Here is a 144179-nt window from a genome sequence, read left to right as displayed (position 1 = left end):
AGAGGGTTGTAAAAACAATAGAATGAACGAAGGAATGGTGTCCTTTCACCAGTCGGTGATAAATGTACAGCAGCTTTGCACCCTTATATCTAAAATGGTGAAATGTGTTCAGCTGTGTGTAGTCCGCTGCAGAATACAAAAGGATAAGTAAAGATGTGCTGGGCTGCATTGAAGACTACCCTTGGCAAAAATCATGGAATTGAGACTCTCAGAGGATGTTCATGCAGTTATTTAAAATTTGGAGGAAAAGAAAAAATCACAGATCACTGATTACAGACAAGACACAAAATGAAAGTAATTTCAAGTGGCAACTTTCTGGATATGAGAAACACTAAAAAGAAAACCAGGATTGAACATCTGGTTTTCAAGAAGACAAGTTTAGTCCGAGCACAGGGGGGAAAAAAAATCACGTCTGCGATCAGTTTTTTTTTTCCTACAAATGTAAATAACTGAATAAACATTTTCTGAGACTGGTGATTCCATTATTGTGGCCAGGTGTTAAATGATCTTTAATTTAATATGAACAATTTGTGTTTTGGTCCTTTGAAATCAAATCCTGTTCTCTCCAACAATGTCGACAGTTTTTCACCTCTCGCTTATACGTGTCAACTTTTGCATGATGGTCAGTGGAAGAGCCCAAGAAGCAGGGAGGCAGGAGGAGTAGTGTTGATTGACCAAGATGAGCAAACAAGGAAAACCACAGGAAACCAAAGTAACAAACACCTATGACGGAAAACAAAACATGACAGGGGCACATAAACGCACACAATGATCCGAAGAAGACTGACAGAACCCAGGGAACTAAATACGTGATGAGATGAGAAATACCCAGACAAGACACAAAGAGGAGAGGGAGCTGATTGGTTTTACACGGGACACGGATGACGAGAACAGGTGGAGAAGAAAAAGGGCACTGGAAGGAAAAAAAAGCAAATGTAATGTAAATAAAAACATAATACATCAGCTACAACATCACATCACACATGATTCTCATTAGTCATAAGGCGATAGGTCTTCAGCTGCAACAGAGGGCTGAAACTTACAAAGGGGTGCCACGGCATATAAAAAGCATGTCGGGGAAAGAAGGCGGTGAAGAACAAGGGGAAATGAGGAGGAATGAGAAGAGATGTCGAGCGCAAGAGCCAGGTGACAGCCTCGCAGAAGCAGCTGGGTGAAAAGAGCCTAACACTTGGGACAATTAATTCCTTCCACATGTTTTTACACAAAGGCCGCTGTACTTGACCCGCCCGGCGAGCAGAGGGGAAAGAATGATGGGTGAAAGCATTGTCAAGGAGAGCAGGTGACACATGTAAAAGTAGTGCAAGGATTGAGAGGCTGTAGGAGAATGATGGTAGAATGAAACAAATAGACACGGGGAGTCGGGGTGGGGAGGGAGTTGCCAGAAATAGGTCGCGTCAGGATAAGGTGACGACAGTAGATTGCTTGGCAGCTAATCAATCTATGTGACATCTATTTTTATTGCTTGCTTGTGATTTATTTTCTTTTGCATGTAAGGTATTGTCAAACGTTTTGGGCCACTTAATTTTTTTTTTACCTTTTTCAGTTCTGTTATTGTGATTTAAATAAAAGGATAGACCCAGCTTTCATGATTGAGCAGAAAACACTTTACGCATATTTCCACAAAACGTTTCATGTGTGAAGGAATAAACCATTCAATTTTGGTAAAGATCTGGGTGCAACGGTTAAATACAGCAATTGATCAATTTTCAGTCAAACCATGCGACTGAATGGCGAACAGTCCTGTGCATGCCCTGTTTCTTGCCCAAAGTCAGCACTGAATTGAAAAGTATCAGAATTGTCATGAAAAGAAAAGTGCAGTAAACGCCATGTTATCAGGACCACAAACATATTTTATGTTTAACCTATTGAAAATCTGGCCTGAAACCAAATACATTTGTAGCATGAAACAGGAGATATTTGCATTTGGTTCAAACATCTGCAGATCGAGATATTTCCAGCGGTCACTCAAGAGAAGGACATGAACAACACACACTCTTACCGAGCCATCAGTGTAAGGTCAAGTCTGACAGCAAGCAGATGAAAAGCCACTTCGAGGACCTGCCTCTTGTCTACATTCCGGATCTCCCTTTGAGAGCTCTTTACTCAAAGAACATTTCTTTGGGGAATAAACAAGGTTACGTCTGTACTCAATGTTAGGTTGAAAATAAATATTGTATTGAACCGTAGAACATTACAATATATGAGTAGTAAGAACCATGATAAGAGCAGAGATGGGCAATTTAGAACATTTTCGCGAGCCGTCATCAGTCAGCAGCCTGGGCACCCGTCCGTCATCGTCAATCCATCAATTTTTCAAGCTGAACGAAACTGTCATCATCCGTTGATCACTCAATCATCTAATATTAACTGTGATTCCATCATCATTAATATTATCTTTATTTTTACAGCGTTAGTGAGCTAGTGGGAGACGGGGTGTTTGTGAACGGCTAATATGCCAGGTGATGGCTGCATTTTCAAAAGAACATCGGCTAATTGTGGGCCATTTTTAATTTCAAACCACACTGCTCTTTGGCTGTCCTCTGGAATTAATAGAAGGTGTTTTAAGAAAACCCCAGACTTTCGAGTGTTCAATGCACAACCTGACGGAGTGGCTCGCAAATTATAGAGCATGAGTCCAAGTCAGGATGGCATCACACATCAGATATCACTGACAGAGTGACTCAGTATGTAGTGACAGCAGACAATTTCACCAGAATTTAAATTATTTATTTTTGCTCTATGTTTCTACCAGAGATCATTTAACCCACGGGGTCATTTGATAGGGTAATGACAGCAACATGCCAGTGTGTTTGGGTCATTGGCTCTCATCGCCATCAGTCAGCTCTGAAGAATGGACAATTTCTATTTTTCACAGTGGTCAAAATTGAAGCTCAATCTGACTGTCTATGACCTGATTCTGTTTTGATTTATTTTTCAGCATGAAGTATGAACACGTCCTTTATGATACAATTGGTCTGATATACCTTTTAAAATACTCGTTGAAATGCCAGTGAATATTATCATTCATCCAGGTCATCCTTCAGGTATTGAATCAATTGCACTGGACTGTTTTGGGTTGTCTTCCAAGATACAACCTTAACTCATTGAAATGGTACACTCTATTTGCCCATGATCCTAATGTGTTTGTAGTTGACAGGTTTTAAACATATACGGTTAGCAATATGTATAGAATGGTATAGGATTGCATTGTGCATTATTAACTCACTTTTCCTTGGATTCATTTTTTTAAAGACTACATCTTGTACTCAGTTGTGTGTATGTGTGTGGGTGTGTGTTTTTAATGACAGTAGCTGTAATGTCGTTTTTCCCATTACGCAAGATAAATGTCTCCCCTGATGGTAGTGCTTTATTGTATTTTGTGTGACCCATTCTTTGTAAAGGCCATTAATTTATAGTAAACCCAAGACAATGGTCTTTATGATTCTAATATATGCATTGTGGCGTCCATCTCCAGATTTATTCAGTGGTTTTAGGGAGCACTTATTCTGTTGTCCACTGATTCCCGTTTCCTCCCTCCGTGGTGATATTCTTTATGTATTTCATCGAATTCCTCCTTGCATTTCTGCTTGTTATTCTCTCCAGTTTTCTCATTCCATCATATACCCTCCTACCATCTCTTTCAATGTATACATTGGACTTCCTCTGACCAACTTCTCCCTCTCTCCATTCCTTAATTGCCTCACATACATGCACACCATTTGGTTTTAATGTATACCTCATATAGACCAAACAGCAGTATCATTAATCTTAGCCCTTTGCAGCGCAAGCTGTTGTAACAGTAACTGGACAAGACATTGTTTCCTATGTGAGCCAATGTAGCCGTATATCTACCATCACCTCTTGATAAATTATACCTAGAGTAGAACTGCTCATGTGTGACTATGCCTCACTCTTCAAGTTGTTCCATGTGGAAGGACGAAGATAACGCAAACATATTTATTATTTACAGAACCTAATTTCACTGTATGCTCCCATTGTACATTAATTTCTCCTTCACTCTCAATTTCTATTAGAATTTCATATAATATCATACTGTATGTGTTTGGACTATGTTGATAGTTATGCTTCAAAGTGTAAAAGTGTGCTGTTCTTATGAGTCCGCATTTCAAATAATTTTCGGAAATCGTTATTTTCTGCCGGTTCTGTGTCTATACATTGGAGTTGACCCCAAGGGACGAGAGGGTAGCCTCCTCCGCCTTGCTGTTATGCACCAAACAACAGTTTAGAGTGACTCTCCTTTTTTGGAGTCCTTCGAAGGAGGTGCAAAAGATCTAACTGCTGGGGACTACATCGTTTTTCCGGGTGACGTCAATGCTCATGCGGGCAATGACAGTGAGACATCGAAGGGCTTGATTAGGAGGAACAGACACCCCGATCACACCCTGAGTGGTGTTCTGTTATTGGACTTCTGTGCTCGTCATGGATAGTACATAACAAACTAAGTTCAAACTGAAGAGTGGTCCACATGTGCACTTGGCAACAGGACACCCAAGGCCACAGTTCGATGATGGACTTTGTGGTCATATCATCGGACTTGCGGCCGTAACTGTCAAGTGTTCGCCACGTGGTGGCGTTTTGCCTCCGTTGGTGGGGGAAGATGCCAGTTCAACCTGGCAGAGCCAAATATATTGTGATGGTCGGCTGGTAAGACCTGGCAGAGTTCCCTGTCAGAAGAAGTTTCAACATCCATCGTCGGCAGAACTTGACCCACGTCCCTGGGTAGGCGGCGGGCCTATAATCCAAATGGACCAAGTTCTGTACCTCCATTGTTAAGGTGGCCGACTGGAGCTATGGATGTTGCTGTTGTTGTTGTTGTAGAGCAACTCCCAAGTGGGTTTGATAGCCGGCTACCCTAATGACAACCCAGGAGGCACCAAAAACCCAGTAGTTGGTCGTTGATTGCGAAATGTTCATAGCCCGAAGGCACACCCAACACCGATTGGAGGTCATTTCAGCGTTGGACTGTAGCTGTAAGGTTGTTGGTGTCTGTTGTCGCAGCAATTCCCAAACCCATTCGTGGGAACCTGCTGTAAGAGGTGCTGTCAAGATGGAGTGGGAGTCCGATCGGATCTTTTTGGCCTGTGGGATGTCAAAGGCAGCTGATATGTACTGCCTGACCAAACAAATACACCTTCAGCGGTCACTGAAGAAAAAACTTGGACGTGAGAGGAGTTCTGAGTCGCCATAGAAATGACACCCGGACGACTTTCTGGTGCAGTATCCATGTTAGGTGGGGAAAGCAGTGCACCATTAACACACACACAACCTGTATGTAGTGGGGATGGGGTGCTGACTTCAACCCAGGACGGTGTGAGTCGGTGGGGAGAATGGTTTGAAGACCTCATTAATTCCACTGACTCGCCTTACCATGAGGAAGACGAGTGTGTGGACTCTACTGTCTGTACAGTTGAAGGCACCGGAGTAGTTAAAAAGCTCCTAATTGTTAAGGCACCGAGTGTGGATAATTTCCGCCCATCGTTTCGAATGACCCTGTATGCTGTGGAGTTGTCCTTGTTAACACACTTCTGCAATATCATGTGGACATCGAGGACGGTCCTTTTGAATTGGCAGACCACATAGTGGTCCCCATTTTTAAGAAGGGGGACAGGAGGGTGTGCTCCAACTACAGGGGAATCACTGTAGTTTTCTCTGCCTCCCTGGTAAAGTCTATTCAGAAAGTCAAATCTCAGATTTCGGAGAACGCGTGTGGGTTTTTTCCTGGCTGTGTACTCGTGGACCAGCAAGTCACTAGCTGATCCTCGAGGGTGCATGGGAATTCGCCCAATCAGTCAACATGTGTGTTGTGGAGTTGGAGAAGGCGTTCGACCATGTCCCTCTGGATTTCTGTGGGCTGTGCTTTGGCAGTACAGGGTACAAACCCTGTGATATGGACTGTTTTGTCTCTGTATGACCAATGTCAAAGTTTGGTCCGATATTACTACAGTAAAAAAATTCCAATCGTAAATGCTGTCCTTTGGTGTCTGTCATGACCGGTGGCTATTACAGCCTCTTTTTTGTTATTGTAACCTACCTCTCTGTTGAAATGGAGACTCTTAACCCTCTTAAAGATGATGTATTGCAAATAGGAATTATTTTTAATTGTCCCGCTACTAGGTGCATGACAGATTGGTAAAGCTATTACTGGAAATCAATACTAAGCTTTTAGGTGATGAATTAATTAATGAAGTGTGTATTAACCTCAAATGGGTGTCCATTGATGAGCAGAGAATGACACACACGGAGAGGAAGAAATAAAGAAAACAAGGTTTAGCTGGAACCTAATAATTCCATATGAGTTGGTTTGGGTAATTTTTTTGCACAAAATTAACCGGGATTAATTCGTGTTTTGCACTACAGAGAAGGGCAGGGAATGTCGATGTTTTCTCTGCTGTGGTTGTCTTGGAAATTTACATTTTGTCTTTCAGAGCTAACTTTCCGAACCTGTTTTCATGCACTCCAGGCTGTTTGATTTATACAATACTGTACTGTATATAGAACATTGAAATGTGCGTGTCCTTTCTGATATGGAAAATTTTGGCACTAAATAACACAGACTGTAATTGATTACATCACTACTATGCAATGGGGGAAAAAAATCCATGTGGCTTCACATGTTGTACTCGTGAAAAGTGTATCAAAGGAACAATGTGACAGGACTTCCCAAAAGTGAAAGTCTGTCAAAATGCAAAGCCTGTTTGGAAAGGCCACTTCAACCTGAGTATAATTTTCTGCTTTGTGTATGTGTGTGTGTGTGTGTGTGTGTCTGTGTGCGTGCATGTGCGTGTCTTGAAAATCTTTTCAAAAAGATCTTTCCAATTTGAATAAAACGGTAAGTATAAAGTCTTAATTTCTCAATTCATCTCTACTAAGAATCACACATTAATAATAATCACACATTCTACTTGGTAATGTTGAATTTGAATTGCTCATTTCTTATGAAGATGCTCATTTAAGGAGCAGAAACATTCATGTTCAAGTTTAAAAAGAGAGAACAGCAATACGTTTGTCCTTTTAATGAGTTGCAAACTCCAGTGTGACATTTTACTCCATATACAGTACATTGGTAGGGATGGTGTTTCCATGTTAACACTGTCTTTTTGATTGACCATCACTCTGCATGGACACAAAATATGAAAATGACATCAATGCACATTTACCACTTATATTTGATAAATTGACTATCAAAAATATGTAAAAGTGTAAAAAGTGTGACATCAAGCCCTGGTCTCCCCTACTGTAGTCAGCAACCCTTATATTATGAATTTATCGGTTATGGAAGATTTTACGGGCGTTCGAAGTTCTCATTCCATGTTTTTTTTTTTTAAATTCTAACACGATGGCAGCCCCCTTGTCACGTTGCTCATCAGAGGGACAGCAGCTCATATAAAATGAATGTATGTGTTGTGCAACACATTCTACATGCAAAAGTAGATACATATTTTTCAACATAAGCAAAAGACATTTTCACAGGATGTCTCATTCAATCCTGTGTCTAAATTAAACATCCTGCGGCAGAAATGACACTTTTTTCCCCTGAAAGTGCCGTATCTTGCAACTAATAGTCTCCATTATTCATGGCCCTACAGCAGAGGTCACTGCCATGGGGTTTACTTTTTTTTACCTCTCTAAATTGGAAGTCAAGAGAAAATGAATCGAGGCACCCACACATGGAATGAGATATAGGTTTGACTTTGACTTGTCCTCAAACTGCAAAGTGAAAAGATAGTTTCATAAATGTCATTTGGACTGTAGGTCAACAGGGTTTATTTTTACTGTTTACTTTAGGATTACAATATTGACACTCTAAATCACAGGGTTTTAACACATCTTGATGTAATTGCTATTCAATCAAGTCTTACAAATCAACAGAAGGACATTGCTTCAAAATAACTGACATGCAGTACAGCACTACTAGACACTTTTATATTACTTAATAACACCCTGCATCATTTGCATTTTTTGTTGTTGATCGATATTAATGGAGCACTTGACATTTCGTATTGTGAAAGGACTTATCATGGATATTTTGCTGCAGTACAAATAGAGCCCGAGGTGCATCGCTTGAAAATAAATGCAAAACATTTTATATTTCACTCAATCAGGCACAAATACACAAGCACACACAAATGCAAAGACAAAACATTGCACATCTATAATTTCAATAGTCTAATAGACAACTTTAGATCGCAAATGAATTGCTCCACCATGCTGTCTAGGATCAATTTGAATCCTTTCCATATATCCTGCCCCTGATATTATGCGCAGTCAACCATTTCATTATCTTTCTAATTACAAGCAAATCGTAAGGTATGATAGGATTTTATGTCTTTCTGTAGCTACAAGGTCTGTCAGGCAAGATGAATTCCCCCTGAGAGAAAGGCATATACAGTAATCCCTCATTTATCGCGGGGGTTACATTCCAAAAAGAACCCGTGATAAGTGAAATCTGTGCAGTAGTATTTTTTTTTAAGCAAAAAAATGTGAGAGGGAAGACATTTCAAATGTGTTGAATGTATCACATAAAGTTGTACTTGATAGTCAGCTTTATTTTTTTACAGTTATTATACAATACTGAACTATGTATTCAATGCGGAGGCGACCGCTCTAAGACTGCAAGGGAAGCTGAGCTTCCCCTAAATTGTCAAAAAGTAAGTGAGTAAATTGTCAAAATGTAATTTTGTGTGTACGTACCATTGTGTGGACATGTCATTGACTAAATATGCGCTACAACGCGCTCAACTTTTGTTCCGAATCAGTTTCTTATTACTGGTTACGACGCGACTCTCTTCTCATTCATTCCCGCAGCTTCACTGTGCTTTAAATTGTGTGGACGCTTAGCGTTGACCGCTGGGCGTCTAGAGAGTTCAGTGTAGGTTGTTCCAATGCATTGAAACGAGATGAGTCATTGGATAAATGATGGTTTTGTCCCGCCCATTGGACGTTCAGCGTCTCTGGGAGTCTATGGACAGTGGGCATTTATGGGCTGGCTCGGAAGCTTTTCTGCATGATGATTGGATGATCTGTTTGAGGCTGAATCTCTTGACAGCGAAATGAGCCAATCACCGATCTTATGGTGATGGCATCCTTTTCATTTTTTTGAAAAGGAACGGAGAGTAGAATTCACGTATCAATAAACAGACACATTTTATGATGTAGGCCGAAATTGAGCTTTCCCTCCTTGACAGACCAGCATGTATATAACAGTATATGTATATATATGTATATATACATATACTGTATATACAGTATATATATATATATATATATATATATATATAGTATACACACACACACACACACACACTGAGGCGTGCGTGGCTCAGGGTGCTGAGACAGAAGATTTGACATTGCGAGTTTTCAAAGAAGCCGCTACGTCCCAAAATCCTGAATAAAAGGCATATAAGTAACAACCATAGAAAAGATTGGAACAAAACACAATATTTTGTGTGATGTCAACATTGGAATTCCGAGATGGGATAACAGCTTCTAGGATAACAAAATGGGAAACCGGTGAAAAAGAAGAGATTAAACTTGATCATCCTGACCGAGCAAGAACGTTCACCAAGATGTTCCCAAGTTTAATACCACCTCTGATTCTAATATATATTTATGAAGCACACAGTGATACAAAGATAAAATACAACATATTACACCGAAACCAAAACACATATCTCAAAAAGATTGGCAAGGCCCACTTCCTGGTACTGGGTTATAACGAAGTACAGGTATTTGAAGTTTCACATCTCTAGTGTGTGACCATGTGTATATCTGTCGTCATGCCTTGTGTGCTGCTGTGTACTAGAATGGAAATAAGACCTATGAGTATGGCTAATGGGCTCTCACTCTCTCTCATGAGATCGGGTCTTAACAAGCCTGAGTGCAGAAGGTTGAGCAGGTCTGCCACTTGGTGCACATGTGTGTTTGTCTTCTGGCAACAACAGGTTTCAGATTTTTATTATATTAAATCAGAAAGGCAATTCCTTTTGATTTTGTAACTTGTGGGTAAGGATTAATTTACCCTCCTTCATTAAATATACAGCAGTGTATTTTGGGAGTATTGCATAAACTGCTTCCATGTTCTCAACAAGGGTGGAATATTTGGAGGTGTTTGTTTGTTTGTTTTTGTTTTACTAAAACCAGTATATGGTCGGCACGGTGGGTGACTGGTTAGCACGTCCACATCTGACATTCATTTTGTAGTATTAAAATATGACACATAGCATTCCCGCTTAATATAGAATGTTTACAGCGGTGCCTTGAGATACAAATACTGTGATGACATTTTAAGTCGACAGCAAACATCAAAATGGCAGCCTCACAAGATCGATAAAAACAGGTAGATTTTGCTCTTGAAATCATATTCCATTTACACAATATAAATCAAAATGCCGTATTTAGACTCTTGGAGCGGCAAAGAGCCTATTTTATTCAAAGCAAACAAGGTGCATCATGGTATACTGCTCGCAAATGTAATACGCTGCCAATAGCAATGAAGTTAGCCACACATGTAATTGCATTTTCTTTTCCCCATACCAATATGATTAAGGTCTTTTTGAGCATTTCTGTCATTTTTCAATCGTATTCAGTCTCTATGTTCCCTGAGTAATTTCAGTAAACTATTTTTTTATTTCTTTATGATGCTTTTAAATGTCTTAATTTCTTTTGCCTTTAACTGTTGTTGTGTAACTATATGAAGCACAACCTTGTGTATGAAATACACTGTAGAAATAAAGCTGTCTTGCCTTGCCTTGCCTTGCAACTAAGCTACCTTCAGGACTAAATAGTCAAAGGAATTTACAAAAAGCATCAATAGAGCATGACTCAAGTGGATGGATGGAGGAAATTGTGATGGTGGGGTTGAAAACGGTCCGTGTAAAAATAGAAAGGAAAGCAATACGAAGAACGTCTTCAGTCTTCATTTGACAGGCAAACTCACGCAATTTCCGAGAAACATAAATGTGTGCTTGCAAAAATGATTTCAACATGCATCATACAAGACTGCATTTCGGCTTCTCTGTGCTTATTGGAATCAGGTTACATATTCCCCTTGTGTTTCAGCTCTGTTTCATATTTTGGACAAAAAAAAAAAAATTAAGTCAAATAAAATACTTGCTGTGGATGTGAGAAAACAATCCCCACTGGAGGTGGAGAGTTCCTTGATGGCCTAACCCTGCTTGCTTTGTTATACAATGCAATAGCAGGGTCAAATGACAGGATTGATTACAAATCCCAAATTCACAGGTACAGAAAAAACAATCGTATATTTCAGCAAAGTTCCCCTAATTTGTATACTTACAGTATTTATAAAATTCACCCCTATATACTTGATAACATCATTGATGTACAGTATTAAATGGTTGTCTCCTATTCTACATACACCAAGACAGCAATAACCGAATAGTGATTGAAGAATGAACAGCAGGTTGTGACGGATTGAAACAATCACTTTAGCTATCATGGCGTGGAGTGTTCTTTATATTGTGTTATGATTGTACCGTGTTGCATTTTGCATCTTTTGGAATTCAAATAAAACAATCCCAAGTTCCTTATTTAAAATGTTGATAGATTCACGATCCCTTTGCTTCATTTGTCATTGTTTTTCTTTGTGAAAGAGCACAGTCCCCATTGCCATTTTCAATTATTCTGGCTGAGGGCAGTATAATTTTAATGATGAGTCGATTCTATGAGTGGCGTCTCCTGCTTTGCCAGCCCGAGTAGCGATGCCTTTTACACATGTCAGGGTCGAGACCTAGATGTAATCTGAGGCTCATTACAGCTGGTGGGGCCAAGAGCAGAAACGGAACACAACTTCTCCCTCCAGCACTAAATTTACAATTATTTTTTATTACTTTGCTACCACTGGGTTTCCCTTTCCTTCATTCAGCGTATTTCTGTTTGTCTCAGCTGCTTCACTATTTGTCTTTGATCTCCCTCTCGCTTTCCTGGTTTATCCCTTGCCTCCATCTTCCTCCATTTCAATATCTTGCCCCCCCCATCTACTTCCTTATTTATTTCTTGGTCTATGTTGTTCGAGCTCTTTTTCCCCCTCTTCCTCGGGCCGCCCTCCCTTTGTTCTGTCTCAACACTTCTCTCGAGACTTAAATCATTGGCTTAGGAGTTTTATTGAGAATGGTTGTGGTACTACCAAGGACTATTTACCAATAAGGTCATGATGAGGTCTATGAAGACTGACAACAAATCCTCAAATCCCTACTAAACCGCTGCTTATATGGAAGAACAATATATTAGTTTTCTAGATAAGGGCGTAGCCAGGATGGCACAACACCTCAATGAGGGCTGGCTAGGGGTGGCGTACGTATGAGCAACATTATCATAATAGCCACAAGTCAGGGTTTCATGAAATAAGATTCACACAGATCCAGAGTAATGCCCATCACACTCATTATCACTATGAACCGTTGCACAAAAATGAGTCTCGACAATTGAGCACATACCTATTCCTTAATAGTTAAATACACTTTGCAAACAGGTTATTGGGCATGGTTTAAAGATGGTGAGTTTCAATGCTTGAAAGTCAAAATACGTAGTACACTGTGTATACAGTATACACCAGATGCATATAAAATGCATGCAATTTATTTACTCTCACCAACTCCACATTTGATTGCGAACAGCAGTTGACCGTGGGGGAATCTGAGGTGATTTCTGGCAAAAGCAACTACATTGGTTCCAGTGATCAAAAAGAACTCTTGTTTGGGGGAAAATCTTTAATTGTATTTTATTATTTACTATTCACATTATTTAATATTCATTGATCAGCTCATCAGCAAGCTCTGTAGAGGCCTGGAACAATCATGAAGAATTGAATCCGGTGTGTTGGAGTAGGGAGGGATTCTAAAACAGGTGGGATGTGGCTCTCAAGGAACCGGCCATTCCTACCCCTGTTCGAAAGGCTGAAAGGCAGTGCAATTGGCCCCAGCATAAAAATGTGCACAAGAGCAATGAACACAAGTTTTAATGAAGGCTTCTCAAAACAGAGTCCAATATGTCAGGCTATTTTCCCCCTCTTTCTCTGCTCTTTTGTTTTCCTGCACAACTATTCAGAGCAAAGTTTTATCTCTGTCTGAAAGACAAAAATGTTGGATTATGTAAAACGGTTAAAGTTTTCTTGACTCTTTAGGCTATGTCGAGACAATTCATTCTTTACGGGGATTTGTGTCTATCAAGCCCAAGTGACATGTTATGTAAGAACAGCTTTATGTGGAAGGAATTCATTCAAGTGAAACTGAGCTATTTCTTTTCTTTGCCTTTATCTCATGCTATTTGACATCATATAAAAGTTCAAGAATTGACTAGCGAGACAGTTTTTCAACATTTGAATGTGTAAGTTTCTGTCAAAATATAAGACAGTGGTATTTCTTTAACATTTATGGTGCGCGCACTTGATGTGCTATATAAAAGACCTTACAATAATGTCATAACTTTATTCAAGGAAAACTGTCACTGGAGTTAGAATAATGACGAAAAATAAATACTGTTATGTTATATATTTTGCTAATTATTAACATCAATTTGAATTTTAAATTGCCATTCTCACCTTTTGAAGTTTACAAATTCACATGTAATTGGCAATGACCCTGTGAACTTCATCATATTTTATCTGGAAAAACGCGATAAAAATTCAGCACGTGTTCATCGCATTGCAAGTCTAAAAATTTTGATGACAGCTGTTACAACAGAGTCCTTGCGGCTTGTGATATACAGGTGGCTTGGCCTTCGTAAAAGTTATGGTCAATTTGAAAGCTTCACAACTGAGACGGTGCTGGGATCATAAGGGAGGACCTTGGACAACAATAAACTAGTAGGTAGTGAGATGATACATGAAAGATGAAATGGAGAGGACAGGAAGCAAAACAAAAGGTAGACACAAAGAGACATCCATCCATTCATTATCTCACCTGCTCCTCTGCTCGAGCGCTCCCTGGCGGCCATTGGAAAAATCTTTAAACAGGCCACATCATTCAATAAGCCGCAGGGTTGAAAGCGTGTGACAAAAGTAGCGTCTTATCATCCGGAAATTATGGTAGCTATGGTGGAGAGTCCTCGGGCAAGTCGGTGACCAAAACAAAGGCGATGCCTGATAATGTTGCAGGCATCATCCAGGCGAACATAGGAAAGCCTTGTGCATAGAAAGACAGAGCCAATCTTTTGACTTGTTTCTCATATTATCAGATACGCAAATATTTTTCTCAAATACAGATTATGAAATACTCTAACAAGGGTGCAAAGTCTGAAACGGGAAAAAAACAAAACAGTTGTCTGATGCTTTGGGCTCCCACCCATATTTCACACAGCAGGGTACAAAATCATTTTTGGTTTTCTGTAAGTGGGCCGCTCCTCATGAAGGAAAAAAAAAATCCATAAATTCATGAGCATCCACACAAAAGAGAATCTGAATGTGATGGATAGCAAAAGTGCAAAAATGGGGTAGGGAAGGCAAAATAGGTAGCAAGAAGAGTGAGAGGAGACACACAATTGGTGAACAACAGCGCGAGCGCTTGGAGGCACCCAGCAGGACTCTGTTCTGAACCACCAACAGATTTAGTGCCGGAAGACACAGACAGAAGAGTAGTCATATCAAAATTCTTTGTTATTACCATACACTGCACAGACGGAATGCACCACAGGAGGTGATTTTGCCAACACACAAGTCACTGAATTTTTGGCTTTAATTTTGTGACTTTAATTCATGCGTCTCATGACATAAAAAAAAATTAACATGGTGATAAAGGGAATTAGGTAAATAATGTGGGCACTTTATTAATGTGTTTATTCAATATTTGTTTTTGAGTTGGTGCAATATACGCAATTTTCAATTGACTTTCAACTGACTCTGTGGAATAAAGGTTCAAGAATAAAATAAATGGTTGCCAGACTACATATTTAATTATCATCACGATTTTAAACACAATCGTGTTTAAAAAAACAACAACACAATTTTAAAATAAAATTAATTTATTTTATTGCTAATCTGGTGTACAACAGATGGACCAACAAGACTAGCAAACGACCTTTGGCATAACTATGAGTGGGAATTTAAATTTAAAATGACGTTGACAAATTAAGGGACGTACATTGAACGGTTCTGCAGTTAAAAGTGTAAAACGATGCCATGATCGTTTTACTTCATCTATTCTTACAAAGGCCTTGCCTGCCTCCCTTAGGCGGGTCAGACAATCACACCCTTCTAGATGTCCTCAAAAATGTGTAAAATAATGCAGATTTTTTTCATTGGGTGTCTCTTCTGATGTTGCTTTTATGCTTCCAGCTGTGATCATGAACTGTTGCCTGACATATACAGAAATGATGATGCAGCAAGAGAAAGCACAACATTCCAGAACAGTTGAAATGTGTGGTACATGTTTGATACAGCGATAAATATGGCTCTAGTTCATTTAAGAGCAGGCCACACATGATTTTTTTGTTGTTGTTGAACTGAGAAAATATGAATTACAAAAAGATTCAGATGACCGTTAGTTAATGATAGTGTACTGAGTCAATCAAATGAAGTAAAACATTCAAACCATTACAAAAAAAACATTTAGTTTGCCTTCACAAAAGTTTGAAAGTATCATTTGAACTTGGATAGCTGGGGGCTGTCATCACATCGTGAAAAATATTCATACATGCATACATACTGTATTCTGTATAACTGAGCCACACCTAAAGAAAGTGTGTGGTACAATCAATAAATCCTATGAAGACTCAAGACTATGCACATTTGTTCGCCAATGTTAAGGCCATTTGGCATTGGCCTTGAATCTCTTGTAGAGGAGCAGTGTCTTCAGGTCAATTGTACAAACGTAACGTGACAAAGTAATTAGCATAATGGTATATAAGTGGGCGAAGAAAGAGTGGGCAGGCTGTTAAAACGGCTTCGCTATAGTCACGTCGTGGGTTGTGCTATCCCGTTTTGGATTGTTTGCAGCTACCTTGTGACCGTGCTCCATAATTGCTTGTTCTCTTCTCTAAATCTTCGGATTATGGTGGACACAGTATATCTACTGATGTTTATTTGTATGCTTTGTCCTGGGCCATGCACATTCGATGGACATGAACATGGTCAATCACAACTCTGGAACTCTGATTTCATCAGATATTACTGTTCTTAGTCTTGGTTGACCACCTTGACTTCTCGTCCACATCAACCACCTCTCACACGAACACCTCTGCTCAGATTTCTCTCCATTTTAGTGGCTCACCAACCAGTTCTCTCTGAACTTGCATACAAACTGCGTGATCCCTCCAGTGTCGCCCCTGACTGAACATGTGCCCCGAGCAAAATGTCATTTTCGAATATCATTTCGTGCCCCAAAGATTTGTGGTGGATGTGATCGATCCGATGATGTGCCTAGGCCACTCGATGCCTGGGGCGAATGGTTATTTTTCATGCAACAAAAATATTTTGGCGACACGATGCGGATGGAGGTTTGGACGCCGTGAAGTGCTTGTCGGAGCGTTCAAAGCTCAACCAATTGTTGATGTCACAATGCATCCCTGCGCACAAAACGGGGCCTTCCGGATGGATGATTGGGCTGCACGCACAGTTCATGATCTACGTTGAGAGAAAGATGGCACCAGATCCCTCTTATCATTAGCCCCAAGTGTGATCAATTTTGAGTTGTTTGACTTGTGCTCACCATCATGCAGCACAGGCAATGATGGGGACGTTGTTGTAAGCTAAAACAGACATGCAAAATTAGCATTTTACCCGTTACATTTCTAGGACTAACTTGATGATTTTTAAACTAGAATTTAATTTAAACTGTCATTAAAAACTTGACAAGGTTCTAAGTAATGAATGCTAATGAATAATCTATTTCATCATTTGCAGTGGAAACTAATTCAAACAAATAGTCTCCATGGAGATTGCTTGTCATCTGTTAATTCAATTTTTTTCTTGAATCAAATTAGTCAAAAAACTAATTGATTGCACTGGAAATGAGTTGACCACTCTTGTCATTAAATGTTTTTGCGGCGTGGCCCCAATCTCGCCGTTTTTACACTGATGGCTAATTGTTGGTCTGATTTGCTTGGCCCACCTCTGCTGTTGCTCTCGATGCTAATGGACTCATTATTGAACCACAATGTAAGCCTGGATAATTCAATCACTGTAGACATTCATGAAGACACTATCCAATAACGAGCGTTTACTTTTTTAATTGTGTTGCTTCAGTATTTGATGGGCGAAGGCAAGTGCCAAATATGCACTAACTATGGAAACTAACAAACATAGTCAAGGAGGAGTGGATGTAGAGAAATGTCTGTTTTGGTGGTTTTCTTATGTATAAGACGATAAAACATTTACCTCAGGTAAATACCCCAAAAAAAAAGCTTTTTGCAACATGATCATATTCATTTTTGGAACACAAATTGAGGAGCATTGAGGGTACAAAACTTATGGACATTATTAAATTGCTTCCATTCTAGAAACTAAAGACACGTTTCACTACTTTGCATCAGGAAATTTTACATTGCCTGTGCCATCAAATAGTTACCAACCATATCTCAGTAACTTCTGGTATTTCTACACTTCAAATATGTGTTCATTGAGGACATTAATTTGTAATTACCTTTAACAGTCCACCATTAATTATTTGGTTACATTTCCGAGAAAATGGGTCATATTGGATTAGCATTTTATGAGATGTGAAATGACAATTTCATATGCCATCTATAAATTGACATATTAGTGGAGATATTATTTGGATCAGATGAGCTTGATGGTTTTGATGGCCACTTCTGTTGAGAGTGGGCAAAAACAAATAAAAAATGACTTGACCCATGTTTGACAACAGCCCTTAAAATCCATCCATCCATCCATTTTCTGATCCACTTGATCCTCACAAGGGTCGCGGAAATTCTGGAGCCTATCCCAGCTGTCTTCAGATAATAGGAGGGGTACACCCTGAACTGGTTGTCAACCGATCACTGGGGCAGACATAGACGAACAACCATCCGCGCTCACACATCTAGGGACAATTTAGTGTGCTCCATTAACCTGCCATGTCTGTTTTTGGAAGCCGGATTACCCAGGGAAAACCTACACAGGCACGCGAAGAACATGCAAACTCCACACAGGAAGGCCAGAGTCAGAATTGAACCGTGCACCGATGGTCGGTGAGGCCGACGTGCTAATCAGTCAACCATTGTACCGCCACATGTAAAATGTAAATAAAAAATGTTATTAGACTGGACTAAAACAATAACATACATTATTGAAATGATTACAATGTGACTCATAAGCACTGTTATTCAAAACACTTAAATAAAGACAACTTAAAATGAGTGCCAAAAACAAAGCTGTTCAAACCATGAGGACATTGGCACTGGGAAATCGGGGGTCAAGACCCTATCCCAACACGTAGCAAAGAGTCATTAATGTGGAGGCTGGAGGCTTTTACTCAATGTATTGCACCTGCTATATGCATAATTCAGTAAACATAAAGTGCTGTTTTTAGATTATGATGATATTTATTCAGGGGGAAAAAAAAGTAAAGCTACCTGGCCCTGATTGCGAAAAAGTACTTGCCGAGTCAACCTAATAGCTAGCTGGGACCACCTCAACAGCAATAACTGAAATCAATCACCGCCAATGAGCTTATGTAATGGCAAGCACTTGTGCGCTTCCACGACTGCCCTGACTTTAATGGGAATGCGGAGAAAGCGCTTTGATTGGCCGGGAATGGGCTCCTGCCATCCTACAATGGTGCAAAACGATGCAAATACCTTATTACGCACAATTCTACCTGTGCAAAGTTGAGGAAAATACCAAAAGAAAGAAAATTCCATCCATGCGCACAGTTAGACTGCACTTTGCACTTGAATACGCTGGGCACGAAAATCAGGCCCCTAGAATGAAAAGCCTTGTCACCTCTACCACCATCATCCTCCCATTCTCCCCGAGAGAAAAAACAACAACCCATAATGGGGTACTGGAGGCTGTCTATCCATTTTTCTGCCAAAAGAGAGAGAGTAAGTGAGAGACGGAGCAAGAGAGAGACCAACAGTGAGCTCATCATCCTTGATTAGGCCTGTCACCACCAGGTAGGAGGTAGCAATTAGCCCTGGCGAGGCCTGTTCCAGTGAGACATGCACATGCACACATGCCCGCATGTGCTCCGTCACACACACACACACACATGCATAATGACACCAACACAGTTGACACTCACACAGCCACACACCCATCCGCTTGGGAGGCCGACTGAATGAGGCCGGCATCTGTTAGAGAGCCATTTGGCTAGTGAATTTAAGAAAAAAAATGACTGGATGGATGCGTGGTGAGCAATACTGTGGCACAATGGCAGGGAGAGATGAGGAAGATGAGGGAAAGTCATGGTGAAGGACAGAGGGCGAGGAAGGCCGGCAAAGTTTATCTTAAATGGTGGGACAATGAGAAGAGAGAATGAGGGTGGGGATAACATTTTGAATACAGTGAAACTCCTCTACAACGAAATCATGTTTGCAGCAAGAAATTTTTCACAATAGGGGGATTTTCACTGTAGCAATTTGATCTGAGATGTAAACACACACAAACAAACACACACACACACACACACGCACACACAAACGTAGGTGTACTCTTTATTTTTATTCCAATAGTGCATAAGACCCACCTATTTAAAATTGCATACTCAGTTTAAATTAATCTCCCCTTTCATTATTTATATATTTATCTGTGGTTTTATTGTTCTTGTTTTGATTGTAAGGTGTCCTTGAGTGTTTTGAAAGGTGCTTAGAAATAAAATGTATTATTATTATTATAAGTATGAGCATACACTTATTTGACACTTCATATTGTCAGTGTAGAAAGAAAAAAACGAAAAGAAATTGTGAAATTTACGATCAGTATTCACTTTCACTTACCGCATTTTCACGACTATAAGGCGCCATTAAAAGTCTTAAATTTTCTTGTGTATGCACTGAGTTCCAAAACCTGACTGGCAGCCGACACGCTGTTTATATAGAGAAAAGGCGGAAGTGAGTGTGGACAGCCATGCGGCAAAGAAGTCGGCCAATCAGTGAAGGGTGGGCGTGTATATATATATACATATATGGAGAGAGAGAGAGAAAAGGCGGACGTGAGTGAGGACAGGCATGCAGCGAAGAAGTCCGCCAATGAGTGAAGGGCAGGCGTTTAAGTGGACGCTAAAGGGACGCCCCAAGCAGGTACCAACACCTGTATAAAGTGTGGCTATGTGCATTATTGCAAAACAACTTCGGTTTTGGTTTCTAAGAACCCCCGAAAATAAATTCGACAAAGAAACACGCCTACGAAGCTCAGTTCAAACTTCAAGCCATCGGTTATGCTTTTGGCATGCTTACCCATCTCACAGCAGCGGTGTGAGACGTGTAAACCAGTGTGGTGGTTGCTGTTGCCGTTTCAGAACGAAGCAGTAGAAGTCGCTGTTGGATTAGACTTCATTGTAGTGAATCTCATTGCGAGGCAAGAGCAGAGAAAAAGATTTCGTATAACGCAACAGGGTTTGTTTTCGTTGTATGGGGGGGAGGGGGGCAGGAGAGTGGGAATTGTGTTAACGCATTTAGATTTTATCAAACTAGGGGGTATTTTCGCCCGTGTAGGTTTCGTTGTAGAGGAGTTTCACTGTAATGTAATAGTTTGTGACAAAATTAACAGGCAGAAGAATGGGCTTTAATGAGCTAAAGTGGCCACGACATTCGTCAAAGGAGAATAATCTGTGCTTGGTGGTTGCGCCTTGTCAGCAGCACACGGGTACCAGCACTGATTTTGATTGGGAGGAATGTCCGCGTCATTTGACTGTCAGTGCTGGACAGCACCGGGGCGCTTGTGTTTTTTGCGGCCGTAATGGGCATCACTTTTCACAGCCCCGTTTTGTTCGGTGGCTATATCGGGGCGTTTGGATAGTCTGCGTTGGTGTGGCTGGATGGATGGCTTGTTGAGCCGAGGATGAGAAGAGAGGAGTATCAGCATGGAGCACTGATGCGTATTTGGAACTGAGAGTCGGTGCTTGGAATTGAACTTGAAATTACTGTACATGGGACAAGAGAAGTGAACCAATTTCTTTTCTTCGTCAACGCTCCACCTTCTTGTATGCTTTGAAACTTAGCTGATAGCCGGCATGTGCACATTTTGAGCGTCTGATCCACTGATGAAAGGACACTTTGATTCTCTCCTCTTTCGTCTAGAACTGCTTCAAAAAAAAAAAGCGTGTGAGGGAAAAGATTGCACCACTGTCTGTGTTTTTTTTGTTCTGTGTTGTGTTTATGATTTACTTTATGTTAACTGTTTTGTACTGCTCTTTGTTACAGCTGCAGCTGCTGTGAAAGCGCTATATAAATCAGCATGGATGGTACTGGATAAAGTAGATGGGAATAGGGAAACAAAAATATGGGAAATAAATGAAGAATGCTGCCAGAGTGAAATTGGTTGAATTGGGACCAAAGAGGCAATGATGAAGACATGTGTGGTAATAAGTGATGAGGTGGTGGTTGGGAGAAAGAAAAAAAAAGCAGTGGAGTGACAGTTGGAATTGAATTTGAGAGGACACATGGAGGGGAGAAAGGGCTTTGGATTTAAAAAAAAAAAAAAAGCCAGGAGGCAAAGGGTGCGCTGAGAGAGGGGAGAAAGAGTGAGGTGTTGAGACGGAAGGACAAGAGGAGATGGGTCGTTAGGTTTTGATAGCATGTAGCCGACTAATCCAGTTAGTTACGGCAGAGGCATTCAGAAGAAGCACTTCCGGAGGTGTTAGGTTGGAATGTGTGATGGTCTGCCTACTTGTGATTGTGTTGTATCTCTTAACTAGATGTGTTTGAAGACTGACATGGAGCAAATCTGCTGCTCTCTCTTTTTTTAAATCAAACTATTCTTACACGAATGAAAAATTAAATAAAAATGTTGCGAGTGATTGTGAGATGATTCTTTTTAATGTCTGAAATAATTTGGTTCACTTGTTTGAATGCTTCAGACTTTGAGGATGACATGGAGATAGTAACAAAACTTTAAAGACCTTAAAGTCGTACAATTAGTAAAGTAACCACATATTTCAGGGGAAAAAAATTGCTTGTAAAAATGAACAAAACCCGAATCATTGAAGCAGATGGGCAACATCATGTGTCAGCAAATCTTGTCACTGTTCAGATCCAATTGTTTGTTTTTTTTCTTGGTTTTGTGATGCCACAGAAGGAGGTGTGATGATAGAGTTACCAATGGTGCACATGCCTCTGTCCTTGCAGTGCAATACAATGAGAATAAATCAACAGTAAGCGGTCATTAATAATAAAAAGAGGCTGTGATCCGTCGTCATGTGAAAAGACTCACCTAAGAGGACCTTTCAGGCGCAACTATTGTAGAAATTATCTATTCTCCACAGAAACTGTCGGTTTCTGAACCGAATGTTTTGAATTCCGGGAAAAGCAGGCTGAGACAAAGTGCAATCAAAATATTTATTCCAGAAAGCGCACCGACAAAGTACAAATGGAAATTGCTATTCACAAGGAGCCAGGAGCAAAACAGTGCATAAAACAAAAAGCGCTTGCAAAGGTAAGGTACAAGGGAACACCAACAATACACAAATGAAATATCAAAAGTCCCTTAATGGGACAAAAGGACAAAATCCGACTTCAACGGACAGTTAGGATGGAGGAAAAAATCATTGGCACCGCCCTACCCACTCTTGAGGACTTGCACACTGCAAGAATCAAGACAAGGGCACGGAAAATCCTCCTGGATCCCCGCACCCTGCCCACCACCTTTTCCAGCTACTCCCCTCAGGCAGGCGCTACAGATCCATGCGCACCAAATCCAGTAGACACTTAAACAGCTTCTTCCCTCTAGCCATTAACTCCCTAAACAGTCACTGACGTAGTCACTCTTCTTGTACTACAAATACTGCTACTGGTCACTCTAAAATGGTTCAATGATTTTCTGCACCAACTGTACAAACTGTCATAGTATTGTATTCTACCACTGTTCACTTTTGCTCTGCTTGATACTTTGCACATTGCCTCACAGTTGTCACTGGGTGGTACCACCGCACTACGCTTCACTTACATTACGAAATGTCCTTGCATACCTATTTGTCATGTCCTTGTTTACGATAATACTAATGCAGCGTGTTATACCGGAGACAAATTCCTTGTGTGTTCTACATACTTGGCCAATAAAGATGATTCTGATTCAGATTCTGATTAACGCGAAACCAAAGATCAAGATTGATAAAAGGAATAATGACAATACCAAGTCTATGACAAAACGAGAGCGACTATGAAAGATAGGGAGGTCTGGAATACAAAAAAATGTCATCATATGACTACCACCTGCACTTCTCAAACAGCCACGCTTGCTGCACTGTGAAATCGCTTCATATATAAGTGTCTGCATTTACGTCTCCTTGGAGGGCAAAACATGAGAAATTCTCCCAGGCTCAATAAATGCTACCACTGAAGGTATTTTGATTCGAGTCTGGGGGCTCAGGAAGGGATTTGATCCTCATTTTTCACAAACAATTTTAACATATTTTTTTTTCCTCAAAGACATTTGGCATTAGATTAGGGCCATTTTAAGAGAGGCATGGCTGCTAACCAATTGTGCAACTTGAAGGGCAAATGCCCCTCTGAATTTATCAACTTATAGCTCCAGTGAGCTGCGAAGGATGGTGATAACCTTAAGATACCCTGCTGAGAATGTTTTTTACCGTTATTACGTGTTGCAGGCTTGTTTCAGGGCAAACTGCATCCTGTCAGACTGAGCATCATCTTTCCCCCCCTCACAACATATGTACAATTTGCTACTGGCAGTTCATATATGCACTGATGGTACTGTATATGCAACATTGTGGTTATGTTCTTGTGTGTGTGTGTGTGTGTGTGTGTGTGTGTGTGTGTGTGTTTCCTGCTAATAGGGACAGAACAGTGAGCCTATGATTCAATGATATGGTTCATTTTTTTAAAAATAGTTTTTACATACAGTATTTGGTGTGCAATTGCTCTTCATCCTACTGTGTTTAACCCATGTCATCAGGGTGCCCCATGGAAACTATTTAAATAATCAGTAAAAAATATAATAATGATAATAATAGTAAGAACAACAACATAGCATTGCAGTCACAACTTTCAAGACACACTGCCCGCAGAAGAAGTATCTCAACAAAAGCAAAATATGACAAAGAAAACAATAATTAATCTAATTCATTTTCCTCACTGCTGCTGTGAGCCTGTAGACAAAAATTTCCATATCTGTTTTACCATGATTTGTGCATCTTGACTCACCTTTAGCGAGACAGTCCTGGATAACATCTTGGCAAGCATATCCTTGACCAGTTCAATCTATCCTTCCACCCTAGGCACGAGCTTGGTCGACATGACATGACAAAGTGTGACATTTGAGACGCCATACATGGAGTAATGGTAGTTCAACAGTGATATAATTTGGGCAGATTTGAGCAAAATTATATTTTAAAAGATGAGGAAAGGAAGGATCCCGTGCAGTTACTTATATGATAAACAAACAAAAGAATCAAGAGAAGATTGTTTTTCATGACACATATATCATTTTGGAAATGTAAAAAAAAAAAAGTACATTGAAATATTCATAAATTCATATTCTACAGTTATTTGCATTTAATATGATATATGGACGTACCTCAAAAACTGACAAAATTCAGCAATCTTGTTGTTAATATCACCACAGACAAAAATCTAACATCGTTACGGTGGTGTTACTCTTTTATCATCATTTAATGTGACCATGATAATCCTCCAATATAGCTGAAACACCAACACACCAATGAACAGTTTGGATTGAAAAGGTCACGCATTAAATGAAGAAAAAAGCAGTTGTACGCTAAGGTCATAAACAGCAGGGCTGTAAAGAGACCACGTCGTATCAAATCAAGTTTCCAAGCATTTCGACATGTATTTTTCAAGATATAATTCTCTAGTTGAAAAAAATTCTCTTGAACACACTTTTATTTTAATTGAATAACCAAAGTTCAATCGCATGGTCTTCTTCAGGTTATTTTTTTTCCCCAGAGAGTGAGTGGACCTGTGCAGTTGTGAAACGAAGCAACACAGGGGTCAGAAAGTTACAACAATCAATGATCCATCCATCCACCCATCCATTATCTGACGCTACTCCGAGGTCAGGTCGCGGAGGCAACAGCTTCAACAGGGAATAATCTGTGTGATGTAGACAAACTCACAACAGTGATGACAAATACGGAGTGAAGAAGGATGGAGACATTTTTGTGGACTTGATTTGTGTGGAGATTTTGTTGGAAAAGCCAAATAATTCTCAGGAGTTCCCAAAGCAAAAATCAAACACTGTAATCCATCAATGTTGTCAATGTTGAAGGTGTTCGCGTATGTTTGGATAAGAGGTAGAAAAAAAAAGCAGGATAATTTCAGAAAGATGTGAATGTCGTGTATACACACAAGATTTGCTGGAATCTCTCAATGCAGTTTACACATGGGTCTTGTGTGATATGTGTGGTTTTGTGCAATTTTATAAGAATATGTCTCATATACTGTATTTTCCGCACCAAAGGCACTTCGGAGTGTTCGGCGCATCTTCAGTGAATGGCCTATTTGAAAATTGTTTTCATTGATAGGGTGCACCGCATTAGGCGTAGAAAAAAAAATAGTGTGTTTCCGGTAACCCAACCGACCGAGAAATTCTACGTCGAAAAAAAACTTTACGGATGGCATTTTTTTTCAAACAACCCTCTTTGTGTAGAGGGTTTACATCGGCGCAAACTCTCGCGATACTCACGTTGAGCGCGTGCGTCGTTTGCCCTGTTGTCTGTCAACAACATTGAATCATGGCGGCGGCCGCAATATCCGACGACAGTTTAAACCGCGTTTTCTGTGTTCCAGTCGCATGCTCGCATCGTAATGTTAAGAAAATAGCATCCATTGATGTATCGAAAAAATTCAGCGAACTATTTGATGAACACCACGGCCCGATTAAAAACCGAAGGCGGAGGAGGACGGCGGAGGCGGCGGCGCGCCCCGGCCCCCCGAGTCCGGAGCGGGGAGAAAACTAAATAGGTGACGCAGCGCCGGCCGCGGAGCGGCGGGGGCGTTGCGGGGGTCGGTCGGTGCGCGTTGCGCAGCCGGCCGCTCCCACCCCCGCCCGTCTCCCCCACCCTCGGTCAGGCGCCCATCGGCTTTCCCCGACCGCCCACCCCGTGGACCTGCGCGTCCGCATGCTCGTTGACGCCTAGTCTACGCAACTCTAGTCCAGGCCGGGCCGCGGCCGGCGTCAGGGACCTCTCCCCGCCGGTGCCATCGCGACTCGGCCGACCTCGGAACCTAACACCCAGCCGTGTTACTACAATATAAAGCAAGTTCAATCAGTACAGCGATTCAATTCACGATATACAGTCATAAACCTTGGAGAGTTCTGGAACCAATGGATAATTTCCACCTTTCCATGGCCTGTGGACTGTAGTGTCAAATGCAATCAAGTGTCAAAACTTGAGTGTGTATGTGTGTGTGTGTGTGTGTGTGTGTGTGTGTGTGTGTGTGGGTGTGTGCGCGTGCACGCGCGCATGCACACATGTATTCTATCCTGGCACGCAATAGCCACACTCCTCGCTCACTACACTGCACCGAACAACAAACGGAACCGACCACTGAGGTGAGAACCAATTTTTGACACCCAGTAGGTGACATTGTGTGCCTTACGGCAACGTCCACTAAGCCCATTCCATTTGCATCATTATTCCTTCCAGAATTTGGAGTGATCGGCAGACAGACAGACAGAGATTTGTACTCCCAGAGCTTTATTGTTGCGGCTCATTACAGTCAGAATGCTTTGCATAATAATGAGTGCCAGTCAGCTCATAAATAAGAAGAGCCCGTGCCTTATAAACAGATTGTTGCAACGACACCACAATACTAAAAAAGTGAACACAATATATGTTTAAAATGTTCCTTCGGATTAGTTTTGTTTTTCCATGTGCTTGTTAATGGCATGACATCTCTTTGCAGTGCCTCGCCGTGGCAGACAGCAGTCCCTCAGTAATTAAGTGCAAATGCTAAGAGAGAAAGCGAGTGAGCAAGAGAAGAAGAAAATGAGAACAGAGGAGGCTCAGCTGGTTCCTTGAACACGAAAATAGGTCTAATTAACAGCATTGACTTCACACATGAGATTGACTCAAAGGGGAGTGCATTTCAGGCAATTACTCATCCAGCAGAATAACATTTAATTCATTTGGAGACTTCTCCCAATTTAATACCCTTTATTCCTGGGCTGATTTAAAAAGAAAATAGATGTCCTACATTAAAAAAAAAAAAAAGAAAAAAAACAACTTTTCACGTGTTTCACATCGTTTCACTAAGTATGACATCATCTCCTGATGTGAAATTTTTGAGATTGCGGTTTCTAGTTCAAAATGGATCATTTGAACGTAGAAATAATATTAAGAATTACAGTGGCTGTTAAGGGATTGTATTTTCTCTAAACATGCCGTAATGACATTTTGTTTCAGGTTTCTACCAAGTTCATTCAAAAATTTCACCACGAAGTGTTGTTACCAATGTGTATGGATATCCGCTTTGTCAGCAAGTTTGTCTGAGAAGATATCAACACTGTCCAAATCCCCCTTTTATAGTTGTGATAAATAGCTACTCAGCGTCCCACCAGAGAATAATATTAATTCAGCCTTTGCTGTCTGTCCATGACATCCTTTCTGTGTTTACAAGTATATTCCAATTTTCTTTTTTATTCTCCTGAATTTCTCCACACGGCTGTATTTCCTCGCATTTTAACCCTATCTTCCCTGAGTGCAGAACATCCATAAGTCACCTTTCCCCTCTCTTTCCATCACCTCTCCACCCCTACAGCTCCCCACCGTCCCACTTCACCCCCCAACCCAACATTATTCTAGCAGAAGAAGCGGTGAGGGTTAAAAGGCAACTGCGGCCTAGTCTTCGAGGAATTAAAAGGAAAGAGCTCGGAGAAGCGGGGGGATAAAGACGGGGCCTGTTTAAAATTCTGACACCTCTCTGCTATAAAGTAGGATTTCTGAGCCACTTGGGGCACAGGGAGGGGGAAAGAGACTTAAGCAGATGCAGAGGGTAAATGCAAGGCTTTGTTATTTCTGACAAGCACACAGAATGGAAATGTCATTAACTGACTGCAAATATTCAAACTCCATCGTTCACCCTCTGATGGAGGTTTTTACCATGTTGTTTTGTCTTTAGGCACAAGCGTAGATGATCCACATTGTGCACAGGGAAGAAAATTCTTTGAGTCTTATATCAATAATTCAGGCATATACTGTAGGTAGAAAAAAATGAAAAGCCTTCCCACTTCGAATTATTCATCTCCACGCTTGTCGTAAGTTTGAGCCTTTTACACTTACAGAACTTTTAAATGGAAACAGTGTCTTACATGGGGGTTGGCGTTAAAAGTTGAATCATAAGTGAAAGCTCGAGTCAAGTGGCTCAGCCATTCTGGTAACCCTGAGGGAGCTCATCTTCAACATGCAGAATTTTCACTGGCTTCATAAGCAGTCATTACGCCATTTCAGCAGGAGTGACACGTTTGACACGGCTCACCTGTTTCCCGGGTTTCGTCACGTGACTTCCGCAATGCAAGTTGATGGCTCTTTAATGTCAATTTATGTCGACAGCAAGTGACAGGTCAAAATGGCTGCTCTCTTTCATCGATGAAAAGAAATTAATCAGATTCGTTTTTATTCCATCAACATTGATCAGAATACACCATTTAGGCTAGTGGGGGAACAAAGCATATAAGGCTATGTTTACACTGCAGCTCAATTCCATTTTTTTTTAATGATTTTTTTTTTTTTTTTTGCTTCGTGTGACACCGATCTGATTATTTCATGCAGTGTGAATGGTACAATTGAGATTTTTTTCGGATCCAACATGGGCCTCTTCCGTATGTGAGGTGGATATTTATGCGGTTGTCTGCACTATGAACACTCATCCGTTAACATCAAACTTACTATATGTCATCAGAATCCCAATTTGCCCTGCAGGCGGGCAGGGCAAAGTGCTTAGGAGGGAGATTACTGAAAATGTTCTGCAGATCTGAAGAGTTGTTTCCAGTAACAATGTTGACTTTAGTGTTGAATTTAATCACACTTGAAACATAAAAAAAAGTATGGTTTTTTTTTTGTAATGACTTCCTCTTCTACTGAAGAATGATCTTTGCATGTTTTTTTTTCTTTCCAATTTATTTGAACAGTTCTGGAGGCCTTGCACTCCACTGTGGGTTCACGATACAAATTCCTGTTTTGTTTTTATCCCGAAACTGACTGTCTCTTTAGTCATTGTCATTGAAATATATAATCCAAGAAATACAAGCGAAATACTAATAGAAGCACACAAAATAAAGGTGGGGGGGGGGGAAAAAAAACAAAAAAAACATACTGTACTGTACGTACAAACCTCCATGTAGTTGTAAATTGAACAGACTTTTGCAAAATCCCCTGCACAGAGAGCAAAGCAATTGGAAGTAGATACTGTACACACAATAAACCAAGAACAAAAGAGGCAACCTGAGCACATGACAACATTTTCAGCCAACATCTTCAAGGACAAATAGAATAGTGCTGGCAGCCACAGAGCACCTGAGGGCAGCCAGCAGAATCACTCTCCACCACCAACAACATATATTTGTCATTTAGCCTGTGGCAATTCGGTTCCCCTGAGACATTTGGAATGCCTCATCAAATGATGCCGATGTTCCCTTTCGCAGGCTTTGTGCTGTGCCCAAAAGCTGCAAGGCACATTCATCTTTGGAATAACACAATCCCGCTTTCACTTCCTCCCCCTGTGGCTATGTTGGGTGGCGTGCCGATGTAGGTTATTTGTCTCATCATGCTGAACGCACAGGGTAAATGTATATGGGCTGCTGTTGATTCAAGAAATGTTTTTTGCGGGTTAAAATATTTAATTTTATAAGTAAAAATGAAGAGGTTGGAGACATTGTATGAAACAAAAGAAAAAAAAAACATTCCAAAAAAATAACTGCCTTCAGATTGTCATCAACAAACACAATCCGAGACAAATCGAGTGATTGCTGGTCCATTCAAAGTCATATATATGAACTGTACACTCAGCAGCTACGTAAGTGTGCTGTGCATGCAGCTCATTACAAAAAATGGAAATGCAATGAACATCAGTGGCATGCATGGCTTCTTTTATGGAGCCTTGCACAGTTAAATTGGCGACATTTGGCCTTTAATGGGCTTCATGAAAGCTCAAATTCATTCTAACTACTGAATGAGGACTTCTAATGAATGCCCAACCAGAAGAGAGCCGACGAGAGTGTCAGGTAGTCACTGAACTGAGACATCTGAGAAGACTATTAAGGTTGCCAAACAAGGACTTCCATATTTTCACCCTGCTTTTTTGTTTTAGAAGCATAGCTTCATACATTAATTGTGCAAATGTATACTGTATGCTCATAATTGGGCCATAAGTAAAGTCACATTTCAGGAGATGTGTGTAATCACAACAGATTTAAAATCTTGGTGGGACCCCAGTAGGCATGGATATCACAATCCAATCCTATCATAACACTTGCCAGTTACAGAATAAAAATACAGCAATTGTAGTTTTCCTCATATTGTAGTTTGCTGATGTTTTTCCACATTCTGGCCGGTTCTGAATGCAGAGCCGCCTGAGGGATCGACGGTCATGAGCGTTCACTGTTGGTTTTCGGACTTGCCACTTATGTGCAGAAATTTCTCCACGTCCTCTGAATCTTTTGATATTCATAAGTATATGATGAAATCTCGAAATTCCTTGCATTTGTACTTCCGAGAAAAGTTGTTCTCAAACTGTTGGACATTTTGTTGACGTTCTCGTTCACCCCATTCTCGCTTGGAAACAACTGAGCTATTTGGGATGCGCCTTTTATATGCAATCAAGGACACTATCACCTGTGGAATGTCCTCAACAGGTGATTTTTTTTTTAGCATTCCTCAGTATTTCAAGGCTTTTCTTGCCTGTCTTTCAGCTTTTTTGGAATGCATTGCTGGCATCAAATTCCAAATGAAAAATAAATAAAATAAAAATCTAGTCTTGTTGAACAATATATATCCTGGCTTTGCAGTGTATTCTGTTTAATAAAGGTTGGACAGTATTTTCAAATCATTGGATTCAGTTTTACACAACATTGCAACTTCATTGGAATTGGGGTTTGTATATTTGCATCTGCTCCGTTTTGGCTGCATATAAACTTATCACAAGAAAAAGAAATGTCTCCCCCACACTGCAGCTATTTTTGCAACTTTCAACTTGGTCACATCAGGGATTGAGCAAAGTCGTTCGCACGTAGCATGGAAATATCGATGTCTATGTAAATTTATATTCATTTAATAAAAAAAAAAAATTAAAGAACCAAAATAAAGGGCTCTATTTTGAGATGAAGGAGACTTGCACTACTGTGAGACTGAACATAGACAACTTCAATCATGTCCAATCAAAGCGGCTCCTCTCACTCCCTTGAAATGTGGCTCACTAGTCGCTTATTGACCGTTGACATGGTGCAGCGCGGACAACCACATTTTTCCACAGGAAGCAACTGATTCGGATGCACAGGAGGTCAAAGTATGCAAAGAATTTACTGTATATATGAAACTGCAAGCAGACCTCCGTGGATGGATGATGTAAACTTGGCATGGGAGAAGATAACAAATATCTGCGCCATCAAGGGGCACTACGGTTTGTGATGGCCCCAAAACTGTTCGCGCCAGTGGAATAATAAAAAAAAATATATAGAATAACTATTAAGGTGGCACAGTGGTCACTTCTCATGCCTTAATTTTCCAGCGCGGGTCTGTGGTATTGATCGACAAGCGACCTGATTGGACGGAGCGATTAATGACCTCAGATGAAAGAAGTAGTTATCTGAGGTCCAGCCCTGGAAATGCCACAAGATTACATCTTCTTCCTCCACCAGAGCTTCATCATCAGAACACATAATATAGGGGACAGGAGGATTGAACAAACAATGACCCCCCCACCCCCCGTGTCACAAGAAAGTCGTGCAAGGGTAGATCTAAGGTAATTTTTGTAAAGAGCACGGTCTATCTCGCTCTGTCTGTTATCCATTCATTCTCTCACTCAGTCGACATCCTGATCTCCGTGTCCTGTATATTCATTCCCTTGCTTTACTCACCCCTCCTTTTTCTCCTGCTCAAGTCCTCAATTATTTTCAGAGTGCCAGGCAAGGCACTGCGGGGGCACGGGGACCATTTGGACTTAGTACATGAAAGAATTCATGATTTGAAACCACCATCGCCCACCCTGACGACTTTATGATATGACTTTTCAGTGCCTGAAGCCCCTTCCTGTGCCCCCACCCTTTTCCACCAGACTGGCTTTCATTCCCCCCTGACGACTGACATTGATCTATCCTTGAGTCTTTCAGCTCGGGGACTTCCACCCCGTAAACTTCTGACTCCTGACCATTAAAAGAAACAGAGCAGCTGATATTTATGAATCTGTCCGTAATGATTCCCTTGTCTGTTTCTTGTGTCACCATCTGTAAATTGGCCTGTTGGTATCGGGCACAAAGAGTCACATACAAGACAGCAAACGTCTGAAAAATAAATGGAATGCTTCAGCGTAGAAGAAAAAAACACACCAAAAAGTACAATTATTAAAGGAGAGGGGAAATCATATTGTGTGCAGAGGACATCAAATGTCTGCTGTCCTTTTTGTCTTTTATTCGTAATCAAAAATAATAGGCAGCAGACCTCCACCAAGGGCTATCAATTTATTTCAATTACTTGCCATGTTAAAAAGAAATGTTCTGGAATATTTGCAGACATTAATACAATTCATACCAAAATTAATCATTCGTTCCTTATATCGTGTAAGGGTGTGTGTGGGTGTGTGGAGGGGTAGACAACGTCTTTTTTAAAATGTAGTTAATAGACAGAATCGCTACATCAGTTCAGCCCGAAAATGGCAAAAGATGACACATTAACAACAACAGTTGTATGTCAAAAATTAGTCAGTCTTTCTCAATAAAGGCATATGCAGTGTTTTCCATTTACAGTATCCGTATTGTACATATGAATGTTCAAGAAATCTGGTCACTACATTGACCGTGTTTTCATGTCAGATGCAGAATAATGACATAAAAAAAGCATACAACAAATCCAGTGGACAAAATTGTACCATTTCATGGTTAGCAAACAAACAAACAAAAATTGGCCACAAGTAGGAATGGTGATATGTAAATAACAAAACGGAAAATATAAAGGTTTTATAGAAGTATTAATGTGTTTGAATATTAACTGAACCATTGGTTCAGCATGACAACGGTTTCCACAAGTTCAGTGCACTGTAGTTCATGCCATTAATAGAGATAATCACACAGTTTGTCTTACATAAATGTCAGATAGGGTTAGTTGACTTTGATTTTAATATTTTCAAAACATTATGTGACCTTTACAGCACAGTAAACAAGATGGCCAAATGTCTCCTACCCACAAGAGCCAAAAAGTAGAACAGTATTTCCTGACCTAGCCCTTTGTTGCTACATCTTCATTTCTAAGACCTTGATTAACCCAATTTTGTAGATAAAGAAGATTTTTAACATCTGAACAGAGTTTCAAAATGTAAGGGACCCGGAACAGGATGGAAAAAAACAGCACATGTACGTTTACCGCTCTGGACGTCCATCCATCCATTCATCTTTCGATCCACTTTATCCTCACAAGGGTCGCGGAGGGTGCTGGAGCCTATCCCAGCTGTCTTTGGGCAATAGGCGGGGGACACCCTGAATAGGTTGCCGGTCAATTGCAGGGCACACAGAGACGAACAACCAGTCGCGCTCACACCTAGGGACAATGTAGAGTGTTCAATCAGCCTGCAATGCATGTCTTTGGAATGTGGGAGGAAACCGGAGTGCCCGATGAAAACCCACACAGGCACGGGGAGAACATGCAAACTCCACACAGGGAGGCTGCAGCCAGAATTGAACCCTGAACCTCTGCACTGTGAGGTTAACGCACTAACCACTGGACCATCGGGCTGCCCCGCTCTGGGTGTGTATATTTGAAATGATGAACACAGCGCACCACACACATTGCAATGTCTCCACTGACAATCATGAGTCCTCCCAGATCAGATATATATTGTAGTACTAACACACTGGCCTGTGAAAGGGATCATGGTGCCACGGGGCATCCAAATTGATGCAAAACACAAACGACAAGAGTGGCAATAGCTCAAGAAATAAGAGGCTGGACTAACTTTGATCTTATGTCATAATTACACTGCGGTTGCAAACTCTTCTGGTTATTTTGACTGTGGTGAAAAACAATACCTGGCCCCACACAGCAGGGCTGGTTGGAGAGGGGGAAAAAAAACACTCAACACACCTCACATCACAGAATAACCGCTGAATATAATCTTTTGGGGGACAGCTGTTAATCAGGCTTTTTCTGCCTTGATTTAAAGTGGGAGCGGTGCTCAAATTTGACGGGATTATCCGTATGCGTGTATATTCTGCTTGAGTCACAGCGCACGGCGTCTGCATCAGAATCTGATGATAATGCACTTGTGAAGTTGTTTTTATTATTATAGTGAATGTTTGTGTATAAAATAGTTCTCGGTCATAAAAAAACAAATCAATCACATAACAAAAAATAATAATACGAGAACAATTTGTTACTTTTACTTTTGTGGTTGGCCTTCCTCCTGGAAGTGGCACAAAGTCTTTGTTTTGTTTTTTTGCGCGATCCATGACCATGAAACGATCAGTCGCAAATCGAAGTTCCCGAACGATCGGTGCTCCTTGTTACGTCAGCTAATTTCTGAGACTTCAGAAATTCATTTGTGTTTTATTTAAAGGTTACGCAGATGAAATTGAATCTTGCTTTCCGTCTTATTCTTAATTTAGTCCACTGGCTTGGTTAAAAAAATAAATAAATAAAAAATAACCAAATGAACTTTCATTGGTGGCTTCATTCATCTTGCAGGTACACGACCATCATTTGACTGCGTAGTTCGGGCAAAACCTGATGATTTTGGTTGAGTGGCACTCAAATGTACTTGTCAGTGGTAGTGTGAACAAAATTGCAATGACTGATGGCATCTTGACTGCTTGTGGATGCAGCTTGTTCTTGTAAATGTAACCCCATGTAGGCTACATCGCACACAGATTCGATTGCGGGAGGATTGAACCAAATAACAAATTGTAAAGTTTAAACACATTTGCAAATGAGGTCGAATTGGTGGAAAGAAGTAAATGTTAAGGTTTTACGATACACTTGAGATCAGCAGTTTGCAATCGCGATAATGACCTCTGCTGTAACTTTTATGAGAAGTTAGCAGTATCCTTAATAATGGTGTAAAAAATATATATATATGTTCTGTCATTCATTTTCAGGAACATGAATAATTTTCAAAATGTACAAAAGAATGGAAGCCGCAAATTTTGCCGTCAAATAATATAGCCTAACAATGTTTAATTTTCATCACTTTTCCGATTATATCATTTCCAGCTAATAGACAGCTCACCTTCGTAGTTGGCCAGGAATAATTTTGGTACAACAGTAACTGTTATCATATTGCAACTTGTTTGCGGGGAGTTAGTGAATATTTTTTGGAGGGGAGCAATGTGTGCTAAGAAAAAAAAGGTCTCTCATAGGGCAGTTATTGGAAATCACAACGCAATATTTGGATGACTTGTTATAAGCCCGGTAATGAAAAAAATAAATACTTCAAACAGCTATGTTTTGGGGTTAAAGAGCAGATAATTGAAAATTGTTCAGTTCTGTATATTTTCAGTCAGTAGTTTCTGAAGTGCCGTCATTAGGAGTGTTCATACGGCGACTTTTACTCCGGTGTAGCACTGGGGCTGCCCCCCGTAGAGCGTTCACACGTACAAAGTTATACCGGTGTAGCCCCTGAAAACAGCTTAAACCGGAGCAAATTTAACCCTGCTCAAGAGGTGGTTTAAAAATTTACTCCGGAGTAAATGCTAGTTTGTGGGGCAGCACCGGTATAAAATGGGACGTGTGAATGCTACAGGGGTAGACTCGCTACACGTGAGAAGAGTTGATTACATACGGGTATCGAATGCATTGCTTTCGTGCTCTGTTGTACTTCCGCCATCTCTCTCTCATCCTTTTACGGTGTCTGATAGACCATAGCGTTGATTTGTCTGGAGAAGTATAATCCATGGTTTTTCGATATGTCACAAACAAGGCGGGGAAAAGGAAGCACCCTTTACGCATGCGCATGTTTTATTTCCGTACGCAAGTGGGGCTGCACCGGGGTTAACACGCTTCTCTTTTGTAAGCAACTTTATACATGAGAACGCTCCACAAAATTGACACCGGTGTAAGATATATCGCAACAAAATACATCGGTGCATCACCGATGCAAATGTGTACCGTGTGAACACCCCTAATATGTGCTAACGTTACATCTAGGCCAAATGCATCAGTCTGTGCTTCTCAAGTAAATATGACATCATCAGTTTTCTATTCAAAATACAGAGCTTGTTTTCTTGTGCAAGGTCATTCCATAGACATCAAATCAATGTATACCTTTCCCCCTGCCATGGGAACAATAGGAGGAGACTTTAATTGAGACAAATATTTTGTACATTGAAATTTGAAATAATTTTGTAAACCTGACCCTGACTGAATCACTGCGTGTATCATTCGTGGCACTGTAGAGCAGAGAGGCCGGCTAGCTGCCTGGCTCAAGGGCAACTGCTTCCCTATGTCAAACTCTTTGTTCGCACACCGTATTGTTCGAAAGTAAACATTTTAATTTGAAATTTAACTTGTAAAGAGAACAATTGAAATCACGAGTGTGTTTCAAACAACATTTACAAACCTAAATTTAGTGCCGGTTTGGAAAATAAATACAACATACTAATCCAATTACATTTATTGTTGCCGAAGATTTTATAGTTAAGATGTTTGCAGTGCAAAATGCATGTACATGCCAGAGGGTAAGACGTTCACACATTAAGGCAGTCAGACATTCAGCATTTACCTTTCCATTCAGCCCTTTGGGGCATCAAATTTAAATGCCTCCTTTCAGCAATGCCGCATATCCATGATTTGGTTAGGATGCAATGGTAATATAGTGACATCTTCTGGACAATTTCGGTACTTCCATTTCCATTATAATCCCCATCCATGAAGATTGGTTGCTGGTTTGAGACATCTGGTTGCAAATAACATTGCTCCTGGGAGTCTTTGTCAACTGTCCAGCATGCTGTTTCTACTTCACTGTGACATTGTAAGGAAAAAGACATTGATTCAACTGGAAAAAAAAAATACGACCTGCAGTTCAACACTGCTGTCAAAGACCACATGCCCTAGCCTAGCATGTCTCAAATGAAGGAGACATTCTTTCAAGGCTTTGCTGTAACGCCTCATTCAAAACAAGCTGTCCTCAATGTGGGCGGTGTGCGACTCTCAGTGTGAGTTCCCTAATGGCCATAATGGAGGACAAGACCATTTATTCTTCCAGGGGGTGAGGTACGTATCCAGCTACAATTAAGGAGAAAAAACATCCTGGTGCTTGTAGAGGGCAGTAATGTGACTCTAGGAATGATGGATGCTTAGAGAATGAGCTTCACAGACCAATGGGAGTATCTTATTATCTGAAGAAAGTGGGGGATCAGTCATTGAGGTAAATTAGAAGAAGGAAAGGAGGAATAAGGAAAGAAGGAAATGGAAGGACAAGCAGAAAAGAGAAGGTTACTTGGGGGCCGGGGGTGGGAGGCAGAGAGAACCAGCAGACCAACAGAAATGGCTGCAGCATATAAGTCAAACACTCCAAATTTACTGAGATCATCATTTTTATCATATCTTCGAATTCCCATAAGTATTGTTTCATGTCCTTTGTGCGCCTCTTCAAACTAAACATTTATCTTGCAAAAAAAAAAGAAAGAAAAAGGTTGAGTCGTTTTTATACATGACGCATCCACTTATTTCGGGTCACCCCTTATCTCGCTTCATGCCTTCTTGGCATGAAGCGTGTAACACACATGAATTTATTCGGCTGGACAGTAAATGCCAACGCATTCCTTAATAGCGCCGATGGGCTCTGACAAATGAAAACATCACCTTACTTAAATGGCGTTTCATAGGAGTCAGCATAGTATCTTTCATGAACTTTTAAACTTGAATTGTTCCTATGATTATGTGTGGCGATGACATTCTGAACTGCAATTGATTTGAATAGAACATGCGGATGGGTTATTGTGAGGCACATTAAAAAAAGGACTGTGTAATCAAAATGCACTCTGATTTCTCATCATGAAAAAATGATCGTGTCTTCACAAAGTCCGCTACGGACTAGCTATCGGAGGGGGGACACGAACGTTGAGAATGTTGTTCGACTTAGACATACCTGTCAACTTTTCGGAGCGCCAACCTGTATAAACTACCAAAAAAATCCTTATAAAGAGCAAAAAATCCTTATAACATACCAAAGCATTTTATGTCAAAATAACAGCACAGAAAAAAACCCACGAAATTTTCAATGATATTTATTGTAGATCTCCATAATACAATGTCTGGTTAATGTCTAATCATCATTCTACTTAGTGGCATTACTGTGTTCAGAGTTGTATTCCGGAAATGAAAGCATTCGAGTAGACGAGCACCATTCTGGGCAAAAGCAAACAGAACTACCTGTCAGCGGGAAAAAAAAACAAAAAAACTGAAATTTTCAGAATCCGTATGATTTGTGCGATACGGCCATATACGTAAGATTCACCACAAAATCCGTATGAACTATGGCTAAACCGTATGAGTTGACAGGTATGCTTAGAATATTTGACTGAACCTGGGTATCTGAAAGTCGTTGATGGTGTCATGGTAGACTCGCCTGACTTGTGTGCGGGCAGCGTGGGATCGGGTCCCACTCAATGGCGGTGTCAATGTGGGTGTAAATGGTTGTTTGTCACTACAGTGTATGTGCCCTGCGACTGACTGCCGACGAGTTTAGGGTGTAGTACGCCTTTTGGCCGAAGTCAGCTGGTATGGGCTCCAACAGCCTCCAATCCTGTTTTGGAAAAGCGGTATTGAAAATGGATGAATAGTTGATGTTATTACTCAAACAATTAAATGCTTGTAGTCGATTAATCGCCAATCATGTGTTTTGGGCCATTTTGCCTTCCAATCAGCCTATTTACATAGGACTCACTTGCCTACTGCCGTTTCCGGACTGTAACACTTTGAGAAGCAGCGAAACATCCAGCCCAAAAGGCGACACAGTCTTCATAAATCCGCATTGGTTGAAGAGTATGAAAATAAATTGCTTGCGTGTGTGTGAGAATACCAGTTAGCCTCACTCGCTCTGGTTATTCCCTTTGCACTTCGCTTTAAAAGATTTGTCACAGTGGCAGTGGGACCACGGGACCGGCGCCAAAGAGCAAACATTTTGGAGGGAATTGAAACTCCATCTTTGTAACCATGTTAGGTTCTTAGCTATGGAACATCGGTCGTTGCTTTCTTATTTGTGAGATAAATATGCTAATCCAGTGATTCAAGTCTTGCCAAGTTTACATGACTGATGGAGTAAAACTGCTTGCAGGTGTACCAGCTCTCCTTACCCAGAAGCAAATAACATTTGTTATCATCTAAATCAGGGGTGTCAAACTCATTTCACATTGTGGGCCACATACGGCCTCGGTAGATGTCAAGTGGGCCGGACCATTAAAATTATACCATACTCTGCTATAAATAACCAAAATAATGTCTTTCCTTTGTTTTGGTCTCAAAAAGCAAAAGAACATTCGGTAAATGTTGAAATTTAAATAAAAGATCTTTTACAAAATATTTCATGTAGCTCCTGAGATAACCTTAGACAAATGTGCAATTTACTTTTATCATTCACATATTGCAACTGCTTCCACTGATTGTACAAAGGCACGCAACTTTAACAAGTAATTGGTGTTGAAAAATATAGTAATGTACTTTTAAGATTAAACGAGATTTATAAAGAATTTTTAAACCATTTACACGTGCATATAAAATCTAAATGTAATCCCTGCCTACACTTTACAAACTAAGGAGAGTGCTATTAAATGTATAAAGAATAAAGTATTCACATGTCCTTGACAGCGTCTGCTGTGTTGGGTCTGTCTCAGTGACAGACTGAGGCTGCTGTTGTCTTCTTCTCTCATCAAAACAATGTGTTCTTTCACTCTGATCAAAACAATGTGTCCCCCTAGCGGATACTCCATGAATTGCACCTTATTAAAAATATCAATTCCGTGTCTTTTATACATTTTTTCACTTTTAAATTATCCTGCGGGCCTGCTCAAACCTCCTTGTGGGCCGGTTCCGGCTCGCGGGTCCTATGTTTGACACCGCTGATCTAAATGCAACGGGATGAGTGGCCTATCAGGGACACGTGATTACTCATTTAGTGTGTTGGGGCAACCAGGAACCTACTCTATATTGCCTCCGTGAATTCTTTTGCTTGGGATTCTTGATTTTTAGCGACAGTTTAATGAGGGGTGGGCGGATAGGTTGGACGTGACAGGCAATTGGTGATAATAATTATAATTTGACATATGATGAGAAATAAACTATAACTTCAATGCTAAACATTGTTTAAACACACTATCAAAGTCCACATCGCTTCCTGAAATTGTATTTATCCATCCATCTTTGTCAGAAGCTGAAGCGAAAAAGCCCAAATTCTCTCCAGCCACTTCATGTAACTCTTCCAGGGGGATCCTGAGGCATGAGAGACATCGGGCTCTATATTTTTATAGACAGTGCATCTGCACTGGAGCACAAATACTGGTGGATTCTGATTTTTGTATCGGAGCATGGCTTATTGGTCTTCACCAAGATCGATATGCCAGCGTGCAGGAGGAGTGTTTTGAAGATGCGCCCAGTGGAGGAGTAATGTGGTGGCAGAAAGTCAAACCGAACCTTGCGCCTGCTCAGAGCACGTCTAAGTGGCATGGTAGACAGCGGTTCTCATGTGATGTATTTCATTTATAAATATGTGACAGGCAGGCATCAATCCTTGTGAATCACTGTATTACCGTATATATTTTTGGAAGAAAATATAAGCAAGCATTGTTGTTAAAATGACTACTTCAGTCCTGAATGGCTGAATTGAAAATCGATGCTTTCCTTTAGCACTTTCCTGAAAAATATCATATTTTTCCACTCTGTGTTTTTGTTCTTTTTCTTTGTCCTTATTCAGTTTTCTCTCCGTCTTAGGGTGTTGCTGAATTCTATTGATATCGCTCTTGTGTATTGTAACCCCCCCCCCCCCCCGCTCCACTCCACCACAGCTCCCCGCAGCCATGTTAGGGACACTACAGGGAAGGAAGCAATCTTGGATTTATTTTACCTCCAATTTCCAATTTGAGAGGCCCCTGCTGCTGGAAGGAAGTGACTCTTTGGAAGGTCTGATCGAGTGGATCAGCAGTTAAATTAAAGTATGTCTCAAAAAATGGCAAAAGATCCGAGGCCTGCTATGCTTGTAAATACAGTAACAAGAGTGCTTGTGTTTTGTACACTTGGGGACAACAATCACTTTTGGCACTAAAATGGACTCAATCTGAGAATAAGACTATGAGAGTTGTATCCTGACATCACTTTAAATATTAGGAATTAATTCTTGCTTTGCAGCATGAAAACTATTTTGGTCTAGTGTATCTGACCTATTGCTAAATGTACCCCTCCCAATATGTTCAACATTATACCACTTCAAATGATCCCTGACTGTTATCCCATGTTTGCTCTATATGATTTATTTGGTTGTGATTAACATAACTAAAAGACCAACTTTTCCGTTTAATGCATTTTGCAGAAACTTTATTTGCATGTATGCCACCATTGTCGCAATGCTTTCTGGGTAGTGACGTAGAATGATTGCTGCCCTTTGCGGAGCAAAGCAAAACAAACGTGAACTACTACCTGCATCAGCAAAAATTAGTTATAATGCCACGATGTGCGTTTTTTTTAAACATCTATTTTCTCCGATTGACCTAACATTTGAGATACAGTGCTGTGCCATCACTATCAACAAATACAGAAAGTTTTATTAAAATCAAAATCTACATATTTTAACCAATTGGGCGATTTAGCCTGGAATGACCCTATTCCCCATTTGATTGAAAATTACATCCAAAAGCCACGCAAGTGTGGCATTTAGATTCCTTTTCGCCAATGAAATTTGCATTTGTTATGCTTTGCTCGGCATAGAGCAGCAATACGGGCAACAACTTTTCGATGCACAACCCAGAATGATTGCGACTATGGTGGCATACATGCAAATAAAGTTTCTGCAAAATGCATTAAACGGAAAAGTTGGTCTTTTAGTTATGTTAATCACAACCAAATAAATCATATAGAGCAAACATGGGATAACAGTCCAGCTTCCCTTGTAGTCCCCACATGATCATTCTTAAACCTTCAGACAAAACTGGCATACTCTTTCTGTGACACCCCTCCGCCCATACTGCATCCACCTCTACTCGGTCCTATATATGCATGCTTGTGGCAATTGATCTCTATTTGCCGGAGACAGGTGTTGAATAAACTTGCTGCAAAAAAAATAATAAAAATCAACTTTTGATTGGACTACTATAGCTAGCCGAAAAAAGGAATCGCAGGTGCACCATGAAAGGAAGAAAAGGAGGGATGTGAAGCATTTGTTTTTGTGTCATGCCATCTATTGAAAGGAAAGGAGGGGACTCCTGGCATAGTAATTCTTGTGTAATTGGTAGGGCTCTGGTACACATAATCTAGCATGGGTGGCTGTTGCCACGTGGTGACGGGTGCTTGCCAGTATGCTGATCAACTGAAACATCCAAATATAATATCGATACACACTGATGTGTCACAAAAAAATATAAGTCAGGGTGAGCAATAATTCAATTTCAATACGTATATAACGATAGACAATTGCTCAATATCAATAGAAATTGCACTTAATTTAATGTTGATTAAAAAATGTTGCAGCACAGATCATATTTTACTGCCAGATATTTCGAATGCTATTTTTCCTCTTCATAGTTGTGTTTTATTCTATTTATTTTTATATTCAATCAATGTAATTGTTTTATTTTAAATAGATTTTTTAATCAATAATTATCAATAGACATATGAAAATACGTACATTGTGATTCTGCCAGACCTAGTACCTAAATTCAGCCTTTTTCTTCTAGGCACCTATTTTGAAGATGAAACTGACCCAAAGATTATATTCAATATACATGAATATCGACTGATATGAAACACATGTATCTTGATAAACTTTTCAAACATATGACCCAGCTCTAGGAAAACTACACAAATATTTCCAAAACATCAACTAGTCATCGACATAGCAACATTTCGATAACAGACACTCCCGTATCCACGGTAACAGAAAGCAAAGGAGGGCCCCCTTACAGATGCTTTTGTTCTTAAGTGCATCCCTTGGAGACTCGCACACATGCAACTCTAATCCCCTGCTTGGAGCTTTTTCATTTAAATTACCAATTACGGAGAAAGGAGGACAGAGAGAAATGGAAACCACAGAATAGAGAGGGGTGGGAGGTTCGGTGTAAAATCAATGACAAATACAACTGCAAAACATAAAACGGGAATCCAGAGGTACTGTGTGGGATGCTTCATTCAGACCAAAGCAATTGAAAATGATGTTGCATTATTCTCAGGTCAGGCTCACTCAAGTAACAGAAACTGTATTCATGTTTTTGGCTGCCATAATGGTGAACAGTCTAAATTTGGAGTTTAAGATATCGACTCAGTCTGGACGTAATGTTAATACAGTACATCTTTATTGATATACTGTAGCTCTGTTCTAAATGTGTATGGAAATGGTACGTATTACTCAATCACACTGCTCCAAAAACAGAGTTATGGTAGATAAATACAATGACATATCAAAGTTCAAACATGGTCACCTATTATGTGGGCTTTATCACAGTTTACTTTGCCTGACCTGAGCAACCAATCAGAGGGTTTCACCCAAAAAGCATTGGCCCAATCATTCCACTTTCAAATATACGGAGATACGTATTAAATCATATTTTACTGAAGAGATCTTACAAAACACGCCGCATTAAAGTAACCTATTGACATTCATATTGTAAAATGACAAGAAACTAACTGCAATATACTCTCTCAAACTCATGATTGAGTCGAATCGCAATACCACGGAATCAAACATTTACTCTGGCTCAGACACAGAATAGTTTGAGACAAGATTGCACTCTCAATGTTTTTGAATGCTTTTTATCAATCCTTCTTAGGAAATTAGCTTGTTGTATGATAGAAGTTTACTTTCAAATTCTCAAAGTTGTCTCCACAAAGACTGTAGATGTCACAACATCTTAATTTCTGTGCAGCTCTAACTTCTGACAGATTTTCTCTGATAAAATGATCACTTCCATTGGAGCATCACAATTTTGTCCCCTCCGGTCAGTCGAATATGAAATACTGTGGAAGTCAGTTTCCTGCTCTGGCAAGATGACAAAGGAATCAATAAAATGAAGAATGGACACCATAGCCAAGGATAAGGTTCTTCAGATGGATAGATAGCTTGGGCCAACGTCTCATTTATCATGAGTTGTGGCAAGTGCAACTGCAGCCAAAAGAATGTGGACGTGATTGAAAACACTGGAATGCACTTTGGTTAACTTCTGACTTTTTTTTTAATCTATAAAGAGAAAAGCGAAGACATTTCAAAGCAAATGAGCAAAACACTAATGAAGTGAGGCAATACAAACATAAACATCAGGATTAAGAGTTGCAATGGGCAGTTTAACAATTAGCTCGCAGTGTGTGCGTGTTTCCCCATGCATGCACACACACACACACACACACACACACACACACACACACACACACACACATATACACGCGCAGAATCATATGTATTTCAAATAATAATCTATCTGTCTATATCAGGGATGCCCAACTTTTTTTGACCGAAGGTCGACTTTTCAGGCAACCGACCCTCCTGCGATCGACCCGCTACCGCACATGCACACCGCATGCCAGGATGAGCAACAGCCATAACGCCCGGAACATGAAGGAAACATTAAAATAGAGTTGATACAAAAGCTCGTGAGTTTGCAAAAAGGAATCAGTGCCTACCTTTGTCGAGACCTGATGCGGCGGCATGGGACACGCTTCAGCAGCTTCTGCAGTGCAACAATGACACTATCGTAGTTCACGTATATCGTTTTTAAAATTTTCTCCTGGCACTGCTGCTTCCCATTCTTTGTCAGTGCCATCGGTGAATTCTACACGAAACAAACTTTTGATGAGAGTAAAAAAAATAAAAAAGATAGATGGCAACAGGTCTCATCGCAAACTGCAATTGCAGACTGCTGATCGTTAACAACTTCCGGTGATACAGGTCACGCGGCGCCGTCGGTTAAAGATGACCTGCTTTGTTATATTATTTAGTTTTTTAATGTGTACGTATATATATATATATATATTGTAAGAGGTACACTGAGAGTTTGCGGAGGGTGCAGTGTGCACTAACACAAAATACATAATATTGATAACACGCACAAATACACAGATATTTTTTTTGTAATGCATTTACCCCTAGACCCCTTGCGATCCACTTGAGAACAGTTCGTGGGCTACTGGTCGATGTACAGTATATATATTTAAAGCTGCAAAAATATATATTTATATAAATAAAGGGAACACTTGGAGTTGCATTGCGCTGTTTAAGTGGTCACTTTATATTTGAGCTACCTGTATACAATATATATATACACACACACACACACACACACACACACACACACAAACTTACATTTTCCGAACCGCTTTATCCTCACTAGGGTCGCAGGGTCGCTGGAGCCTAACCCAGCTGTCTCCAGGCAGTAGGCGGGGGACACCCCGAATTGGTTGCCAGCCAATCGCAGGGCACACACAGACGAACAACCATGCACGCCCACACTCACACCTGGGGACAGTCTAGACTCTAGATTGTGGAGGTGGGCAAACTACGGCCCGCGGGCCGGGTCCGGCCCGTTGGTCTTTTTAATCCGGCCCACCGAAGATTGGTGCACAATTAAGGTTTGATTGCATTCATTTCGTTTGGACTTGTAATGACAGGTATTTCAACACCAGGTGGCGCAGTTACTTCAAGTTGCAGAGCACAGGGAGGGAGGGGAAGACGAAGAAAGAGGGAGAGAGTAATGACCATGGAAGGGAAAGTGATATGTATCTGATTAAACGAAGCGGGTAACAAAGTACGAAACATTCAGGAGACGCCTGGAGTCGGAAAGACTCAAATCTACGAGACTTTGAAAAACAAGGAAGCGATTCTTACTCAGTCCGATTCTGGCAATTTCCATGCTCAGAGTGAATTGCTTGTGGCTCGAGCAAATGAACATTTCCTAGAATGGTTTGATTGTTATCATTTTAAAAACTTTCCGCAAACTGGACCGCTAATAAGAGTCGGAGAGCAGTCAAATGTACAGAGCGTGAACAACAGGGGGCTCAGTACACATCCTTGAGGAGAACCGGTGCTGAGTGTGATGGTGGAGGAGAATGTTACATTATTACTGGCATACAAAGACATTGTGCTATCTTCTTTATTTTCTATTTCTATTTCTAACTTTTTGCTCGGCCCTCCACAATATTTTCTGCTTCTCATTTGCCCCCCCCCCCCCGGGAAAATAATTGCCCACCCCTGATCTAGAGTGATCAATCACCTTGCCATGCATGTTTTTGGAATGTGGGAGGAAACCGGAGTACCCGGAGAAAACCCACGCAGGCCCGGGGAGAACATGCAAATCTCTCTCTCTCTCTCTCTATATATATATATATATATATACACACACACACACACACACACACACATACACACACACACACACACACACACACACACACATATATACACAGTAGTAGACCAGTGGTTAGCACGTCGGCTTCACAGTGCAGAGGTACCGGGTTCAATTCCAGCTCCGGCCTCCCTGTGTGGAGTTTGCATGTTCTCCCCGGGCCTGCGTGGGTTTTCTCCGGGTACTCCGGTTTCCTCCCACATTCCAAAAACATGCATGGCAGGCTGATTGGACGCTCTAAATTGTCCCTAGGTGTGAGTGTGGGCGTGAATGGTTATTCGTCTCTGTGTGCCCTGCGATTGGCTGGCAACTGATTCAGGGTGTCCCCGCCTACTGCCCGAAGACGGCTGGGATAGGCTCCAGCACCCCCCGCAACCCTAGTGAGGATCAAGCGGTTTGGAAAATGGATGGATGGATATATACAGTATATATATATATATATATACACAGTACATAAAAACACTGATCCAGACAGTGTCTCATTACCAGAGTAGGACATGTTGTCCAGTAGATGTCAGCATTGTTATCAATGAAGCTTCTGCTCTGTAATGCTCGCCGTGTACTCTCTTCCAATTTGTTTCAACAATAACTCACAAAACTATGAACTTCAAATTATATATTAAAGGCAAGGCTAATGTTTTCCTGTCAGCCATAAGTCAAACAATGATTTTTTTGTTTTTTTTAATCGAAACGTATTTGCAATGATGAATCAGAATGGCAACATTTGTTAGGAATACAATTATTGTCTGATACCGAGTGATTCTTTTTACTAGTTAATGAGAAATAGGCTAATTTGCATAGATTAAAAACGTGCACTGTTGTAAACACTAAACAGCGTTCCTTTAATTTGATGTTTTTGTTTTGTCAATTTTGGGAATACTGTAACACCATAGTTAAACATTGATCAGCATTTTACATCCTATAATATTCTGTTCTTTTATCATGATCTGTACAGATTGTGAACCACAAACATAAGCCAACAACATACAAAAGATACACCCGCAGGGATACCTTCGGTGGAAATTGTCTCTTTGCTCAGACACAAATAATCCCTTTGAAAGCTATGAGCCATATCTTTTTTGTCTCGCTCCCCGTAATGAGCTGTGATCTGTTATCAGTCATTACAGGAAGCCTGATTATTCGACTGGTATTCTGCACACGCTCACTCAGACCTCTCTGAAGGTGACCTTTTCATATCACCATAGAAACTGCCTCGCTCTACACTGAGACGCTCAGCATGTACTGTAAACAGAGTAAGGAAGAGAGAGATAGGCAGCCAGACAGAACGAGAGACAGACAGACAGACCGATGGGGGGCAGACAGGCAACCAGGTGGGCAGACAGAGAGGAGGGAAGAGTGTTCTTACTGTCTTGTAAATACAATAGAAACTCAGGCACGTTTCTAACCCACAATGTCTATAAACCGAAATAATTTCTCTCATTGAGATGAACTAAAATGCAATTAATCCGTTCCAGCCCCAAACCTACAATTGAATTATCTATTTATTTAGTTTAACACTGTGTGTTAAGAAAATGATTTTAAATTGTGGTTTCAGAATCATTAATATTATTCAAATCAACTTATGAAACATGTACACAAAATGCTGGTACTCCGAGAAATCATTGAAAATAATTTAACCTTAGGGACGTGTTCAACCAAGGTATGTCCTCAAATTAGCATTGCCGGTGTCTTCAGAATTGTCAGCAGTCAGTCGGCTTTTTTAATCTGTGATAAGTAGTCACTGGACTGTTGAATGACAATGCCCCCTGCCCCTGGTCCAAACAGATTCAACATAAAAAGTCTAGATTTTTGGTATGACAAAGATAAAGAATAAACATATAGAAAGCATGATTTCAAACTCACCACTGTCTTTTTTAAGGCAGACACTCAAAGTTCGCATTGGCAAAACTGATAAATGAATACATCTACAATTTATTACACCTCAAATTTTCTTCCGCTTTCTGAAGTAATCCTCATTGGAGTTGGATATAAAGGCCAAGCTGTGAAAACCACCCATTGATTACAACGTAAATCTTATTCTGAGACTACAGTATTACCGAATGAACATCATTTAAGTAGTTGCCGGTCGTCAAAGCACGGAAAGAAAACAACAGGTTCGGGGACCTTGCTTCACAGATACACAGATCCCCACATGAGTCATCCCTTGGCAACCTGACTTAAACGGAAGAATCATCTAACAAGCCATCTGTCTGAGCAGATCTGTTCTGTTATTGCGGTAGCAGTGGCATTGACTGTAGTTCTGCCAAGTTATAAAACTACAGAAACAGGATATTAATTGTTAACTGGCCTGGCCTCTGCGAACAAAGTGTTCCATAGGGTGAAAAATACACTATGATCCACATGTGATAACTTCAGCAACAATCTACCAATTGGATAAATAAAAATATAGTGGCTGCACTGTAAATCTGAAAGGAGGATTTTGCAGTTCACTTGTGACCAAAGAGTCTAATTATTCAAAACTGCGGAATTAAATGGATTAGGCAGATATTGTCAACGACTAAGGGCTCTATTTTCCTCGATTTAGTGCTGGGGTGTAAAAACTGGTGCACCTCGAGTTTTGTGCAGGTGCAAGCTTCCTTTTGCATTTTGGGGAATTTGGCAGACCACGTAGCGCCATGCTAGTCACGTTGTTGTGTGTTTGTTGTTGAGTTTTGTATTTATTAACCCGTTATTTTATTTTCTTACTAAATTCACGAAGGAGTGGCACCCAAATTTCGTTGTCTGTAATACAATGACAATAAAGGTGATTCTGATTCATTACAGACGAGCGAGGGAGTTTTTTGTTTTTTTAAACAAGCCCTCAGCGGACTTGACAATTATGTGGCAGACAGTAGAATAATCTTGAGACCAGCTAAAAGCAGGTCTAAATTGTGGTGCAAGTCATGTAGGACAATTTCAGTAGATTTGATCAAGGTGTAGAAAGAAAAATTCTGAGTATATGTCATCTGGATTTCATTCATTAGTGTCATCTGTATTATTTTAATAACACAAAGATGCATACTCGGCGGGGTGGAAGGCCTTCTCTACATGCCCACTTCACAGCAGCCAACTGTACATCATCTGCAAGTGGATATTTTCTTCCAGTCCGTTATAAACATAACGTTGTGCACGTCAATATTCAGTGAGTCCGTTTGTGCTTCTGCCATGTCAGTGTGCCTCTCCTGCACTAAACTTCAGGGGAGTGAGAGGAGCTACTTGAACAAATATGCTTAAGAAATGTTGTAAAACACAATCCGTGTTGTGTACTGTAGCTGTACACTGTATTTTGCAGCTGTGTCCCAGCGCTCGCTAATAACCCCAAAATTGACATTAACTGAGGCAATGGAGGGCTACAGTTCTTTGGCTGTTCTCCTGGGTTCCTTTGTGACCTCCTGCATGAGTCATCGCTGTGCCCTTGGGTTAATTTTTGGAGGCCGGCCTTACATTATGTGTTCATATAATGTAAGGTAGCTTCAAATATATATTTTCTTCTTCCTGAATAATATCTCCATTTAAAAACTGTATTTTATGTTTACTTGGATTACCTTGATGTGACCTTCAAAGTTGTTTAATATCTTAAAAATGAAAGTGGAGAAACAATGCAATAATGTATCGTTTAATTCTTAACTTAATGTTAAGTGTTTTCAATGTGGCTGTGAAAACTATCTATGCCAGCAAAAATATAATTGATGTTTTTTGTAATGACAGTTATATGTCACACAATACATGGCGATGAACACAAGAGGGGAAATTATTTGAAAAAGAAATTACAATACATTCAGCTAATTGCAGCAGACGTCTTCTATATTACTGTATATATGTTTTATGTTCAATAAACAAACAAACAAACAAACAAACAAAGTAAACTGCTTTCTTTTTGTCAAAGAAGTGCTTGTAGTCTATGGGGACCTTCTTTCCAGTTGTGGGGGGTGGAAAGGCAATAATCAATGATGTTGAATTAATGAACAAACAAATGAATGGATGTGCTGGGGGAGGAAAACACTTCCTTGAGTTGACACACACGCACACACATTTCGAATGGAAGTGAGCTCACACACATAGAAGGGAAGTATCTATCTATCTATTCACCTTATTTATGCATCCCGTGTTGTTGAATTTTGAACGAGTATCAGTCCCATCCAGTCATTGCCTGGTTACTATATACGGCTCTGAATCACGATGTTGTCATGGGGCTGGCACATGCGCAGTAAAGATAGACTGGCTGATTCATCAACGGAGGGAGGGGGGAGAGAGCGAGGGAGACAGTGAGAGAGAGAGAGAGAGAGAGAGAGAGAGAGAGAGAGAGAGAGAGAGAGAGAGAGAGAGAGAGAGAGAGAGAGAGAGAGAGACTTTAGAGTGATGGGAGCGGGCTGAGCAAGCAGCAGCGAGTCATCGCTCTCCAAGCTGCTAATGACAGGTAATTTGCGTTTTCACTGTTTGAACTATTATTTTCGAAGCGACTTCCGTGTTTATTTGACCATTTCACTGTACTCTTGTTAACGACGTAGTCAACGCACGTGTGTTCATATAAAAACGAGTGCATGCCTGCGAAATCCTTGCCCAACAGGCATGCCGTTCACATCTGTTTAGTACGTATCTGTCGATGGAAAAGGTCCGTTTTACACTTGTGCGCTGTCACTACGTCGATTGATTTAAAAACCGCAGTAACACGAGCATGGTGATATAAAATGAAATAGAAGTTAATGTACACATATTTGGATATATCCAGCTCGGTAGAACGTCGAGCAGTTTACTCATGTTGCTAAATCAGTCAACCGAATGTCGTCAATACGATCGTTCTGAATTAAATTGAAGTGTAAAGTGTGCTCGATATATGTCTCATGGGAGTGGGGAGGACGCATGCTCGAGGTCTGTTCTCGGCTGGACGTCACATGTGACGCATGTGTGTTTTCATGCTGGGGTGATGGCGCTCAGCACCAAGGACAGCTCACAGTCAACGCTGGACGGCAGTGGAGGGAACTAAGTCATAATCGGAAGAAATAGTTCATTATTTTGCTCAATTCGATTTTTCCGGTGTCTGTACTTTACCTTAGTCTTTATTTTTCCAAGACTTTTTTCACGACGTTTTACTTTGAAAAGATCTACTTACAAAGAAAGATAAATCATCAATAGATAAAGTAAAACGAGTTTAAATCAACCAAAGTTGTAGACTTGATAGCGATCTTGGGATCTTATAAGACAGAAACAGGAGCAACATAGAGGAACGTGAACCTTGGTTTGATGTCTACAGCATATTTATGGTCCATTTCACTGGTGGGTCTCCTACGACTCGGGTGGCCAGCGTTTACAGTGAATGTATCGTCATTATCACTGAAGTTAGCCTTGTCAAGCCAGTTGTAACAACAGCAGTTGTTTGCACGCTAAGCAATGTGCCTCGAGGGTCAAAATCTAAATAAAATCACAAGTACGACTATACATGGATGTCAATGCCTTATTTCGCTTTTATTTTGAAGTTGGCCCTCACAAGCAATCGTTGTGGCAGCTGTGACTCCGAATTGAGCCTGTATAGCCTAAGCGCAGTTAAATTGACAGACTGAGCTCCAGTTTTCTTGTGCACAAAAGCACGGTGACAGACTCAAAGTGGAGCGCATTATTCAACTTGCAGTGCTCATGCGCACCAGCGCATCACTCATGTGCACCCCTAAACATGGAGCACATGACAGCACACTCCTGTTTAGGTTTAGAGAGTACTGCAAAGGTTTGTAGTAATGCAAGACTCTTTCGTCTATAAACGAGACTGCCCCATTGATATTCACTCATTCATACACATTTGCATACATAGCTTCAGCATTTTATATAACTTGATGTGTGTGTGTGTGTTGTGTTTATGAATGCATAAATGTATTCATATGCGAATGTGGATTATGCAGGTGCTGCAAAATTGCGTAGGTGGATTCATTCATGCATTACTCTCTGTTTGTTGAAGCAGGCAGACAGATGTGAAGGATGGCGTCTTGCTCTGAGATCTGTGGGTCGGAATATGGCGAGCAAGCCCAAGTCAGCGGGAATTGCCAGCGGTATGGCGTCCGCTCCTATTTACACCAGGTAGAAGAACGACAAACATCTATCCTCAAGAGAAAGTGTGAGAGATGAACAAAGGGCACTTAGGGTTAGAGATTAAAATAAATGTCTCTGCCATCCAGTTTTATGAGGAGTGCACAGCCTCCATCTGGGAACGTGATGAAGATTTTCAGATTCAGAGATCGCCTAGCAGGTGGAGCTCTTTACTCTGGAAGGTGAGATTTAACCATCACTTTGCTCAAGCTTAAACCTAACTGCTGTTACATTTCAACCAAACATGACATGTCAATATTTTATCTTTTTTTTTTTTTTTCCAATCTCAGGTCTGTCTCGCGTTTGGCACCTTGATCTTGTTTACGGGCCTGATTGTCATTGTCGTGGGGTATGCTACTCCAGCTAGGATTGAGGCATTTGGTGAAGAGGATCTTCTGTTTGTGGACAGGTATACCAAGCCTTGGGGAACAAATGCTCAAACGTTTTATGGCATTTGCGTTGTACTGGATCCTACATAAAACGGAATAGAGAGTTAATATGCAGCAATAGGTGTGCGCGGTATTGTATCTTGAAAGCAGCATGAATCTTATCGCTGAACTATGTGGACCTTCTGCAGCAAAATATGTAGAAAATAGTGATGTACTGAATCAATGAGATATGCTAAGCTTTTGCATGCCGGGAGGCATGTTGGCAGCTTGGACTCAGGATTTTCGGATGATATCTCAACATGTCTTGTTCTTCAACAGCCAGGCAGTCAGTTTCAACCGTGCGTTGGATATTTGCAAGCTGACTGGGGCTGTTCTGTTCTGTGTGGGCGGCACCTCAATGGCTGTGGGTCTCCTGCTGTCCGCCTTTGCCAAAAGCTACTCCAAAGAGGAATTATTTCTGCAGCAAAAGTTTAAGGAGCGGTTGGCTGATTTGCATTCAACAGTCGGTAAGGGTTAATCCTCCACCAAGAGACACACTACTGTTTAAAATGTGGTTGTGCCTAACAGTCAGCCTAACTATGCTTTTGTGACAGGTACCCCCATAATGAGAGCACCAACCCCAGGGGAGGGAAAGGTGCCAGTTACACTTTCTAAAGTTCAGAACATCCAGCCGGCAACCCCAAAGTCAGAAACCTGACAGCAGTCTTATGAAGGGGGATGATATGGTTTGTTTGCTGAGTGATGGGTATGCAGACTTTGAGTGACTTCACTGCGTGTATGTCCATTAATGCAGAGATGCCTAAAAGGTCATCTTACTTGACTGATATGGCCATCTCTTCTCACTGTTTGACACAAGATTACAAAGTTGACATTTCATGTGTATCAGCTTTTTACATGACAAAACACAAAAAGGTTGTGAGTGCTAACCATACACAGCCAGAGAGAAAGTAACCCAAGAACAAATCAATAGAACACAGCCACTGAACAAGTCAACATTTTTCTTTGAAATGGGTTTGCATCGTGTCTCCTGCCGGAGAGGGGCAGAGTAGCAGCAGGCATTTTTGATACTTAAGCGGCCATTTCACAACGGCCGAAGCACCAGAAACAAGAACCACTCATAAATGCATGACTTATTGTCTCATAAAATTACCAGCACTTTACTGTCTATGTTTGAGAAATAGCAACCGTGAGGCTATGTTAGATAATTGTGACCCACTGGGGCAAATTGGATGAGCTAAACAGAATAGACTTAAGAGTGTGACATTCTCCTCTGATATGTTTGACCTTCTTTTCTGGAGCAAAATCTTTGACAGGAACTAAAAGCAGAAGTCCTTGATGAAAGCTACACTGGATGGGTTCAAACTTCCACAAAGCAGTCTGTCAATTACAAAGAAAAGCACAGATTTTGACATTTCTCAGCTAGCATCATAACCATAGGTTATTTCTCCTTTAAAAACCATTTCTCACATATTCTATTGTTTTATTACAGCAAGGATTCTTAAACAGAGGATGGTCAATAACATTGCACCTGGATTGAATTATTTCTACACTTTAGTCTAAAGCACCCCTGAGGTCATACAATTCATAGTTCATCAATTTAGCCAAAACATAATTTGCCCCCCCCCCCCACAAAAAAAAATTAATATCATGCTTGGTTTATCAAGAATTGCAGTACACAGTTCAAGCTATTTTTACAGATCTCTTGAAAGCGGCTAGTTTTGGGCATGCTGTCTCATGAAAACGAGCCACTGCTCAACCTGCCCGACTGTATTGTGGTAGTTTGGCTTTTCGTTCCCTTGACGACCAGGGCCGAAGCCGTTTTGAGTTCCTAATTTGAATTTTTCTTTAAAGCAAAGCAACACAAGCGCTCTTTAATGTTTAAATCAAACACCGGTTATATTTCCACTCTAATTTACATTTATCAATCTGTGGTGCAAGCGCATTGCCCTGTGACGTCACAGACGAGCCAAACTGACTGTCTGAAGGGTTTGCCTGCAGACACGTTGGAAATAGTCAACTTACAATGTATTGAATTGGTTGTGCAATTTTACTTTTGATGGGTGGGTCGGCACCTTCATAGTTAATTGAATAGAGTTATACTGTATTATTATCACTTTGAATAATTTATTAAAACATATTTTTACACATAAATAAGAATCTTAGAATGTTACTTTAAAAATTGCCTGACCGGATTAAACCAGGAAAAGAATATTTATATTTCCATGATTTGTTTTTGGGGCGGGAAGGTTCCAAATCTGAAGAATGTAGAGATTGGCCAGCGTCCCGAAATATATTGTTTGTTCTCAGAGGTTCAACTGTGTTACTTGATGCAAGAACATAAATAAACATTATCTTGATGGGAGGGGCACCCACCCGGTTTAATGGTTATCCTGATTAATAGGAATAAAACAGTGGTGGTCACGAGACAATTCAAGTTTTGTGTTTTTAATTTCTGCATCACTGGTATAGGACCCTCCAACAAATTTACATCAGCATTGAAAATGTTCATGTAAGTCACCAATATCCTCTTCGTTTTCTTTTTCATCAGTTTGGTGATGGTGTTATGACATGTTTTTGTATTTTTTTTACCTCACAAACCACAAAACTACAGTATATGATCGATATTGTTAATTTTACCCAATGCCATGTAATCTGTAATCCTGTTCAGACCATAAAACAAGATGTGGAAAGGTTGCGTATGTATGTGGGTGATAATAAATATGGTCACGAGTAATCTCATGCTATAAACTCTATGTTTGGTATCATTTTTTTGTTTTTGCTGTCAAAAAGCTGAATTCCACATTTAAGATTATTTTTTTCTCTCAACAAAAACACAAGGTTTAATCTTTGTAACTTAATTTTACATTCAGTGTGTCTCCTGATGTAAATGCACAGGGATTATATTGCATAAAGAACAACTGAAGTCAATAACCAAAATGTAGTACAGTAGATCTATTTTCAAACATAATAAAGGTTAAATATGCTGGCCAGTGTTGTGCAAGACTGTATTCACATTTACATATGCATGGCTCATATATATATATATATATATCGTGATCATAGATAAAGGGCAGAGGAAAGCCGTTGTAGTGGATGTAGCGGTCCCAAGTGATGGAAACATCAGAAAGAAGGAACACGAGAAACTCGAGAAATACCAAGGGCTCAGAGAGGAGCTGGGGAGAGCCTGGAAGGTAAAGGTGACAGTCGTGCCTGTGGTGGTCGGAGCACTCGGGGCAGTGACCCCCAAACTAGATGAGTGGTTGCAACAGATCCCGGGAACAACATCGGACATCTCAGTCCAGAAATGTGCAGTGCTGGGAACAGCAAGGATACTGCGCAGAACCCTCAAGCTTCCTGGCCTCTGGTAGAGGACCCGAGCTGAATGAGGGACGGACACCACCCGAGGGGGGGTGAGACGAGGATTTTTTTTCTTTATATACATACAGTATAGACACACACACACACACGTATACATTGCTAACAATTAACAATTCTTTGCCTTTCTTCCGTACATGACATTCATCACTTGCCATTGATTTAATTTTCATCTGCAGTGCTCACAACATTCCAACTCTTGCAGCGAAATGGACCTGGATGTCCCTCTTTCATAATATGTGGCAGTTAAATATGACACTCATTCAACTATTGGTAACACACACGCTTTTCATTATATGGATACCTGGTCATCGTGAGTACAGAGCAATGAGGAGGCTCATAAACTTGTAAAACAGGGATCTAAGCTCCTCATCAAGGGCCCAGATTCGTTCATTATACTAGCTGTGTCTACGTTTTGCAAGACCGGTGTTATGGTTCGGTTTTTGTTTGGATTGTGTTTGGTTTTGTTTCTCCATGTGCATTTTTTCGTCTTCCTCTTTTGGGCTTTGTTTGTGTTTTGGATTTCATTTTTCCAATGTACCCCTGCAAGTGTTATATTTTTGTTTGTTTTTTGTGTTCATACATTTTGTTCAGTGCTCTCTGCTTCTCCTGCCTCGCCGCTTTTTGGTTCCACTACCATCACGCACACATGACAACTGGAGCATGAAACGCTGTCTATCAGCATGTAAAACACATACTGACTGCATAAGAAAGACGGAAAACATTGGCTGGCCTTCGATTCAGCCGTGCAACTGCATCCTGAGTTTCAGTAGAAATCAAGTGAATCTGGTAGTCCTTCCAGAACATTGTAATCTACAGAAACCAAACCAAAATTTGAAAATGAGACCCGTGGAATTAATTTCTTTCAAGCAAGTCATTAGGAGGGGGCCTGTGCTCCAGTAGACCTTTAAAATAACATGATGGACTGTTAGACTGAAGATTACAGTTTGGTTCATATTGGAAAAAAATAAAAAAATGACGAATTGGCGATGACAGACAGGTACCCAGGCCACTGGCAGATGATCAACAAAGAACATTTTGCAAAATGCCCTCCTCTCTGCCTTTTGTTTAAAAAAAAAAGTTTTATATATACACACACACACACACACATTTTATAAATACTGCTATAAACTCTATAACAAACAATATAAGTTCCCTTCATTAGTGCACAGTTTTTCACTGTAATCCATCAGCAGGGTAATTTATAAAGGCGATGTATCGGATGATAAGTGTGCTTTTTGAGGCCTCATTAACACAGCCACATGTGCACACACTGAAAGGAACCAGTGGACTAGATAGGACAGAATTAATGACAGATCTGGAAATAGCACCCTGAGGACCATCACCTTCAGCAGCCTTGACTGCCCCATCCTCTCCCCCTCCCCGCACCCAACACATCCACACACATCTGCTCACTGATGACTCACACATACCTGGAATCCGAGGCAGGATGGATGCCAAATAATAAGAAAACTTGCTGATGAAAGAAAATGAAGCCGTCACCCACATACATTCTAATATCTCAGTGGAGGTGAAGCTTGACATCTGAATGGGAGTCTCAAGCTTAATTATAAAATGAAGGGCATTAATTATCACTCCAATTCATGAATTTGGGGTTGGTTGCAAATTATTAGGAAATCCAGGAGTTGCAATGATATGATTTCCTTCAGAAAATGAATGCAAATTTACATATGCAAATGACCTTTTTTTAACATAACATTTTTGAATTATTGGCAGCAGCACCCTAAAATTATGACGTGAGTCAGATGATGATATGGCAACATTTTTTTAATCATTAATCGATGGCATATACATAAACAGTGAAAAGTTACAAGTAAAATGAAAGTTTGGTCCAAATTTGACTGCTTTTATATCTCATGATGCTGATCAGTTATGAAAACTGTTCGAATATGGTGCCATAAATCCAAATAATGGGTTTTTACTCATTTCATACATGATTTATGTGGGACCTTGAACCCTAAAAAATTCAGTTCCCCTTTGTATTTCTAGCTCAGAGCTGTCGTTATGTGCAGGAACTGATGCTCGGATCAGTGGAAATGTCTTCTGAGACGAACATTATGTTTGTGTTAGAAGACATTTCTATTATGACTTTTATGTTTGGAACAAAACAGTCCCATTGATTTAATGCAGTGAGTATACAATGACTTTATTAATGCTTTAAAAAATGTTTTTATCGTGGATCGCAACAGCAGATATTTTCACTTTAATAAAAGGTGAAATATTTCATAATAGTAAGACACTTAGCTTGCTGACCTAAGAATGGGAACATTATGTCCCTGGGATACACAGTTAATGAATGAATGGAGAACGCCATTTTAATCCCAGGTGGGCTTTTCCAATCAAGTCATAATAACAATGGTCACTGAGCAACTGCAGTCCATTGTGGTGAACAGGTTAAACATCCGACCAACCAGTAACTGCCAACCATCACCGTTTACCAAGGTTGTTCATAAATTCACTTTTGTCTGAAAACAGACACTGTGGTGTCAGGATTTTTCAAAAGAATACATTCAAATTAAATGATCAGTCGATACAATGAAGGCATATTTCATGATTCCATGTATCCTACTCTTACGGAGTTGTTAGATATCAGAGCTAAATGAATTTGAACCGCTTTCAGAATATACCAAGATTGTCATCAAGTACTGCATTCCTACCGTTATAATGTTGTTTTTTTTGGGGGGGGGGGTGTTTTGTCAAAAATCCCCTAAAATATTTAATATATTCATAAACTAACATTTGTGATTATTCCCCCATTGCCTTACTGGTTTTATCTTGATCGAGTGCAATACAGTATTTATTTTCAACCTCACTTAGTTTCACTTCATCTCTATTTGATATGGAATCTTGAGGTTCATATTTGGTCTTCCATCTTCAGCTCTGCTTCTTGGATATTGGAAATTCTATTGCTGTTTCTTTGGTCTATCAGACTACATCCTTCCTTGATCACTGCTTTTCATTCTCTTTCTGATCACTACCACTGTCTTTATTAACAGCACAGTCCTTGGTATCATTTCCCTCATTTTCACCTTCTTTGTTATCTCCATTTATGCTGTTTAAGTGCCCAGACGACATTACAGACTTTATCTCATCCGGAGTCTCATTGAGCATCTTATTCTCATTCTCTTGTACAGTTGCATCTTCACTTTCATATGGAATCTCACTCATACTCTCATTTGGAGCCTGATCTGCAATCCCTTCCCTACATTCTTTGGCAAGGACATCCTTATTCTCATTGGTATCTTCATCCTGATGCTCATTGGCAATCTCATCCTTACTCTCATCGACGTCTGCATCCTCATTCTCCTTTGGCAGCTTATCTGCAACATCCTGCTTCCTCTCTTTGCCAACCTTATCCTTAATCTCATTGGCATCCTCACCGTTACTCTCAACCGGATCGACAGCTTCATCCTTTCTTTCCTGAGTGCAGCCCTCGTTCTTTCTGTCATCTGAAACATTATCGGTTATCTCATCCCTACAGTTACTGGCAACGCCATCCTTCCCCTCATTAGACACATCGGCGTTCTTCTCCTTTGGTTTGTCTGAAATCTCATCCTTGTTCTCATCTAAAGCATCCTTTCTGACATTTGCTGCCACATCGCTCACGCCTGCACTCGTTTTCATACTCTCATCTGCAACATCCTCCTGACTATGACCTGAGGCCTGCCCACTCTCAGCTGCCGTCGCCCTCTTCTCATCCGAGGCCCTCTTAGTGTCATATATTACCCCATCCTTCACTTCTTTTACCTCTTCTGACTGCTCTCCAGACACCGCAGTTGTTTCTCCCTCATTTTCATTCTTTCCTGCTTCATTTGCCTCTCTGGCACCTCCGTTTGTGAGACTATTTTTCTCCTTATCTACCTTTTCGTCTGGGATAACTGGAGTATCCTCTTCAGAGGTATTTTTAGCAGAGGCCTCTTGCTTCTCTTCGGCCTTTTCTCCGGTCCCCTCTGGTGATTTGACGTCATCTGATGCAAGGTCCTTCAACACAACAGAAATGGTTTAGCGCTCTCCATAACTAACAATCTTATAATGTATGGTTAACTATCAAATATCTACAGGCCAAGACACAAGCACGCAAGTCAACACTGACAAAATAGTGTTCCAAATTCTATAGTGTCATATGGGGCAATCGTGTCACGTAAGGAGCGGAATTAGGAACCAGGAGCGAACATGACACGAAAGTTGAGGAGTAATCTCAAGTAGTCTTAATCTAGGATAATACAAAGTAACTACGGAGAGCAGTGATGGGTGCAGAAGACATGGAAGAGAGCTGACACTCTGGTAGAAAGCTCGACGTACTGACAACCTGTCACTGAGTAATCCAAATTCATATACCGTGAGACATCAAGCCTCGACGACAGAATAAAGATACAAAGCACAAAAGAGCCACAGCAAATGCAATGAAACGAAAACAATAAGGAGGAACAAACAGACAAAACAATATAAATCGCTGAGGTGAGACTCAATGCACTGATAAGAAAACACCTTCAGTCATTCTTAAACCCAAACACGCTGACGGCTGTCTGGTACCATGGTAAGAGACAAGACTACAAAACGGTACCTCTTCAGTTGACTGGTCTGAGGATTTAACAGCAGCATTTCCATCGTCAGTTTTTGAATCCAAGTCATCTGGGGAGAAAGATGTAAGAGGACAAAAAAAAAAGATTAAAGGTGGACCCAACTTGGACACAAAATGTCCTCATTTCATACAGTAGTTTTCTTTGCCATACAAAAAGTAAACAAGAAATCAACATTCAATGATTGATATAAAAATGATCTATTTATATATAAATACATAACATGGGGTAGGACTCGATAAGTTTTTTACTTCTTTGAACATAATAATTGTGTTGTATGATGACTGATTTCTCTTTCCTTTTTATTATTTTACTTGCCTTACTTTCTGTCAATTTATTACTGTATATGTTTTTATGTTCAATAAACAAACAAACAAACAATTAAACATTTGACCAATCCAATCAGTGATTTTTAGTAGTTTAATATTTACCTGAATGTACTTTTTTTTCCGGTTAAAGTGTTCCTTAAAACCTAATACCCTGAGTTGTTAATGGAATTACTGTTGTCTATTAATGGTCTGTATTTCAAAATATATAGTCCATAGGCTTCAGTCCATTTCAAGTGTCCACCAGTTCTGAACATGATCTCCCTTCCATTTAAACTCAACATTTTCAGTATTTCTCAGGTCCTGTAATCGACTCATTAAAAACGGGCGCTTTTAGGTTTGCACAAACACGGCACAAGAGGGACACCTGCTGGTCTTAAATAACAAACCTCTCCCTCCCCCCAGCTGGGCTTCATGCACGTAAACAACTTGTCCAGACAATGGAACTGTTCAAGAGCGAGCCGGAAACATCTTTAAAAGCTCACAGGGGAAAGATCACGATGGGTAAATTGAAGGTCGAAGGAAAATGAAAGAAAGAAAGGTCACGTCATCTTCACCATTGTCATCATTGGCTTCACTAATCCTTCAATCAAGCATAGTATGTTATTCCCGTCATGTTAAAGCAACAATCGTTGATAATTTCATCTTAATACATCACATTCAAATCATACTGATGGTGAAATGACTTTGGAAATAAGGACAAGTGTCAATTATTTTTGCCACTTTGCTGGCCAGCCACGGCAACATTTAGGCTGTCGAGCCTCGAATAACAAGTGGAAAAAGAAATTGCCATATGAATGATCAGACAAAATCCTTTCCGTTACTTTTTTGTATTTTTGATGAATATCATTTCATTCCCACTGCCTTTTGTCTCTTGCTATTATTGAAATTGTGCTTGTGGATTTCCTTGAGCTCTTTCGGTCACCAGAAGAAGAAAAGTCTGATTGCGAACAATGTGCAGCATTCAAAAAATGACTCCTACTGCACACAGCTGCCAAATTTGTCCTGCCAGATTGAATAAAGACGTCATATTGTAACATAGCAGCAGCAAGACAATGCATTTTCATTTGAAGCAGCCTTTGCAAGGCTGCTTTGTTGGAGTGCAAAATGTAAACAGAATTTACAGCTTAAGAGGGAACGTGTGCAGAAATTCAACTTATTTATGTGCTCAACACCGTAATGATACACTCTTGTGCTCATGTATCTTTTTTTCTCCCGCGTAAAAGCATGTTGTCTCGTACACACGATGTCAACACAGACAGAGGACCAATTTTGTTTTTCATCAGTATGAGATTTCGTTGGTTGATGCTTGAGTGTAAAGCCATTCACTTCTTACAGATTCAATCATTTGCTTAAAACACCGACGCTGTTTTTATCCCCCCAAAAAAGCCCTTCCTAAAAGAAAAAAGATTCAATATTCTTGTGCGAAAAAAAAGGCTTGAAACGACGTAGTGTAACCTCAAATGTCAAACACCTCTCCAATGTTGTCGAATTTGGAATTGCAAAGTCCGTTCCATGTTTTATTGTCTCAGCATTTTCCTTCTTAAAAAGATTTATTTCGATTTCTTTTTTTTTTGTTCGGTGTATGCCAGTTCAAGGAGAAATAAATGAAGTTACTTCCCCATACAGATTATGTGTGACCTTATGCCCCACTGTCCATTTTGCTTTTACGAGCAGTGATGCAACTATATTGTAAAAAATAAAAGCCAATTCTACATTTATCGCTAAAGCTCCGTAGTTAACACACCGTCTTGATGTAGCACTTGATGGACCTAAATCAGTTTCAATATATTTCTTATTTACGCCCAGTTGAATTCCTCCGGCAAGCAAGTAGCTGTGTTACGGTTTTGTGTAAAACAACATGAGCACCAACTCTGAATGGCAATTAAGAAATGTTGCCACTCAGCAAATGAGGCTCCATTCACTGACCGTAGTCCTGTTAAAACATTTCATGACAGCCTGGCCAGAATCCACGAGAAACTCTCTGCTTGTTTATGGCAATTTGACACGCTGAGGGAAAAAAAAAAAAACCCCCAAAACAAAAGAAGTCCATCTGCTGGATACTTATTCTGATGGATTTGCTGCACCATCTGTGATAGTCTCTCTCAAACACACCTAATGGCTGTTGAATTTTATTCCATGAGGAGTACTTCATAGTATTGTATTAGGAAGTACATAACAAAATGAGTACATTCAGTACATCTCTCAATTTAGGGTTCGGCTGTCTTAAAGTGTATGCTGTATCATTCTTCCGACAATTGGTTGCATTATCTTACATTACTAATATTGGGTCATTACGTGCTAGAATAATCCCATAAACAGAAAAGCAAGATCATGAAATGATGAAGAAATGACATAGGACAAATGTCATATTCTTAACTCCAAGTTAAATTAAACATGATGTTTTATGCATGATCGTGTGAGGTTAAAACGTATGGCTTCAGTGTGTTTCTTCGGCGGCAGGATTACAAAACAACGAGCCTAGTGACTTCCACCACATATGGAAGAGGCAAACTGCACACAGGAAGGCCGGACCCGGAATCGAACGCTGCACCTCTACACTGTGAGGCCAACGCACTAACCACTCGCCCACCTGGCCGCCATCCCTATTATTATTATTATAATTATTATTATTGCGACCCTTATGAGGATAAGAGGTTTGGATAATGGATGGGTGATAATTAGAATGAAACCTGATGTGCTAGAGAAAATAAGGGCAGATTTGGAATCAGCACAATAAATTAGTCTAGAAAAGTTTACTTGGATCGCAACGGGAAAAAATAATTTGTTGACCAGTGTTATTCAACGTGACTCCCTGGTACAGAAGATCTTCAATAGTAATGCATTCCGTACAAGCCTACAAGGTGTGTCAAAAAAGTATCAGGACTAATTTCACAAAACAAATGTTTCAGATTCAAGTTATACCCTTCGAAGCAATCCTCCAGGGCTCTAACACACCTTCCTCGCCTTCTGTGCCACACCTTCATACCCTCCGAGAAGTATTCTTGTAAGATCCTTCACAGTGCCATTCTAATGGCCATTGGCCATCTTGATGTCATTCCGACCTTCAAATTGGGTCCCTTTATTCACCCCCGTGATCTTGGGAAAGAGATTAAGTGAGTAGAGAGGCTGCTCAAGCGCCATATTGATGGTGTGATGTTCTTCTCAGCCAGGAATTGTCAGATGCTCAGAGTTATTGTGAGCAGGTGTGGTGTCATGGTGAAAAAGCCATGGGTTGTCCTGCCACAACTCTCGTTTCTTCTCACCCACTGAACAAAGCAAATCCGAGCCAGTATTGAAAGGGAAAACCCATCGTCAAGTTTGAAATGTATCTTTTGTGACACCAGTCGTGAAACTTTTCTGACACACCTCGTGTGAGACCGAACCATTCTGCTCCAGTATTGAGCTCATATGTGTGATGTAAACGTTTGATTTCTGTAAATGCAACATTATGCCTTTAAGATTAGACATAAAAGCTATGTGAGCATTCGGCGCATCTCCCTTGCAAATTTCGATACGTCTCTGTGAGCTGTGCAAAGCAGCTTGGATTTAAAATACAATGACAGACATGAGGAAAATGTGTGTCTGTAAAAGTGTCAGACCTTACACACTGCATGTCACAGTTATTTATATGTCGCCGCCGAAACACTTGTTAACAGATTAATGTGGCAGATTAGTGCTGACACCCTGCACTTTAATCCCCTAATCCTGCATCAAAGGGTCATAAAGAACCTTTTCCTGCTGCAGTAAAAAAAGGGGAGATGAGAGGCCCCAAATAAAGGAGGCGATATGGAAAGACCGCCATGTAAAAAAGCGTGCGCACGTGCACACACACACACACATACACACACACGTATATAATACACACAAATAACACATTGCTCACACAATCCCCCAAAATGATCTGTGCAACAGGAAAAAAAAATCATTTAAATATTGCCATTCCTCATCCTTTAGCTTCCGAGCCTATTTTTGACACAGCCACATTATATTTGTCTGTGTGCACATGCCTCCTGTCTACCAGCGCTGTTTTGGTCTGACAGGCATTATAGATGCATATGCTAACATGGGTAATTCCCCTTGGCAGCATTGCCTTCTATGCCACTAAAGGCTCTGGGTTGATCTGGTTGGATGACTTGCGCGCGCGCGCGCGCGCGCACGCACACGCACACACAAATGCATTCTCTCGATGAACAGCCTTTCCTTGCATGCACTTTCTAATAATATTTAATAATGACGTACATGAAAACGTAAATTTGGATTTGGGGGCGGGGGGGCACGTGTCTATGAAGTCTGAATTATGCATGCCTTCAGAATGCCCTCAAGAGCTCAGTTGGGTAATCACAGGACTAACTCTGCATGGTGGGGGCGGGGGGCATTTGTGAGTGATTGGGGCTGCAAAGGTGATCTCCAATTGCCCATGCCACATGTGCAGCTGACTACACCAGCTGCAAGGGAAGATCTTGCAATTTACCAACAGAATTCGCGTGAACCCCAGCGAGTCAATTTCTACTTCTGCTATGTCAAGCAATGTTTGCGCTTTGACCGCCTTGATTTTAAAGGGAATGAGGGGAGCTGCTTCAATTTCCCTGGAGTCGTGTGCATTCAAAACCGCAAAGGCACATAACAGCGTAAACGCCTTCTTTCACATGAGCGAGTCTAGGAAATATCAAAAGAAAACCCTGCCCATGCTCAAAAGCCAAACACATACATTTGTAGAAAAACTGAACAATAAAATTGCTAATTGAGAAAAAATTGGATCACAAAAAGTGGGATATTGTAATTTGTGAATATCACACTACAATGCAAAGCTTCCACAAAGAACAAACTGAACGAAAATCTTGCTATTTTCAAGTTTGCATGTGGACAACAGCCCAGTTTCTAAATTGGTGAAATTGCTGTAATGTTTTCATCTGGAAATGGCCTTTGACTTGCCTTCATACTTTGATATCCGTCCTTGACTGGGAAAGTAAATAACATAAGTGGATGTAATGGTGCTCCATCATGTGACATTCGGCAAATTGAATTTGCTCCTGCTGCATTAAAAAGATGGAGCCCCGTACATGCATGAAAAGGAGGCAGTGGGCTTTTCAACATGAGGTTTTGTGTGAATGAATACCCTTAAGGCTTCAATGCTGGCCCTGACTTACCTAGCTGTATTTGAAAATCACTCTACACTTTCACCACTACCTCCAAAAGGTCTGACACAAAGGGGCTGTAGTATTCCCAAAGAAAGAATAAAAGAAAAAAAAAGATTCTGCTGAAAAGAAGACCTTGGATGATGAGTTACTGGGTCTCAAGCCGCTCACCTCCTTCCATTACAAAGTAGACATATCTTCACTATTAATGTGCAGTATGTTACCTGTTATTTATTTATTAGTTAGTATTGCAGTTATTTATGAACCACAACATTTGAACACAGGGGCAAAACTAAAGAAGTACCTGTTTGTACAACCAATGCATAAACAGTAACTCGATGGTAACAATGGTGCCTGTGTGAGGTAAACAAGTTGGGAAGTGTCTTTGCTTGCCAGATGTCCAGATGATTATGGGACAGTGCCCCACAAGACTACCAACTGCTATCAGGCTGCTGAATAAAAAATAGCAACAATAATATTTAATAATTGAATGATGTGGAAAACAACTGTAAATAGCACTGCGATTTATCCATTTTGTATTTATATTGCACTTAATTGGACGGTGTTTGTTTGTTTTTTCTTCTTCTTTCTGCCTACATTCTTGCTGCTGGAGGCTGTAAATTTCCCCAGTGTGGGAAAAGTAAAGGATATCTTATCTTATCTTATCTTAAGACCAGATCCATCTGATGGCACAGTCGTGGAAAAGTATTGAATTGGTTGCTCAATACAGAGTAGCGATTAAATCACAAAATGATACTGTTAATAAATCCACGTTTTCCAATACTTCAAATGGACAAATTTTCCAAATGTGTATTTTGGGGAGTTCTCACCATGCTCCTACCGACTCCTGCTGTCTATTACGCGAAGCTTTCTGCCGCTAACTGCCAATGATTACAGCATGGGATAAGTGATTGATTTCAGGAAAAAACAATCAGACAGCGAGCTCTATTTTGAGAGACACTGCATTTGCGACGGCGCGCACATGCTGGAGCACAATGTTAGTTCGCATTTGACAATTTGGTAGGCCGACCTCTGCCGTGGTGGGCATGCTGACACATTATCGGGAGTGTTGCTAGAGATGCAGCTGGCAGAGTGACAATTAGGTGGCTGAAAATGGCATCACAGTATTTAAGGGCTCAGGTAATGACGGTCACAGCTCATCTGTTTTCTGGGTTTGGTCATGTGACACTGAACCCTTAGGCCAGTGGTGTCAAACTGATTTTTAGTCGCGGGCCACTTCGGAGTTACGACTTCCCTCGGAGGGCCAGTGAAAAATCTCAACACTATTTATTACCCATGACAATTTGACATTTCGTTACAGATTTCAGCAAGAATCATGATAATTGACACACAGGATTTGCTCCCGCGGGCCACATAAAATGATGTGGGGGGGCAGATCTGGCCCCCAGGCCTTGACTTTGACACCTGCCTTAGGCCCTGTGATGTAATTTTCACAGCAAGTGGCAAAATGGCCGCCCCCTGAGTCGGATAAAAACGGGTGGATTCGCTGCTTTATTTATATTCCACACAGACATTATTAATCGGAATACTGTGTTTACGCTGGTGGGGCCATATACGGCATATTATTGTCAGCATTTTGACTTGACTTCCTCTTTCAGTTTGTCAAATCCAGCACTGCTGTCTTCTGTTTGAAACTAGCATTTGTATTTGGATGAGACAGGAGCCCAGCCCTGTACCTCTGTTCCTAAAATCACCCATTTTTCCATGTGTGGTCATGAGTCATAAATCTACAGTTTGTGTTCTGTTCAGTTTGCAATATTGGCTCAAACTGTCGCCATATGGGGTCGTTGTAGGACATTAACAATATATAAATCATCAAAATTGTTTTTAATCCATCATTTTCAGGTCAAATTAAAATATATTGCTCTCTTGCTGGCGGGTGACCTGAATTTTGAGCCATATGTGTCAGGTTCAGAGCAGACTTAAAAAAAATCCATCAAGTTTACAGTCCAATGAACAGTGGGCAGAGTGCTTGAAACCATCTCATCTTTCGTCTACCACATCATGTCCATATCTGAGGATCTCTTCTTCGAGTAACAGGCTTTTTTGTTGATTTCCAGAGCTGCAATTTGGTCCCAGCAAGGGGCACAGGCAAGTTTATTTCTGCTTTGATGACTCTAAATTGAGAGATTAACCAAATGATAGGCAATTTTCCAAAGCTCTTACCATCTCCCGGCCTTTAATATGTCCATGCATTTTTATCCCCTCCCTCCCCAAAGCTCACATCTCCAACTATTCACCATATTTCATTGCACATGGCGTATTTTTTCGCCTCACTCTATTTTACTTATCTTCTATACCTTCTTTTAACGGACGCCTTTATGCTCACCTTTCATAACAGCTCACATAGCCTCACTTGTTATGCAATCGTTCTCTTTTTTTTTGCTCTGCTGTCATCTTTAATTAAGTTTGATTCAACCATACTGGTCACATTTTGGTGGTGGGGGGTGGGAGAGTAGGGGAACACATCAAGACTTCGTTTCTATTCATGGAATAACAGCATCAGCAGTTTGGTTGTCTCCAGATCAAAAATGAAAGTTGTTATTGAGACAGAGAGAGAGAAAGAAAGAGACTCCATGACCTTTGCTGCATGAGTTGTTGCACTACCACTACCCTTTTCCTTGGGTTGGCTGTCACTTGCATCTGTGTTCACTCTAATGAAGCAGAAAAGTCTGAAGCTTTCCACATTTTTCCTTATTCCCTTGGTTCCCACCAGATGACAGACAGTGAAAAATGGCCACACGCACAAAAAGTGACCTCTCTGTCAGTATAGTCATAAGTTTCCTGGCTGCTTATTTCTTATTTATCATCTTTCAGATTTCTATATTTGAATCACTCCTTGACGGTATAATGGCCTTTTGGTTTGTTTTGTTGCATCAGTCACTCGTGTACATTTGCTGGGGGGGGGGGGGGGGGGGTTCTGCTTAATTTTTTACATCTGGAGCTTAGGTCCCATTTTTTAAAGCAAATATAGCATAATCTGAAAAGCTTTTAATTGCTATAGATGTTTATATTTTTATTATTATTATTATTTATATATGCTGTTTGGTGTACATTGACAGCATTGCTTGTGACGTTCAATGACAGTAAAAGGACAGGCGGGGGAATATGTTATGCATGTATGCTTGAGGTCAAAGAATGACCGTTGAAAAAAATGGAAAAAGGAACATCTGTAAATGACACAAAAGAATGTGTCCATTGTCCAGTCTTGTTTCCTGAGATGTCTGTCTCTTAATGTAATCTGTGGCCAATGTCAGCCAAAAGGAAATGAACACGGTGATCTGCACTTACGTTAATTTACAGGAGGTCAAACAATAGCATGTGCAAAAACGTTTTGGGGCACATTTAAATGTTTGACACAAGCGTGGATCATGACAAATGCAGAAATTCTGAACAAAGGAGCACACTCTGATCATCAAAAGCCTGGTGAAAAATGAAAACACGCCTGAATCTATGATAAACCACTGGGTGATGTTTGGTGACTCCTACTGCAATGGAGGTCACTTAAGGTCAGCCAAAGCCTGTCAAGTCCCCTTATCTGTAAAGCGATGAGCTTGCTTTAACCGGAAATTGTGGGCCTATTTACGAGACCATAGCAAAGTGAAGGTGACGTAATGTGTTTCTTGTAAGTGTTTAATCTCATCATTGTCCACTTTCACCATCTGCCGCGGCGCAACTGCGCCTCTTAGTGGCCGTGTAAGGAGGCAGCAGGTTACATAAGATTGCATGTGGCTGGCATTACGTCATTCTACTGAAAGTCGAGTGAACAATGGTTGTATGGAGAGACGTTTGAGCATTGATTCCAAATCCTTGATATCCAGCTTGAGGTCCAATGTGCAATCGTTGTCCATACTAAACCAAGACATTTCATTTCTTACTTGTCTTTCCACTTTTGGCCGACTGACACTTAACTTTAAAGGGAAAAAGGAAATTGAATAAATGCACAAACGGTTTTCCATATGCTCCTTGGATGCAATTACACACTAACTGAGTGCGACGACATGCAACTGGTCGGACATTTGTCATTTATGACGTTTCTGCACACTAGTAGGACAACTTTGGCATGGGACAGTCGTACAGTATTTACATTTTACTTTAAGGCAAAACATTTGCTCTAGTTGACCACTGCGTGCAACTATACTGACATACAATTCTACAAGCTAAAATGTCACACGAGTAGTACTTGTGGCATGTGGATGTCAAGCAGTGCACATTTTTACCTCACAAGTAACACGTACCTGTTTACCGGTACTGCTACTTCGCCAAAGTTATCTTGTGTGTAGCAATGTCACTGGTTAATATATTGTAAAATAGTGGCTCTACTACTGTGCCGTACTTGCTCTACTCGTGTGCTGAATTTTCCTACTAGTGAGGATAAAGAGCGTACAAATGTAAGGACCTTAAGATGTATATCAAGGATATTGAAGAAAAGTTCAAACTGCTTTGCATCGTGGTTGTGCCAAATGTTGATATCAAGAGTATAATCAGTCTTTTTTTTTTATCATGCATGTGGAAGACAGTAAGTAGCCTTGTGACTTTAGATGACTTGATATACAGAAAACCTCAGGTTACAAGCACATTCAGCAAGAATCACTCGCGTCCTATATTAGTAAATGGATGAATGAATGATAATTTTAATTTAATTAAACATAGTGCAATATGTTGATGTATTGGCAAGCTCTAGCTGACAGTTCTGTGTATGTGTGTGTGTGTGATTTAGTATTAGGTGTTTGATTGTATTACCATTGTCACAGAGGGTTATGCTCTGTCCGCTCCTCTTCAACCTAAGAGAGAGAAGTCTGGCCTGAGAGATTTCTCTGACAATGGAGGACAGGTGATCTCTGTGACTGCCATTTATGCTTAGAGGTGAGGCCTTTGACTCGCCATCTCCGCTGTCAGTGCTCCGGACCACTGATTTTCTCTGGAGGGATATTAAATCAGGATTACATGAACTGTGAGGGGTGAAACACTGAATAATAGGACAATGAAAAATGCCAAATATAATGAGATTGCATATGTTGTGCCGGACTAACATTAAAGTTAAAAAAGTAAATGCACATTTCATTTTAGCTGTGAGAGGAAGAATCTAATCTCAAATTGTATTCTAGTTATGTTGCAAGTTTTGTGTTTGTTTTGCAAATTATTTGTTCTGTGTCAAGTTCAAATCACTTAGAATTAGTGACATAAAAAGCATGTGTTTCTTACGTTTCGATTTTGCTTTGGGGATCTGTAGATTGGCGGCAGAGTTCCTGTTTTCATGCTGGAAACAAAAATAATAATAATTTGAGCGCTTGTATTATTATTATTACCGGTATTATTCGTAGTAGTCGCAGCAATAGTAGCAGTAGTCATAGTACTCGTAGTAGTAGTAAAGTTCAAAAGGAGCTGCCAAACTACAGTAAAGAGTACACACAGAAGAAAAAACAATATACAAATACAGTGGTACCTCTACTTCGGTTCTGGAAGAAATTTCTTAATTAGAAAATTTTGTAAGTAGATATGCGTTTTCCATGTAAATGCCCTCTTCCATTCCAAGCCCCCCCCCCCCCCAAATTCAGACATAGATGTTTTTTAAAGCATAAAAATGCATCAAAATATGTAACAAATGCATGTTACAATTAGATGATTGCATGAGAGTTGTGCATAATGTAGAAAAACAACGAACAGGGTAAAGAATAAAAATTATGGCCATTTAACTTTAACTGTATCCTCATCGTTTTTCGCCCTCCATAGTTCATGTTCTCTCTCAGAAGTTTTTTATTTATTTATTTATTTTGCCTTGCGTTTAGTAAAAAAACTGATCCTAGGACGTTTACTTTTGCCAGCTTTTAACAATCCTTCGAAAATGTACAAGGCAAACATCAGCAGCGTGAGCAATCGCCCGACTGGTGAATACTTTTTCTGGGTGATTCACATTTACGTAATACTATCGGAACCCCTCAAGGAGTGAATGACTCGGACACTGCATAGATAAACATCTATCTGTCTATCGACACTCACAGACACATATGGTAGAGGTCCCTCTTAGCCAATAGAATGCCAGGAAGATGCTCGGTAATAGCCAATGGCAGAGCAGCTATAAGTATGTTGCGTTCAGGAAACTCTGCGCTACGAGTAGCAGCCCATACTGTATTTTCACCTTTCGCATCTTGAAATTTCTTTCGTAACAAGAGGCAATCCTGCTGTGGCATTTCGGAACTTGGAAATTTCGTATGAAGAGACGTTCGCAAGTAGTGGTAGCACTGTACCTGTATTTCCAAAGTACACAGTAGGTCTGGTGGCCCACGTATTCAAAATATTACAGCAGCATGAATTAAGTACAACTAAGGAAAACAACTAGTATCATTTCAGAAGCTCTGGTTTTACATGCAGAAAAGGCTATGACCTATTGGACAACCAACAATTGTGGAAACGTAACAACATGATCCTAAAAGTAAAAAGTAAAATAAAAGTAAAGAAAAAAAAAAGAAAGATAAAATTGTCACTTTCAGTTTGGCTGTAGGCTTGAAATACAGTGTGTGCATTATAGTGTCATATAGTGCTTACCCATTGACCCTCCGCCCCCCTCGAGGTTTGCTGAACAGCAGGTCAGTGTAGGAGAGCTTCTTAAATCTCTCTCTGCCCACGGCCACATAGAGCTGACCGCTCTCCAACTGAGTGCCATCAGTCACCTGCTGGCCTTCATGAGTGTAAAGACTAGCACAATAAGAGAGAATGAGTCAAATCGAGTCCTCTTTTACTACAATTACTGTTGGACGAGTTCAATACATGATACAAACTAGTGCAGTCATCCATAAGGATAATGTTATGTCGGTTAGTAAACTGAAAAAAAAAAGCACCACAAGACTTTTGTCCATGTGTCTATAAATGATTCCTCAACACAAGGCAGGTGCCATCAGTCAGGAATCTGCTCATCTTGAATAATAAGGTAGCTGGACTGTTAATTGTTTGTCAAAACATAATCCGTACCCAATTCCTGTAATACCTTCTCACACCGCCAAGGACTCTCAAACCCATCTTCTCTGTGATCATCTCAAGTATTCTCTCAAACTGGCTCAGCATCCTCTGGTGAATGAGGAGCCTTATTGCAGGATCCATCGTGTCACCATTTGCCACCACACTAAGTACAAAAGTATGAGCATGGCACAGAAATTACGCATTGAAATGTGGGTTACTCAAGAGTTCACATGTCCTATATTCGCAGATTTTGAAATGAGAGCAAGTTTGTTCCAGTTACATTCCATGCAGTAGCAATTGCTACGATAATGAAATGGCACATTCATAAAGTAGAAGTAATGTACAAACAATGCATTGAGTGGCACAGCAATGGTGTGACATATTGCATGAGGGGTACCTGCACTCACAATATTGGACATGGCTCCTTAATTGGTTTCAAGAACCTAGCAGACACAGAAAGTCGATTTGGTGGAAGTGGTTTGGTCTGGAGAGAAAAGAGAAAATAAAACACAATATTATCTATATATCTATATATATATATAGATATATACAGTAGATATATACATACACACAGTATATTACAAAAACTAAACTTTTGGTTGCTTTGTGGAGACAACAGTTACATATGTGGTGACCACATCATCTGCAAGGAGAGATCTTGCAATTTACCTGTATGCTTCCACATTATTTTAACTATTTTTTTTATAGATAAATATATATTTTATAGCTTCATAATATTGAATGTTGGCCACTCTGCATCCATTGCAGCCTGGTCTTCCTGCAAGGGGGATTTCCCCCATCTGCAGCCCCTTCTCAAGGCTTCAATTTTTTCTCCAGATGTTTGTTTTTTTCCTTGCCCTGCCGGGTGTTGATATTAGAGGATATCATTAATATTTGTCAGGGCTTTATAAATACATTAGACTGAAAGATCGAACAGAAAGCGTAGATTGGCCTGATTGCCATAGTCATGAACCTCAAAAAATATCACAGCTGGTGCACTGGAGACATGTATTTTTTATTTAGGTTTGTTTTTCAGACAAAGAGAAAAAAAAAAGTTTTATTTCAACACCAAGAAGACTTGCTTCATCCCAATAACAGAGTCCCCCAAAAGGGGGAAGGGAAACCTGTAAGACTCTTCTCAGTTCACTAAATTCATTGCATGTGTAAATGTTTCAGCAAAAACATTCCGAAAGTAAAATTACGAGTAAAAAAATGTAAATTATGCATTTAAGACAATGATGTGGGTATGTATATTCATATTGACTATGATTTCATGTATATTATGAGAGGAGAAAGCTCCTTTGTTCAACTTATGGATGCCATTACTTATTATAACATATTGCAAATAATCGTTTCCCCCCCCCCCCCCCAAAAACATTGTACATGATCTGAGGTTTAAAGGCCTATAAGATGCTCTCTGAACAAAATGGTGTTTCTTTATAACAAGTAATAATAAGAAACACAGCAGTCAGTTATTCGGTCAGTTAAGAGTTCTTACCACTGATTGACACAATCAGCCATGTAAAATGGGGGTGGGGGGATTTGTGGTACTTGGATAGAAGATTGCCACATTCATTTTAGCAGGTAATCAATTCACCAAAAGTACCGGTACTCAAGGTCCTGTGCCAAAAGACATCTTGCATACAGGAGAAAAGACTAAAGCAGTCCAAAACAAGAGCCTGTTTTGACCCAGCACTGTATTGCACATTCAAGTTGGACAGCTGTTGAATTTATTATCTAAATATTAATTTGAAGTGGAACACTCTGGACGTTATGCATGTAACCAGCAATATCAAGCAAGACCTTAATGACCGCCAAACGATCTCAACTGCATTTGGTCATGATGAAGAGAAGAAGAATGTGCGATGTACAAACATATATGTCACGTTTTGCATGATGGTAGTTGGAGGACCCCAAAAAGGAGGGAGGAGCAGGGTGGATTGAACAAAATGTATTGACAAAAAATACAAACAGGAGTACACTGGAAAAAAAACTAACTGAAGTACTCGAACAAAGTCCTGAAAACCACAAGGAACCAAAGTAACAAGAACCTATGCCAAAAACAAAACATGACAGGAGAACAAAGACACTCACAATGACCCGAAGAAGACTATCAGAACCCAGGGAACTAAATACAAGCAAAGTGACGAGACGGGAAACACCTAGACAAGACACATAGGGTTGAGGGAGCTGATTGGTTAAACACAAGGGACCCGCATGACGAGAACCGGTAAGGAGAAAAAGGCCACACGAGGGAACACAACCAAATGCAACCTAAACGTAACAATATACCGCTACACTGAAGTTGTGTGATGTAACATTTCAACAACAACGGATGTCATCATTTACAATTTATCATGACAGGGCAGTGTGTTTTCAATGTTTCCGATATCAAATCCTTCATATGCTTGGTGTCACTGGTTTAAACCAAGCATGGCTGATCCGCACATTGCATAAAAGGAACAGTAGTCATTTATAAAGTGATTTGAAGCTTGTGCTCTTGCCAGACTTCCCATATGGAGGAGGAAAGTGGTTGTGTTGACCAATTAAGAATCAATCTTTGATTAAACAATCCCAACAAATATGATACCAGTCTTTTTTTTTTTGCTTACCTGCAGTGGAAGCGACTGTAACATCCTTCTCTTTCTCAAGCCAATCTGCAAATAACTGCAGACAAGAGATAGACAGTATACAGTGAATAAATGTAATCTGTGATTTTCTTGACTCATTACTGTCAAATACAGTGCGTTTTGTTTTACTATATACCAAAGACTGATCAATAAAGGGAGGGGGTATTCTGTAAATTATGTCACGGAATATCGAAAAAAGTGGAGCGATTATCACAAAATGCAATATTTTCTTAGTTTTCCTTTCAGAATCAATAGGGCAAATGGTAAATAATAAATGGAGTGTATTTACATAGCACTTAATTGACAACACGAAGTGCCCAATACGCTTTACAGAGACTTACATTCACACACATTTATACACCAATGGCTGACTGCTGCCATGCAAGACACTGCCAGGACCACTGGGAGCACTTTAGGATTCAGTGTCTTGCCCAAGGACATCCTTAATGAAACTGATAGTATCAGTAAAATAAAACATTATCACTGTAAGGTCAGATGTTTTTGATACGCAGTTGCAAAAAAAAAAAAAGAAGTATGTGAATCCTTTGAATTCTACATAAATTGGTCACGAAATGTCACACCAGCAGTGGGTGGGATCGTGCCACTGTGCTTGAACTGATGACTCAAAAAGGGGGAAAAAAAGAAGCTCATACCAATGATGGAACGTTTTAGCAGTTCTGAAACTACAGTATGACTTTTCAAAACCACGGTATACCTTGAAACCGGCAACAGGCCTGTGACTACAAGTTGGACCTCACAGCATTTCATGTAGCTGTTGAGAATATAAGTGTGTGGGCACTAACACACATTCTTCATGGACTGTTATGAAAGAAAAGTGTACATCAGGGGTGTCAAACTCATTTATGACACGCACCACATTGTAGTCAGGAGTTTCCCTCGGAGGACCATTATGACTGTGAAACTGCATAAATGTTTAATCACCTCCTCGTATTATTACATATAAAGTACACAATTAATAGATTTTGAAATCAAAAGTCAAGGAGAGTAGTTTGTTCCCCTGTTGTTCAAGTTTCTGTAATAATGTACAGGAAGAAAATGCTTGCAATAGCTCAACATGCCTATTTATTACATGACAACTTGAAATTTTGGTACAGATTTTAGCAAGTGTCATGGAAGTTGACCTGGTTGATTTGCTTTCGCGGGCCACAAAATGATCCGGTGGGCCAGATCTGGCCCCCGGGCCTTGGGTTTGACACATTTGGTGTACATGGTATTTACAACAAAATGCTTCCATAGTGAGCCGATGCAACGCGCCCTCCACAACCACAAATCTCATTACCTATAGCAAGAGCTTTCTCATTTTTAAACCATAGTGATGCACACAATTATCCTGATCCAACTTGTCCAAAGCTGTGATTTAGCATGGCTGGAAAAGTCGCAGCAAAACATCCCTTTTACAAGAATTTCTAACAAATGTCAGTATGCGAAATGGATGGCAAGTTCCATCATTTGTTAGGCTAAATATGATGAAGGCTGTTCGGGATTTCGCCATTCAGTGACATACTGTACATTGTATAGCATTTCAACAACAAAAAAATGATAATATAGGGGCTAAAATGAATGCATGTTACTTACTCTAACTTTTTAAATCTTTCTCTTCCAGCGGCGACGTACTGCTCCCCACTCCGCAGGTTGTCCAGACAGTCCACTTTGTGTCCTCCACGCGGAGTGTAGACGTTCCTCACGGCTCCAAAAGGCGCCTGGATGCCACCCGTAAGCTCCCTCAAAAAAGTCTCGAAGTTGCAGACTTTCCTCTGGTTAATCACGATTCTACGGGCTTCGAAATATGGGTCACCATTGCGGAACATGAAGATATTCTTCACCACCGGTTGGGACAGAAAGCTCGGTTTTTCCGAGCCCATTCTTGTGCGTAAAAGTATTTTCCCCCCGCAATTTTTTTTTCAAAATACGAGGTTTCTTAAGAAGAGGAAACGATACGGTTAAACCATGTGTTTAGAAAGATTTTAAAATGGCGCATTTTATAATCTCCAGCTGCCACAACAATATAAAGTTCAACCACGAAGCGCGGAGTGTCTTTTCATATAGAAGAATAGAATGTGGTGTTGTCGTGCGCAAAGCCGCGTTTTGCAGGGTGCTGCGCCAAGGAGCCACACCGACCTCTACTTGAGGGCTGCCTCTCATGAGAGCTCATCTATTGGGATGTATCTATGGGAACACATTACATTTCCAGACCGCAATCAACAGTTACTTTGAGCTGAACGCTAATTTCAAAATGCGCAGGAAACAAGAATAAGTGGATGCAAAAAAAGAAAAACAAAACAAACAAAAAAAAGCATGTGATATGTAGCTTGCGACCAACGCTGCAGCATCGAAAGTTAATTAGGCATCAAGAGACCCAGCGTGTGGAAGCCCTGTGGTTGCCATTGACATCCGGAAAGTGGGACAAAAACATGTTTGTTCTATTTGCTATTTTCGTTAAGTGCAGCAGCATGTAGGGAAATGAATGTACACCGTGTCCTTTACACTTTATCGTCAAGTGGCACGTTTCATGTTGCATCCATTACTAACCATGAGTGATTTGTAACAGGCGTCTTTTTACATTTAGAAATATATATACAGTATAATTAACATGCTCGTGTGATCGTATGAAAATAAGGCTCCTGTAATAGTTTCAGGAAATTTATTTAAAAAAGAAATGTATATGTGCGTGTGTGTGTGTTGTCAATCTAGTACAAGTATGACGACTTTACTGCTATGCGTAGTGTCAACCTCAAAACTGATATGACGTGTAGGTGTTGAGTGGCAGATTGAGCGTTTGTCAAATGTAACATGCAATTCTATTTTAACACCACTTGACGGTGCTAGAGTACAGTACATTATAGGAAACATCATCCGTCCATCCATTTTCTGAGCCTCTTTTCCTCACTAGAAATACTTGCAACAATGAGATGAAACGAACGATAATACGCCAACAGTTTTACAAAAAATAAATAAATGAAAAGTAAAATAATAGTAAAGCGGATTACAAAATGAATGGAATACTACTATTCCTACTACAGTACTGATGCTGCTACTACTACCACCCATTATTATAAAAATGAAATGACTACCAACCAATTCAGGGGGCACCCCGCATCACTGGATGGATGGAGAATGAAATGATGATATTATCAGATGGACTTAAAAATGGTCAGCAGGAAGGGTTGTGGCGTGCACAAACGTCTGACAGCTTTTGTACTGGATGTAAGAATGTGTGTTATGCACCTAAACTGTGATCCGGTGTGTGGTCAGAAAAAGACAATCTTAAAAAAAAAAGACAAAAGTGATATCCTTCAGTGAACATATATAAATATATATATATGTTATATATACTTTGTATGAAGACGCGGTGAAAGTCAGAAACACCGCAAGGCAAAATACAGCAACACGTGGACAGTTCAGGACTTTTGAACCCTTTAATGTGTCGACTGAATGCAGCACAATGTTAAACCACAAGTCATTGTTGAAATACTTTAAGCATGAATTCATGCTTTAGGTCAGACAAAAGCATATTTGGATTATCCATGTAATTGTCATTGAGATCCTTAAAGCTAATATGTATCAACTTCACGGTAACAAAGTCAATACTTTATACTTACATACATACATACTCAACATCGCTTGTACTGTAGGCCATATACCATAAATTGACTTGACATCTATCATAAAACACAATACAATAAAATCTCTCAACAACACATGAACATGATAGGCTACCTACCTACTATCTTTAATGAATAATGAACCTCATAATTTACACATTACACCATCCATTTGCAGATTAACAAAGAGCAGCCTTGAAACAGTCTTGAGATTGCTATTCGATGAGTAAAATTAAAGCTTCATGCTTGTTTTGATTGAAACATACTGTATATATTCCATCTGTAATTTGACAGTATAAGCGTTAATTAACCAAGAGAATATTGTAGCTCAGTTGGGGTTAAATCTGGAGTTTTTCAGAGTCTTTGGTTGTTTAAATCAACAGTCTGGTGGATGCGAGGGTTATATTGACTCAGTGAAAATCTGTATACAAGATTCCATGTTAGAATAATGGATTTTTTTTTTTTTATGTTGACATAACAGTCGGGTTATGAATCTTTATGCGACTAACCCACAAATGAGCCAATCTTCGTTCATTCTTACTCAGGTTAAAAATCCGATTAAACAGTCTACTTATTGAGGGCATTGATGCTCCAAACATACAAAACTGGAACTTGACAAGCTCTGAAGCAGTGCTCAACTTATTTGTCTCGTAACAACAGATTTTATTTTATTTTTTGTAAAACAATAGGGCCCCCCCCGCCCTCACATGATTGTAATTTTCTCCTGATTATATTGCAATTTATATTTCATCTTGTCATTAATCTATAATCTTAGAGTAAAAACAGTACTTTGTTATTCATTGTTACCCGATTAATTTTTCATATCATACAGCTAGTTTTTTTAATACCAAAGACGTGTTCTTGAGTTTAGCTGAGTGTTGCTTTTTTGAAAGTATTGTTAGCGTTGTTTTACGTGAATAATTTTAGTTTATATCCCGTGAGGCCGTTTAACGTAAACATTTCTTTGAAATATTTGAAAGTAACAGGAGTTGCATGTGCTTTAACAGTCATTAAAAGAAGACAATACTTTAATTTGATAAATATGATGTAGGCTTGATGGAGACATTTTAATCCACATTTGATATGTTACGACCCTAAATTGTGAATATATGATATTTACTGTTTCATCATGCTTACTTTGATCATTTAAGAAATCAAATAAAATCAACCTCATCAACAATTCAAATGCCAACAGTTATTTTTGTGCACTGTATCCCATCCTTGTTCAGAAAATGGGATACTTTATGGTGCATGCGACTGTAAATATTTAAAATAGTGTTTTGTATCCCACTGTGAGTTTGGCACTGTTTATCTCTACCTCACATTGTAGTCATTATGTAAGATGGACGAAGTTAACCTATTGTATGAAAAGTTAAGATGACCAACATGCTGAAGTTAAAAAGCATAGTTTTGAGGACTACCATATTTCAAGAAGATGCAGGTTCTACACCACAGTACCAGTTTCCAGTTCACCGATGTCAAACCAAAATGGGTTTACACACAGCTTCACACATGCGCAGTTGAAATGAAAATCACACTTAAAATTCCTTACATGATTTTTTTTTTCTGGCACTCCTAAATTTCTCCTGCTTTCGAGGCTTACCTCCTCTCACTTCATCACATTTCAGAACTTTGCTGTGCATGCATTCATCCACCATTCCTTCATATACATTTTCACTTTGACATTCAGACAACCAGCCAGTGCTGAAGCTATGACAGAGAGAGAGGGGGGGGGGGGGGGGGGTCAGTGAATTAAACTAACCCGCAATAGTCAACAGACCAATTACTCAATTGTAATACACACGTTTGAGAAGAAGAATGTTATATGAACAAATCAGTACTTACTGTGAACTGACGAACTTCTCCATTATCTATCAAATGATGTTCTGTCTCTGGGGTGATGGCATAAGCCAGTCTCTGTTCCGGTACAAAGGCGGACAATATTATGGAGAAAATAAAGCAAAGAGTACTGTATTGCACAAAAACTACAAACACTTTACAAGGATGCAAATCGGCTCGGACTTACATCACAAAACTTTCCAGGTAGGCTACAAAGTTTGTAGATGGCGTAAAGGGGCACCATGGTCATCGATGAAATGGCCAGGCACCATCCCAGCCCGTTAGCCCAGGGAGGAAACATATAGGTGCCATAGTTGGGGGGGTTGAAGGTTGCAAAGCTCACGACCACCATAAACTAGGAGAATTTGCCAGAGGGAGAGATAGCAGTTACCGGTAATCAATTAATCAGATAAAATCACATCCCTAAAACATGCATGCAATGTTAATTGAATATGTTAAATCAGGGGTCACCTTCACATTCATGATTACTAAAGAAGTAGTGCTCAGTTTCCAAAAGATCGGTGACCTCTGCTTGAAATTGTGCAAACGTGTGAATGGGAGTGTGAATGTTTGTCTATATGTGCACTGAACTTGGCAGGCAATCAATCTTGGGTGTACCACGCCTGTTACCCAGAGTAAGCATGGGATAGGCTCCAGGTCACCCACGATCCAGATGAAGACACGCGCTCTCGACAATGGATGCATATTTATTTTGATAGTATATAGTCTTAAGTTTTTAAGTTTTAATGTTTTTCTTTTTGGCGGGGGGTAATTATTTATTTTTATTAACAGGGAAAAAAAACATGTTCAGATGTACAGTATTTTGAAAAATAAATTCACAAGCAGTAAGATAAACAGTACTGCATTGTGGAAAATTTTTGCACCATCATTGTTGCTTATGCCCAATGCTATTTCTGTAAAATGGCACTCAGTAGAACCAAGTTTGGTCTTTCTGCAAATGTTAACAAAACTATTTGTTTGTAGTTGCCCTTTAGCTGTTTGTCTGTTAGTCTGCAAATTACTTTGTGGTTTACAGAGGATGACAACTACTGCCAGAACTATGACTTAAGTCTCATAGTAACAAAAACTATGCACCAAATTTTGTTCTGCAACCTATGCACCTCTTAGCCTGGGAATTCCTTCTGTGTGTGTGTGTCTGTATATGTATGTATAGGTAGATAGATAGAAGGCGGCCAGTGGTTAGTGGGTCGACCTCACAGTGCAGAGGTTGTGGATTCGATCCAGGCTCTGGCCTTCCTGTGTGGAGTTTGCGCGTTCTCCCCGGGCCTGCGTGGGTTTTCTCTGGGTACTCCGGTTTCCTCCCACATTCCAAAAAAAAGAAACATGGGTGGATGTGTGTGCGTGTGTGTGTGTACACACACACACACACCCATCCATTTCCTGAACTGCTTTATCCTTACTAGGGTCGCAGGGGTGCTGGAGCCTATGCCAGCCGTCTTCAGGCAGTAGGTGGGGACACCCTGAACCAGTTGCCAGCCCATCGCAGGGCACACAGAGATGCACAACCATCCACAGACACACTCACAATTTTGAGTGATCAATCAGCCTGCCATGCATGTTTTTGGAATGTGGGAGGAAACCGGAGTACCCAGAGAAAACCCACGCAGGCCCAGGGAGAACATGCAAACTCCACACAGGGAGGCCAGAGCTGGAATTGAACCCGGTACCTCTTCACTGTGAGGTCTTGGGGGGGTAATCCTGCAAATTGTATGTCTCACATTTACTGTTTTTACCATGGTAAAATGATTCCTGTGAAAATAATAATGACTGGAACAATCAGTTTAATGGTGGCCTGAAATGGTATGAGAGATACGCACCAGGAGAAAGCAGGGGCTGACAAATTTCCAGCACAACCTCCAGTATCTGCCTGGCCTCTGACCAATCATCTCCTCAATATCGTCACTGAAACGGTCCACTCCTGGAACACAAGCAAACATTCCAATATCAGAGACTCTGACAAATGTTTAGAAAACACATTGATCTTGCATTGACTAAAGGCCTTCTCCAACTACATGACTTTTTTGTCATTCATTTTGTGAGACTACCAGATAAATATCCTTATGTGTCTTGGACGGGGCAAAACGGCACACTACAAGTCCATCACTGACCAGGCACTGACCACGCGTTGCTTCCGTCAAGATTCAGTCCATCAAAGCAGGTACGTCGGGGAGACATGATAAGCAGCTGTCAAAGTCAAGTCAACGGAGGCATTATGTGCATGTGTTTGTTTTTTGCTCACAAAACGGGCTTCATTCATGTCATCTGACGATAACAGGGCTGACACATTTTTACCTTTTATTCCATTACTACCGACATGCCTGGATGTGTATCATTGTGGATTGAACATCTTCTCATGGCAATTTAATGGGGGGAAAAAAAATATAAGCACTATCTTACTTGGAGTTTGTCAGCACTCTGTACATGCTTAACCAAACTATCCCTCTTCACTTCATCCTTAATACATGGTATGCCATACAGTGTCATCAGTTGTCTACTGAATGGAGCGCATTGCTTTGAAAGAAATCCTTCCGAGTTCCAGTTTTTAAAACATGGGAAATTTCTGAAACGTGAACCAAAATACAATTGCAATTTAGACTACAATAAAATGACAGTTGTTCACTTTTCAGAGCTTTCCTTCCCAGAAGGCATTTCTTCCAGCGGATGTTTTTATTGAGATGGACACCAGAACGAAAGACCACAGTGGCCAGGGTTGAAAGGTTCTTGTTAAAGCTATGAGGAAAGGAAAAAAGGGCTCAGCGAGGCCTCGGGCTTGATTTATCGGGCCTGCCAAGGTCGAACCCCACCAAAGTGTCTCAATATACAGACCCCGTTGCCTGAGGCTGAGCTAGCATTGAGTCCCCCAATGAGTTGAATGGACATGTGAAAAGTAACCCAAGACGGAAGATCAAGTCGCTCTTTTTCCCCAACCTTTCAAATTTTTGTCATGATGATTTTTCTGCGTGCTACTCTTTAAAAATTGGATCAATCGGACATAAGCATCTAGAGTAGCATACATTACACCCTACTAATTCACAATTTGATAATCAGGCTTCTTTAGTGAGGTAAACCTGAATGGCAGCAACTACCAATACTGAGTAACACTGGCAGAAGTCAAGCACCTGGTCCTAAGCTTATGATAAAAAAATAATTGTAAATGCAATGGTGTAGCATAGAACCAGATCAAGGCTATTCATGTATATAACTCTAACCTTAAAAATTGCATCGATAGCAGCAAACAAACTACGAAGTGATCGTGTCTGTATTTCCAATCATGTACGTATAGTAGATGCACATGAACATTTTTTTTCTTCAGTAACCAAGTACAACAGTATTTATTGAATTGAAATTTTCGAACAATAAATATACTTCCAATTTATCATTATTGATCTGGATTTCAAAGACAAATAAATTATGCAGTCAGGCTTATTATGAATCTTCAGTGAAATTATTATTATTTATTTTGAAATTGAGAATTTCTTTTTTTAGTTTGTATAATACCTTTGCTCTTTACCTTTTTTCCTTTTTGTTTTTTAGTGAATAACACTGGCATATTCAAAGTAAGTGAGTCAGTATTGATTGCAATTTCCTGGAGCCTTACAATGGCAGTCACATCAAGACAACATGATGATCATCATTTAATAGACAGATTATGCCCCAAGCAGGAGGCACATTGAGGTGACCAGAGACTGAAGGGGCAAAAACCATTATTGTGTGTTGACATTTTCGTTTCTTTACACTTAGGCCTAATAGAACTAGATCACGCCGAGTCACAGCACGTCCATACAGACAGATTTCTCATCAGAGCACTAATATAACATCAGCATTGCTCGCCATGACAACAGGAAAAATCTTTTTTTTTCTCCTATCATTCTATCTCTCAGTTTCTCTTACCGTAAAACCACGCAATACCGATAGCTTCAATAAGCACTCCAAACAGAATGGACGTCCCTGCGGCAAAGTGGTCCAACAGAGTAAACACGTATATTCCACCCTACAGTGACAGAGAGAGACAGGGACAATGTCACATACTGAAATGATTACAGACACCAATGATTAATCATCTTGAAGATTTCAGTTCCATAATTACTAGTCTTCGCATTACATTGGATTATAAGTGTTTCCGAAAACATTTACGGAGATATCGCCACACCCCTTGAGTAACACAGCCGTCTCGGTATGATACTTGCATTTGTAACACAGAAGAGGGAGATGAGGAAGGTGGCGGCCACAATGAAGAGGGTGAACAGCTCTCTGTGTTTGTGGAGGCATTTGAATTCATCAATCAGACCGGTAATGACAGACTCCATCCCACCCATCTAAAAGGTGCAGAAGAAGAGAACATACACTAGAACTGTGTTTTACAACGCCGCTGCTCGAACACACTACTAAAATACTGGCTATTAAAAACATTTCGATGTCAAGCAGATATATTTTAACCTGCCCTGGTCAATTGCTTGATCATGCAGAATGGTGGATATGGATGCATTATCTGGAATAGTTTTTTTCTGTGCATCAGGGGAGTTTATAATACAATACTAACCTTTTGTATTGTGATATTTGTTTGAAATGCAGTCGAACAGAACAATGTTAGGACAAAACTGGACAGGACTGAGCGATGTGTGACAAGGGGAAATATTTAGCCAGCACTTCTCGCGCGCTGCATTTAAAGGAAATTAAAAAGAGCCACTGATATTGGCAGTAAATCAAGTCTGCAGTCCTCATGCCCATAACGGTGCTAAATGCGCCACACTGCACCCAACATCACCCCAAGCCAGTTCTGAGCACCTGTCTCGGAGCATGAGAGGCCCCCAATGACCCAAAGGCCAGCGGGGAACCGCACATGCACCAGGCAGGGTACAAAGGGCAAAGGGATGAAGAGGAGGCCTGCCCGAGGAGTGACAGAGGGCTGCCCTATCCTCCAAGCCAGTGGCTGGAACAGGGCATCCCAAGAGGGGGTACTTGGCACCCCTCAGCACGAAGGAGCCAGGAGTCGATCTGACACTGGAGCGCAAATGGGAAATACGGGCACCACACCACCTGGGAGGAGGTGGAGGAGGAATGAACCCCACACCCCAGAGGCTCATACCATAAGTTCAGCGTCAAGATGATAGAAGCTGGAATATGTTACATCGTGGAACCTTGATTGAACAGACCCGGAACCAATGGATTCCGGGCCCAACTAACAGAAAATAGTGTCAAATCCACTCAAAAAGCCCATTTGTATTGTCCCTTTCCAAGTTAGTTCCAGAATTGGTTGCAATTATCCACTGTACCAGTAAAGGGCGCTGTGGCACCATCAAGAGGCAGAGTTTGGTCACCTTTTCCGGCTTGTGCTTCTCACGCATCATAGGTAAACAGACTTTAGAGTAGAATTGAGCAGGCTAAAAATCACATTCAAGTGGTGACTATGTTGGCCGAGGCAACGTTCTCAGCAAACCAATGTATGGACAGACGGTCATGTTAGCAGGGGAGAGGGTTCCTTCAATTATAATGGAGCAGAGCCATTAGTTTAGCATCTGCTGCAGGCACGATTAAAATGACAACTTAAATATAGATATTGTATGCATCTATTTATATAGTTGGCTGTTGATTTTTACAGTGCAGGGGCGAGTAGTGTAGGCATCTTTCTACCCCACTGTGTTTGGTCGAGTACATAGTTGTTTTTATTTTTTTGTAAATCTATGGCAATTAATCCTATTGGAGGTGAAAAAAGAAAGTGCTAACATGGTGGTGCATGGAAGCGACCAGATGCATGTCCTTAACCTCCTGACCAACAACAAAAGTATGGATGAACGTAAAAAAATTTGAAATTTTGAGCTTTTTTTTAAAAAAAAAATCTATTTATAAAAATATTGCACTGTACTGTGCGTTTTAGGCTACTCTAGTGTGAGTAATTAGACCTCACACACACACACCAAAAAAATAACATTCCTGGATGTAACAGATATTCGGCTCTAATTGACAATTAGTTCATTCAAATGAGGTCCCACTGTATTTATCATATGAGAACTCTTAGCCATTGTAGACAAAACAAATGTAACATATCGAATTATGCTGTCAGATGTAGTTGTAAAGGAAAGTGCATACTCACAGCACTGTCAATGCCGAGTGTCAAGAGCATGATGAAGAAGATGACTGCCCACACTGATGACCCAGGCAATGTGGCAATGGCTTCTGGGTAAATAACAAACACCAATCCAACCCCTATAAGCACAAATTAAAAAACTGTGTAAACAAACGAGTACTGTACTCAAAAGTAGCGATTAATTTTAAAATGTATTGAACATCCATCAAGTCAAAATTACAGTGCAACAATGACTGTGGTTGTGTCACTGGGATCTTTTTTTCCCCATTAAATCCACTGTGAACACTTTAGACTATTCTGAGATCCAGTAGATGTGATGTACCTGATAAACAGGTTGCAGACATTGTGGCAGCCACAGACTGTAACTCGAGTTCAATTCAGACAGATAATCAACACATCTCTAAAGCACAGACTTAAAAGTACTGCTGCAAAATTATCACATGAGCTCAGAGGGTTTTATGTCTGCTTTGAGCAAGACACTGAACAAACCGATTTGGGAATTTTCACAATTACCGGTACTCCAGTGAGTAAAACAATAAATATGGTGTATGAAAGGTTGCTGGGCAAAAGGGTATTTTCACTCGGGTTGCCTGCTTTGAGGCATTTGTCATTTTAATTGTTTCCGAAAAACTTAATGCATCTGGTATTATATTAAACCTGTGGCCTTAAAATCCATCCATGCATTTTCCGATCTGCTTATCCTCACATGGGTAGCGGGGCTAGCTGTCTTCGGGCAGTAGGCGGGGGACACCCGGTTGCCAGCCAATCGCAGGGCACACACAGACGAACCACCATCTACGCTCACACTCAAACCTAGGGACAATTTAGAGTGTTCAATCAGCCTGCCATGCATGTTTTTGGAATGTGGGAGGAAACCGGAGTAACCGGAGAAAACCCACACAGGCCAGGGGAGAACATGCAAACTCCACACAGGGAGGCTGGAACTGGAATTGAACCCAGTACCTCTACACTGTGAGGTCGACACGCTAATCACTGGACCACAGGGCCGGCGCCTTAAAATCTGAAATGAAGTCTTTGGAGGAGATGGTGAAATACAGACACCACATCTCATACTAGCCAATCAATTCAACAGATCTGTTGAGGATGAGGATTGCCTATCCAGGTGTACTGAAACTTGCAACTGTGCAAAAATACCAACGTTAATATGTTCCACAAAATGTTGCCATCAAAACATGAGTATTCAAGCTAAAGCACCTCTATACAACTATCAGCAGGAGCATATATGACATTTTGACATGCAGAGCTCAAACAATTTGGTATTAACACCAACTACACACGCAGTTTAAGTTCTAAAGGCTGCTATCTCAGTCCATTATTGTACATACACATATGATTTTGGAGTAAATCATCATGGTAATATCGTGAACGTTTTAGATGCTGAATGGATTACTAGCAACAATAATGAGACTGAAGAAAGCACTTAGCCTAGCGACCTGTCTACTTGGTGGCTCAATGACATTTTGAACGTTACAAAAACATCTTACCCCTTCTGAGGCATTTAAAAAAAAAAAAAATCTAACCATAATACAAAAGTTTCTCATCAAAGTAAACCATGAATTTTGCGTATCATTGCAAGAGCAGCATACCGTCTCTCGCGACCTTTTCCAGAGCCACGTTGTGCTTGTACGACATGTAGCCAAGGAAGGAGAATACAACAAAGCCAGAGAAGAAGCTGGTCAAAGAGTTGATGGAGCTGGTGATGATGGCGTCCCTGCATCATTAAAATCAAATCAGATGAAGATTGAATATGAAAAGACAGAATGCAGAATTTATCATAATTAGTCCATTGTCACCGTCTTGATGCAACAGACCAATCGAGGCCTGTATGATAAAGTATATTCTGCATAATGAATGGTTATACAATGTAAATTATATCCAATATTATATGATGAGATGCATCAAGATGCTATAGCAATATCCAAGCACAGCATATTGAATTGTATCATACCAAAAAGCGGTATATGGCTTTGTGTCCAATCGTTAGGCCTTATAGTGATATGTATGTATCGTATCAGTCAAAGAGATGTAGCGTTACACGCCCAGTAAATATGCAAGTTGTTTAAATACCGGAAGATATATTGCCGATCCAATCAGTGATTTGTAGCATTTTTTTCCAAACTTTCTGCTTGCTGATCAAACCCAAAAACCCTTTTATTCCTCTTTCCATATCGTTTCAAAAACACACGAGCCAGTGGCTAAATCAGTTTACCTGGCTCAGGCATACTGAGGAAGGCATGCACTGTTATTTATGCCAAAAGCACTGTGCCCCAACGCAGCAGGCAAATACTGCCTCCATTGTGGGACAGCCATCAACCAGCTTTGGGCTGGACGCATTCAAAAGACATGAGGTGACGGCCATTCACAAAGCAGCAGAAAAGACGAAGTATATTAAAGATGGTCGTACCTAAAAGCACTCAAACAAGAAAGCTACAATAACTAAAATAAAATAGTTTAGATAGTTACAAAAAAATGTTTTTTTTTTCTTTTTAACGGAAGACACTGGACACTGGCTATTACAGCACAGGTGGACATGGACCACAGTGTGCTCATAAATATATATATGAAAATAAATGAAAGGAAAAGGAGATGGGTGCTTATTTTATGTTAGTGTTTTCTGTTACAGAGCAAAGTGGTGAAAGACAAGGCGGGTTTTGAGGAGCTTCAAAGGGTGTTGTAACTCACCTGCTGCATTTTGTGTCTGATGCAACTCCTCACGCATGAGTCTCTTTACCTGTAGCAGTTGTTGCTGAATTTGTTGTAGCTGGAAAAGGCGATTAGCACACCAAACCCAACTCCCAGCGAGAAACAGATCTGCGTGGCGGCATCGATCCAAACCTGGGGGGTGACAGAAAAGGTGTACTTGTGTGAAGCGGCAAACAAAAGGCACAAGAGAGGAAAAAAGCCATTATTTGGGATAATTGCAGGAAACTCATTCAACGGCAATAGATGAAAGACGCTTGTGAATACAGGGGTAATTTTGCAAATTACAGCACCATGCATCTATCTAACCTAATTCTCCAATTCCTGTCTCTCTCTCTCTCTCTCTCTGCCTCCCTCACCCCCCTCTTCCTCCCTCCATATTTGAGTATTTCGTTGCAGATACTTGGTGATCATTCGCAAGTAAGGTAAATGACAGGTGCCAATAGGTTTAGCAATGGATAAAGTAAATAGGGACTTGGTCAAAATGGTTCTGTTGTCTGCATTTAAACACTCCTATTTAATTCACTGGTTTTCCAAAGTCATTTCATAGTTATAATAGTTGCCGCGCCAACCGTCTCACTTCCTTCTCCCCTTGGTCATGGCGACCTGAGGTTTCTGAGTCTGACCTATTTTTTTTAAATATATATTCTGTATATATAAAGAGTTTCATGGAATTGTGGTGTCTATTGGCAGAGTGATGCATTGTGCTAATACTGTATTAAACATTAATTTCTTGTTAATTTAAATAGGGATAGATGCTACAACAAACAATTTAAAAACACATTTCTTATATGTGGTATCACAGCATCTACAGTTACTGCTAATTTCCAAGGCTTGTCCCGATAACGGCTTTTTAGACATGCACAAAAAAAAAACAAACCTTAATATTTAAAACTCAGTCACATGAGAAGTATAGATTTTTAATAACAAAATAACAGATATAACAAACTGCCGACTTCAGCCTGATATATGAGTAGAGGCCTGATGTTCAGTTCACCATTTTGTCAGTTTAACTTTTACAAAATTCATGATTATGCATCGATTTGATATTTTTTTAAAAATTGAGTTCAGTCAGTAGTTCATTCCATGCCTCAACTCCCCCGGCTGTAAATGGTGTCTGGCTATAGGAGTATTTTGCAATTCCCTGCAGATGCACTCCGAGTAGCAATAGTATTTACTTTATACATGTAGAAAAAACAAAAATGCAAAACACACGAGAGGCTTGGCCATGAAAGCACTTCCATAGAAACATTAGAGTTGACAAATGCAATGTTGTTGTGACCAACTATGTCACATGTAAGAACTACAACAGTTGCTAAGGGTAAAAAAATAAATGCTCATTACTCAGACGTGTATATATGAAAATAAATGAAACTTAATTCAACACTGCTCATTTGTATAGCTCTATTCCATTCTATATCTATTTTACTGTTGGCTCTTCTAGAAATACAATGAAGAAGAAGAATTACCATTCAGTAAAATGTGACAAAGTATCAAAATCAGTGTTTGGATTATGCTGTATATTTTTTCCCCCCACTGCTCCTCTTCTCCTTTTGCATCCATATCTTTATCTGCACGCCTGTTTCCCGCAATCCACTGGGCTCTCACCTTGGCATCACAGAGTTTCAGGAAGTCGACAGAAAGGTAGGCCTTAATGCCATCCTTGGCTCCAGGCAGGGTGACTCCTCGGATGAGCAGCACAGTCAAGACCACATAGGGCATGGTGGCTGTGATCCACACAACCTGAGAGGGTCACAGAAGGCAAATACACACATGCGCGCACAGAAACCTACTTAGAGTAGATGCACATTTTAGAGAAGATGGCGATACGAGAATTCAACTGCTGTACATGCATTCAGGCTCGGTCAATTAAAAATATCCAGTTACATCTTTACATACAAAGTTCTCTTACATTATAACGATGCCATACAGCTTATGATTCACGTTGAGGGCCTTCAGGAGGTTGCCATTCTTCTTTTCCGATGACCACAATAAGAAATGAGCGATTTCAATTCCCTACCTTGCCAGACGTCTTGACACCCTTCCACAGACTGAAGTAAAGCAGAATAATGACCACACCGAGACAGGAAGTCAACTGCCAACGTGGACGACCCAGGTTATCAATTCCACTACTGTCCTGAATGTGGAGCACTCCTCGCCTATGGGAAGGAAAATTCGGGTGAAAATCAAGAGTACACTGTTTCACTTGAAATAATATAAGGATTAAAGGATCTTGAGGCAACACTGTCAAAACAATGTATTATAGTTGAACAAATACCCTGAGGGTGTGCATCTATCGGAAACAATTCTATGAATTAAAATGAGGCATGTCCTTGATCTTGGTATTTTTTAAAAATGACAGGTGATGTTAACGCAGTGATTTAAATTATTCCGAAGTGGTTCTGACAGGTGACAGGAAATGCAGTCAAATTGTCTGGTGGTGGTTGGTACACTGCAAATAGCTCACTGTCATTCCAGCTGTGCTTGGTGAAAAGCTTGAACTGTCACAACAAAACCCATTTGCTCACAAGAATACAAGACACCTAAATAGCACCTGGCCGCAGGGTTGCCAAATGAAAACTGATGCAATAAGAATGTGAATGACAAACCATATTTCCAACATAAATATTAGGGACACTTCGGCATGGTGTACAGTCCAAGCTGAACAACAATACAAAATCCAATATAATTAAAATAATATCTGTATGACAATGTCAATGAAAAAATTACTATTATGACTTTGGGAAGCAATCTCATTATCGTGTCCAGTAAGTAGTGGTTAATATCTGACTCCATCATTCAACATCATTTCAAAAATTAATCTCTTTATCTTGAGCAAGATACTAGAGCCCCAGTTCCTCCCGAGGCTGCGTCATCAGCAGATGAACAAGGAGTCAGTGTTGAAGCATGTTGGTGCCTTGGAGGTAGAAAAGCACTTTACAAGTGAAAGCCCAAGCTCATTTAAAATAAGGGTTAACTGCAACCTAAGATAAAATAGAAACATTCCTGAAGCATTATATGGATCAAATTTAGTAGATAACATTTAAGTCTTGACCATTAAAGCTGGAGTGGAAGAGTCTTGAAGCTGCTCGAAAGTTTTGCATGAAGCCCTCCCCGCTCCCGGGGCCAAACCCCACACAGCCCACATCTCGGTACAAAGAAACACTTGCTGCTCACTAACACACCTGTCAGACGGGACGCCAAGGCTGCTACTTTGTAGCGTGACTTAGTCAAAATGGAGTATTACAGTTTTAATATATAAAGCTGTTTTGTTTTGTTTTTTTTGTCACCGCAAACTCCAACCATTAGGCTTTACAGCATTTATTATACTGTAATACAGCATACACTGTCTCACATAGATAAAGAGTGAAGCTGAACCAACTTACTCAAAGTACTCTTGAGCTGGAGTGGCCTTGTAAATGTCACTGATTGTGCTGTCGTCAGCCCAGTCGGAGCAATTTGGGCTGTTCCAAGTGTTGTTGCAGTGCACCCAGGGGAGCTCGGCAGTGAACGAGGAGAAGAGGTAGAAGAGAGCCCAAGAGATGATGACATTATAGTAGAAGCCAACATAGAGGGAAATGAGGATCACCGTAAATCCTACACCTATGAGACAAAAGCAGTCATTCATCATTTAAAGTAAACATGTTATGTGAAAGTGGGGGGGGGGGGGAAAGCTTATGTATTTTACGTGGCTTTTCCTTAAATGGGTATAAATGTTTGTCATGTAATACAATCGTTTCATATTATTTATTAAATCAATTATTAGCCGTAAGAGTTATACAGTAGTATTTATTGAAGATAATAATGAAATGATAAAAATAATTGTAGTTAATTACAATGCCCAACAAAAACTATACTGTCCCACTATGATTTAAGTGGTACAGTATAAGACCTTGAGTTTCCTTTCAGAATCACAATTTTCTATGAAATGTGGAACCTCAATTAACATCAGAATCTACTTTATTGTCATGTACTCATATGCTCATACAAAAAAAGTCTGGATTTATTTCCCCCCCAAAAATGTTATTTACTGGCTTAGCTTTATGTTGCAAAAATGAGTATGCACCAACAAAAGTTTAGCAAAGCCAAATTGTAAATCATAAGAGTTGTTGTGCAATTGTCCTACAATGATGCCTTTTATTTGTGCCATTTCTGCTGGCTCTCATCCTCCATCCCTTTCCTTCACATACATTGATCTTGGGGGGAACCAAGCTTGTTGGTCAGAATAATTACTGCCAATATGGGCATGCAAATGTATGTATTTGAATAATTACTGTGATCCCCCCACTGAGAGGCAGAGCATGACAGTGTGCGAAGTGTGTGATTAGGACGTAAATGTCTTCTGTGGAACCCTGACAGACAGCACATGTTCGCAGACAGGAGGCCCACGCTTGCGCGCACACACACGCACACGCACACAAGGGGTTTAAACACAACTATGAGGCACCTTCAGCGCGTCAAGGACATTATTGGCCAAAGGATGAATGTCTCGTAGCATGCTGAGAAGCAACAGATGGTCTTGGTGGTCAATATATTTGCACGTAGTCAGACCATGTGTGTGTGTATATTATCTATATATATATATACACATACATACATATCTATACACACACACATATATATATACACACACATATCTATTCCTTTATATATATATATATATACACACACACACACAGGTATACTGTATATATATATATATATATATATATAGTGTGAGACAGAGAGAGAAAGCGAGAGCATATACTTATACAAAATAGGTACAACAAACCAAAGGGGGAAAAAAAAGAACTAAATTTAAAAAAATATCCAGACAGATTGCATCGTATGCCATGCTCATTGTTGTTTTGAAAAGCATCTGCAGAGATTGTTAGCCAATCTTTGACAAAAGCATTCGGACAATGAGGACAACAGTCTAAAAGCCTAATTTTCATTTGTTTTCCACCCGAGTGCAATAAGAATCTGACGTTCTGGGAGGATAAACAATGCCTGTCGGCGCTTGACACAGACAAGTGAACAAAAGGAGGACTGGCATGTAAATGGGCAGGCAAGTGGGTAGGCAAGCAGACACATGGAGACGTCGGTATTGATGGGAAGTCAACTAGTTGACAGTCTAGTGGGAAGATAGATGGACACAGACAGACTTTGATATAGCAAGCGCATCACTCATGAAAAACGTACTGTACACGTTTGGATACCGACATTAGGTAACACACAATCCATTGAACTCCAATACAGTAATAGTAGTTTTAATAGTAACAGTTCGATGGGTTAACTTGCCATTTGAATCATGTTGCTCGGTGAAGGTCAGCTATGTGCTCATGAAATGCTAACATGAGCCCAAAATCGCCAACCTGTCACTGTCCACTAGCACACAGATTTTGCTGTCTGCTTGCTTAAAAACTGTGGAAGCCTGGCAAACGTGCAATTGTAACAGCACAACATCTACGTAATACAATCAATATGGAGTTGAATGGAAATTCTCAATTTTAAGGGCTGCAGATGGAGAAGTATGAAAAGCATTGGAATGGCAAGATAAATTTCTTTGTTTTTGTTGTATACCGAAGACATTTGGCATGTGCTGAAAAAGAAAGAAACTTCTGGTGTTCTGAGCAACTGAAATCAAAACGGTTGGCCAAGGGCAGTTGTTCACAGAAACATTTTGAGAGCCATGACAAAACAAAGACAGCAGACTGTGACATCACTGCCAACCTCCACAGATAACATTATGACAATCTGATGTCCAAAAACTTTGAGAGAAGAAATATACAGGCCATACAACAAGATGCAAACCACTCAACAGCAAAAAGAATTGAAGGCCAGATTCGATTTTGCAAAGTATGAATGAATCAATAGGAAAAATTGGGAGGTTTGAGACTGGCCAAGTCAGTCACCGGACCTTAACCCAATAGATCATGCATTTCTCATGCACTCCTGAAGAGGAGACAAAGACAAAACAACCAGAAACAACCAATTGTTCTTCATTTATACCATCAAAGAAGAAAGTGGTCAGTCAGAAACTCTATATACTTTTCAGGGTTTATTTTCACGTACTTTGGGACCTGAAAGGAGCCAACCAGCTGTCTCCTCATGATTCTGACTCAAAACATGACTCTGTGACCTCCCTGTTGACATTGGAGCCTTGGTGGGACATGGTGGCCATCCAACAACCACAAACTATTCGATTTATCTTGACCACCCGGCGTTGCACAGCACTAATCAGTGAACAATAGCGTGCTGCAAGGAATACCGCTGCATCATTGGTTGTTATGGGCATAAAAGAGTAGAAAATCTTGGCTTGACACCCCCCCCCCAATCAATCCTCCCCTGAACACAACACTGCTCAGAATCTTTGGAGCATCCTCAAGCAAAGATCTATGAGGGTGGAAAGCAGTTTATATCCAAACAGCAGCTTCAAGGAGCTGATATATTCTGATATCCTGCAAATAAACTCAAGCAGCCAATCTGCAAACACTCACAAGATCAAAGGATGCAAGAATTGCAAAGCTGCTCTCAAATAAGAGGTCCTATGTCCAACTTCACCTCATAAAATGGTTCAGATTGGAATAGAAAATACTACCTAACATTATTATAACAGAAGATGACTTCAAAATTATGCTGAGTGCCATTTGCATTGACTGCAGTCCTCATAAAAATAAGTGCTGGCATAGACAGACAGACAGATATCGCTCTCTCGGAATACAACTGCAATTTTATTTTTTTTTAATGAACAGATTTATTTTCTTTTTACTACAGTCCTGTGAATTAAATATATGTCAGTATGATTCATATTGTTAATGTCATCATGTTGAGAGTGTTAAAAATTTTCTGTTAGAAAATTCAACCAAACATCATCAGCTTATAATATGTGTATTGGATGCTCGGGTAACAAATGTGTCTGCGTGCATGTGCCTTCACGTCATACCTTTGAATATGGGACATATTTTCCAGACCCCAGCGGCTCCCTCCCTGTTGTACTGTCCCAGAGCCAGCTCCATGTAAAAGAGAGGCATGCCTGCTATCACCATAAAGAACAGGTACGGCACCAAGAAAGCACCTGTACACACACACAGACATGTTTCAGTTTTATTTCCTCAACAGACATGTCAATGATGCATGTTTCGCAGCACTGAGCAACCTTTAGAACAGGGTGTGAGCCTCAGCGAAGGCTACAGCTTTTAAACCTAATGAGAGCTCTATGTTAAACAGCCATAATTAGTGACCATAATTGTTGGAGCTAATCTATTCAGAGCAGCTGTGGTTGCTTTTTTATCTGTATTTTGATCTCTTGAAACGGTTGAAAGAATTGTGGAAAAGGAACAGGAGATGATACACACCTCTTACACCCTTACCAAAATAAGAAAGTCTTAATTCAAGCATGTGAAACTTCCAACTTTTCCAAATCTCTGTCAATAAAACTAGAAATGTAAACAGTGTCACCCCTCCATTTGCACCTCCACTATTTGAACAGAGGAACCTGATTTTCTGTCACACCACCCATTCCTCCCCAAGCACATTCATTTTACCAAACTTATCCATTGGCTTTAAACTCACCTCCTCCATTTTTGTAGCAGAGGTAAGGGAACCTCCAGACATTGGCGAGATCCACCGCAAATCCGATCACTGATAGCAGGAAGTCAATTTTCTTTCCCCAGGTTTCCCTTTCCTCCTCACCGCTGAGGTGGGTCTGAGTCGTGGTCGGAGCCACGAGGGTGGTGGAGGTGAACTGGACCCCATTCTGCTCCTTCACAAGAATCAGCTCCACCTGGAGCATTACAGTCATGAGTTACCACATCTGACAACGCTGTTGTCATTTCAACATGATCATGTTTTAGTTCATGATTATGGACTATCATGTTTAATCATATAAGGGGGGGGGGGGATAATCATATCAAACCGGCCACAACATGAGATACAGTACAGACATTATGTACAATATCCAAAGCACTATAGATCAAAATTAATCATTTACAAAGATGGCCATGCTTATTTTTCATTGACTTTGAATTTTCTGCTGTGATATGCACTGGTGGGGAACGACACTAAAAACACTCAGGACTGTTCCACTTTTCGTCTTGGGTAAAGAAACCAACATATGAAAACGATCTCTCAGTGTACCGCAGTGCAGTTCGGCACCACAATAACTCACCTTTTTGAGCGGTTCAATAAAAAAAACTCAACTTTACTCATTCATTCATTTTCCGATCTGCTTATCCTCACAAGGGTTGCAGAGGGTGCTGTTTAGAGTGTTCAATCAGCTTGTCATGCATGTTTTTGGAATGCGGGAGGAAACCGGAGTACCCGGAGAAAACCCACGCAGGCCCGGGGAGAACATGCAAACTCCACACAGGGAGGCCGGAGCTGGAATTGAACCCGGTACCTCTGCACTGTGAGGTCGACGCGCTAACCATTGGACCACCCGGCTGCTCAATTTACTTTACTGTTATATGACATTACAAATGTAACAATGTAATTAGTATAATTGTGTTAATATCAAGTATAATGTGAAACACTTTACGTTCTCTCACTTTCCACACAGCAATCACGGTTAGCTCTTCATGAACAAAAATCATGGAAACATTTCTATTACAATGTTGCACTCATTTTATATGACGCACATGCTGTACATCGGCACTGACCTCTTTGGGACCCGTAGCATTGGAAGGTTTTTTTTCTGGGGCTACGACTGATGACATCAGGCAAATCGGGACTCTATCCTTCAGCATGGAGTGGTACTCAGCTTTTGGTAAAGGCAAATAACCCTGATTATGAAAGACGGAGGCGGATGAATGTAGAAGAGAATGTAAACAATACAACCCAACTACTTCACTGGATTAAAAATGAAAAACCCCAGATGAACAAAATACCGCCGTCTATTTCACCTCATTCGGGTCACAGCTATGCTGGAGCCTATCCCAACGGAATTTTGGGCAGGACGTGGGTTAAACCTTGAACTGGTTGCCACTCATTCACAAGGCAGTAAGGAACATATCATATTCACACCAAGGGACAAAGTGTTGACTGAACCTAATGTCCATGTTTCGGGATTGTGGGAGGAAGCCCGAGTACCAGTGAACATCCATGCAAGCAGGAGGGAGAACATGCAAACTCCACACAGGAAGGAAGGCCAAAGTCGAGATTGGAACACCTAACCCGAGAACTATATGGTAGTTGTGCTGACAAACACCCCAACATCACATGTGTTCTACGCTGGGCATAATTACACTCGTGTTAAATTGTTAAATGCCATGTATTTTGTTACTTTGTTCCTGGCTTTGCATACAGAGATTAAGGGGCGCATGGCAAAAAAGCAACAGGGAGTGATGTAGGAAAAGACATGCATGGGAGGGTGCGAGGGTACGTCTGTACAAGGCCATCACCGCGCGCTCATTACATTTCACACTTGTTGATCGCCATTTTGATGATGACTAACCTCAATAAGCCTCGCACATCAGTCACCTTTTAGATCGAGAATTCAGCTTTGCTTCAATAAAATATAAGGTGTGAGTGTAATAGATTATAAAAAGTAATTATCACCAGTCTAAATCCCCAAATACATATTTTTTTTTTCTTTCATTAAGAATAAAAGAAAGAAAAAAATTAATACATCGAGCAAAGTTTTAGTTTCCCTCAGGAAATAAAAATAAGAAAACCTCCATTTGTCTCACAATGGAGAAATTCGCAATCATTTGGAATAAATGTTAATTTTTTTTAGTAAAACATTGACATTTAACTATCATAACAAAAATAACCATTCAATTTCAAATGCAATTCACTAGAAATAAATTAACTAATTTGACATTCGCTGTAAACCATTGAACACATTTGATTATTATACTACATAGCATACATATATACGCCAACAAGGTTATTTTTGCTTGGTACAAAACTCACCGTTCACCAGAATCAAGTGAAACGCTCCCTCAGTTGACAATTTGGGTCTGTCAACTTCCAGTTGTGTTGAGGTTCCTCACTTGGCTACAAAATAATTAGCGGCATATTTACTTCATATGTTACAATTTAGAAACTAGTCCAAATGAAAAAAATATACTGCAAAAATCATCATGACAGATAAGGGTAAAGACAGAAAAGGATAAAAAGAAGTGCTCGTCAATGATGATGTGGTAGCTTCTTTGGCTACCAGAAGACCGTATGGTCGGCTGTGGGGATCTGTCTGCAGGACCACTCTTGAAATATGAGGAACAATCAACAACACCCCCCCCCCCCTCCTCTCCACTACTCGGTCCCTCTGACCCCTCCCTCCTCCCCATCCTCACCATGCCTTTGTCTTGTCCTCCTCTTCATGATCCAAGTCGGTGTAAATTTCCTCTCTGATGAAACCCATCCTTTCTCTCTGGAAACCGAGAATGTTAAAACAGAACATTTTCACAATTATTTTATTTTGAATATGTAATTCTAGAACTGTTGGGCAGATTCCACTCCCCACAACAGATTTATAAACAAAATCAATTTACAGAAATTTAATTGAATATGTTGTTGATAGTTAGCAAACTATGGTTAACAAAATGTCTTTAGCACCTTGACAGATGTGCAAGTTACCCAAGCCACAGGCACCAACAGTCAAACACCCAAATACCATCACAGATGTTGGGTTTTTAACTGTGCGCCGATAAACAATCTGGATGGTCATTTTCCTCTTCGTCCCGGATAACACAGCGTTCATGATTCTCAAAAACAATTTGAAAGGTGGACTCACCAGAACACAGCACACTTATTTTGTGCCCAGAGAAGCCAGCAGCGTTTCTGGCCGTTCTTGATCGAAAGCTTTCCGCTTTGCACGGTACAGTTTTAATTTGCATTTGTGTATGTCGGGGCAATCAGATTTTTTTTGGAAGCGTTTTTGAGCCCACGTGGCAATAATGATGTTGCTTTTACTGCAGTGCCGCTTGAGGGATAGAAGATGCCAGGTTTAATGATGATTTTCGGCTTTGACGGTTATTTGCAGAGATTTCTCCACATTCTTCAGATCTTTTGATGAGATTATAAAGCAACATTTCTAAATTCTGTGAAACTGTATGTTGACAATTTTTTCTCAATTTGCTCATGCAGTTGATCAATATGTGGTGACTCTCACACCAGCTTTGCTGGGGAACAACTGAGCCTTTCGAGGATGCTCCTTCATGCAAACGTGACACTCATCGGTTTCCAGTTAAGCTGTTAAACCTGTGGTATGTTCCAAACAGGTGTTTTTGAGCATTCCTTAACTTTCCCAGTTATTTGCTGCCCCTGTCCTTTCTTTAGAACATGTTTGCAAAAAGCTATGACTTTTATCAATTTGAACATTAAATATCTTGTCTTCGTTGCGCATGCAATTGAAAATAATTGTATTGTTTTTATTTACTGTTTACACGACGTTCCAGCTTCACTGTAATTGGGGTTTGTAACTATGACACAGCTACCTAGCTTGCTGCCTACACATATCTTCAGATAGATATCAATGCCCAGCTGACCTACAGAGAGTCCGTTCCGACGCCTTGACCTCACGCGTTTCTGGTTAAACCGCAACAAGACAGAAGCACCAAATTACACAATCAGCCAGCTCCACACGGACAGATTTATGATCTTTATACTAATGAATGACAGCCTGTTGCTTGCAAGCCACTCACGATGATTAATCAGCCACTAAAGCACCTACACGCCCTTAAAGTACAATCATCCATCAAGCCTCATATCAGAAATCATTGGGTCAATGTTACCTGTGGTGGGTGTATGAGTTTTCTTCCCCAATGGTTCAGACAACAACTATAATCGAGTGGGTTGCTTTCATAAATGCAACAGCTGTGACCCAGAGAGAGGAAGGGCAGAGGAGGAGGAAAAGAGCAAGACATGCAGAGAAGGGAGAAGGACACGAGAAATGGCAGGTGAAATGAGGCAGGAAGTTAAGTGTTTTTCCATTTTATCACGGAGAATCATAGATATTACAAATACTGCCAATGGCCTACATAGAAAGCATACACATTGAAGTGCTGAACATAGAATGTTTAGTAGCGGAGATAAATTATTCCTGTGGGGGTTTTTTTCTACCCCACGACGTATTTGATACACAATTGAGATGATGTGTGTAAAATGTGGAGACAACAGTAAGGAATGGGGACACATTCTTTGTCTATTGAGGACAGTGCCACCATTTCTAAACAATTGCAAACATTACCCCAAAACACCAACTTCCAGATTACCTGCTGAGAAACCCAGTGGGGGTTCTTGTATTTAATGAATACTCACATTGCTGTTATTGCAAACCCAATGAAGTTGGGATGTTGTGTTGAATGTAAATAGAAATGGAATACAATGATTTGCAAATCATATTCATCTTATATTTAAAAGACAAGATACTTTGTTTTTAGTAAATAATCATGAATTTAGAATTTTATGGCTGCAACACGTTCCAAAAAAAGCTGGGACAAGGTCATATTTAACGCTCTGTTTTGTCACCATTTCTTTTCACAACACTCAAACGTTTGTGAACTGTGGACGCCAATTGTTGAAGCTTTGGAATTCTTTGCCATTCTTGCTTGATGTGCAACGTCTCCCATGTGCTATTTTACGCGTCATAATGCAGCACACATGCAAAATCTGGTTTGGCACTGTCTTGCTGAAATAAGCAAGGGCACCCCTGAAAAAGACGTGGCTTGGATAGCAGCATATGTTTCTTCAAAACTTGTACGTACTTTTCAGCATAAATGGTGCCTTCACAGATGTGTAAGGTACCCATGCCATCGGCACCAACACAATCTCATACCATCACAGATGCTTGGGTTCTTTTCCTCTTTGGCCCGAAAGACAAGGCATCCACAATTTCAAAAAACGATTTGAAATGTTGACTCGACGGATGAAAGAGCCCTTTTCCACTTTGCATCAATCCATCTTAGATGAGCTCAGGCTCAGGGAATCTGGCGGAATCTCTGGGTTGTTACTGATAAATGGCTTTTGCGTTGCATAGTAGAGCTTTAAGTTGTACTCATGGACGTAGCGCCAAACTGGATCTACTGACGTTGGTTTTCTGGTGTTTCTGAGCCCGTGTGGTGATGTCCTTTTCACACTAATGTCGGTTTTTGATCCAGTGCCGCCTTAGAGATCGAAGGTCATGAGCATTCAATGATATTTTGGGGCCTAGCAGTTTACATGCATTGATTTCTCCAGATCCTCTGAACATTTTGATGATATAGTGTATTGGACACAGATGATGAAATCCCAGAAATTCCGTACCATTGTATGTTGAGTAACATCATCCTTAAACTGTTCGTCTATTTTCTCAGTTGTTCACAAAGAAGTGAACTTCGCCCCCTCTTTGCTTGTGAATGACTGAGCAATTCAGGTGCAGCTCATTTTATACCCAATCATGGCACCCACCTGTTCCCAGTTAGCCTGTTCACCTGTGGGATGTTCCAAGCAGGCGTTCGATGAGCATTTCTTAACTATCTCAGTCTTTTTTGCCCCCTATTCAATTTTATCTGGAAAATGGTGCAGCCATAACATTCTAAAAAAAAAAAAAAAAAAACGTTTCAAATATTTGTACTTTTAGGAGAAAAAAAGTGTTTTTTCCAGTTTCCATCCATTTCCATGCAAAGGCCGCTCGTAAGCAGATATCTAAACTTTGTCTTTCTGTCTGGTAAATTTATGTTTGGAAGAATTTGTGAAGGATAATAAAATGTTCAATTTCATTTTAACTCAGTTCGTTTTTTTTTAAACACAAGACACCACCTGCTGACCAAAGTGAGGAGTGACAATTATGTAGTCATCTTTTACAGGCAGGTTTATAGAAACTCAATAGGGATGATGAATGCAGGAATGCTAATCAACATCCAGTTAGGTTAGGAAATTGTGACTTAAATTCACTAACCAAGAAATAAAGGTTATTTACATCAACACTGCAGTCAAATACGTTGTCCGTATACAGTAGGAAAAAAAATCAGCAAACAGGAGACGTTTTATTTGTAATGGTTACATTTTATTCAATCTCAAAAGCGTTACAATTCTGCATTGAAAGTGAAGTATTTTGGTACTTGTCAGAAATAGTACAACGTATTGATTTGGAGAGTCGTCATCTCAGAGGTCTTGACTGGCAGAACGACGCTGCTCTCGGCTCTAACTCTTTGAGCACCAGACGATCACTCATCATCTGTCCTGACACGAAATCCATGTTGTCTGCATTCACTGTACATCCATCGGTAACGGTGCAGCTGTGCAGAATGCTCCAATTGGTTTCCAAGTAAAGTCATCCAGGATCGCTGAGTCATTGAACTTTTTCCGACAAAATATGCTTCGGATGTCTTTCGCTTATTTGGAAAACGTGATTAGTATCAAGAGCTGATTTTATGTCTTTGTATTTCAAGCCAACCTCAAAGTAAAATTAAATTAAACTTGGCCACGGGTGAAAAACGCTCCATCTTCGTTGCTTTCATTTTGCAAGATTAGGAAAATGACCCTTAGTACACAACACGCATTTAAAAAACAAGCGTTGCCACGCAAAGCTTTCGTGATCACGCCAATTTTGCGTGATAAGGGCAAACTTTGCGAGGGAACGCAAAGTTATTTTGTCCTTCCATGTCACCTTAGTGGCTACGTAAGATATCACAAAGGGGTGTGTTTGTGACTAATTCTTACAGAAATCAGCAAAATGTGTGAATTCCTGACAGGCTGGATTAAACTAGTCGATGGGTGGGAGGCCATTTGCTGCTGCACTCTGTGTAGAATTCAACTCATCAGTCAGATCACCATTTGTCCCACCACAGGCAAAATTCACACAAGCATCCCTACAAAAGACAAGAGTCTTGTTCAGGTTAGCCTTTTTCTTTTCCCAACAAGTTACATCATAGTAGTCCTTAACAGACTAATGCAAAGTAGCTTGCAAAATGACTCTTCATCAATACAGACTTCTAAAACGAACCTTGAGTATAGAAAAAGAGGTGAAGTAAAGCTACAGAAGAACCAGTAAAGTCCACAAGCAGAGAACCATCAGAAAAACAATATCGCCCTGTCAAGAGTACACAACGTCTTTCTTCTTCGGCTCAATGGTGGATAAACTGTTTAGCAAGCAGCATAAATACCAGTTTTTCAGAGGGACAGCAAGACGAAATACAGAGGAATAAAAATCAGGAACTGTTACAGTTGTAAATACTGAAGACAAACATGTCGTCAACAATAGCAGTCTTTTGACATCGAAAAGTATGTTTTTGTAAGCCTGAAATAAAGAAAAGCACATGGGGTCGGTACTTAACGTGATTTAAAACATTCGATGCAAGGTTCAGTCCTTGCCATTGAGTTTCAGTACAATTTCACAGTCATGTCTGCTCTGTGGATGTACAAAATATTTCCTTCACATTTACATGGAAATTGTGTCATTAAACTCCCGTTAACATCAAATACATTTCCACTGTGTGGTGCAAGCATATCCTATTGATTCAAATCTGTAAGATGTTTCCAAGTATGCAAAGTCAGTCATTCTCATGCTGTAAACGTTCAACAATCAAAGACAAAGCAGAAAAGTCAGTCTAAACGTTGTGTGAAATTCAAATTACTCCAACTTGGTCTACAATATAGGGAATGGTGCAGCTTCTTATAAAATTATTGTTGCCTACAAGGGCGAAACTATTGCTAATAAAAAAAGTCAACCTAACATGCTTTATATTGTATGAGAACTTTTACAAAATAAAGAAAACTAAAGTGCAACCACAAATGCAAACCAGGAATAAAAAAGCGAATAGAAATCAACACTAAAATTGTGACGCAGTAACAACATTTCATTTGAATACGTGTCTTGCGGCCTGTCATGTGGCGCTTACATCACCTCAAGGCCTGACACATTTGTACACTGACATGAAGCCTAGTTTAATATACTGTACGTACACCTAGTTCAACAAAGAAAAGGGTTCAAATCAAAACGAAGTGTACTTCTGTTTTTAAAAGCAAGATTTCAGTTTGCGTGGAGTTGCTTTTGATTGTGACAAGATTGTCAATACATTCTCTTATCAAGCATAAAAGTTATATTCAAGGCTATCGGTTTCCCTACAAAATCTGCATTTAGGTTGGGAGCAGTCAACATGCGTTAAGAGGAATAAAATGACTGGACTTCAGACCGGTTAAGAATACAGCATCGTATAACATGAAGGAAAGGAAAAAACAAAACAAAACAAATGAAAACAATCTGGCTCATTTTTCCATCATCATCTGGCAGTAAAAATAAAAAATAAAATCATACACGTATATCAAAGATTCACAAAATGCCCAGCATTTGGAATATTCAAAATACCTAACGGAACTCCTTCAAAGGCTTAAAAAAGTAGAATATTGCTTTCCTGACAGTCATAACAGAAACACATGCAAGCATGGTCTTCAGACAGTGTTAAATTCCAAAAGGGAAAACCTTTTTTTTTTGCTAATGGAAAAGCAATCCCTCTAATTTTAACATGCTCAACAATGGTGCTCATATCCATTTTCTATTTCAAAAGACAAAATAAGTACAAAATTAGTTTTCATGTTTGGGTAGTGATCAAAATTTGAATACTTGCATCATGCTTTCAGGCTGGTTCCACATGTAGCCTTCTAGGGTTGCATGTCACTGTACTGAATATTTATACAAAAATAAGAACCTTTAGCATATTTGTTTTTCCTTTCCAAGTGATTGAAGCTATGTATGTGTTGAATCGAATACCGGTGACCAAAAAGTATGGCAATGTAAGGCAGAAAAGGAATTTGGAATGACACGTCTTGTTATAAAATCCGCTGACAAAACGAAATGTGCTTTCAACGTCACACCCAAACTCCTTTCCCAGTTTTAAAGCCATTACACCGCCGAGTGAAAGGGACAGCAAAGACATAACAGGTGACATAATCACCAAACACATTTTTGGTCCAATTTGTATAATATCAAGAATAAAAAGACAAATGATTGAACATAGGCAGAACAGTACTGATGTCATATAAAATAAAGACGTGCGCAAAAATCAAAGTAAAAAATGATGACATCATACAAGTATATTTGTCATTTGTGTTACTGAACCCTGAGCTAAATCAAAAATATTGTATAAATATATGTATTTAACAAGCTCATAGCAAAAATGTAACCTACTCAAAAGACCCGAGTACACCTCAAATTTGGCTTGAAGCGGGAAAATGGCTTCAAATGCAACAATTGTCACTGGTAACCTCGGGTGGACCTTTATGTAAATACTCTTTAATACTACCCAAAATGCCATCTGTACACACTCTCTAGCCAAAAGGCAGTAGCATTTAAAAAAGGGGGAAAATATATATATACAGTACACACACATCTGAAACACACTACTTTCCTTAATGTGTTTCTTTCATTGTCAAGGCTTGATTTCCATTTACTATAAACATGTAAAGCCTAATAAAAATATGCAGGTGTGAATGAGAGAGAGAGAGAAAGAAAAATTGCCCCAACCTTCAGTAAGTGCCCTTTAAGTTTGTATTCATTGTAACCGTTACAGCCAAAGCTGGCCTTCTGAAAACACTCGTTCCATCGCCCCCCCAAAAAAATAAAAAATAACAATTAAAAAAAATACAAAATCAACATACATGAAGTAAAACTGCTATCATGTTATAATGATACTTAAAAAAAAACATCTGGACAAAATACTAGCAAAAAGGTAAGGTGAACATCCATCCATCCATTTTCCGAACCATTTGATCCTCACTAGGGTCGCGGGGGGTGCTGGAGCCTATCCCAGCCGTCTCCGGGCAGTAGGCGGGGGACACCCTGAATCAGTTGCCAGCCAATCGCAGGGCACACAGAGACGAACAACCATCCACGCTCACATTCACACCTAGGGACAATTTTAGAGCGTCCAATCAGCCTGCCATGCATGTTTTTGGAATGTGGGAGGAAACCGGAGCACCCAGAGAAAACCCACGCAGGCCCGGGGAGAACATGCAAACTCCACACAGGGAGGCCGGAGCTGGAATCGAACCTGGTACCTCTGCACTGTGAAGCCGACGTGCTAACCACTGGACTACCGGGCCGCCCGGTAAGGTGAACATCTCATTTGTAATTACTGAAATATAGTCCCTTTCGGTTTGGGAAAAAAAAAAAAAGCAACCATCTACACCAAGCATGAAGCACATAACAGCCTCTCACCGGGAGAGATGTTTGTTGTTCCACAATCACAACTTTTTCAATTGTGTTTCTTAAGGAATGCATTGTTTGTGCTGTCGTGATCATTGGGGCTGAAATCAGGACAGATGCCGTTAGTTATTTTGGTGTTGGCAGTGTCATGCACGCTGTGAAAAGACAGTCTAGACTTTGTTTGTTGATGTTGGCAGAAACCACTGAGAAGACCTGTATTTTCGTGGTACAGGTATTCCTCTGCAAAGTCCACGTGTTCTTCCGTAAAGCTCCTGAAATTCTCTGTAGACACCACAAGAGGGGGACAAGACAAAAACAGCAGACAACAAAAGGTTTCACAATGCTTTACTTTTACTTTTAAACCCAAATTAAACTCAAACATTCTATAGTGCTTCAGATTAGATTTCAAAGATGGTTATATTTCTCACCAAATGTGATCTTTCCTGTGCCTTCATCAATGGTGGCAAACAAGCAGGTTACATTGAGATGAGTCACTCCCAAAGCAGTCTTCAGAATAATCGCCAAGTCTGTCTCGGTGATAGCGCCATCCTCAGCCTCAAACATCTATAAAGTCACATTACAGTACGTTAGTTGATTGTCATGAACTGTTGTAACCTACTTGACTTGCTCTGTGGTTACGAGACTAAAGGGGAAAAGGTGTTTTTTAGGTGCCTATTAAATTGAGTTGATCAAAAATACATTGATTTCAAAAAATTTATGCGTTTTGAAAAACTGATTTTCACAATTTTACAGGACAAAGCTAAAAAAATTGGAATGTTTTGTTACAAAGACGGAACAACAAAAGCCTTGTGGATGGATGTTGTTGGTAAATTACCTTGAAGGCCAAGTTCAGCGTTTCCAGACTGTTAGAAGGTCTGCATACAACAGACAAGGCTATCACATATTCTCTGATATCCACGCTGTTATCTTCATGCTGGAAAAGCAAGAGTATCTTAAATTATTAAAACAAAGTCAGCGACTATGACCATGTCCATCCCTGTAATTATTTCATTGACACAAATGCCTTTAAAACATTGAAGGGGAAGGCAAGTAGAAAAAAAAAAATCTTTGCAATAATGTTCTATGCAACACCGCTAGTCTAAACACTTAATTTTGGTTACTATTGTATTTGATTTCAGCAGCAAAATTGTCTTGTTTTTATCCATCTCTGTTGAGAGCAAGTGGCAAAATGGCCGTCCCCTGAGATGGCTACAAATGGCTGGATTATTCTGCTTCGTTTTCACAAACACAACATTATGAAGAAGATTGTGTTTGGATGAGTGGGGGCTCATAGAACATATTGCAAAGATTTTTTTTTTTACTTGACTTCCCCCCTTAATAAATATTTTTTGTCAACCAAACATATTCTTCAAACTTTACATCTTGAGAGCAAATGCTGACCTCATCAAAAAGGGAAAACGTATCTTGTAACATATCTGAAACGGGAACATCCAAGAACTGAGCAAAGTCATCCAAGCACAGCCTCTGTCCTTCCAGTTTCCTGGATCTGTTCCCATAATCCTGCAGCACTTTTTCTGTGTTTTGGGGTTTAAGCCTGTGACAGGAAAAAAAATATCACTAATATTATGCTCAATAAGATTAGGAAATGCAACGAGCACAGAGTTTTGCGAGTCAGATTGAAAATGTAGAACTTCATTTTATAACCTTACATATTTGAATCATTTGAGTATTGCTTCTAAATGATTGACAACAGCAGCAGCAACAACAAAGACCACAATAGCAGCAGTTTCTACGCTCAGTTTCCTGTAACGTGAGGTTTGAATGACTTACCCTAGTCTCCTGACGAGTCTGGAAAACTCCAATAAGCAGGTGTCTACTGGCAGTCTCAACTGGCCTTCTGCCATGGCGAGCTGGCAGTCCTCAAACGAATAATCTGTGATGGGGACCCCAAGGGCTCTGTAACAGTCAAGACAGTAGTGTATAGCTTTCGTGCATGGACAACACAAAAATTACATTGCAGTGGTGATGAATGATTAAAAATAAAACGTCTGTCAATTCGATAGTCAAACAAAATCTGTCACTCCTACAAATAAGATAAATATGTACACATCGCCCAATGTGTGAAGTTTAAATGTATTAAGGAAATTTCCATCCTGCTTATTTGCATAATGCACAAGTGGTTAGCAAAACTGCTTCAGAGTTTCTGTTTTGGAGTTAAATTGAGGGTGTTCAGACTTCCTCCCAAATTCCAAAACCAAGCACATTAAACAGCCATCAGAAAGAAAAGTCCAAATATATATAACTACGGGGACATATGTTAATTTGGTGCTGTCACTCGCGAATATTTTTTTTTAATTTATTACTCCATCGATGAACGCTATTTTGCATTAAAGTGTATTCAGGGCTGTGAAATGAGGAAGAGAAAATCCGAGGAAAGTATACGGGGGTTTTGTATGTATGTGTATATATATATCTATCTCTCTATATCTCGATATATCTATCACTATATATCGCTATATATCTATATCGCTCTCTCTCACACACATACACACATATATATATATATATATACAGCTGTCAGTTTTGCGCGTTTTTATTGGCATTAATTTAAATGAATTTTAATGGGATAAAAAATTTTCTTGCGAGATTAACGCGGCACACGTCACAGCGGATGTTACGTTGCCTATAAATAAACCAGAAACAAAACAACAAGCGTGCTGCATAGGTCCACGCACGTTTGTTTTGCCAGCTACGGCAATGCGAGACACCGAAAACGGATACTTAAAGTTTACTTTTAAAAAGTTGCCTGATTGCTCCACTGACAAGACCAAAGTTACCTGTATGTTTTGCAGTCGTAAACTGAGCTATCATCATAGCACGTCTAGTCTGAAATACCACTTAATGGACAAGCACACAGCTGATGCGAGTACTCCGCCCCCTCGTCTCAGACAGACAGCTATGGATCATTTCAAAGCGAAGAAAATGGATGACACGACGAAGAACAAATTTGCTGAAGCCATAGCTAAATGTATGGATACTGCACGCAAGCCTGTCAACATTGTCCACAACTCGACTCAAGCTGAAATCATTCGCATTGCATCTAACGACTCCACTACAGATTGCCAGCGAGAGCCTCCATTAAAAGCTGTGTAGAGATTGTACGGAGCGGAGAAGGCTAAGGCATACCAAGCGGGAGAAGACACTGTTTCGGAAGAGAAATAAGAGACTAGGTTGATGAGCCTCTGGTGAATAAAGAGCAGGCAGCCTGTCGAATACGATGTATGCCACTGACGCGATTGTTACTTGTTTGGAACTATTTTGTGTGGAAGGTTACAGTGTTCCGTGTCCATATAAATAGAGCGGGTGGAGCTTCTCTGTGTTCGTCTGACAGTGACGGTGCGCAGAGGCGGTGACAAGACAACGAAAGTTCAGCGGTGCAGTGGTAGCAACCTAGCCAAAATAAAACGTCTCCAGTGTTGTCATCGAACCAAGTGTAGTCATCTAAAATGATGTCTACACAAAACCGTAGAGAGACTTGCGCGCAAGAAGGACCAACAGAATCAACATAGCCTGACTGCTGTGTTCAAAGCAAACTTGAGAAAAACGAAGTATGCAACCATGGCTTAAATCCACTATAGGCTGAGTACTAGTTTACCTTAGATGTGCACTTTATAATGTTATATTGCTTTGTTTTGATTCCATAAAAAGAGCTGTTAAAGCAGCTGTTGTGTGACAAAAAATGTTTTCACTGTTGTTGATATTGTGTGAGAGATTATGTGTGAATAACTGCTCCAAGTGAAAAATGTTCATGTAAAATTGAAAATCAAAATTGTTATTTCAGTAAATATTTGCATTTTGCACATAGAAAACTGATTCATGATTCCATGTTGATGAGAGCATTAAAATGGGGAAAAATAGGACAAAAAACTATGAAAGGAAATTCAGAAACGATAAAAAATGTGTGAGTAATCACGATTAATTTTTAGTGAATTTGAGTTAATTATGACAGTTGCATTTTTAATTAGATTAAATATTTTAATCATTTGACAGCTCTAATATATAATAAAGCACGTTATATTGCTTTGAATGAGTGTACTTGGATGACATCACTAACTACATTTGTTAGTAGTTAGTTGGCTATCACTATATACTGGAATATATTTTCAAAGAAACCTTCCTAACCTTGTTCAAAACTTACTTGGCCATGACATGCCTCACATTGATTGCAAAGAGAGCAGGGTTATTTTTCTCTTCCTCAGAGGGAGTGTAAATGGGAAGGAACTGCAGAGGGAGAGACATCACAACAATTTTCAAGGTAACTTGCCAGTCAACATCCACTTCTATTGCCAATAATGATCTGGGATTGTGTACAACAGGACATCAGGAACTATGAGATACACACTTGCATACACTTACCTCTATTTCAATGACATTGTGTAGCTGGCATAGTGTCAGCCACAAGATCTTAAACCTGGATTAAAAGAAATTGAACACAATGAATGAAAAGTGATTCAAAAGACTTGGTTTAAGTGTAAATGAAGGGAAAATATGCTCGCTGCTAGATACCTTTTTTAATCAATATCCTAGAAGTAACAAAACTAACTTTACTGTTTATGTTTTTGTAAATAAGTATTGTATATGGTGAAAGCAAAAGACTTACGCTCCTGGGCCTTGCCATGTCCATGTGATTGTATCCTTCACAAGACAAAATAGCCACGTGAATGAAATAAACACGTTTTCTTTTACAACAGCATTTTCAATGTAGCTTTAGTTCAATACTGTGAAATATCTGACAACACGTTAGGATATTGTCATGTGTGAATTTTGAAATAGGTATACGTTTCTGCCAAGAAAAATACAATCATATTTCCAAATGTTATGAACTCGTATTCCAGTTAACAATTTAATCATTGTGAATGAAGTCAATTGAAAACCATAAACACGTTAGATCAGAAGGATACTTGCGCTCTAGTGCTTTGCCCAAAAATGGCCAGCAGGTGTCTCTAGAATAAGACGTTAAAATATCACATAGAATTTGAAAGATTGACAGAATTTATTCATAAGTGGAGTGTCATTATGTGCTATATGTTACATGTTACACATACAGTACGTTTGACAATAAGGTTTTATCCAATCCAATCATTAGAGTGGCAGGCTACAACCAAAAATAACATCATAAGCAACATATTTGATATTTTAGATGCCCTTTAAGCTTAAAAATGAGCTATTTACTCTTTAGATTAAACAAATACACAGCCGTATTCAAAACTGGAGCAGAGTTTCCATATTAGTGTGCTAAAATCATCATGTTTTTGTTTCATTGAAGAAACAAAACCAACAGAGTGCATTTGCCCTCTTCTCATATAGTTTTTTGCAAACTTGTAGTTTCCTCATTTTGATGTTCAAGAAACATCAAACAAATCCAAATATTAGACAAAGATAACCCAAGTAAAAATAAAATAAAGTTTTAGGCAGTGACTTTATTTATTTGGGGGTGGGGACTATTCAAAGCTACCTCACCCTGTGCAAATAAGTACTTAAGGGGAAACTATGCCAAAAAAAAAAAACACATTCAAAAATAGAGGGGACAGGGTCATGTTTGCCACTGTGTTTCAGTATGCACTGCATTGCATACTCTACAGTATGTATGTGTGTGTATACACACACACACACACACACACAATTATAGTGTCGAGATAAGTCCTGTGCTAGGAAGTGCAGTCCCCGTGTTTCCTGAAGCATGAAATTTTAAGTGATAAAGCCACAGATTTGTTTGCATTATTGTAATTTGATCTGACCTCTCGCCAAGTTGTTTCGTAAATTCACGATTAACTGAGGTAGACAAATTGAATTTCAGATTAATATATGGTTCATTCGCATTTATTCTAGGGCAAGCCTAACCTATAAGAACAAAACATTTATGTATTATTAATGTGAGCTTGTAATTTATAGCTTGAATGCTTAAAATACACAGAGAGGACCTTGAAAAATGAATTGTATCTTCGATTGTTATATTGAGTAAAACATTGCAATTGAATTATTTTTCAAAATCATGCAGCCCTCGCACATGCATAATCAAGATGGAAAGATTCATACCAGTTTATTTGGGTATCTCATCACAACCGGTTGCACTGGTACCGCTGGGATGAAGGCCCCTACAAGATTAAAAAAAAAAAAAAGCATTCACATTTCAAAATGAAACTGAAAAAACACTGTTGACATTGTTCATGCTCTTAAATAAAAGCACTATTTCTGACTGAATCTGTGCTTCCGTATAGTTGCAAAGATACAGCTGAACTGAGGCTGAAGAAGAAAAATGAGGACCAGTTTACCTGGCTTAAAGGTGATTAGACAGGATCTATTGGTGCAAGTTCCCTCTGGAAAAATCATTATCTGTATGAAAGAAATGAAGACACCATGTAAAAAGTGGATACTGGAAAAAAGTTTCGAGAAAAAATCGTGCTGCAATCACATAGAGTGATTAAGACAGAGAGAAGCAGATTATATACGCACGCAGGCACGCACGGAATACCTCCTAAAATGCTTTTTTTGGGTCATAACCCCCAATGACAAAATTGAATCTCAAATAAATTAATTGAAATAGATTGTAAATGTATTTCTTTAGATTGTTTCATTACTGTCTTTTGTTACTGTGGGAACATGAGTTCTAATAAACATATTTTAGTTTATAATTATTATTTAGGGCACGTGTCCCACAACATAAACACAACCCTGTTATCAAAACCTTTTGAGCATGGTAGAAGAGGAGGAAAGCAATGAATCACACGATACGCTGGACTTGACATCAAACAGTTTTTCCCGAAAGACTGGACAGAGCAAAAGTATGTCCTCTCCAAGTTTTCACATTTTTATAAAATAGGTTAGCCGTGATTGAATGTCTCACTCTACCTCATGCAATGCTGCAATTCATAAGATCAGAGAAGAAAATTATTTTTTCATTATTTTTACCAAGCCAGCCCACAAAGAAAATGCCGGGGATTCTTTCGCCAAAGCAAAGTAGAAGAATGTAGTGTCAGATAATTGTTTTTGTTTTCCGTACCACTCACACTTACGATGAGTACTCAAGAAATGTGATTTATGATTGCACCAGTTTAGACACTGCAAACAATTATTCCATGAATTCATTCAATCTACGCCTTATAATTAATACAAAAGGAAACTTTTTTTTCTTCAATTGAAGTCAAACAGCATCAGTGAACAGGTTGTGTTCAAATTTGGAGGCTCCACTCATGAGTGAACGTTTCTTAGCAGTCTGAAACTGGAGCCTTCACATGGATGTTCAGTTTAAAACATCAACAGTGATTGTGAATAAACTTAATTTGGCGGCTTTTGAGACACATTCTTTACCTGTGGCCATTCCCCTCCAGAGTGGGCTCTGCGCTTGATCTCTTCCACCGTCTTCTTTCTTGAGTCCTGATCTGATCGTGATACGAACACCGGCCTGATGTACTTTATCAAAGCTGGGGGAACGACAGATCCACAGCAGAGAACGTAAATAATGACAAAGGCTCTCGCAAGACTCACCTCTTAATCACATTGACAACAGTGAGATGAGAAGACTATCGTTAAACTAACAATTTTACAACCGTAAAACACTGGTTTCATCCCACTTTCCAAAACCATGCATATTAAACATTCATAAAATAGAATCTCTTTCATCTTTTTCAGCCTATCTGACATGGGAATAATCCAAAATGCGACAGAACAATTATGCAAAATAATGTTGTTGCATCCCCCCCCCCACACACAAATTTGCAAGTGATATATCAGAAAAAAACCACTCCCTTCTTCATTTACATGTCACGCCTCTCAGCCCAGCCCACCGATAGGCCCTCAGTGGGCACCTGGAGGCCAAAACATCTCTCGGTACAAACAATGGATACCTTGTTAATTCAATGATAGATTTTGCATGAAGTGAGACACTGTAACAAACTCAAGGACATCTTATCATACTGCCGACTCGAAGTTGAACCTTCCTGTCTGTACTATCAGTTAACAAGGCCTCAACTACATTCAGCTCAAGCATACAACAAAATGAAACTTTAAACATGATAACTTTTAGTTTGTCTATCAAATGTGTACGACAATTACGAGACTAGTTTAACCAGACAGGAGTCAGGACAACTTCGTAAAAAATATTTTGCTCCAGTACAGTAGTGATCATGGGATGCACTGCAACAAGGCATAGTCTTATTAATCAGCACTAGTTTATTTAAGAAACAGCAAACCATGAGCTGCACTTTGTGAAAGGGAATGGGCACTCAGACAAGAGTCATTTTCAAAAGCAATACGCTTATGTGTTTGCAAACACCATATGATGTGTTCTAACTGGCGGTGATAGGCTAGATTATCAACTAATGAATTAGAAAAAATATATATATACTGTACGCATCTTCCTAATCAGAAAACTGAGGTCTTTTGGGGGTCAGGGGTCACCCCTTAAGACCTTCTATGACTCTGTGGTGGCTTTAGTGATCCACTATGGCTTAGTCTGCTGGTCAGGCAGCATCTCAGCCTGGGACAGAGAGACGGAACCGAGTGGTCAGGAGGGCCAGTTCTGTCCGGGGCTGCTCCCTGGACACTCTGGAGGAGGTGGGCGACAGGAGGATGCTAGATAAGCTAACAGCTATGATGGACAGACCCTCCAGGCCACCCTAACAGCACTGGGCAGCTCCTTCAGCCAGAGACTGATACACCCGCGCTGCAAGGAGAGGTACCGCCGCTCGTTCCTGCCGACTGCTGTCAGGCTACTGAATAAATGCACCTGAACACCTGGAATCTCCCCCACTCACCCATGGTAAATAGCACAGCCAACTTATGCAGCACATACACAGTTGCATATATGCTTATATCTTATATTTTGTATTTTTATATTGCATTCTGTACTGTGGACAGTTCATATTTTTTTAATTATTTTGCGCATGCAAATACTTGTTTTCTACTGTTTTTCTATTTCTTCCCTCCGAAATGTGCTGCCGTACATTGCAAATCTCTCCACTGTGAAACAATAAAGGGTTTTCTTATCTTATCAGCCAAATGGGTAGTAGTCACACATTCCCCGTGTTTCCGTTTCCAAGCTCCACCAGCTCCACTTTGTGAGAGTTACTTATACGTTTATTTTAATACCTTTTCTAGTTTAATGTGACCCGAAACCTTGGGCATCTTTTATTCTGAAAATAATGAGAGTGATAGTCACTTACTTCCCCACAAGGGTATATCCTTGCTCTCAGCTTTCATGACAATAGAGGCCATTGTCATGGTAACTGGGATGGCATCAAAGTAGGAAGAGTGGGGTGCCAGAGTGAGAATGGGCGCTTCGGCAGGCAATGCCCTCTGCCCTTTAACAGTCATCCAATGGAAGCCACCCGCAAACCACATGACCCGCATGATGATCTTCAAAATGATATCGACCAGTCTGAAACAAACAGGATTCAGGTTCAAGATCTGAGTTCAGTAACATTCTCGACAGACAAATATCTGATCAAATGTATGAAACTGTCAACGGGTATAGCAAAACACAATTTATTGTTACACTGTTACATCAGGGTCATCACTCTCAATGGAACAGTAAACGCTCATTTATTCAAAGTTGCCTCCTCTCAAGGTACACCGAGTAAGACACTCAACAGTGTTTTTAAATCATTTTCACAATTTTTCAAGTTTGGCTTAAATTTAGCCGTGCTCACTGGAAGCAACTCTTATGCATCTATGACAGTCATGTTTGAAATGCGACACTGCAGACAGGCTAGTCTCTAGTTGGATGCAGGCTAAAAAGTAAAAGCTCTCGGTGATCGTTAGATCAGCAATGAAAGACATCGATCGACGTGCCGATGACATGCTTTTCCATTGAAATCGGCGGATCACGAATGGCAGCCAATCGATTAGAAGAACCACTACAGAGAAACAAAAATCCCACAAAAAAATGATCCCCAAAAATTGGAATATCATTTCAGTTTATTCTAAGATCTCTCCATAATTTGCACAAACAACCCATGCTAAATTTAGCTCCTTTGCAAGATACAATGCTTTTCTCGCAGTCAAGATCTATCACTTTAACATACTTTGTGAGACGAACCTCTATTTCAACAGGGAATCGGGGGCATCTTAGGGCATTACAGAAAGAGCACCAAAAAAAACAAAAACAAATGGTCTAGTCATTGTTGTGATCAGCTGTCATTGCTGGACAGCTCTGGGGGTCTGCTTGTGTTTTTTTGCGCCTGTAATGGGCAGCATTTTTCACAGCCCCGCTTTGTTCAGCGGAGAGATCGGTGCTGTTGGACGGTCTGCGGCTGGATGGATGCAAGGCTTGAGGAGCCAACGATGAGAAGAAAGGAGCGTCAGCGCAGAGCGCCGATGCGGATGTGGAACTGGGAGTCGCGACTTGGAGTTGAAGCGGATTACGTGGGACAGGAGATGTGAGCCAATCTCCTTTCGTCAATGGATGCTAAAGCTTCGTGTTTGCTTTCAAAACTTAGCTTGTAGCAGACGTGTGCACATTTTCAGCATGACGTCTCTGATCCACTGGTGAAAGGACACTTTGATCCTCTCCTCTTTCATCTATAACTGCTTAGCGTTTGCAGGAAAAGTGATTAAGATTGCACGACTGTCTGTGTCTAATGTGTTGTGTTGTGTTATTTTGACTTCAAGATGGTGCCGCGAGCGTGGCTGCCTTACCAGCAGCTCCTACATTTTGTTCTTCTACTTCTTCCTTTTATAACTTTGCTGCTGTGAATTGGAAATTTCTCCACTGCGAGACGAATAAAGAATTTCTTATCTTATCTAGTCCAAAGGAATTCTGTCATCGAAAAAAGACGGTGGATGTTGTGATAATGCAAACAAAACCATTTTAAGCAAGCACTATTCGGGCTAACCAGTGCGAAAGCCCGATCTTTGTCACTGCCGGTTGCTAGCCAGCTGGAGATGAGTGGTGCTTGACTCTGCTGCATGCGTCAACGTACGGCGAACAAAGCAGAGGTGGGCATCAGCGAAATGAGCCCAAAATTCTCTCAGCGCCTCCATTGGCTCAAGACGAGAAGGCTGCCTCGCCACCGAGGAGTGCCTCTCTGGCAGCCGTGAAAGTGTGTGCATTGCTGGGAAGGAACCAGAGCTCTCACACACAGCAGGTATGTGTGTAGCTGCCGCTCGATGAGTCACACAATAATGTGCATTTTGAGCGACTGAACTATTGTTTTCCGTGTTTCACTGCATTAGTGTGCTCCATTTTTCATCGACACAATCTGAAGATGTAGAAAAGGGGCCCTAGTTTGAAATTTCTCAAAAGGTCAAGTACACTCTCTATAAGACTTCGTCAACATTTTTCAAATGTGTAGTTGACCAGCCCCAATCAAAAACTTTTTTTCTGCATAAATTGTTATTCTTAACGTTTAAGAAAACGGGAAGAAAATGTCGGCAAATTACAACAAAGAGTAACTAATATTTTTAGTCTGTAACAAAACATTTTAAGTGTATCAGTTTGCCTGAAATTCAAAGAAATATAAAATCTCGATTTAAACATTTTTGACTGACTAATTGAACCATGATGAAAATACTATTTTATCAAATCAAATAATAAATTCAAATTGATCAGCAACTTTGAGTCTGGATCACAATATTTAAAACACTGCAACCTACAACACCAAAATTGGAGCAGGTTACAAGTTCGTAGAAGATGAGAGTGGATACTCAGCAGTCAGCATGCTGCATTTGTTGTCTCACTGCCAGGTTCCTCCATCTTGCATTACGTTTTGATCAATACAATTGATAGGACAATGGACACTCATATTGGAGTGTTTACGTATTTGTAACGTGTAGATAAATATGTAAATTCAACATGATTTCTTTTGATGATGAAAACCACTGCAGATTTTATAACCACCATCATTTTGCCTTTCTCATTTAGTACCAAGATGTGGAAATCCGCTGCGTGAACAGTGCTGCAAACATTCACACACAGCATTACCCACCTCCTCCAGAGGCACTGGGGTTCAACAGCTGTCTCAGAGCGTCCTGCTGAGGCCAGAAACGCAAAAGGCCAGGCAAGCAGCATCATAAATGCAGCTATGAGTAGACGGATGGGGAATAGTGTGACTGTCATAACTGCGATCTGTAAACAATGACAGAAAAAATAGGGATAAATAACACACACCGAACACATTCAAGGTAATCATGGTAAAATCTGACTGCGTAAGACACCTCTGGGATGACCAAAAAGTCAGTTAAAAGCGCGGTTGTCAACTGTCATAGTTGTCACAAGGGTCTCAGTATCAAAATGAACAAAATTACACAAACATACGAAAGTGAAACAAACGGAAAACAATACCACATAAAATATTATTAAACATTTTTACAAAATCCAAAACTAATTTAAAAAGAACAAATCTATCAAAAATTACACTGACAGGAAGTCTTTGTTGTGTACTAAGTGTGTAGTTCAAAACCAGGCAAGAGGTTTGATGACGGTAAAATAAAGATGGGGGGGGGGCTGAGACAATAAATACAGTGACAGAATAGAAGTTCATTTGACTGACTGGCCATTACATTACCTCAGGAAGAGAGATGAAATGCTTAGTTTTACAGAGGTTCCCCAATTATTTTTTTTAGCATGTGATAACGATATTTCTTTGTCATATAAATGAAAAAGCATTTTGGATCAAGTACTGTAATGTCTCCTTTCTTGCAGCCACAACCGAACTGTTTGTATTTCTTTATTTACTTTATTAAAAGGAGAGAAGGTATGTTAATGAAAATTTATTTGCAAATATCCCAGATTATATCCACTGGCCGTGGTCGGTTTCCATCTGTAGTCCCTTGGCATATTGTAACATTTTAAATACAATATATGTACTGTTTACTTAGCATCAACATAAGTATTCTCTGGTGAAATTGTATTGATGGACAGGAAATGCAGATATAAGTCTGTAGTAATGAGAAATACATATTTTTATACTTCTGCCTGATGTCGTATTTTGTCAACAATTACCTTGGCAGGATTTGATGACAGTTAAACCATACAAGTGAATGTGGTTTTAAGTAAAATTAAGACCAGTCCACACGTTACCCATAAAGTAAACTGGTGAAAGGGACACTTTGATTCACTCCTCTTTCATCTATAACTGTTTCAAACAACAAAGTGTATGCAAGAAAAGTGGTTAAGATTGCACGGCTGTCTGTGTCTTATGTGCTGTGTGGTATTATTTAGTCATTTTATGTTAACTGTTCTTTTGATGAGAGGGAAGAAATTTCATCTGTGCTGTAAATTGCACATACAGCGCAATTGACAATAAAGTTGTACTTGATTTGTTAAATATTCCTCAGTGGTACAACCTGCAAGCGGGCATAACATACCAGTTTGAATGAGAACATTGTTTGTGTCACAAAAAACTCAAAAGTTCCCCAGTTTACCCTGAGCAAAATGACGCCGAGTAGTTTACACCTTCGACATACCCTCTTTCCCTTTGAACTGAAATGCTGTGCGTAATCTGTCACCGTCCCAATATGTACAACACGTGTTGAATGGGCTGTGACATGCATAGAAAACGACACTGTCTCAAGTAAACAATCGGTCGTGCTCTGATTAAAACTCTTAATGTTACTGAATCGAATAATGGTGTTTTCAACAACCAAAACATTAGTTTAGGCCCATCGTGAAGGGATGGCCATGCTTATTTAATCGTGACGTTATTTCATGCTTTTAAGATTCATTCAACTGACTTTGTTCACGCGTTTTGCCAGTTTTGTACAGCAAAGTGCTAATAAAATATTATTCAAATGGCTCATTTATTTACAACATTGAAACGCTGGCAAAGAAGTCAGATGAGAGACTGCAACATTTAAGTAGCTAATGCTAACGACTGGCTAGTCCTCGCTCAGCTGACTGGGATACATGCAAAAAAGGCAAAAACGTCATTAATAGCACTGACAACCTTGCCAATTTTAAAAAAAACCGCAAACAGGTCACCCCGGTCCATTGATACGAATGCATGCATGTTTAACAGTTACCTTTGCCTTTTCCATTCGGGTGAATTTCAAGACATGTACAAAAGGGTTTCTGAACGGAGGCGCTTGGTCCATCTTCTTCCCATCAGGCTCCATCGCACATTGACTCCGAGTCCGTAACCTCATCCCGACAAGTCTTTGTCAAGGCTACCCTACGTATTCAAACACAAACGTAATAATGACTCAAAATTGAGTGTTTCCAAGCGCAACGCAGCTTTTGCCCAATCTGTATCGTGGTCGGCAGCTAATTACGGCGACAGTGCGTGGCTGTTAACGTTATCTCTCTTTATCCGGCACCATGGAGGGATAATGGTTAGCTCTGGGATTAGGCGGAGTTATTTGAAGTAGCCTTTGTCTATACGTCAAGACGCCTTCTTTCATAGCGCGATGCGCAAAGCAATCCGCTAGCTCGGGATGCTAATGGAGCCACAATTCCGCTGCCCTGCCTTTGCGCACGCGCAAACCGCGTCCAACCCAAATTCAGGATGAAAACAGCAGTACAGTACTGTACTTAAATATTTCAGGTAATCAAGTTCCAACAATTTTGCTCGTTGACGTATTTACGTTTTGAATGCAGGTATAAAAGAGTCACCCAATGTTATTTAATATTTATTTGAGTTATCCACTTTGCCTGTATATTATAGTAGGCCTATTGCTGGTAGGTTAGCCACCCAAAATATTTTAAAAACATTTTTGGCTCCACGAACGTTCATTTTAAAATCCATGTTGTTAAAATACGTGTGGTGGGCGGCTTGCGTCGGTGTGCTGAAGTGAACCGGTTACATACGGGAGGCAATAAAGAGGATCACAGAGGTTTTGCGATTTATATTTAGAGGCGGCACATCTCTCGAGCCTAATGTGAACATATGGACTGTATAGTACTTCCCAACTGCTTTCCCTCGTCCCCTTGATAGTGATGCACCAATCGGTCGCAAGCTCGACAACACAATAATTGTAACTAAACCTTTGCTTCCCTCTCGTGGCAATAAGCTCTCTTTACATATTTACATACACTATTTTGCACTGCGATAATGGAGGAGGAGCAACCCCTTGTGGTCGCCCCCCCTCACACTCTCACTCTCTCCCTCCCTCTCTTCCCCCTGTCTGTCTGTCCGTCCATCTTGCTCGAACAATCCATCTATCAATCTAAAGGCAACTGTCAAAACTAACTAACCAAATAAATACATGCGTACATAAATAATGTATTTAATGACTACAACATCTCATCAAAACAAAAGATTGTGATTTGTGGAGTGTGTGACTAATTTACCTCATGCAGGAAGTTCAATTAAATGAATCATACAATCACCATCATATGTTTACGTTTCTTTTGTTAATTTTTTTGGTAATTGCAAATACTCTACTCAAGAAATCAAAGCTCCAACACCCACACAAGCTGCACACACTCCTCCCTTTTTGTTTTTGTCGAGTATGCTGTCCAAATGTGCCGTAGGCTGACGTATGAGGGAGTGACATTTGCATTTGACAGGAATATCACATCAGACGTGGTTAATACTGCGGAGGATGGTGTGATTAAAAACCAAAACAAAACAGCAGAAAAGCTTTCCCACATTCCAGCCAGACTCTCCCCCACTTCCCTTTTCTTCAATCTCATAGCAGAGGTGCTTAAATTAAAAAGGAAGAAATGCAATTTAAAGACATGGGGTAAACAATCACAAAACACTTGTTTCTGGGGGAGACACAATTTGCTGGTGCCTTGTCCAATTTCTTATGGCCTGGAGGGCTGCTACAGCACTTTAACACCCGGTTGTACGCTTCTGATTAAAATTGTAATGTCAGTGTTGAATCAATCCATATGACATTTTCGAAATACACAAGTATCAGGACATTTTATACAAACAGCATTCCCCCCCCCCCCCCCCCCATTTGGTAACAGCAAGGTGACTCACACTGTGTTTCAATTTCATGCCTTCCAACTGTTTTGTGGGGGAAAGGGAAGTTTCAATATCCCAGACAAGTATAAATATGTCACTATCATTGTTGTATAGTGTTTATGCCAAAGCTGCATGTAGGTGCACTGCAGAGAGCCTATAACAGCACAAATAACAATTTGCGTTTCTGCTTTGGACATCATTTTCGCAAAAAGAACAATAATGTGTCCGTTCCCTTTAACCCGAAATGTCACAAAAACAAAACAAAATTGTGGACTTCCATTCCAATTACAGCTTCTGGACATTTGCTTACCACTTGCCTTCAGAGCAGATTCAGAAAATGTAAAGGCTAAATGTGTTAGCACTGTTTTAAGGCGTTCATGGCTTTGGAATAATTAGATGAAAAAGACAGCTCAACAAACACATACAAATCAGTGCATCTAATTATGTTTAACATATTTTGATGGGAACAGTCGTATGACTCTATGTTGCCATATACAGTAATGACAAAGAGAACGGGACAAAATGAAACTGAGAGAGGATGTCCAGGTTTTTCAACCACTATTAAACCGGAATAACCCCTCAGGCCACACATCTGAGGCTGAGTGACATACAGACCATTGTTTGCTTTGCACCACAGTAATGTTTTACTAGCCCTTGCGCCCTTGTCAATCAATGGCCGCTGTGTTCCGAAACATATTCAACACACAGAAAAAACACATTGGCTTGAGGAAATGGATTGTGCACATGATTGGCAGGCGAGCCGGTGGATGTGTCAATCAACGAAAGCTCTTTGTTTTTGCTCCTGTCCCCACTCCCCAGCCTATAAATCCAAGAGGTTTACGATTGTCATTTTTGCCTCACTAAACAAGATATTAACACACATCCAGTATATGTGTTAATATTTTGTGTATTTGACTTTTAGTTTTGTCTTGAATAAGTTGTTATTTTGTTACATGTATTAATCACATCAATTTAATGGGGAACTTTGGTTCATATACGATTCTACAGAGGTGGGGGACTCGAGTAATATAACTTGGACTCATGTTGACTGGAGTTGCTGATTTTATGACTTGCGACTTGCTTGGCAAACATTTATGAAAGACTTGACTTTGACTTGGCATCATGAGATTCAACTTAACTTTGACTTAAGCTCTATTTTCGTGCCCAGTGCAAGTTTCAGTCAAAGTGCAGTCTTACTGTGTGCATGGGTGGAGTTTTGTTTCTATTAGTATTTTCCTAGACTTTGCACAGGTACAGGTAGAATTGGGTGTAAAGGGGCGGTTGCACCGTTGTGGGATGGAACAAGCTTTTTCCCAGTCAATCGTCGCAACAACCCTCATTGGCATTAAAATCAGGGCTGATGGAGTACACGCCCTGCTTGAACTTGCAGAAACAGAAATTGACTTACTGGTTGTGCATGACAGTGGCATGCGAAAAGTGCATTTATACAGGGTAAACTGCAAGATTTCCCCTTGCGCATGATGTAGTCAGCCACACATGTGACATATGCACTCACGACCATTGGTCCATATGTGTTATAGATATGCTAATCATTACAATTCATTCAATGAATTAATTTCTACAATGATTCAGAGGGTTTGTCCCATGTTGTTGTCATAATTATGAACAAAATACGATCATATCCACCACAAACGTCCGTGGAGCACCGGATCTGTCTGCCTGTGCCTTGATCAAATACACCAAAATCACGTTACACCACCTGTGCTACCATTTAGTGCTGCTTTTCAGTCGTCTAAAATGTTGTTTACTTTTTTTTCACTAAATTGGTAGGTTTCCTGGAGTAGTGTAATAGAAAAAACATTGTTCCTGTTAGATTAGGCCTCTGCGGCACATAAAGTGAATTGAATAAGGCCATGGTGTCGTTTTTTTTCCTGGCTCTTGTTATCGACATGAATTCTGGCAAAAATCGCCAGGTTCATCAGGGGCATGGTGACTCCATGCGTGAGATGCATCATTGTCCCAAACACTCTGGACTTGCCACAGCGCCAAAATGAAGATGCATCTATTTTTAGGCCAAGCGTATAGGTGCCAGTCTAACAATTTGAAAGTGAAATAATTTGACTTTAAAAAAAAATTCCCACGAATAACAGCTGCTATATACTTTTTTTTCAGTGTATGTTTACGCATAAATTGCGATTTAAATAGTGATGGGAAAATGAACATTCGATTTGCTTCATGAACCAGTTGTTGTGTTTATTGAGCCCTCCAGATGGCAACCTCTGTTCAATAGGGCTGCAAGCACACTGACTTGCCATTTCTTAAACCCCTTTCTTTAATTAAACAGTGCCATCTAGAGGAGTCCAAAAATACAGCGACTGGGTCATGAAGCATCCTGAGGCTTTATTTTCCCATCATTAGGTCCAACATACAATGTTGGCACGATGCTCTCAATCTCTTAATGATCCATTCATTCTTTGATTATCGAGTCACACTGTATATAGTGGGACCAGATTTCACATGATCATGGTGGGGAGGTGACCATTAGTAAACTCAAATCCACCATTTCATTCTAACGTTTGAAATTTGAGAGAACTGACTGTCTCTTTGCTGGCATCAAATCTAAGCAGCTTCTTTCTGTTTTGTTCTTGCCGGCTCCTCGTCCTTTCTTCCTAAATGATCTGTCCAGGTGCCATACCATTTCCCGGCTCAGACATGAATCTGTGCACCATATCAATCATTTGAAAGAGGAAGCCCCTTTTCAGATCAAGTTTGGAAGACACCCTCCATCATCCGCTGTGTTCCGACGGGAGATGAAGGGGGCTTCTGCTTGGAGAGCTACTTTGTAACTAAAGCCACATGTTGGGCAGGACACAGACAGTTGTAAGACAGGAAAGATCTTTGTGGCAAATACAAGTGCTTGGCTGTCCTTGTGCATGCCCGTCTCTCAGCACTGCTTGCTTTGCTGGATTTGGGCACCCGTACAGCTGTACAACTGTAATAGTCCACTGGTAAACCCAAATACCTTACAAAGGAAAGTGATGTGCGAAGAAGGATTATCAAGGTCTCAATATAGTCTTGCTGTGAGATTGTGTTTGACAGGAACTTTCTGTCTTACACAAATGACTGAGCAAGGTCGCAATTTTTAATAACTAACTGAAACCATATTTTATGTTTAGAAAACCAAAAGAAACTGTAATTATAGTGAAAATTTTGTTTTCGTCTTTTTCAATTAATTTAATACATGAGCCATTGGGGTTGATTATAAATGTATCGTCTGAGAGTTGCTTACTGTGTGTCGCCTTGAAGGGACGTCATCTAGCAGCAGCCAATTAAAATATCACTGCCAGATGATGCCGCTCATTGTTGGCGAGCTTGCATTTTTGTTGTTTTCATCACTTAACTTAATTTAATTTCCTATCAATATTGCTGTCAAATGTTCATGAGAGCACAACTTAACAAACGTTGGTTTAAAGTGTCAAGGTAGAACATGGCTCTGTTCGGTAGATAAAAGATGTAGAGCTATAAGAAACAGATATGAACAAATACAAGTATTCACATGTTATGTAATCTTCTAATCATGTGTATCACATCATGACATACGTTTAACTGTTTCTTGGAAACTTAGAGCACGCACACGCACGCACGCACACACACACACACGCACACACACACACACACACACACACACACACACACACACACACACACACACACTGCACTACACTCACTATTATCATGAGTCGAGTGTTTGTTGACCTGTGATGGAAGATTCTCAGAGCACAATAAGGCGCAAGGACATGGGTGACCTATGTCTTTGTGTGAAGAACACACCATTCAGTTTTTTTTTTTTACAAAAGACAAAATGACTTCTTCTATCTAGAATTTCCTGTAACAATGCTCAGTCGATCCTGTGCCAGACTATCACGATACATTTCCTCTCGACAAGCATCACTGTGGTTCCTCAAGTATGAAACAACACCATCAACATCATAATGTGGCAGGTGTTATTCTTCATAATTTAGTAGGAATGATCTATTATGCATATAATTTGGCTAAAATGCAACTCACTAAAAGGCACAGCAATCACATCAGCCTGCATGTCTTCAAGAATGAAAAAGTGGCCTAACATTTCAATGGTTCAGTCTGTTAGCACATAGCCGCAGACAATATACGTGTGCTGAAATATATTCATACCTGTCAACTTTTCGGAGCGCCAACCTGTATAAACTACCAAAAAAATCCTTATAAAGAGCAAAAAATCCTTATAACATACCAAAGCATTTTATATGTCAAAATAACGGCAGAAAAAACCCCCACGAAATTTTCAATGATATTTATTGTAGATCTCCATAATACAATGTCTGATTAATGTCTAATCATCATTCTACTTAGTGGCATTACTGTGTTCAGAGTTGTATTCCTGCATTACTTTTTTCACCAACTCCAAATGCTGACCCATCAGCTCGAAGTTACAGCATCCATTCATATTTACTTTGCACTACAATAATGCTGTCAGTGTTTCTGGTGCAAGCGATTTTCGGTAAATCTGTGTGAAAACAAAGTTACCGGAAATGAAAGCATTCGAGTAGACTAGCATCATTCTGGGCAAAAGCAAACGGAACTACCTGTTGGGTAGTTCCGTTTGCCAACTTTTTTTTCACCAACTCCAAATCGTTTGGAGTTGGTGAAAAAAAACCCCTGAAATTTTCAGAATCCGTATGATTTGTGCGATACGGCCATATACGTAAGATTCACCACAAATTCCGTATGAACTATGGCTAAACCGTATGAGTTGACAGGTATGTATATTGCCACATATTTTGTCACTTGGTGAAAGGTTGAGCTCACGTTTCATATTTTTAATTACCGGTAAATCTTCATGGTTAGCTTTCTGAAATGAAATATCCCCTCCTCTTCCAACATTGCAGTTTGTTTACCATTTTCCCTCCCACCCCTTAGTCCACCATTTAGCCAAATTTTCTGTTACTTTCATTTATAATCTGTAACTTGTATCTGTCGTTGCCCATACATACGGCCCCTCCCATTTTAAATATGCATTCACGTAAACTCAATCTATTGAATACTGCCACAGCACTTTAGATGCAGTCTGATTAAACCAAGCGCTGGACTGGATTGCAGTACTAGTACTGATCAAATGGAGGCACTCTAGTGATGCTCTTTCAACCATTTGGCAAGACCATGCAGGACCGCAGAGTAACACCGATAGTGTTTGAGAACATTTTTTTGCCATGCGTGTGTGTGTGTGTAATAGATGCCAACTTACAGAATATGTATTACTGCATTTAGAGATTGGTCAAAGTTAGAGTAAATCATACGGTTCAATATCAATTTATTGCATGTCCTTTACATTCTGCACTACAGATGCCATGTTTACAATTACAATAATTTTTCACTATATTGTGAAGCCCTAATTTGAATTATGCCTCTGTTGGGGTAGATAGAAGAACGAAAAACAATAACCCCCCAATCTAACATAATTGTAGCTCTTGTGTGAAGTCTTACTGAAATATGACAATGTTCTAGTCTTGTCCAACACCGGTCTTCAAGGGCCGCTGTGCTGCCTTTTTTCTGTCTCTCCCTGCTGCAACACACCTGATTCAAATGGTCAGAATCGTTATCAAGCTTCTTCAGAGCTTGGTGATGAGCTGATCATTCTCAAAGAAATGAAAAATATGACATAGTATTTCTTGGGCAATGTATTTACTGGTATGTTGAAATTACTAAGCAATTTTAGTTATAAAAATAGGAGCATTCCATTCGTATCTACAAACTATTATTGGGAATATTCAATAATGTTTTATAACATTTAGTCGACACAGCCATTCATGAAAATGAAGTTTGTCCCAACATATTTTCTGTCCAACTGATGCATGCGTAACACTCGGCAAGAGGAGAGCGACCACATGACTGAACTGAATGCATGGCCTGGAGTAGCAGAAGTCGTTGTGCCGACAGCTAGCAGTTGAACTTCACTCAAATACTCTCACAGTCCTATTTTTTTTTAATATATAAGCTTTTTCTAGTTTTTTAATTACGGTACTTTTTTTTCTATAAGTGTTTCGTTGTACAGTTTAAAGGAGCGAAACGTCAGTAAATGCTGGTTCCTCACTGATGACCCTGCAATTGACCCATTGGGCACTGGAGGAGGTGCGACATGCAGCAATGTCAATCTGGAAATGCTATCTACCTGGACATGAACTAAATTGGCAAACAATCATTCACATTCAATATTTTTTTATAAACACAGATATTGTTTATATTTTTATTACTGTGCAGTAGAACTGTACAATACTGTATAGAGCTTATCATAAATGAGTGTACACTAGAGGTGGGACGATTCACTTCCTTCCCGAGTCTATTCAAATCATAATACTTGTGTGACAATTAGATTTATATCACAATAAAACAATTCTAAATAATATCAACCATTAGCAATACATAAGTTGTACTTGAATCAATGCAGCCAGATGAAAGTCAGTCACTCTCCTGACATTTATTTTCAGCCAAATACCAGTGGTTTAGCATTATAACATGTTCCTGGTCAGTGTCAGTGGTCAAGAAGATGCCAGAGCATTGTCACCATCCACCATTTTCTTGTTTGTTTTTCTATTTTTCATTTTAATTTTTTGCTCCGGCTTCGTGGCTAAGGCACTGGGCTCATTCAGATGACGTATTGTGATTCTGCTGAATGCTTAAGCCCGCTGGCTCACCACAACAAATTGGCTCCACAATGTCATCTGCTGGAGAAAAGTGGTAGCTTCACTATTGCTTTTTGAAAAACCACGAAAATCGATTCTGAATTTTGACATCGATTTATTGAATCTTGGCATATAAAATCCCTAAAGTTCAGTGAATCGAATTTTATGGACACCCCTTGTGTACACTTCGTAGAAAACCTTGATTTTTCCTTTTGGAATCCATTGATTTGACTCACATCACAACAATCGCAGCATTTGGGGGGGGGGGGCAAAATATGTAGAAGTGAAGCTTGTTGTACAATAAGGTTAAAATCTCTCTCGCTCTGTGTGTGTGTGTGTGTGTGTGCGCGCGTGTGTACATGTATTGATCCGTTGTGCATCATACATTGTATCATTTTCATTTTCATTTTTAGACAAATTAACATAAAGTTTAACCTTCCATATTGTTCGCCATTCAAATGTCAATCAAATGTATTCTGAGCTAAAACCCATCTGTCGTACAGCCTGAAAAAGGTGTTAAAACTGTCACAGCACAAAGCTTGACATTGGTCTTGTGGTCGAAAACAAACAGCAAATAAACAATGGCCCTAGATGCTCCTATCAAACGCTTCCTTAAATCCCCTCTTTTAACTCCCTTTCATTTGGTGTCATTCTTCCTTCTGTCTGGAAGGGAGTTACAAGTCTCTGGCTGTGACATAAAGGATTTCATGTTGTCCATTTCTAACAGATTACACAAGGACACGAGACAAAGAGACAAGACACTTGGCTTCTGCATTTATTTGCCTATATAAAGAGAAAGAGCGACAGGAGGGAGACGAAGGAAAGTGAGCATTTTATACATATATGGTCCTGATGGTCCCAAAGAGTGAATAAATAAATACATTTAAAAAAAAACATAAATTGAGCAGTATAAAAAAAAAAAAGGAATGCATTTCTTTCTACTTGGTGTTTATCACCAGTCCAGGCCGGCATCTTCATTCTAGGATGGGAAAATGCTAATCATCAATCTCAGGCTGTGCGCTACGTCTCTGTTTAATAGCTGATAGGGAGTCTCCACAGGCTGCTTTGCCTCTTTGTTTAAAATGACATATAATGGGACTAGGCCTTATCGGTGTCTCAGTGCCTTCTCCCTCTCCCTCATTCTCTCTTCCACACTGGGTTTGCAGTCTATAGTAAAAGAATAAGGGGATGCAAGCCACGATTGATTTTGAGCCAGGGATAACTTAATCTATCAATTTAACATGACATGAATATGCAGCAGCAAAGAGGGAGTGGAGCAGGGGAAGTCCAACCTCTTCAACAATGACTTAAGAGGAGAACAAGCGCATGCGGAAAGACAAAGGGCAAGCGTATGGTATTAATTGTGAGTTGGAAAATCTTGCTTTTATCTTCAAGACAAATCCATCACACGACTGCTTCTCACTATACTTCAAAATGACAGGTGAGATGTACTGCATCCAAAACCTGTGCAAATCATTACTGTGTACAGAAACACATTACTCAAGTGTGTGTATATTATGTACAATTATTAGAAGAGGCGTTATCTAAGGACAACAAATTCTGGTTCAGGTCTCCCACTGATATATATATAACTATTAGGACAGTAAACGTTTAAAAAAACATAGCATCATTTTACATACCATATTTTTCACACTACAAGGCAGGACCAAAAAGCATTCAATTTTCTCAAAAGCCGACAGTGCACCTTATAATCCGATGCGCCTTATATATGGATCAATATTCTGATTTCTTGGACATAGTATTTTAAATGTTCTGGAAAGCGCTTTGTTATAGCTGCAGCGTTTGTGAAAGCTCTATATAAATAAAGCTGTATTGTAACGCATTCCCTTTAGCGTAGCGCCATCTAGTGGATGCAGAACACAATTGCGGTCACTATTGTAGCTTCTCTTCTATGCGCCTTATAATTCGGTGCGCCCTATATATGAAAACAGTTTTACAATAGGCCATTCATTGAAGGTGCTCCTTATACTCCCAAGCGCCTTATAGTGCGGAAAATACGGTACTTTATCAGCACACACATATGCAAACATGTTGCAAAACATATTTTGCCACCCTTTTTTGTTGTCAACTAACTTATCGAACTTTTATAAACCGCAAGGAATAATTACTTTTGCATTAAATTTACACCACAAAGTAATTTTGTTAGGTCATGAATACTTTTCATGACATCAAACTCTCCTGTAATGTATTCATGATGCACACCGTATTTACGTAGCCAAATATGGTTCCTTCTTCAGTAAGGATTTAGTTGGTGGCTACTACAGATCTATTTTTGTGTGTGTGTTTTTGCTGAAGGCTATTTCTTATTTTAAAAGTTAACACTTGATAAGTTTATTTCAAACCTATTGAACATGGTACTGTAGTTGGGCTGCTGGGTTTCATAGCAATCAACATCTTAAAATTTGTGACCCTTAGGTGAGAATGTTTGTGACTTGTTGTCCAATTTATGGACTTGATCACTTCATGACTTTGCAGGCTCACGTCAGTGAATTACAAACTCTCCAGAAACAGTCAATGAACACAACCTGTTACTTTTGTCCCTTTATTGGATTGGATTGGATTGGATTGATCAGATTGGATAAACTGAGAGCAAGCCTACCCACTTTTCGTATTGATATTTAGTTTCTTTTCAGTCAAATCATTCATATTATAATGCAATAATAATAACGCCCACGAAGAAGAACTGACCTTATCCCAGATCAATTATACTCATAAGATACTAATATCAATACTATGGCATTTTTTAAGATTAGCAAACTAGAGTGAGCCCAAGGGTGGGTAAGTGATAAATAATCTTGCAAGATATTTCATGGCCATCATGTACTTAAAGATTGGTTGTGTTTATTATGGTTTCGGGTCAGCTGCTTGTCTGTCACATGATCAGGGAGGAAGAAAAACATTAACATGGAACACGGGCTGGAGCAGATGAAAGCTCTTGGCCTGACTGTCAGTGCTCTGAGGTGATGAGAGATGTCATTACTTATTCATGAGCTCTAAATGCAGAGCTGGAGAGATGGGCATGGCTGACCAGGAATCATAACGGGCTGAATTATGTTTAAGTGCGAAACTGGGTGCAGAGTGGTCGTGGGCGGAGGGTTTCTATTTGATGATAAAAGTGAAAGTGAATCAAACCCGCAACATCTGCTGTGATGGAAACGTGATCTTTTGGGCGAAATAATATAAATGTAAGACAGTATGCAATTTTAATTTATCAGACTTACTTTACCAGTAAACAGATGCTAACGTCACGTTAACTACTGGAATATTTTCCATTTATAACCCAATGAAATTACTGATCTAAAAGACGCCAGAACATTTACATAAAACGGATAGTGGTACAGTTGGTCAATGGCTGTATGAGTTGAAGTATTTTCTAAATAAATGTGCCCAAAAACCAAACCCAGCACCAAATTTGTATTTATTTATGTTCTTTTTAATCATGCTACTGCAGAAGGATATAATAGCAATGACGAAAAATGCACTGTTGCTTTTAGGGACTTGTATTTTTACTGTATATTAGTGTACTATATAATGTTTAAACTTTTTTTTAAACATTTGTGGCAGTTAGGGATGCTAAAAGGTTACTGCCTGAGGGGGCTAATTGAAGGTCTAATTGTAATGTAGCACTAAACATCGTGGACTATTGTGGCTGTAGTTTACAGTACATCGAAATTCACCGTATTAAACTGAGACACATGGCAAATAGATTGGTGACCTTATTGGTGATGGCATGAATTAACGTTGAGAAACAAAACAGTCCTCTGCGCAGCAAACGAAAAGATCTGTGACAAACAAATTGCTAAATCTCTAATTTGACTGTGCAAGTCGAAGCATTGTTAGCTGATTTAATTATATGTTGGAGCTATTCTTAAATTTTGGGCTACATTTAAATTGAATGAATATAATATATATAAACTGAATAATATATATATATTATATATGATCTCTTTTCGTCAATGGACGTTACAGCTTCGTGTTTGCTTTCAAAACTTAGCTTGTAGCAGACGTGTGCACATTTTCAGCATGACGTCTCTGATCCACTGGTGAAAGGACACTTTGATCCTCTCCTCTTTCATCTAGAACTGCTTCAGACAACAAAGTGTATGCAGAAAAGTGGTGAAGATTGCACGACTGTCTGTGTCCTATGTGTTGTGTTGTGTTATTTTGACTTCAAAATGGCGCCGCGAGAGTGGCTGCCTTTCCAGCAGCTCCTATATTTTGTTGTTCTACTTCTTCCTTTCATAACTTTGCTGCTGTGAATTGGGAATTTCTCCATTGCGAGACTAATAAAGGTTTTCTTATATATATATATATATATATATATATATATATATTCATTCTATATATATATATATACACAGTATATATATACAGTATATATTTTTTTGATTTGGGGATCTTTGCAATTGTAGTCCAATGGACAAAGACAATTAGATCAGAAGAGGCTTTTTAATAGAACTGTAAGTCACTTTGTTTCTGAGCACACATTTTTGCTCTTGAAACATTCAGAATGATGCCAACCGCATATTTGCCATGCAAACTTAACCAAGGAAAAAAAGAAGTGCTTTGATGATGTTCTATAAAAGAGTCACATTTTGGTGGGGCAGGATGTTACAGCTTACATTTGTATTTTTAATCCCTTTCATTGACCCCTGTTCATGTTTTCTCCGGATACTTCTGAACTCTTCGCATCGCCTCAGTCTGCTCTATGAGTTGAGTTACACAGGAATCCTTTGGACAAAATATTCTGTGAGCCATATTCAGCTATCCGGTGACTCAATTTCCTGCTGAATATGGCCCTTGTATGCTCTAAGATGCGTCCGTAGCTGTGGAAGCTTTAATTTCAAAGCAGATTGAAGGGATCTGTCATCAGCGGCGGAAGAACAAGGCAATGGATGAGTATTATGACTTGTGTCAGAAAGCTAAGGTACATCATACATAACACATTTGCACACACATTTAGCAGTTGACTTGATCCCTGAAGACCAGGAGAATTGAAAATACTTTATTGAGGCAGTTGGTCTGAAAATGACTTTCTTGTTCTGAATTCATAATGACAGACAACAAATATAATTTCGAATAGATAAGTGAGCTGATTTTTATGTGCCCCCCACTAAGCTAAACATGGCCTCCTGATTTGTGGAGTATGAATTAAGGTAAAAAAGTCGACCCAATTTTATCCACTTCAGGGGGCGGCCATTTTGGCTGAAAATGCCATGACAGTTTCTCAGGCACAGGGAAGAACCGATCGCCACTCACCTGTTTTCTGAGTTTGGGGATGTGAAATTGGCAAGTTGAGCTGCGATTGGTCATTTTCTGAGGTTTGAGCAACATTGATGTTATTTTCTGTCGACAGCCAGTGAAAAAAATTGGCCGCACCGCCAAGACGGATAAAAACGGGTGCATTTTGCTGTTGAATTCATATTCCGTCAACACAATATTCATTTGAATATTTCCTTTAGGCTGCATAGAACATACCATTGTAAAACTAATTTTAGGGTTGACTTCCCATTTAAGACGATGCGATTTTAAACACTTTCTGCAAAGAAAGGATAGGTGATTGAAGAGGTTACAAGCTATAGAATGTTGAAGTCAATATCATGTAACTCTTTCCCTTGTAACTGTAAAAAAAAAAAAAAAAAAAAGTGCAAAACTAAGTTAAAATGTATGCATCTATCTATCTATCTCTCTCTCTCTATATATATCCAATGTCCGAACCACTTGATCCTCACTAGGGTCGCGGGGGGTGCTGGAGCCTATCCCAGCTGTCTTCGGGCAGTAGGCGGGGGACACCCTGAATCGGTTGCCAGCCAATCGCAGGGCACACAGAGACAAACAACCATCCACGCTCACATTCACACCTAGGGACAATTTCAGAGAATTCAATCAGCCTGCCACGCATGCTTTTTTGGGAATCTGGGAGGAAACCGGAGTACCCGGAGAAAACCCACGCAGGCCCGGGGAGAACATGCAAACTCCACACAGGGAGGCCGGAGCTGGAATTGAACCTGGTACCTCCGCACTGTGAAGTCGACGTGCTAACCACTGGACTACCGGGCCGCCCTATATATATATATATATATACTGTATATATCTATCTTCTATTTAAATATACGGGGGAAGAAGTTGAATTGTCCCCTCCTGACTTTTTTTCCCCCCAGTCCTTATCTGCATTTGCAGGTTTCCCAGATCCATCAATGTTTATGAAACCGGGGCCAGTGTAATTCTACCACATTTATCCAACTGGAACACATAAGGCAGCATGCATATCAAAATGCATCAACACACACGTCCACTTGTGGGACTTTTCCATTATGTCGTGAATATCTCTTGCATGAAGCTTATTTTTAATATCCAGATGGCTAGACAAAAATCTTGAATTATTTTTAGAGGAAAAAATCCAAATGTTTTATAGTAGATAAAATTGATAAGGCAAGGAGGAGGTTCCTTACTGGGCATCACAGAAAGATAACTCGGCTTTATTAATGACCTGACACTTGAACAGCCGAAAGTAATTAGGCTTTTTCTTGTCTCCCTCTCTCTTCTCCTCTCTGCCGTTTCCTACCTCGATATATGGGTGAGCAAATTTGGGCGATAGTTTGATAACAAAGGGGAACACCGACAAAGAGCAGAATGAATGAGTGCAAGAAAAAGAGGGATACCACTGATTTTATCAGAGTTCATTTGATTTGTGGCTGAGAAAGCAAGGTGGCTATCGGTTGTATTCACCTGTGAATGCTTAATTATTGTGCACATGCAAAATTGGTGACTCGTTAATAACAGCGGATGAACTAATTCTTCTCTTCTCTTCTCTATTTTCGGTGACAGTCACAGTGACAATTTCAGATACCTCTGTGCACATACAGTACATAGTATGACTTTGTGTGTGTGTGTGTGTGTGTGTGTTTGTGCTCATTTCTTGAGACAAACAAGAAAAGTGTGAAGAGACGGAATTTCTTTGCTGAATCGATTGCAAATGTGTTGCCACAATGGCAACCAACTCAGGCCGAAGCCCAAATGAACAAATACTATGTAGTGTGATGTACATAGCGCAATGTGACTTTGTAACTGCTACAGTAAAAGAGGATCCGTGCACCAGATTAATAAGAATAACATATATATATATATATATATATATATATATATATATATATAGATAGATAGATAGATAGATAGATATAGATATATATACTGCTCAAAAAATAAAGGAGACACTTAAAAAGCGCACTGTAACTCCAAGTGTTCCTTTTATTTTTTTGAGCAGTTTACAGCCAATTATCTCTGAAAGCCACACGATGCCTGTCGAGGGACAAACACATTTAAACACCCATTTTTCATTTGATCAATTGGCGGAAGCATCTGAAATCTCTCTCACAGCAGCTGTAGTCTGGTGACGGTTAAAACGTACCTACATTAATACTTGATTGCCGGTATGTTAACTATTTAAATGTGATGTCATCCATCCTCTCAATAGTCACTCAGAAACTTAAACCTAATGTGTGTGTTATATTGATTATTTAGGTTACATGGTAATGAACTTATGTCAAAATGTGTTTAAAAAATTAGCTCTCCTCTGTGTCAACGCCAATTTGGCTCACAACTCATGTATTAGTGTGTGTGTGTGTGTGTGTGTGTGCGTGCATGCGTATGTGCATTCATGAGTTCATCAGACATAGAACTCCAGACGAGCGGGCAGTGAGCCAGTCCAGATAGATCCAATGTCAACTTAACACCAAAGGAAAGAATAAGGTTATTACAGTATCTCCAAATCAGAGCTTGTCTGTGATATCAGAACTGTTTTTTATAAAATAGGGAGGGGCAACTCTGTGTTACAAGTGTTTCCGCAGGCAGAAGACTCCCCGCTGACTCTCTCGCTCTCTTTCACCATCAACATTAGGGTATTGTATCATCAATAATCTAGGATCTTCTGTCCAACCCAACAAAACCGCCTGCACTCTTTAAGTTCTTTGCCAGACCCTTTCCCTTATTTGCATTTGCGATCAAAGGAATCCAACATTGTGACACAGTATTTGGGAGAAACCATGTTCATGCAGGATTATCATGTCCGCCTCTGAGTGCGGAGGTCTTGGGTTCAAATCTCGCTCTGGCCTATTTGTGTTGAATTTGCATGTTTTCTACAGGTACTCTGGTTTCCTTCCACATTTCAAAAACATGCATGGTAAGTTTTTTTGGGACACTCTAAATTGTCCGTAGGTGTGAAAGGTTGTTCGTCTATCTGTGGCGACCAGTCCAAGGTGTATCCCGCCTACTGCCCATAGAAATTCCCGCGACCCTGGTGAAGATAAGATGTTTGGAAAATGGATGGATGGATGACCATAATGTTTATTTTAGGTCAGAGCTTCTTGATGAGGGGTGAGAAAAACTGTCCACAATCTCTGTTGTAGTTCATCTCAATTGTGTTGAAAGAGGGTGAGGAGTCTCAAGTTCTTTAAGACAAACCAATAAGATTCACTGGAAGTAGTGACAGATAGTGCTCTAATCGAACCATTGATTGATTAATGCATTAATTACAGGTTGCCTTTCAATTCTATTGCCATCATTCGCGAGACAAAAATTAAGTCATTCCATTTCAATGGTCGACAGCAAATTCTTATAAGAGATGGCTTTATGTTCTTTTTCATATCACAAAAGAAATAGCTCGGACTTTACAGAGGCACATCGTGAAACTGAAACAACATCATGGAATGGAGGTTTCCAGAGAAACGCTTCACCCTGGTCTACAACGACCTCATCTTAGCAGCTTGCCTATGGACTCCCAGTGTATAGATCATAATATAGACCTCTGCAGCCAGTTCACGATGAGGCAAGCTGCCAAATCTTGAAACACATCAGCTTTCCACACACCACTTTACTTTGTTCGCTGTACTTTTTCCCCATTGCACAGTGACTTACTTCATAATTAAATGTGCCCGGCAGCAAAAGCTATCTCACTCTATCTTCTTCCATTAATGCAAATTTTGTATTGACCAACACGATGATGAAGCGTGTTGTTCCCCATTTCTCTGAAGCATGGTCATTACACAACTCTCACTCTGGTCGTTTAGATATTATTCTTTACTTATCTTAACTGTTATTAATATATATATAAATAATTAATATTACTAGTAATTATATACTGTATGTATATATATATATATATATATATATATATACACACACACATATATATATATATATATATATATACATATATGTGTATATATATATATATATACATATATGTATATATATATATTTAAATATATATATACATATATATATATATAGAGATAGAGAGAGAGAGAGAGAGAGAATTTTTGGGGCCCTTCTAAACTTCAGTATTATGCCAGATCCTGATGGGCCCTTGACTTAAAAAAAAATGTTGCACAAACTTATGAGACAATCCTTGCAATTAAAGTTTTTTTTTGTGATTGGTCAAGAAACTAGCGCATCTAATAGGGTATAAACCGGTATTTCAGCTCATTTTGTGTGGGCACTGCTCCAATAATCACAGGTTTGGACAGTGCCTTTCCCAAACTTCATGCTTCAGCCTTTTTCCACGTATGCTCAATATGATTTAGACCAATGTATTAAAAATAGTCCAAAGTTTTGTTCTTATCCATTTTGGGAGATTTTTCCTTGCAACACAGGCACGGCAAAATTGTTGGTATACCCTGACAGAACAACCTGTAATGGTCACTGAAATAAAGAGCCAAAATGCATATTGGCAAGCCAGAAATACTCTGGGAGAATGTGCTTCGGACATACGTGAGAAAACTGGAATTGTTCAGCAAGTCACATCCGCTCCTCTGACTGCACTGGCAGGATGACCATCGATCACAAGAAAAAAACAGACCTCAGAGGCATGACAAGGTATTCAGAGTTTTAAAAAACTGTATGTGATAATTGCCTCATTTTGTGGTCTTTATCTCTCAAGAAGACCGACTCGGTCTTCCTCACCCTGTGACAGTGATGATAGACCTGTGATTTAAGACGTGATTCAAGATGTAGTACAACAACTTAGCTTTTTTGTTAGGCAGACACCATGTTTTACAACCGTTACAATGACAGAAATGCAGTTGAAATGCAAAACTTGTGAACTAGTGTGCGTGTGTGTCTGTGTGTGCGTGCATGATGGATCAGCCTTGGCTAGACATGATGTCCAACATGAGTGTTGTACAAGCTCCAAGAAACCATGTTGCTTCTGGTCTACACGCGCTCTGCATTTGCTCTGCCCTAACTAGGTTTCCTCTAGTGGTACGTAGCCAGCACTTCTCTCCTCTGGGTAGATTTCTGGCTTTCTGTCATCTTTCCTCATCTTCTTGCTCCCTTTTCCGTGTTGGCTGGTTGTGAGTTTATTTATTTATTTTTTTAGGGAGCGGGGTGTCGTTTGTGATGACATTCTGTTGAAATGACAGAGTAGGAAGGCATACAAGTAATGAACAATGTTTTAACACCAATGCAATCAAGCACAGGGACATTATCAAATGCCACTATTTATTCTTAATCCACTCCACAAAACAATTTCAACAAAATGTTTACTACTGGAACTGCATGTATTATTATTATTATTATTATTGTGCTTATGTCATCAATTAGGGTCGAAACCTTTTGCTGTAATACACAAAAAGCCTCTGTACATTCCTTTCATTGAACTGTTGATTGTATAGAAAGGCTTGATTTATACTCATCCTCAGCTTACTTGGTCTATAGACTGAAGACTCCCTGCTTTCTCTCTCTCTCTCTCACAGGCTGGTCTCACTCTTTCTCACGCACAAACAAGCATACAAAGGACCATTATAAAATGCCAATTCATATTTCATATGTTCCTGTTTGAATCTGTTTGGGCCACAAAGTTACAAATGGTGGTGACGTGGTTAAAGTATTTATGCTTTGCTACCCAACAGTCTATCTATTAGTAATATGGCAGCGTGAAAGGGAACATATTCTTTGTGTTATATTCCATTTGTTGTCAGGATGGATTCACTCTTTCAGTTAGATACCATATGGGGATAACAACAGGGATCATGAGGGGCAAAAAACAGTTTGTGAGTAAGTGTGTGTGTGTGAGAGAGAGAGAGAGAGAGAGAGAGAGAGAGAGAGACTATCTTTAGTTTGATTGTTGTGGGGCAGAATGCTTCTCTAATTTTTGAAAAGAACCATTTGTTTAATTATTTATTTTGTTGTCTAGGACTGCCTGAAGTCGACAGGCCATGGCCCTCACCAAAATCCGATTTTCCTCCGCGGAAATGCTTTGGCAGGCCTTCACTGCAAGCCGCTTCCAGTGGCGACCCTCAGTTTTGTCATTAGTCACTGAAAAGCATGCTTTGAATAGTTGACGTTAGGCCACTGACTGGACCAAACTTTGTACCCATAACGCACACAAGCAAGGAGAAAATGACTTGATTTTTTTTTTCAATTGGCTGGCCAAATCTGCCGATAGTTCAGAAATCCTCTCCACCACAGTAGTTCTCGCCAGACTAATGTTGGTAAAAGCTTGTCACTTCTTGGGACACACGAGTTCTGTAGCTTTCAGCATCTATTTTTTAACGCACACACTGCCGGAATACATCTTTGATGCTGATGCTACTTCATTAGCAATCAGGTAGCTGGATTTTACTGCTGCATAACTAATCTCTTAGCTCTGGATGAAATCGGACTAATGTATCCTAAGACCCACCAGTGATTCATTTATCTTTTTTTCCTCAGTTGCCCTTGCAAGATGTCATATTTTTGGCCATGGCGAGTCTCATCGTGGGACCGCATACTACACGTGTTGATTATACATCAAGCAGACAGGTTTCCTATTCACTTCTGGGAATAGGTATGACGTGGTTCATTGTTCTTGGAAGACTCTGCGCTCAGCATCCACGTTTCTCCCTTATTAGACATTTTGGCTTTACATTCTAGACATGGGTATATCACTATGCATTTGGATGTACTGTGTGGTGTTCCTGAATGCTAAATGCTATATATTTTTTGCAAGAATGTACCTTTAACCTTCACTCATTGAGCCGGCGTTACACTTGACGTCATGCGAGGCTCATTAGATTATTCAGCTTCTGATGAAGACCAATGGAAAACATTCACAGCAAGTATTACTGTAACAGCAAAACCTATTTGTTAAGCCGCTTTAGCAAGCAGACAAAAATTAACATTACCACAACGGTAGCAGTCAGGCTAACATCATGTAAACAAGGGGAACTGGATGCTGCATTAGGGTAAATGACAGTTAAAAGTAAGGCTTGCAGCGCTTAGAGCAACATGCCAAGTCGCAGGCAACGAAACAAAAGTGTTGATGTGAACAGTAGTGTGACAATGAACCATGCCAGGGAGAAAGGTAAGAATTAATAGTTACAAAATGAAATCCTACTTAGGACGCATGTTTACCTCTGGTTAAATGCATATTAGATGAACGGGTTGGAACTTCAAAACAAAAGCAAATAACATTTTTTAAGCAACTCCAGGGTGCACGCGGGCATATTGTAATCACTACATGCCGGAACATAAGTCAGAAGTCTTTCAGAATTTATATAACATGGAAGCAACAATATTTGGCATGTAAGTAAAGGAGAGGATTTGCATGGGATATAAATAACTTATAAGGGCACAACACACGTTTTTTTACGAGTGCAGACACCAATCAAGATTAATTATTTCTATTGTTAATTTTTTATTGTCTCAACGCACGACGGAGAAAATGCATTAGTCACTTAGCATCTTTTTAATTTTTCATGGCAAGCTGCTTGGGAGGGGACAACACACTGTAGTGACCAAACAAAAGATCCAGTGGCAAACAACTGCAAATAAATTCTCACACAGAGACAGATTG

The 144179-nt window shown here is 40.0% G+C and overlaps 4 protein-coding genes across 4 annotated transcripts; 1 reads left to right on the top strand and 3 right to left on the bottom strand.

The window, feature by feature from the left end:
* The first annotated feature begins 51184 nt into the window (after window positions 1–51184).
* Window positions 51185–56084, top strand: nrsn1 (neurensin 1). Its single transcript, XM_086114491.1, has 6 exons — window positions 51185–51284; window positions 52815–52933; window positions 53032–53124; window positions 53233–53351; window positions 53650–53837; window positions 53925–56084. Exons 2-6 carry the CDS (start codon window positions 52835–52837, stop codon window positions 54026–54028), a joined length of 603 nt encoding a protein of 200 aa, XP_085970617.1. The 5' UTR covers window positions 51185–51284; window positions 52815–52834; the 3' UTR covers window positions 54029–56084.
* A 2389-nt stretch (window positions 56085–58473) lies between these two features.
* LOC147203536 (uncharacterized) lies at window positions 58474–78425 on the bottom strand. The gene is made up of 9 exons (XM_086113705.1): window positions 77976–78425; window positions 76362–76416; window positions 74157–74233; window positions 73778–73912; window positions 73339–73488; window positions 71998–72052; window positions 71536–71713; window positions 61292–61359; window positions 58474–60708 (listed from the first exon to the last, which is right to left on the bottom strand). Exons 1-9 carry the CDS (start codon window positions 78260–78262, stop codon window positions 59674–59676), a joined length of 2040 nt encoding a protein of 679 aa, XP_085969831.1. The 5' UTR covers window positions 78263–78425; the 3' UTR covers window positions 58474–59673.
* A 1377-nt stretch (window positions 78426–79802) lies between these two features.
* On the bottom strand, window positions 79803–98451 carry slc6a3 (solute carrier family 6 member 3). Its single transcript, XM_086113430.1, has 14 exons — window positions 98223–98451; window positions 97594–97725; window positions 94055–94271; window positions 92689–92827; window positions 92277–92411; window positions 90700–90803; window positions 89555–89679; window positions 87954–88066; window positions 86050–86178; window positions 85754–85853; window positions 83680–83780; window positions 82029–82196; window positions 81848–81919; window positions 79803–81712 (listed from the first exon to the last, which is right to left on the bottom strand). Exons 1-14 carry the CDS (start codon window positions 98449–98451, stop codon window positions 81689–81691), a joined length of 1788 nt encoding a protein of 595 aa, XP_085969556.1. The 3' UTR covers window positions 79803–81688.
* A 6164-nt stretch (window positions 98452–104615) lies between these two features.
* On the bottom strand, window positions 104616–123192 carry LOC147203534 (lysophosphatidylcholine acyltransferase 1). The gene is made up of 14 exons (XM_086113802.1): window positions 122755–123192; window positions 120720–120859; window positions 117957–118171; window positions 116104–116216; window positions 115068–115128; window positions 114832–114890; window positions 113396–113430; window positions 113152–113206; window positions 112934–113016; window positions 110566–110691; window positions 110176–110329; window positions 109610–109708; window positions 109203–109338; window positions 104616–109056 (listed from the first exon to the last, which is right to left on the bottom strand). The coding sequence occupies exons 1-14, from the start codon at window positions 122875–122877 to the stop codon at window positions 108824–108826; spliced, it is 1632 nt and encodes a 543-aa protein (XP_085969928.1). The 5' UTR covers window positions 122878–123192; the 3' UTR covers window positions 104616–108823.
* Window positions 123193–144179: the final 20987 nt, after the last annotated feature.

This window comes from Hippocampus guttulatus, chromosome 6 (genome assembly GCF_054856545.1).
Source record: "Hippocampus guttulatus isolate MCC_2025c chromosome 6, RoL_Hgut_1.0, whole genome shotgun sequence".
Taxonomy (NCBI): Eukaryota; Metazoa; Chordata; class Actinopteri; order Syngnathiformes; family Syngnathidae; genus Hippocampus; species Hippocampus guttulatus.
Note: the sequence above shows the minus strand (reverse complement) of the source record. Positions and strands in the feature narration are given on the sequence as shown.

Bases quoted from the DNA above. Each gene is read 5' to 3' on its own strand.
- nrsn1 (XM_086114491.1), top strand. From the start codon at position 52,835: ATGGCGTCTTGCTCTGAGATCTGTGGGTCGGAATATGGCGAGCAAGCC. The intron at 52,934-53,031 runs GTAGAAGAACGA...TCTGCCATCCAG, and splicing joins TCCGCTCCTATTTACACCAG to TTTTATGAGGAGTGCACAGC. The intron at 53,352-53,649 runs GTATACCAAGCC...GTTCTTCAACAG, and splicing joins GATCTTCTGTTTGTGGACAG to CCAGGCAGTCAGTTTCAACC.
- LOC147203534 (XM_086113802.1), bottom strand. From the start codon at position 122,877: ATGAGGTTACGGACTCGGAGTCAATGTGCGATGGAGCCTGATGGGAAG. The intron at 113,017-113,151 runs GTAAGTGTATGC...CTCCCTCTGCAG, and splicing joins ACAATGTCATTGAAATAGAG to TTCCTTCCCATTTACACTCC. The intron at 110,330-110,565 runs GTAAGTCATTCA...TTCCTGTCACAG, and splicing joins AGACTCGTCAGGAGACTAGG to GCTTAAACCCCAAAACACAG.
- slc6a3 (XM_086113430.1), bottom strand. From the start codon at position 98,451: ATGACTGTAATGCTCCAGGTGGAGCTGATTCTTGTGAAGGAGCAGAAT. The intron at 97,726-98,222 runs GTGAGTTTAAAG...GTGTGTGTACAG, and splicing joins CTGCTACAAAAATGGAGGAG to GTGCTTTCTTGGTGCCGTAC. The intron at 81,713-81,847 runs GTAAGTACTGAT...TCTCTGTCATAG, and splicing joins GAGAAGTTCGTCAGTTCACA to CTTCAGCACTGGCTGGTTGT.
- LOC147203536 (XM_086113705.1), bottom strand. From the start codon at position 78,262: ATGGGCTCGGAAAAACCGAGCTTTCTGTCCCAACCGGTGGTGAAGAAT. The intron at 76,417-77,975 runs GTAAGTAACATG...TCTTGTCTGCAG, and splicing joins GAAAGATTTAAAAAGTTAGA to TTATTTGCAGATTGGCTTGA. The intron at 60,709-61,291 runs GTACCGTTTTGT...GTTGTGTTGAAG, and splicing joins CAGACCAGTCAACTGAAGAG to GACCTTGCATCAGATGACGT.